The 133,404-nt window shown below is 40.6% G+C and overlaps 1 protein-coding gene across 3 annotated transcripts; it reads right to left on the reverse strand.

Annotated features, from left to right (window-relative positions):
* Positions 1 to 28,238: 28,238 nt before the first annotated feature.
* Positions 28,239 to 114,970, reverse strand: NR5A2 (nuclear receptor subfamily 5 group A member 2). 3 transcript variants are annotated; one of them, XM_075038861.1, is made up of 8 exons: positions 114,956 to 114,970; positions 114,335 to 114,472; positions 111,733 to 111,851; positions 110,288 to 110,429; positions 106,914 to 107,560; positions 69,131 to 69,250; positions 56,653 to 56,800; positions 28,239 to 29,394 (listed from the first exon to the last, which is right to left on the reverse strand). In XM_075038861.1, exons 2-8 carry the CDS (start codon positions 114,414 to 114,416, stop codon positions 29,147 to 29,149), a joined length of 1,506 nt encoding a protein of 501 aa, XP_074894962.1. In that variant the 5' UTR covers positions 114,417 to 114,472; positions 114,956 to 114,970; the 3' UTR covers positions 28,239 to 29,146. The 3 variants fall into 3 exon arrangements, with proteins under 3 accessions (XP_074894962.1, XP_074894960.1, XP_074894963.1); XM_075038859.1 differs by lacking the exon at positions 114,956 to 114,970 and having other exon boundaries at positions 114,335 to 114,552; XM_075038862.1 differs by lacking the exons at positions 114,335 to 114,472; positions 114,956 to 114,970 and adding an exon at positions 112,359 to 112,473.
* Between the last annotated feature and the right edge of the window lie 18,434 nt (positions 114,971 to 133,404).

The following is a 133,404-nucleotide window of genomic DNA, read 5'->3' on the forward strand; positions in this document are numbered from 1 at the left end:
AGCTAGAGGACTTTGGCCCAGAGCCATTAAGGATGCAGGCGACTGCACTGCGGTCTGACAGCATATTCCACAAAACACTGAAAAGTTCTCCTCAGGGTCCCTGGAGTGGGCTGAGGCACTTTGCTTGTACTTAACATATATCAACTGTCACCCGACGGCAGTCGGTGTTGAACTGAACACAATGGAACATCCAGATGGTCTAAACAAAGCGAACAAATGTTCACTGCTATTAAAAGCTGTTTACATCAACTTCCAGTATTTCATGTGCTGAAGTTTATATTGTGTCACTGCTGGGGTGCTTAGCTCCATCCTTAGTTCGTATCAGGGATTTCTAAACTATTGTTGCTTATGTGTTAAAATAACGTTCTGAATATGCCTTAAATACATGCCACTGAACTTTTTTTTTTTTTAATAGGAAATTGGTCATTGTATGCTAATCACATGCTTTCAAATATTGTAATTGATTGTCCCATCTAATTTCCCTTTACTTTTCCCCCAGTGTAGCCTCCCTCCAGCACCTCCCCCACCAAACATGTGTCGAGCATGTGTTGAGCATGTGCCGTGCCGTGCCAGCTCTTCTGGGGCACGTAGCTGATCACCGCTGGACCAGACCACCTTGCTGCCTTAGCAGAAAGTGCCACCAGTGCTCACTAGCCATCCGATGGGGATGTTTGTGAGTGGCGTAGTTTGCTTTCTTCCCTGAAAGACTCTGAACTATCTACTGCTGTCTTATTAGTGATTAAGATGTGTAAGTGACAAATGGATATTTTACATCTCCTTCCTCTGACCCTTGTTCCTGGTGTACACTTTACTGAAAGTCCAGATCCTTGCCTTCTACTTGCTAAAATAAATTAATTGGTGGGACACAGGCTTTGCTCAGGCTATTGTTTTTCATGAAGCTGCAATGAAATTGTTAGGAAGACTGTAAATGAGGAAATCTTTCCAAAACAGTGCTGTATTTTGCAAGCATGGTTTCTGGTTAATTGTATACCGTTCTTGAAAGAAAGACCAAAAATTCTTGAAAGTACTAAAAACCCCCGCTTAATTGCACTGATTTAAAGAATTGAGAGCTATAATATTCTTTCAGATATGTGAATGAAAGATCACATGCAAGCTGTAATCTGTCTGCAGAATATTTGTTTGCAAAATACAAATCAACTGTTTTTTCACTTCATTTTAAAATGAAACCTAACCAGCTCTCCCTTCTCCCCACAAACATCAGATTGTTAAGGTCTTAGAGAAGATCAAATTGGACTGTTAACCTTTTCAGGTAGGGACTTTTTTCTTTGCTTTGTGCCCTGTAGCCCTACCTGTTACTGGTTACCAGGGTAGAAATAATAAAATGGAAAAAAAAAAAAGGCACTTGACAAACATTTTTAAACCACAAGAATCTAATATTGGTGTTCACTATTTCTTTGTAATACCAGTTGTATTTATCCCAGCATATGTCAGTCAGGTGCTGGTTAGTGATAGCACTAACTTTCACAAAATGGACAAAAACGTGCATATTTCTTCTGAGAGAGAAATCCTGTCACACTTTATAGGTTTTGAATAAATAGAGCTCTGCAGCATCAAAACAGGGTTACTGTGAACATGTTCTGAAGGTCTATATGGAGTATGTTAGTGATATTCTTCCTAAGACGTTTATACCATGCAGAAGATTTTCTGAAGAAGTATTGCAATTCTCAAAGTCAGTGCATTTACAAAGTGGTTAAGGAAATTATCATTCTGAGTTCAAGAGGTTTCTTTAATAACCTATTAATGTTAAAAAAGGATGGTAATTTTATGATATATAATACACAAATTTTTTTGCTTGTTTACAAATAGTTGTTACTCTGTAAGCTTGTTAATTACAATGTTGAATATAAGAGTTTGGATACTGCAAGACTTTTAGTATTGAGAAATATGATGTGATTTATTACTTTGTAAGTGTGATTTTACTGCTTCTGTAAATGTATGAATGAACGGTTGAAGCTGTCTCAATCTTGCTTGGTGTTTTTAAAAACTTAAAAAACAGAGGTACCTGTAATAAAATGTAATGTTTTACAGAGCCATTTTCCTTTCTGACAACAATATGTGATCATAGTACAAGATAAAAATATTAAATGTTAATATCTGGTTTCACTATTAGTTGCAAAGGTGATATGGCAAATAGTGCATTTTTCCTGGTGTGTTCTAGCTGATAATTGTTAAGGCAAATACAAGACCAATGCCTGTTTTCAGAAGCTTTGAATGTGAGGTTCCCAGATCCAGATTTGGTACGCATAACTTTTTCAAGTCAGTTCCATTTCATTCTGAGCTTTAATAAAATATTTAACTTTAGGCTATTGATTTGAAAATCTTGCTTGTGGGCTTCCCCCCACCCCACCCCCCCCCGCCACCACAAATGTTGCAGAGAACCAGAACAAATTCCCAGGTTCTTCATGATCTTCTCCTCATTATTTTTTTTGTTGCATGGCTAAATCTCCTTTCCTTAGTGCTGTGTCTGTTGTACAAAGACCAAACCCTTGGCTTGGAATCCTTAGGAATAAAGTTACTGCTGGTAATTTCCTTTGAGTTCTGCAACACCCACATTGTGTTCAGAGGTGAAGTGGCTTCTTAGAGGCATCTTTATCTGTGGAATGTAATGGAAGGGGTCTGATATATCTCTGTCATGAAAGGTCTGTGATTCACCTTATTGTCCTGAGTTTTTCTGTCATTTTCCTGTCCCCTGAATCCTTGAACCCAGCAGGTATACAGCACTGCTCTGCACGGAGATCATCTCCTGGCATTATGGTGAACTTTGCTTGCAGGACACATGCTCTAGAAACACCAGGGTAAGGTTTTGCACAGTGAACTTGCACAATGTTTAATTCTTATGGGGTCAGTGCATCAGAAACATATGAAATATATGGAAGAAGTAGGGTTAAACCCTGGTGACACTGGTGGGCATAGCATTTGAGACTTGTTTTCTAGAAGGTCAAGCTAGTTCCTATATTATGCTGGAACATGACAATAAAAGAACCAATTATGATTCTGCATTACAAAATGATTAATCTCTGATGTTTCCATTCCAGGGAGTTTATTGCCAAAACTACAGGAAGTGGATGCACGAGGAAATGTTTTACAATAAATGTGACATCATTAATTTTAAGTATTTCACTTGGCAAGACCTTTCTTGAACATGTAGAATGATAGAGAAAGATAGATTTTTACTTTACGTAAAGGAGCCCCGAGAGGTATCAGGACAGAAAACTCTTACAAAACCACGGTTCTTGTGTTTGACAGGGGTCAAGCAGTGTGCCCGCTGTAGATGAGCCATTCGGAGCCAGATTGTCAATCCAAATGCAAGCTGCTCCGTTTCCTGTTTATGCCTGTGCAGAGTTACACATCCTGACTCGCTTGCCTTCAGCTGCAGGTTTTTCCGCACTCCCTAGGAGATTTCTTTCTTAAAATGGCTTGTTATTTATCATTTAAGTAAGCCATTGGAATTTTGTTAATTCCTGTTTTACTTAGCACATGCAAAATGGTATCAGTAGCTAAAGGAAGATAATGTTAAAGTAGTAAGAGTTACTGATACTACTAATTAAATGACCTTTGCAAAACAAAATCTGATCAGACTATGCCTGAATGTAGAGAACCGATGCCAAGTTTACTGCTTCACAGAGGCCTGGCCTATTGTATAGCTGACCTCAGGTTATCAGCAATTAAAACCTGGTCTAGTAATTTAAAAATAAGGTTTCTGTATATTATACATTTACAATTTTCCATCTGTCATAAGCTTAATTAAACATGTTTGTACCATAAAGGGACATTCTTAGCAGAGCAGTTTGCTTGGTATATTTATGAAGTTCCTCCATGGACAGAGATTGTTAGGATTTTTTTGTTATTCAGCAGTATAGCTCCTAAGTAGTCTTTTTTTTTTTTTTTTTTTTTTTTTTAATCCCCCCATCCAATAAAGTGAACTGAAAACCAAACATACCCAACAGTTCACTGTGCTTTGTCCTTTCCCCTTAAAATTGAGAAATAATTCTGATTATAGCCAGGTTAGCCTTGTCAGAGTTGTTCTGCTTTGGCTAAGTCATGCCTTTCTTTAAAGCTAAAGTTTTACTAAATTTAATGGGCTTTCTTATAGGTAGCAAAGACCTTCTGTTAATCACCTACATGCCTAGCTTAAAAGCTAAAGGAGAGTAGTTACTGAGGAAGGAGATTGCTAATTAGGCCTTACTTCCAAGCAAATGTGGATGCTATTTGATAAAATGACTGACAATGAACTACATATTCCTCCCTCCACCTCTTTTGTTGCTTTACTGTAATTAGAAGTTAGATCTTTAACACATGCTACACTGATTTATATAAAAGCACCAGATTGAAGATGGAAGGGATTTTGTTAACCTAACAGTAGAATTTCCCATAAAATAACTGATATATGGCATGAGCAGAGCAAGTGTATAATAATAGTCAGAGTATGTTGAACCAGCATAATTGCAAGGAAAAAAAAAAAAGCATTTTGCAGCTTTTCTGCAAATTTGAAAGAATTAAGAAGAGTCATATTTTCACTGTACTCAGTAGGAGTAGGATTGGTCATGATCTTCAGCTGGGGTCAACTGGTCTGGTTTTAAAGTTAATGGCCCTTTTGCCCTTACACTATCAAAGTCTATAACCTGTGAGATACTGATAAAGACTTTGACAAAAATATCTAAGCACCTATAATGAAAATTAAGAAGTTCCTCCTTTGATCATTTATTCCTAGTTTGTGAATAACTCCATTAAACTTGGCAGTGCTATCTTTGCTTATAAGGTTTATATCAGCATGGTATCTAAATACTCGCCAAGGATTAATGGGTTTTAATTTAGTGATACCACTATGAGGCAGAAAAATCTGATTGTTCCCATTTTACAGGCTGAAACTGAGCAACTTTATGTAGTGTTTTGTGTAACTTAGTGTGACACTGTTTGAGACATGTCTTAAGCCCTTGGTTTTTCCAGTCACAACTCTGAGGTGGGCTCAGGCACCCATCCTACATACTTAAGTACCAAAGATTCACATCTGACACCTGTGTTCTGAACTTTGTCCCCTTTCAAAACTCACTCCCTCCCCACCAAAAAGAAAACCCAAAGCCACAAGTCTGCTTTGGAAAAGTCATTACAGAAAGTATCGTTCATATACAAAACTGAATGAATTCCTTTTCTCCTAAGGGATGATTATATTTAATGACAGAGTAGAGCTGAGGTTTGGAAATTTGGTTTTAATAGATGTTGAACTAATCATTAAATGCAATCAAGTTTATTTCCTATGTTATTTGAAGTCAAAAGGGTGGTCAGAGTCTCTTTCCAGACATTCCCTGTTGTCTTGATAAATTTTGTTAAATAACAGCTGATGAGAGTATTTATATCTTGAGTAAAGTGAGTATTGTTTGACTATAATTTTCTATTTTTATCATCATTTATTGTTTGCTTCTTACATTATAGATGTACTTGATGTAAATTGCAGAAAATGGCATTTTAAACCTTTTTTCCTCAATTGTCTTTTCAGTACACATAAGATCATGAAAACGCTCTGCAGTACCCAAGCTAACTTGAGAATGGTTAAGCAGCAATTCCCTTGATGACCATGTTCACATTGTGAGATGCATCAACACACGTGTTTTGTCTATCAGGCCAAAAGAATATCCCATTTAGGGCTTTTCCCCACAGTAATCAAGGCTGAAGACAGCAAAACAGCATTCCCTGCAGAGGATGCAGCAACAAAATGAACTCAACATTTGTTAAAGACTAAGACCTGGTACTAGTTCCTTTTTGCGCTACATTGTAGTGTGACTTCAGTTTCCTATAGCAAAGGCAGCCAGGGTAAAAAGTACAAGACTGCAGATTAATTTAGCAAAAATGTGTATAAAGCTTCTTAGGTTCAGACTTCTTGCTGGTCAAAGCTGGCCTATTGACCCTTGTCCACTCTCGGTGGGTAAACCTGCAGGTCTTTGCTAAGGTATGCTTGCAGTGTGAAAGGTCTCAGGCTCTAATTAAATGCAGAACACATGTAAATAGGCTTTCCAGATGTTTTAGTTAATGTAACTATTAATCTGAGCCTAATGCCTTCCTTTTATTTAGGAGGTGAAGAAGTTGGTGTGAAATATTTGTGTCTTTGAAAATTTTAAAACATGGTATATGGTTTCCTCTTATGATTTTCACTGATTTTTTTCTTCTTATTTATAGCAAAACCCATTTTGCTTACCAGAAGCGTATCGGCTGCCTTTTCCTGGGAAAAAAACCCTGTCTGGCATAAAAGCAAATAGCCTGTGGATTTGGCAAGATGATAACCAGAGAGATTATCATTGGTTTCAAAAGATTTCTCTTCCGTTTGTAGTGGAATATTGCATTATGCTTCTATTTGAGAAATGTGACTAGCAATCTCACTTTTATGCACCTTGGGATGGCTTGCTGGAGACCACTCAGAATTTTACTTTAAAAAACAACCAAACAAAACAAACTACATTCACAGCTTTGTTTTAAAATATCATAGGTGTATTTTTACTAAGGACCCAGTTTTACCAGCGTCTTCTTTGTAGAATTCCCATCTGCTCTGATTATTTGAGAAAGGCTAATTTGTTGGGTTGCTTTGCCTTTGTTTAGTTTCTTCTCTTTTTTTCTCTTTTTTTTTTTCCAGAATTCTTAACCTTTCCATACTTTCAGTGTATTTTTAAATTATTGCAAAAATTCCCCTTCCTTCTCCTGTGGCTAGCAGGAAGCCAGCAGGATACCAATACTGCTTACTCATGGAAATTAAAAACAAAACAATAGGTAAGAAAAATAAAGAAATAGAAATAGAACAAACAAGAGACACTATTTTTTCTGTTAAAACTTAATGCGTTGTGCATTAATTAGTATACTGGAGCTTAAAGTATTGAAACTTCCCCAGGGGAGTTTCTGCAGAGTTTGTCTCCTAGTTATTTCAGTGTCTGCAACTGAAATATGGTGTTGAACTACTCGTCCTGTCTGTGTGCCCATAAAATGGCTAAAAAAGCAGTAAGCCAGTAACAGTAGCCTTGCAGCCCAGAGTCCATGTTCAAGGTGTGATAGTTTATATGGAGAGGCAGTCTATTAATTTATTTTTCTCATAGCCCTGCAGACGCCGGTGTTTACAGGACTCACCAGGCAGGCACAGGTGATGTCAGGTTGTCTGGATGTGTGTGTTCATCGTACCCTCAATGTGTGAGGTCTCCCTCACTCTCCTGTCAAGTCTTTGCTGAGGTGCTTGGACTATCCTGTGCTTCTGCTCCCAAGCAGAATCGCAGAGCGTGCCAGGGGAGCACTTTCCTTTGAGTGCACCAGCCCAGGCAAGGGGACCAACAACTCCTCATTACCCTGTCTGTGCTGTTAAAAAAAACCTTAGTAAAAAGGAAAAGAGGAAAGTATGCTTCCATCTTCTTTTCTCTTTCTCCTAGTGATGCTAGTGATATGATTATGTGATTAAGTTGCCTATTTCCCCTTGAATCAAAATATAGCTCCTTAGGGAGTTGCATTTATGTAACTTGTAACCTACTCCTCCTTCAAAAACATAGATTCCAAGTTCTCAGTCTCATATTTTTCTCCAACGTTGCATATCTTTTATTTTCTTAAATCTTTTAAGTTCATCAGCACCATGGACATATGATTGGAGACTTGTATCCAATTCAACATCTTCACTTTAGATTTTGGGATAAATGGACTTCCCCATTTGCTACTGATACGTGCGTGAAGAACAGCTCATAACATGATTGAGCTCCATTGGTTTTTCGTAAAAGTTTAATAAGATTATATAGGTCAAAAGCTTTGCAAAATTTGCAGTGAATTCCTGTGGTGATCTGAACAAGACTTCGTGGGGAGAGCTGACACCAGAGGAATTTAAATACACGTTGAATTATGTGGAGGGTAATGAGGACTCGAAACTTTTTCGTTAATCATGTTGAACATCGGACTTCAGATTATGAGATTTATAACATTGCATGGCTCTCCTTGTTTATGTTTTGGTTTTGTTTACAGGTGACTCGCACATAACAGCTTTAGTAGGCAACAGATCTCAGAAAAATACTTGAATCGCTCCCCTCAAAAAGGAAACCTCAGATTTACATGTGAGTAAATAGTTTTGGGTTTTGTCCATTTTCCCCTGAAATAGTTGACTAACATTGCATGAATGCATTCAAATCAGGTGAGGCTCCAGCTGCGCTACAGTTTTTAACCAAGCCCGGGGCACAACTGCCTAATAAGTTTCATGAGCTGGTTGCAGTACGAGTTAGATGACGTTTAAAATTGGCTGGGCAAAATGCAGAATCAGTGGTACATCAGTTACAGATGTTCTCTGGGCTTACAATACAGAAAACACCTCTGCAGAAAGCCTTGGTAGCTCCCCCAAGAGCTTGGAGGTTGTCCCCCGTCCCCGTCCCCTCCTCTGTGCTGGTCCGGGAGCCCTGACCACCGGTGGGGGAAGCCTCGTGTGGCACATTGCTGCTGCTGTGCTCGTGGCTGCGGGCCAGTTGCAGGCTGAAGACTGGCCAGGTTCGTCTGAGGGATCGTCCCTCAGGACATGAATTTTTCTGGAGCAGCAAAATCTTTTTATGGCCTAACTTTGTTCCCTGAGCTTGCAGACCGCAGAGGAACAGGATGTTTATTGTATGTATGGTGACTGTTCCCACTGAAGAGGGGCTGCCTCCTAGGGTGGGCACAGCTCCCTTCTGGGGACTGCACAGCCATACCTTGTAATGATGTCATGTAGGTGCGGGTCCTGAGGACCTCTGGTGGGAATGGGGGCTACACCTGGGAAGTCTGTGCCTGGCTGTCCTTAATTCCCTTTTCAGCAGCAGGAGGCACATTCTTCTTTCCTCCTGTGCTTAGTACTTGCCTCTTCCCAGTGCTGGCAGGTGTGCTGCCTGTTTTTGCTCCCCACACTGAGCTCCAGAACTCGGTGCAGCTCTGCTTGGATGGAGAGAACAGCCCAGGATTTCAAAACCTGGGTTTGGTCCCTGACCCTGCCGCTGAAGCACCCTAGGACTGATTCATTCCCTTTGCCTCTCTTTAGTTTGATTATCTCCTTTGCAAAAAAAAACCCATCCCAAAACATCATCACTCCCACCTTTAAAGACTTACACTGCCTTTGGTGTGTTTTGGGCTAGGAGTGTCATGAATTAAGATGAGGATTTCATTAAATTCCAGTCTTGCCTGTACCATGGTAGCGGTTCCATACAGCTTTTCAGGAAAGTGTGTGCAATGTTCCTCCTGAATGCACTAAGAATAGAATTTAATGCGAGTAAGGTGCCATGTTTAATCTAATCCTCAAGTTGGCATTATTAAATGATGTTTCAGATATAGGATATGGTAAAAGTCTTCTTATCATTAGCTGGTGTTTTTGTGTCACAGGTACTACATAGATGACTTCAAGAAAAGGTGTAGAATTTTATTTTGAATTCAAAAATCACAAAATATAGTTTGTTGAGAACATTAATAAGTTTTGGCCACAGGTTTTGTGGCATGGGGCAGTATCCTATTAAAAAAAACTAAGAATGCCAACTTTCATAGGAATCTAACACACTGAAAAATTAGCTTTGTGTTCCCTTGCTAGCTGGGCAGTATGAGAGGGGAGAATTCAGTGCATGAATTGAAAACCCTCTGGAAAACATTCTTTATAGCTCCAATAAAGTCCTCTAGCTAGTTCAGTGTTTGTTGCTGACACCAAAGACACCTGAATATTCCTTAATGTACTGAAATGTCTCAGAGGGTCACCAGTAAGAATTGCGCATTTTCTGGTATGGCACAGACTTTTTAAAGGTTCCTCTCTATTATCATCTTCATTGCTGTCCTATAGATGAAAAAACAGGCAATTCTCCATTTGCTTTATGCGCTGCCTCAGTGCAGCAGCTATGTCCCAGAGTGATGCACTCAAAGTGTCAAGTACAAACCCAAAACTGGTGAACGGATTCTGCAGGAGCCATAAATTCCCTCTTCTCCAGAGGTTATTTCTGCACCCACCCTTGGTGTGCAGAACTTATTTCTGTGCTTGGATTAATGTTTAGGTTTTCTTTGTAGGTCATCTTATATTCTAAAACCTAAATTGAAATCCTTCAGTTCACCTATTAAATTTGTGGGTTCTGTATATTATACAGTGTTTTTTAAGGGGGGGGGGGAATTCTTTTTTGAATTATGGTTCTTCAAGAGAAATGGGTAGTTTCTCTATAACTTTTCTTGTCAAAACCTTCAGAAAGACAGTCCAGCAATGGTTTAGGTGCTGGTATTTTATAGTTAGTATCTTATAATTAAAATATGTTTTCATATAATTTCAATTTATCTGGTACATATCTCAGGCTCTAGATCTTTGCACAATATCTGTTGCTACTAAGACACTGTAATTTGTTAGTACTTCAGCATCTGCACTGTGCTACATTTCCTTCACATAGATGTGTCTTGATGACGTTTCCATTAGTATTAATTCTGATAGAGTGTATTTGTGTAAAGATTAGGACCTGGAGCTGGTTAGCAGGTTTCAAAAGCCATCACCCTGGAGAGAGTGATACTTTAGCTATGTCAGCAAGCCAAGGTGGCTCACCAAGCAAAAAGCATCTTCTGAGCTGGGGATGGACCCAGGAAAGGGCTATATGGAGGACAGAACTCTGTTGCCCGCTGCTGGGTGAACAGCGCAGGTCTCGGCTGCTGCCTCCTGTCTTCACTCCAGCTCTGCTCTCAGGTGTATTGGGAAGGGCAGGGTCCTGTGGATCACCTAGCCCTGTGATCCATGTTGAATACTGAGGACTAAGCTACTGGACAAGGTAGGTGAAAGTAATTTGTTTTCCTTTTCTGTTCTGCACTCCCAAAATTACTTTGTAGCTTTCCCCAAAGTCACTCAGGTTGGATAGGTTTTGTTCCCCCCCACTCCCTGTATCTCTAAAGTGGGGATTCACCTAGGTGAAATATTTTTGGGACCTATAGGGAAAGGGACTATATATATACAAAGAACACTTTTTCAGGTCTGTTATACGGCAGTTGATTTTATACGTAAGCAAAGTTGGTTTTATGAGGTTTTTCCCACCCCTTGAAAACTGAGCACCCCTTCTTGTTTTCTTGGCTACATTTTCTCATTAATATCTTACTCTGCTAATGTGTGTTATTTTTTTTTTTCCTTCTCTGTAAAGACTTGTGTTTTTCAAATGTGTATGAGTAGCATTTATGCCCTTCTCCAGTAATGTTATGACTACTTATGTTTTATGCTTCTGAAGGATTCGGCACCATGGGAAAATACAGAATGCTGTGTACCAAAGAAATAGAAGAATATTAGTGTATTTAAATGAAGGGAAATAAAAATTGAATCCAGGCTCACATTTGCCTGTAAATTATTAGAATATGTACAAGTGTAATTTAATAGAGAGTAACTTAAGTGTATCTTAGTAATGACATACTTTATCCTCTGTGTGAATAAGAAGTGTAGTTTTGCTTCAAAAATAAAGTTGAAGTGTTAGGCAGGGAAAACAGTGTCTCTTACAGGTTACATTAGACCATTGGAAAATATTAATGTAGGGAATCTTAGAGATAAGACCAGAAAAAACAAGTCAGCATTAATAAAATTGGCTTATTTATGTACAAATGGATTTCTTTATAGGGGTTGAGTGTTTTTGTCTTCAGTCAGACTCATCCAAGGGATGAGTTCTGAACTGAGGATGCGGTTAACTCCAAACACTCAGGAAACTGCAAGCACTGATTTCTGTTGGAGGCCTCTGCATTATCTCCTTGTCTCCTGTTTGTCGTCTCTGCCCTCCCTGCCTTGTCCCTCTTGCTTTCCCCCTCCCTCCTCAGCAGTTCTTGCTTCCCTTGCATTGTCTTAGGTATGCTCACCTGCCCACGGAGGTGGACCCTAATGCCAGCACGTGGCACTGACTTCCACAAGACTGTCTGAAGGTGGAGGTACTCCAGGAACCATGGAGTTGAGGACCGCCAACACCAGCAATGTTGGGCTTTTACCATTTTCACAGCAGATTTGTGGCCCAGTGTAACCTCCACTGCCCTCAGCAGGGACAAAGGAAACCCAGAGAGGCTGAGAGAGATCCCAGCACCATCAGCACACACCACACAGGTAGTGGGAAGGACCAGAGAGAGCTGGCGAGCAGCAGTGACCTGTGCGCCAAACGCAGCTGTCTCTCAACAGCAGGAGTTAGAGGAGCACGAGGGAGGGCAATAAGAGCCTGGAGTTTATGGGGAGCAGTACATATGTAGAAATAGGCCACATCTTCTCTGGTGGGAGAAATATGCTGCCTTGGACGTGCCATGGTGTTGAGCGGGTAGGGGGAAGGTCCCTGAGGAGGGGGCTTGGCTTAACCCTGGGGATGCTCATGGGAACTTCAGCCAAGCACTTTAAAATGAAATGTGTTCATCTTTCCTGTATGGGAAGAGCTGTGCCCTTAGGAAACGGGCAACTCTTTGAATGTAGAGGGCTTGTGTCTAAGCTAACTTCTGTGGTGCCAGAAAAGGAGGAGCCCAGCAAGCGTGGGGCTGAAGAAAGGGAATGCAGCTGAAGGCAGGCTGTGTGACGATGCAGGGGGTGTGAGTAATATGATGAGTACGCATCTCACTGTTCTGGTGGGGTTTTTGGTATGTCACTGCAAATGTCAGCACCGTGTTTCAAAGTAGGGAAATTTTTTTTAAATAAAGTCCATCTCTTCTCCAGCAACCCTTTTTGAGGAAGGTTGTCGTTAAGAAACCCTTCATTTTACAGAGCCTTTGCTGGCTGTTTTAAGGAGGAGCTGATTGTGTGTGGCATTTTGGTGTGACTACAGAGTGGGTGATCAGCTCCCCTTCTCCTACCACTGTGTGTGGGGGCTCCGGGCAAAAAGCAGGTACGCACCAGCACTCCCCTCCTCCCCAACTACGTGTACCCCAGCACAATAATCCACGCTGCAGATTAGGGTGTATTAGGTGGAGGACTGTGAAATAGCTTCTTAGGAATATCGGTATTTATCAGTAGATAACTACAGTCTACTGTCCCTAGTGAACACTGTTATTTCTGAGAAATTAAAAAAAACCAACAAACCCAAGCTCATATAATATAAATAAGTTGAAAAACCCACAAAACTTGTATTGAGAGCTTTCTGGCTGTTGCTATGTTTTGGAGTAATACATTGTCTAAGATATGGCACTGCTATGATATATTAAACTAATATATCATAAGAGTGTCATAGCTTTGATGATGTATTAATGTAATACATCGTTAAGGTGCCATTGCTCTTATGATGCATTACTCAAAACATTACCAACTGGTTGGGTTAGCACACAAGCATCTGTGTGTATGAAGTAGTGTTTCTATACTGAAAACTACAATGAAACTTAGAAAAATCTTGCATCTGCAAGAACAAGTTAGGAAGACCTGAAAACCAGGGGCTTCTGAAGAGAGGGTTGAGCTGGATGGGACCAAAACTGAGGTTGTAGCTGTGTGCTTGCAAAATCTCTGTCTGAATGTACAGAAAATATGTGCAGGGGAGGAGAAACTGCCTGTATTGGAACCAATGGTAAGTTTTCGTTCCCTTTCAGAGAGTAACGTGATATGTGCTATAATACATGAACAAGTTCAGCATTTTTCCGAAATGTCTTGACATGATTTTTTTTTCAGGGTACTTTTTGCAATTTGCCTTACACCTTGCAATTTGCTATCATATTTTCTGGGAAAATTAGGTTGAACAGGTGTTGTGGTTTAACCCCAGCTGGCCAATAAGCACCATGCAGCTGCTTGCTCAGTCTCCTTGCCCCTCAGTGGGATAAGGGAGAGAATTGAGGGAGGAAAAAAAAAAAAGTAAAACTTTGGGTTGAGATAGAGACAGTTTAATAGGACGGAAAAGGAAGAAAATAATAATAAAGATAATAATAATCATAAAAGAGTTAGAATATACAAAACAGGAAATGTGCAATGCAGTTGCTCACCACTCACCGACCAATGCCCAGCCATTTCCTGAGCAGCAGCCCCTGGCTAGCTTTCCCCCCAGTTTATATACTGGGCATGACGTCACATGGTATGGAATAGCCCGTTGGCCGGTTTGGGTCAGCTGCCCTGGCTGTGTCCCCTCCCAACTTCTTGTGCCCCTCCAGCCTTCTGGGTGGCTGGGCATGAGAAGCTGAAAAATCCTTGACTTGGTCTAAACACTACTTAGCAACAACTAAAACATCAGGGTGTTATCAACATTTTTCTCATACTAAATCCAAACCACAACACTATACCAGCTACTGCGAAGAAAATTAACTATCCCAGCTGAAACCAGGACAACAGGTTTTATGCAGACATAAAAGCTCTTTTGCCTTGGCTTTTATTTGTAGTTTTTGTTGTGTGTGTCAGCCATTTCTGATTTCAGAAAGAAAAGTAGGATAGGTTCTTGTAAGCAGTGACCATCTTTCAACAAGGTTTGTTTTTACCACATTTCCAGACATATCCAGTCTTGGACAAGCTTTGGAGAAGCATTCTGAAGCAAACTGAAAGATCCCCACCACCCCAAACTGGATATCAAATTTGAACAAAAGGTATTACAAAACATGTTAAATACTGATGATGATGTTAAATACTCATCTCCTTGTTTTCTGACAAAAAGACTTTAGGTGTTAATTGTGCATTTATCCTTATGACTTTTCTATTTCTTGCCTTCTTTAAGTGCACTGTAATGTAGTGGATGTTATGGATGTTATTGACTGTATGTATGTCCTTGAATGGACTGTATTTATTGCCTGGTTTTGTTGAAAATACAGCTTTCAAATGCTCTGGTCTTGCAATGGTACATATTTGCTAAATTTAAATATTGGTGTTTGTTTAATCTCTTTTGCCATTCATAGAGCTGGATGCAAAGTTTGCCCATTATTGATTTATTTTTACCTCTGCCATGTTTAGAAACAGAAGGATGCAGAGGCAGATGTAAAATACCATTCTTTGCTGAACCCATCGAGAGAGAAGTTCAGGAACATTTCTAAGTACTGAAAAACAACCTTTCCAGTATAAATTGCTCTTTTGTTCTTTATGATGAGAAGCATAAAGTATGCAGTATAAAAAGTTACATTTCTCAGGTTTCACCCCAAGCAACATTTGTGTAACTTTACACACTTTTTTACGTCAGAGTACCTTGACCACTAGATGGCATTGACATTGTTAGTGTAAGTGGGGAGGAGATGGAGGATGCTCAAACCTCCTCCCTTCAATGGCCCCCATCTTCCTTCCTGCCACTCAAGAAGCCCAACCAGACAAGAAAATCCTCAAGTACCCAGAGTTAAGACCATACCAAGTGCTGAATTTTCAGGAGGTCACTGATTACTGCACAGTCGCTGCAGAAATGTTGACCTAACCTACATGGCAGATTCCTGCTACTGGACAGTTTTCAATTGACTGTGAACAGCTGAGATTGCACCTGCAGCAACCACAAACATAACCCATGGAAGACACTGGTGCATGGACTTGCCAGCTACTGTGTTATAATGCATTCACAGTGCTCAACAGACTACTTTTTGTCTTGGTTTCTTTTTGGTATTCTGGTAATCTCTGTAATATTTATTGCCATGGTTAAATTCCCCTGATCCTGTCACTACTCTTGCTTATAATTACTGGGAATTATGACATTAGTGGGCATTCCAGGCATCTCTCATAATAAGAAGCAGCTATAGTTGGCGTTACCAACCAGGGATGTTAAAACAGATCTGTGTATATAGGTTTACATCCTTTTCATGCCTACAGAACAGTGTTTTGGAGCATGAAAGTTGATACTAGAAAGTCATGTTGCTGTTCTTTAATAGTGCTGGTATGACCTTAGCTTTGTGTAACATACATGTTTTCTTTATGAAAGCCTAGATGGAGAGCTTGAAAAAAATCTTGGGAAGTTGGTTGTAAGAAGTAATTTCTCTGGAAAAAAGTATGATGAGGAAAGGTATATTTAAGATATACTTCTAATTTTTTTTCCATCTGTCACTCTTGATATTTTTGAAATTGGGATTCCGGCCAATTCCTACAATTGTGCTCCAGTGTCAGGACTAGGACTGTGCTCTGACCAGTACATGGGCCTCACACCCTCCTCCCTTAGGCAGAAAGGGAATTTATATTTAGGTTTCTTAGTAGCAGAAGCACAGGCTTGTTTGTATTTAGTTTCAGAAACAACCTGTGCAATACTGGAGGAGCATTTCATTGGGTGAAGTCGTAGAAGTTTTTGCTGCTAGGTTTGTCACACTGTTACTGATACAGAAGCAAGAGAAAAAGCCACACAAATGAGCAAACCCCAAACCTTTTCCAATGGTTCCCTCAGTCACGATGGCTTCTGTGTGTCTTGTTGGCTTTGGTGGTAACTCAAGTAGCGTAGGAGCGGTGGCTGTGATAGGTCACAGGCAATTCAACAGTTTGGCATATTTTGTGACCTAACAGATGTTGTCTTGCTGGTTTCTGCATGCTTGGGAGGGTCTGCTCCTGCACGTGTGTGATTTCTGCTTCAGAGCTCAATATGCAACTGATATCAAGTGACTACCTCTGGAACCAAGACAGCAGCCTGCGTGACATGGGAACTCAGCGTCTCCTCAGTGATTCCCTAGATTTCTTTAAAAGTCCCTTCTGACCCAAACCATTCTGTAATAATAAAAGTTTGCTTCCACCAACTGATCCTGTTCCTTTTGAGATGGCTTTGTAAAAAGGGCTGTGAAAGCCATTTGTGCTTGGTGATATAGAAGGATGAGATTGGTAGTAGAACCACACTCCCTTTTTTCCAGAAATGTGCTGCTGAAAATATCCTAGGTGGGTTCCCCCCTTAAATTTGCATTATTTATGGCATTTACATATCATAAGTAGCAAATTAATTAAGAAACAATGCTTGTGTTCTCACAATATAGCAGTGTATTTTATACAAGTAGCTGTAGTCTTTGACTGGGGAGTCATTTATAACCTGCTATTAGAGGCAATTATTTTAATGACGGTTTAGTGACATGACACCAGACTTGGAGCAGATGGGTAAATAGATTCTCAGAAAACTGTGTGTTGTTTTCTGTGATTATTATCCAGTTTTTGCTCATTAAAATTAAGGCAGGAGGTGGCATAAGAACAAAAGTAGCAGAGCCCACAAAACAGAGGCAATGAAGCAACTGAACTGTTTCGTGCGGGTAGTAGTAGAGAAGTATGATAGCAGTGCCATCTCTTGCTTGCTATTCCTTTGTGAAGCATTAAACTTTTTCAAATGCATGATGTGGTAGTAGCTAGGTACTCAGCCAGGTCAGGGCTTTGTCATGCTAGTGATAAAAATACAGCTTCCTGCGCAATGAATGAAATTGATAGTTTGGTGGGGTTTTTTTAAACTATCATAGGGATAATACCAGTGATACTATTAAAGAGCAGTACTTCTCAGTGGTAGACATGTTATATTTCAACCTCTCTGAACACAAAAAGATTCACTGCTGAGGCAAAGTGATAGCAAAACTCATGGAAATGGTTTGACATTACATGTTGCTTCTTCACTCTTAATGTACTTACTATGTGAGCATCAGCCAGAGCTGGAGTGTGAGCGCACTGTTCTCAATGTTTGAAATTCACTGTTTTGAAGGAAAAAAAAATATTATTGAGCTGTAAGAACTATGTTCTGTTGGATTACCCTTTACTATATTATATGCCACCAGTCACAGGTCGATCCAGTCCATACGGGTGTATTTGAAGTGTCAAGTGTCCCTCTCAAACTGAGATCCCTCTTTGAGGAAGCTGTGAACGTGAAGCACGTGGGGACCCTCCCCAGGAGTTCTGTAGTTTGCTCTGTCACCCATAGCTTAGTTCATCAGGAAGCCCTTGGTAGTGCCAAAGAAGAAAGGAGACTCATTTTTACCTGTAGCTGAACTAGGAGGTCCAAAGCAGAATTTTCTTAGGGATATATTTCCAGATTAGTCTCCTTTCTCCAAGGAAAGTTGGAAGTTGTGTTCCAGGACCCTGTCTCTTCTCCTACAGCTGGATTTAGTTACTACATTGTCAACACATTTGCTTTAATATCCTAAAACAGTCGATTACCTTTCACTCTGGTTTCACAGGCTTAATGTTTCTAAAACATTTGTCATGTGGTGACTTCTTCCCATGCATGGCTCTCGGCTGCAGCTGGGCGCAGTCACGCTCCGCTCTCTGTCCTGACCAGCGCTGGTGAGGGACAGCCAGCTGCTCCCCTGCGGGGACATTTCAGCGCAGAGGAGGTGGGACAGGGGGAAGAGACTGGTGGCATCTGTGACTGCTTACTTGGAGATGTACCTGTAGTAATGAAATAGCTAGTCAGCAGCTGCACTGCGGCTTGCACATTGGCCAGCTAATACCAAATTTTCTAGTGCTGGCTATGCTCCATTTAAAGCTTGAAAAATCAAACTGATGTGATGTTGTTGGCCACTGAGTTAGGCTTGAGGGTTTGTGCTGCAGATAGGTGGAGAATGAATAGGACGAAGGTTAGAGGAAGAGTGAGAAGCGCAAACTTTTGGTAACCTTATAGGCGATATTGTCTCGCTTTTGGAAAGAAATTGTGTAACTATTATGTTTCAATGGATTTGTCTGGCTCCACTGCAACCTTGCAGTGGACTTGGAGAGCGAATTCTTAAAAATCAGTGAATGTCTCAGCACTTTCATTGTAATAGTACGACGCAGGGTCCTGGCAAGTTTTGTAACATAAATTTATTGATGTCAGTGCTGATTGTACGTGCCAATGACCAAAGTATTGTTGCAGCTCTGACAGTGGTAATGTGTGGTCTTCCTGAAAATGTCTTAAGTTATTATGTGTATTACTAGAAACTGCCATGTATCCCTCTTTAAAAAGAGAGGCTAGTCTTTGAAAATCAAAAGAGTTCATTTTTTTTATCTATTAGCTTCACAAGGAGTTCCTTATAACCACTGACCCAATGAGCCAAGAACCTCCATCAAATGTTTCACTTAATGATGTCTTTTATTACAGTTCAGCGACCCAATATACTGAGTATCTACGTGGTGAGCTAAGTGCCTCCGAAAGCTCAGCAGTAAAATTTCTGCGCATCAAGTGCTGTAGAAATGTTCTCCCTTGACTCAAGTAGGCATTTTTTTAGTGTAGCTTAGAAGAAATTACACAGTAGCAAAACAAATTAGGAGAATCTGTGGCCACAAACCTACAGGTAATAATCAAAGATCAGTGTGCTCAAGAGAGATGTTTTACCATGTGTCAATAACACCAAGCACATCTCTCTGCTCAGAGCTTCGACAGCAAATACAGAATGAGACCTCATTCCTCCACTCTTGGATTGATTAGCTTGTACAGTTTACATTTTGCAGTGTGCTAGAGTGACCAGAAACCAAATAAACTGTCTTATGTGAATGGGCTATGGAAATAAACTTTTTTGTAATGAAGTGAATTGACTGCCCTGAGTCATTTTCAGCTTCTTTCTTTGCACTAATTGGAATGAATTACTTTGCATTTCTGTTGTGGCTTTGCACAGCTTCTCCTAAAGCCTTGCCTTTTAACTTTTCCATTCTAACTTATCTGTGCAACAGGTCTGCTAACTACCTTTTAACAGCTCAGCCTGTAAAGGGAGGAAGATCTCCATCAGCAGTGTCTCCTTGGTTGTACCATCATGTGCGTGCCATGTAAGTGCTGCTCAGAAACCAGCCTGGGCTGGGGCACAGAGATCCTTTTGTAGTTTCCGCATTGCATGCTGCTTACGGGAATGAGGCATGGCAAAGGTCTAAAACTCAAGACTTTTATTTCTGGGGAAGTTCAGATCCTTAAGGTCAGTTTTGTAATGCAAGCTCAGTTTCTTGGAAAAGACCCCGCTTAGTTTTACGTTAGTAAAAGATGTGTATTTTGTTTCATGTCAGAAATAGGAATTCAGAGAGTTGAAAAACCTTTGAAGACTGCTACAGCTGTAATTGGTGTGTTTTGTCTTGGGTGGAGAATTTGAAAGGTTTATTTCGAGAATGTGCACTCTTAAAGGCAGGAACTGTTACTCATCTGTGTTTGGAAAGCAGCACCAACACAATCTGCGTAACAATAATTCTACAGAAGGCTGAAAGAACAATTAAAGAGTGGAAATAATGATCTAAGGGAGGAATGCTTAACTTAGCACGCTGACAACCACACATCGTGCATTTGGGGAAATCAGAGGAGAGAGAGAGACCAAGAGAGTTGTTAGAGAGGCTAATACTCTCAGAAGAAATGTGTTGAAATCTCTGCTTACATTTGATTGAAATGATATCAAATAACTTGAAGAAAAATCCTTTGAAACGGAAAGAGGGAGTTTGTCCTCATTTGTGTTTCTTCCCAGGAGAACTTGCCTTGTTCTTTGGTTCTTTCTCTTTTCTTCCTTAGTACCTTGGGATAGGGGTAGTCTGTCAATAAAACACCATCCCCAAAGCCAGGCTCTATTTGTGGATACCAGGAGATGCGCACAAAAGCTGCCTTCTGCCTGGGAAATCCAACCTTTCAAGGCTGCCCCTCTGGAGCTGCCTGGGTGCTCTCCAGGCAGCCAGTCTCCCTTCAGCGTGGATACACCAGTAACATCTCACGTCCTGATGGCACTTCTCTACTATTTCTCGTGTTTGTTACAGGTTTTAAACGTTATTGTGACAAATAACCATGTTTCTGGAACAGCGCAGGATGTAGGTCAGCCTTGGCTGTGTGTTACAGGTGGGAAGATTGAGGCAAGCACATCCTGGGGATTTTCCAGGATTACAGGCAAGTTTGCAAGACTGAAGAGAATTAAGGATTCCTGGGTTGTCTGCTCTGGATCTTCAGGAACCATCTCTCATACAAGCTGTACTACAGACCTGAGCCTCAAATACCTCATGACTAGCAGGCCTATCAAAATACAACAATTTTTAATTTTTTTTTTAAAGAAAAAAGTGGGGCAAGACTTTTTGCTCTTTTATCTGTCTTCGGGAACGTGTCAATTATGTCTGTACATACACTTTTTTCTAAAATAATTCTTTAAACTACAAACAAATTATCATTTTCTTCCTGGCTACATTAGTTTGTATTGTATTACTTAGGGCTTTCATGAGAAGGCATTAAAACAAAGCAGAACAACTACAAAGTAACTGCCAGGAAGAAAACAGGGTTTTTCTAGTGTCCTTGGCCTCAATTTTATCACCCTAAAGTGATGACTTCCTTTCTGGAGCTTTTTTCTTGTTTTGTGTGTATTATTACTGTGTGTAGTTGTTCACATGAAATCAGCCTCCAGACAGTGCCAAAACTTGAATTTAACAAATAAAGTGAGAGGTAAGTCAGGGTGAAGCTTATAGCATCAGTACAATGATCCTTTTAATAAATCAATTTTAGTCTAAATATTTGAAAATATCTGTTATTGAAATTCTGCTATGTTCCTCACAACTCCCACACTCAATAAAAGGACAATGATTCTGCATTATTAATTACTTCCAAGTAAATAAATGGGGGAGCATAGTTCTAGAGCAGCAGATAATCTCACTAAATCTACCTCCTCTGTCCGTTCACGGGCTGGGAACCCATGACACCAATGTGCTGTACTGTCACACACGGAGCAGCCAGGCTGTGCAGTGCTCACTTGCAGCGAGTGCCCCTGCTAACTCATTGGAGTTGTTGCTCCATCCTGAACAGAATATTACTGAGACACTCTTGATGCTGCTCCACCAGACCTCCTCAGGACCCTGGCCACACCAGGTGAGGTGCCAGCCAGTTTTTCTGACAGCACAGAAAGGCGTCTTATATCTGTCACCCCAAATAGTACAGTGGGGTTTCTTTTTAGTTTTCTTTTTTCCCTGCAGGATGCCCAAGGGGTAAAGTTGTGTCAAAGTTTGATATATTAAAAAAAACAAAGAAAAAAAAAGAGAAAAATTTTGTTCCCTTTATGCTTTTTGGCAAAGGCTGTTTCCTTGGTTATGTCAAATATTGCTAAGTGTGGTGTTGGTGCAAAAAAGTCTGTCTTAAAATAATCTAATCCCAGCCCTGGTGCTGCTCCTCTGTTTAGATTCCAGTATTAATATTTATGTGCCGTTCTTGAACTAAAATTCTTGGATGTTTCCTATTTTCTCTCTGAAAACAATGTTTGGTAAGAATTGTTGATTTTTCAGGTCTGTGGAGATGGCCATTGTAAGCCAAGACATAGTGGACTGACTGGTGACCTTGTCTTGCTTTTGGCTGGGGTTTCTTCAGCCTGGTCTGACCAGGTCCAGCAGTCGCTTTCCTGTTTTGACATTTGTGGTCACTTTGCTGCTTCGAAACACGCAGACAATATAGTGTCCTTGACCTTTCCCCCTCCCCAACTTATAGGTTACTCTTCTGAAAATCTTGATGCATTGGGTAAAGTTGACTTGTGAGTTTTGTTTGTAATACAAAGAAAAGGAAAATTAAAGCGGAAATGTGTAGCATGAATTGGGGTGGAGGCAATCTGAGTGGTATGAAAGGAGTGGAAAGGCAGCAAGAGGCTCACGTGAAGAATGAGGGCTGTCACTGGGAGGGAGTGGGGAGGATCAGCTGGGTTTTCAGTAACATAAGTGAGCAGAGGAGGGAGACTAACATAAAGAAAGAAACAAAAACCATGAGATGCGCACCAGCCCCACCTTCTCATGGTCAGCACCTCTTTCAGCTTCAGTGTCTAAGGTTCTGTATGCAAAGACATGCAGGACTTGGGGGGAGCTTGCAACTGCAAATCCAAGCGTTGTGGGACTCATAGCAACGTCTTCTTAGGAAGAGCAGGACATTGCTGTAGAATACTGTAGAATTTGCGACGTGAAAAAACAATTTGACATAGTGTGTGAGGCAGCTATAGTGTTGGATTTTAAATAAAAACATACTCCAATAATAAGCTTCTCTTTTCACAGCATGAGTTGAATGAATTGATTAAACATATTCAATCAATTACTCCATGCCATGTTTTTTATGTGAAATTTATATACATTCTAAAATAAAACAATGTTTATTAAATGAAAATTAAAAACAATATCACTTGCTGTGGCAGGTCCCTAAAATACATAAATGATAATTTATTCAGGCCTTGTTAATCTTTCAAAGTGATGATAATAATCCAGCATATTTTATTTAGTTTTTTTCCTTTGGATTAAAAGTGAATCAAGATTAAATATTTATGAAACATAAATATCCTCGTGTCTCCTCCATGCCTATGTGCTTCCTTTTTATTTTATTTTCTTTTGGAGCTTTTCCTCCCTTGTTATCTCTTTTGCTTTCTACTGTAGTTTATGGACTGATCATAATAGACATTTACAATACTCCATATTTCTTACTGTGAAATTCAAACGCAGGCGGTCCTACAGGCCTCCTTTTAACACACAGCTGCAATGTGCTGCTTTGCTATAGGAAGCAGAGCGCTTTGAAGAACTTCCCTTCTTTGATACATGTAGGTTGAGATCAAGTCGTAAAGAGCAGGACAGCTGTAGTGATGTAGTGCAAGATATAAACGCCACAGTACTGATCAGAAAGGCCTACCTCACTTTTCCGTTATTCTGCACCAACGCTCTTCTGTTTACACGAGTGGAAGGACACCGCTGCGAAACAGGAATCAAACCACGCAGATGACTGAAGGTCAGTGTCCCCCAGGGAGCAGTGCCTCATGAAATATTTTATATAGGAACAGAAGTACTGGATGTTTGAATGTGCTTTCGGAATTCCCATAGGTGCCATGTGGTGTGTGTGCATGTGTCTGTAGGCATGCCAGCAGCTGCTGAATGGCCATCAGCAGTTTCTGTTGTACAAACAGTGACTTGTTTGGGGTGCTTCCCACAAACACACTTTATTCCCTCTGGTGCGGAGTCCCTGTTTTGCTATATAATTGCAACTGACAGCCTGGATTGGTAGTATCCAGCAAACATTCAGCAGCATCAGTCGCAGGGTGATTGACGTGAATGCTGCACAGGGAGGATCTTGCCCTGTGAAAGTTTGGTTTGCAGCAGCAGGATAAATAATTGGTGTTACTGGAAGCGTCCTAACATCCTTCATCTCAAACTGAGAGTCATCTCACCCTTTTGCAGGAAATTTACTGATCCCGAAGCATAGGAAGAACAAGATGTGAATGGACAAAATTGTGACTCCAGCGCTAGGATTTTCTACAGTTTGTTTTAGCCTGTGTTTTATTGCTAACTAATGTCAAAACCTGTAGTCCTTACCAAGGCAGGGCACTACAGCTGAGCCACCATGAATACAGACAGCATCAGGAGTCTGCATTCCACCATCTTGCTTTACCTTGCACCTGAATTATCCACTTGGGTGTACACAGGACATACATAGCAGAAACTGCCATAAGCCTGATAGTTAATCTAGGACTAAAGGAAGTTACAGTGAATAGGAAATAGGGGTGAGGACCTTATTGGGGCAATGGTGAAAACTCACCTAGTATTGCAAGTCCAAGCTCACATGCCAGACTTAAAGACCACCAATAAATTGGAGAGGGTTTTGTTCTGCAGAGGAGCAAAAATAAGAGGTTTGGAAAGTACGTTTGATGAAGGGAAGCTTTGTCTTGTCCCACTGATGTGTGCTGGCCAGACTATATCTATCAAGTAGCTTCTAGTGTTGCTCTCTTCAGCTTAGGTCCACTGACATGAGGGTGGGCATGTCTGTGCTCCATCTGAGGGTCAGGCCCTCTTCTGCCTTTATCGTTCAGCAAAGGTTTTTCATATTGTTGGCAAATTACCCTTAGAAAATTAATCTTTTCTCTACAGGGTTACGTGCAACTGAAATTGCTGGAGTGGCGCAGAAGTACTTGGGTTCATGCCAGCATCACAGGGTTATATAGCTTTAGGACCTGATGCCCCTAAAAGTTTTATCTTTAATTTTTTTGGCTTGCTATTAGTTTAATGCTCTTTGTCTGCCATTGCAGATTCCGGCAGGTGCACCTATATAGAATTTCCCTGGAAAACAACAACAACTATACTGGAGAAGGTAGAAATATTGTTAGAACTTTTGTGATGTATCTAGACTATAGGCTTCAAATTAGGGGTTAATAAAAACTGTTATTCAGTATTCCAGGAAATTGTCAAGATCACTAAGTATTGTACTGACTTGACCTGTGTTACATTGAATTCCCTCTCTCCATGTTTCCAATAAAAAAATGCAGCAGATCGTTCCAGAACTAGTGTCAAACTCAGTTAAAAATAAATCCTCTTGTAATTTAAATGTGTAGTGTATATACTAGATGTATCGCCCTAAAATATCTCTCTCATAAGGAAAACTATCTAAAATATATCAACCCTGAAATCTGGGTTGCTCAAGACCCTGGGTCTTATGCAAAATCATGGGTTTCAGTTATGATTCCTGAAAGTTAAAACAGTCCTTCCTCACCTGTAAGCCACCTAATCCTATTTGTTTTAATCTGTTTTTATTGCAAGACTGAACCAGCTTTGTTTTGTTCAAGTGCAGGATTTTTAAGTACCTAGTTATGGCCCTGTTTTTTCCCCTTGAAGCATTAACATTTGGCACCTCAGAGAACAGCCCCTTTTCAACTACCAGACAGTTCAGGGGAAGTAGTGGACTTGGTCTCAAAACAGTAGGGTACTGCTGACAAGCTCTCTTGGACCACTTCACCTCCTGCTCTCGAAATTGCAATCCAATGAGCCAGAGGGCAACTTTAGGAAAATATTTTTCTCTGTTAACAGTAACATCTGCCTCCTTGGCAGCCTCTGCTGGCCGTTGTGTTGGAAGCTGTGGGTTTGCCCCTGGCCCTGCCACGTATTTACATTGCTGAGAGGCTATCCTGAGCTCTGCTGGATCCTGTTACCTGATTTTCTTTTGTTCTGTCATTTTCCCTCTCTGATGCTTTGGCTGCTTAACTCTTCATGGGTAACATGTAAAGCAAAAATTAAGTGTGTGGTATGAGATGAAAGGTATTAATTGGAAGGTATTAACTGGTAAATGCCTTTTTGATAAGAGATTCAGCTTTTCTGATCTGTTTAGCTGTATTTATTTTGCTTCAGCCTAGGCAATTTCACCATCGCTGTTTGAGCTTTTGAAGGTGCCGCTAGCCACATTTGTGTCTTCTGCACTGCATCAAATTCTCTTTGGTGCTTATTTCTCCTGCATTTTACTCTCTTCTTCTGAGTAACTGATTTTTGACTGGTGCTTCATTTCAGTGGAATGATGTTGTTAAAGAGACAATTATAAAGTAATCAGCATGGGCATATCAATATTTATTGAAATACTGAAAAAAAAAATATAATTCCATTGGCAATGAGAAACTCCTGGCAATAACTGACATGACAATATGTATTTCACCGATACAGTAAGAGAACTTCAACTTCAACAAGTAACTCACTGCACATTCTAAGAGTTGCATGGATTTAAATCCAAGGCAGCTGCAGAACATCTGTAATACAAATAGTCAGACTTTACAGATTGTCTGTTTACAAACACAGAACAACTATAATAAACCAGCCAAAGCCAAACCCTTTCAATGTTAGTCTGCTTTTACTAATATGTCCTGTAATCAATAAGGCAGTCAGAGTAAATGTCTGATTACAAAGTAGTTAACAATTAACATGAGGGGGTTTTTTTTGGTGGGGTTTTGGGTTTTTTTTTGTTGGTTCATTTTGGGTTTTTTTGTTTGTGTACTTTGGGCAATCTGGTGGGATTCTTGGAACCACAGATGTGGGCAAATATATGTTAGTTTATCTGAAATTGTTTCCATTACATTGTATGAAAAAATCATTCTTTTCTTCTATGTCCTTATTTTAATTCTTTTGTCCTGTATATAGATAATGGTGCTATGAATACAGTTAGCAAGATTTTTTCAGCTTTTTTCATAATATTCAGTGAGATTCACTATAGCATTTCAACAGGAAAAAAAGAGAAAGCACAGAATGCCAACACTTGAAATATGCTTTGTTTTTCTTCCAAAGCGGAAAGAATGACCACACTTATCTTGTACACATGGGTAAACATATTTCATAGCCACCATCAATTGCCACCTGCATTTTCCTTTCTGCTAATTTAGTTTGTTTGAGGGAGAACACTGTTATTTAAATAATGCTTGCATGTCTGCTGCGTGGGATAAGTCAGGGAGCTGTGTTTGGTTTGCTTTTGGTATGTACAACAGTACGTGTGTTCTGTGATATAAGACTGGCATCTAGGAGTCGCAGACACTAGGCTTTGCTGTGTTTGTACCCTATGCATGGACAGAATATTAGAGCTGATTAATACGATTAAAATAGTGTGCTTTGTACTAATGCAGATGTAATAACTGATGTCTTTGGTATACAATGTATGAATGGTTGGAAAAAAAATAAGAGAAATGCACCTTTTCAAGTTCACATGAAACAGAAAAAGCTCTAACTCACATACAATAGATTTAAATAAACTACATTTAGGATTATGAAGATTTACAGACATTTAATCAAGTGAATGATTTTAATTTGTAAAGACCCTTGTGTGTCCCTGAACTATGTTCCACTAACTTGAAGACATGCTACAGTAAACACATATTTGGCTTCTTCATTCTGGCTATATCTTACATAAAGATGAAACCAAAGAACAATAAATTAGCATCATAATTGTCTACAGTGAAAACTATCATATACAATATAAATAAACTATTCAAAAGCCAGCAATCTTCATGAAAAAAAATTAAAGGATTAGGATTTTATACAGTTTCTACAAGTGATTGTGCAGCCGATAATCTTAAAAATTAAAGTAAAAATGAAATACCCCTATTGATTTTAGTGTCTCACGACATACAGTAATTAAGTACTGGTAAAATAATTACCAATTTAAAAGAAATAATAAGGAAATCACTGCTCTGCAATTTTATCACAGCTTTTCCCCCACAGGACCTAAAGAATGTAAACACTATGGTTTTGTTAATGTTAGAGATTAATACTTTATTTTAAATGTATGTTGATCCACACCTGCACAGTTACCTTTAAGGGTAATGAAATAAGGCAAGACTTATAACTGTGGCACTACATGTTAATACTGATATCTTCATTTGGACAGAGAGATAATTGTTTGTTCTTCTCTAATATTTGTTCTGCAGCAGACTTTGGCCTACATAGACATAGCAGTATCACTCTTCTTTCTTTGCGTAGAAGATGTGTATTACCTAACTTTAAAAAGAAGAAGTTTCATCAGATATTGAATGTTTGAGTTGAAATTTAAGTTTCTTAATTACTGGCAATTTTAAAGATCATTTCTTAATAAGCTCCATGGCATCATCAGGTCATACAATTCTTTTGTCTATTCTTGCATCCCTAAATGCATTTTTTTTTTAATTTTCTTTTTAGTTTTTTAACATCAGGATTTGGTGTCCTGAAAAACTTTTCTTTTTTTTGTCACCCCCCCCCCCCTTTTTTTTTTTTGGTCTTGTTTGTGATGGCTAAAATATCTCCACTTCCTTTATTTGGAAATGGCCGTGAATATATAGCAGAGCCATATTTTAGCCACTGCACTAGTTAAATATATCATTGAATTGGCTAATTTGTTTTGGAATATTTATTTTAGCTATTTAATAGCTATCCGATAACAGCAGTGGAAGAGGGATACTGCCTGATAGAACAACATGAACACGTGACAAAACAAACTTCAGAACATAGTAAGAATGCCAAGCTAACTGGATAACAGATTCTTCATATTAGCAATTTGCAGGCCTGAGAGACCGACAGTCAAAACCAGCCTCTTGGGATTTGGTGGCAATACTACATAGCACATGGCCTACGCCAGCTCTCTCTCACAGATTGTTGAATGGATGCCACATCATTTATCGCAGAAGAAGTAAGTGTTGGGTCCTCGTAAGGGTGACAGAAGATGCTATAGATGCAGTTTTGCATCTATTAGAACTGGTTTCGAAGTCCTGCTATGCAGTGAAGGAATTTAGCGCACTCAAATTCATCACTATCTTAGCTCGATAATACGGATCAGGTTTTTTCTCCCAGGTTTCTTCATATTGGCAGTCAGCAGAGTTAAATATACAAGAATAATTCTGTCCTCTTTCATGGTGACATTGGTGATAGTATCCACTGGGTAAACTCACTTCACTCCAGTATAAAGTCCTATATAGATTCCTTTGGGGATGTGTAGCATATGATTCACAGTTTGCAATACAAATACCCTGATACATCACTTATTTACTATTAGTATTTGATTATTATACCATTTTGCAAAGTCTTAAAACCACATTTTAATTAGCGTTGCTTGGAGCAGTTCAGAATATTTTTTTTTTCCTTGAAAGCAGAAGCTCTAATGGGTATAATTTATGCTCTCTTTGCATGCAGCATTTCAATGAGAAGGTTATTACACGGCACATCCCCGTTCAGGTGTTTGTAATAGAGGTATTCTTCAGCCTGCATACTGATGGCCCGGATTTCTGGTAGTCGCAGGAGAAGCTGCCCAAATTTGTCTGTTTGCTGTGGGTAATTACACATTGTGTAGTCCAGCAGAGCAGCATTCACTTGTTCCTGAACACCTTCCACAAGCTGGAAGTTCTCAAGATTTTTGACATCTGAATGATAATAAACAAAAAAAGTAACAACAATTGAGTTGCATTTTAATTCCTGTTTACGAAGGCAGTGTTTCGCTAAATGGATGGGGTTGGTTTTTTTTTCCTCCTGACAAAAGCATACTTTATAAGCTGCTGAATATTCAGTGAACCCTTTTGCCAACTTTCCTGGGAAAATGATCACAAAAGAGCTTTAGCGGAGTGTCTTGTTGAAATTCTGCATATACCTCAAATCAATTAGACACCAATGGAGTCTGAGCAAGGTCAGCTCTTTTCATAGCTTACAAAAAGAAAGGTTGAGGATTCCTAAAGTAGAAGACCATAATATATTGCTAGCAAATGAGTCCCAAGAGGAAGCCCTATCTTTAACCTAGTATGTTACCCAATTCATATAATTCTGTATTAATTTTTCTGACCCAAGGTGAAATCTGTGTCCAGGGTATGATGTAGTTAATTCTAATAAAAAGTGACAGGGTTCTTGTTTCTGTTTGACATTTTCTAAATGATTCTGAAAGCCTTTGACTTGTCTAGCCTGTGTTAATGAACCATCTGGTACACTCCAGTGAGTGCCAAAATAATCTTCCCTACTAGAAACTCTCTAAAATATATATTTCACTGACTAATGATCTTTATAAAATGAAATCATTGTCCTTTGGGTGGAATATCAGATAAGAATGGTGCCCTTTAAGCTGAACATGGTTTCTGAAATCCAACACTGATTTTTCTTTTTTGGTATTGGATAACAGGAGCATTTACATCAGCAAGGCAGGTACAGTTTGTTCACTCTGCCTCTGTTTGATTATCTTCAGTTCCTATACAGCAAGTTCAAGCTCTGGAAATGCTGGTCAGAAATAAATGCCAGTGTATTAACTCCTCATTATTTGCTTCCCTGTGTAAAAATTACTCCGATGGCATCGTCTTTCAACATGTCTGGAGAATGCAGAAGCTATTCTAAAGCTGGCAAATTACAGTGCTGCTATACTGCAGAAAGAGTGATCAAAGTGCTTTTGCCAGGAGAACTTGTTTTGGTTGGTGTTTGATCATTTATAGCATCAGTAGAGTACTGTACCACAGTTTCTTGTAATGCTAAAGCACGGTGCTACTGAGGATAACTATGCTGCTAATTCACTTTGAATAAAGACAAATCTGCTCTTCCTTGGATGTTCTTGGAGCACAGGAGTTGGGGAATTTGGCGGAATTTGGCAGAATTTGGTTCATTGTAAATGCCAGCCTTTGATTGGAGGGGAAATGAGTGTTTTCCTTTGCAAAACAGGAACACGCATTGCTGATGGATTGGGGGACCAGCCTGGGGGGCTGTGTAAATTGGGTCTTACTGCATCTTTTCCTAGAAGTGCTTTAAATAGAGCAAATATTGGTTCCTGCACATATCTGTGTGGTGGAACACAAGGGAAATGGTGGGAGGCAGCAAATATTTTCTTCAGGATGAGAGGATAGGAAGGATGCCAAGGATCCCAATGGCAGCCCAGGGCAGCACGCACAGCCTCCAGGGCCTGAGCTCCAGGCTTTGGGCAGGAGCCGTTCTGGGGTGTGCTGGCTGCCGCCTGTGCTCCAGGTTTACTCTTGCATGAGCTAGGGCAAGTGTTTCCTGCTGTGGTTGTTACTGCTTGCCTCTTTCCTGTCCCAGTTTCACTGTGGAAATGAAGCAAGTGGCTCCCGGATTTGTGCTGCTTGTTTGGGAACTGGGGACATGACCTCTGTCCAAATTTTGCTAGCTGGCTTAGGGAACTCACTAGCAATACTTAAATTGACGGCTGTCCCACAAGAATTGTCTGACCTTTGCATTATCCAGAGTGAGGAGAACTGGAAACTTCAAAGCTGCTATGCCTGGTCCCTTAGCTATTCAAACTCATTTATCCAAAGTCTTTTTGCCAGTATCTCTGGAGATCTTTGGATAATCATGTTTTCATGTATTACACTGGACAATTTCTCACACAAAATGTAGCTGTTTATTATTTTACGTACCTACATAAAAATCCCAAGGTATTTTGTAGCCAGTGTAACCTGATTTAAAAATTGGGTGTTCTAAGCATATTTTTATAAAATTAAGAAAGGAACAGTATCAACTATTACAATTATTTTAAATAGGTTGCTTTCAGATGCAAAATGCAATCATGAATGAAGTGTTAGAACATAAGAAATTCCCACAGAAAACAGGGCCTATGCTGGAGAGTAAACTGTGTTAAACAGCACGACAAAATGTATAATGATTTCAGAATCAGTATTTTTAACTTTTTCCCCTGTTAAAAATAACTTTGAACATGAGGAAGTTTTAGAAACTGTTAGCTGATTCAACCCCCTTTAAATTCAAAGGGCATCTTTCTGTTGCAGTCTGTTGTGAATCATACTGTAAGATTAAATTGTGCTGACTTCTTGGAAAACCAGGTTCATTCTCATTTTTGCTCTCTGTCTAAATGTTACTGCATGGAATATATATTTATTGGCAACATCACAAAATCAATTTTTACAAAGATCAAGAAGAAACAAAATCTGAGAACTGCAAATTTTCTGTGTTTTCCTGCAAAAGTGGTGAATTCAATGAATGTTTTATAGGGATGCATTCTGTCTTCAGCTGTATTGGTATCGTACTCCAAGTCAAAAGGAGGCATGGTATTTTATCTATATTACCCGCATATAGAGGATTGGTAGCTTCTGGCAGTAGGTGTACCTGTGCATTGTATAAGTGGTCCTATACGCTCATCACCTGCGTAGCCTGGCTGAATTGCATGGAAGTTGCAGAACTACAGAGGAAGAAGGTCTGTGTTGTTTTTTTTTTCTCATCTCAGTGGATAGTTCTTTAAATACTCATATGTGGCAACATAAGCCCTGAAGTCAGATGTAAAAACAAGTCCAATTAACACTAACAGTAAATAAAAAGTAGTTCTGGGTCTTCTATACCGTATCCAGCCTGAGGATATACTTTTAATGTACTTCCTCTACACAAATTCTTGATATTTGTAGTCAGGCTCAGTGCTTGTAAACAAGATGTTATTAGTTAACCAGTGAAAACATGTAGAAATTTTCTGACTTGTTTCTATACTGAATCAGAGACTTGTAGTCCAAATGGTTGCAGTTTAGGACATCATTACACAATTAATCTGTGTGTAGATCTCTCCAGGACTGCAATCACAGTAGTGGGGATATAGAGGTAACCTGATGACCAGTTATGTATTTTGGAGTGAGTCTCCATGAAGTAACCAAGATTTTTGGATATGACTTGTGATAAGTGCTTGCACCTCATGTAGGTTAACAATAAATGCTGCAGTAAAGCAAACAAGACAAAATGAACAGAGAGAGAGAAGTCGAAGTATATGTGCTGAGACCACTGCGTAAAGCTCTTGTGATGTTTTGTATGCTGTTAAAACAGAAGTTTGCCAAACGCAGTTTGCAATATAAATTACATAGTTATTTTTGAGAGAGAATCAGAAACTCTAGCTCTGATAAAGATGAGTAACAACAAATATGTGAATACTAAGTTATTTCTAGTAGCTCCAAGTTCTGCAGGTAGAAAAAGAAATGCTGTACAGTTTTCACTTCTGGTACTTTGTATTTAGCTGATAGTGATACAAATGTTATTAAATAATAACTTTGGGTTGTAAGTAGATGGTTTTCCTGTGCTTTGGGTTTGTTTTTGTTCTCAGTATTTATTATATAACTCTGGCTAAAGCTACGTGATTTAGTTTTCCAAGTATTTCCTTTTTGATAAAGATCCTTTGAATGCTAATGACTGAACTTGGTGAAACATCAAGCAGTGCTGGTGTAAGTCTGCTGAAGGCAGTGGTGTACAACAAGAGTGAAAGCTGCTACTGATGTGTACAGCACAACAGTCTTTTATGCTTTCATATAATTCTTTGTTCCCGTCTGCTTTTTAGAATTAGAAGGTCTCTTATCAATCTTTACATCGGTTAGTAACAATTTAAAGTACACATGTTTAAGCTTAATGCAAGAAATCATTTTCCGAGGTTTAGATGCTTGTAAATTAAATGAGTAGGAATAGGTCCCCCCTCTCCCACCCACACACCCTTTAAATCCTAGCAGCTAGAAAAAGTGTTTTGTGTTGCTACAGTAAGTATCAGTCTCTTATCTCTTCTACTTTATTCACTCAGGGACTAATTACCAACTTTTTACATGAAACAGCCTTACTGTGAGCTCACAGTGGGGCGCACATCTTTTTCTATCCTTATTGGAAAGTAAACCCTTAGGTCTTCTGGAATATATTATATGTTTTACAAGAAATAGCAATTGCTTTTCTGTCAAACAAAGAATTTTTGTTCTCTGTAGCTTACTTTTGACGATTAAGACAAAAACAGTATTATAGTGTGTCAGGATCTGCTCTGCAGTCACAGTAAAGGTCTGCCAGTATTCCCAGAAATCCCCCCATTTTGATTATTTTCTACATCTGCTATAAAGCTGTGCATTAAGCTGAAACTGCATACTACATTCAGCCTGAGGAGAGCACTTTTGCATATTTTCCCCAAAAATGGGTCTGGTCTTTAGAGGGGGGAAATAGTTAGGTTTCAGAGAGATTTTCTCCCTCTCTTATTCCAAACATGAAATACTGAAGATCTGGTGGTCTACTAATCTGTAGAGAGTTTCCCTTGGTCTGGGAATTCTGAAAAGAAAAATGAAACAGAATGAGAGATTTAAATTTGAAAAATAGTAACTCCTTAGGAGCAGCGTAAATATTTCCCAAAGGAAGCCAGTTAAATTTTACTGCTCGCATCTTTTATCAGATACTCTTTCTACATGAAGCGACGAAGAGGTGTGAGCACATGCAGCTCGGCTGCCTCTCTGCATTTTGCACCATTGCAAGTCCTGGTGTTGCAAGGATGAAATAAGATTGTGTTTAGGCTTCTCCATGGGGAGAAATTTTTCACTTTCATAAGGCTGGAAACAGTCTTACAGATACTCAAGGCAATAGGAGTCGATACCAGTCCAGGGTTGAGCTTCCTCACCCTGAATGGGCTGACAAGCCCCATCATTTAAGGACTTTATTAACCCAGCTGGTCCCAAAGCTCAGTCGCTCTTTGGAATGACTGTTAAATATGTAGGTAAAATATGATGTCTTCCAAACTCTAGTGACGGTATTTTGGGCTAGGATGGCCTTCAGGCTCATCCTCTGAGAGGTTTGTCTGTTCTTCCCAGCCAGACTGCATGGCCTGATGAGCAGCATTGCCTCCACTTAGAAATACCCTGTTTTATCGGGGAAAGATACAACTTGCCTCCTCAGCCTGAAGTCAGGGTTTCTGTCAGGGGCTCTGGTGTGAGGCCAATTCCCATTTGACCTTGAAGATGGAATATGTTAATTCTGATGCAGGTTTTTCCCCCAGAATAGTTCAAAGAAGAGAGATTACCCAGGACAGAGGTGACGTTACCAAACCTTCCTCTATTTAAACACAGCTTTTTCCTAGTTTCTTTGCCCACTTTCTGCTAGCCTTGCAAACCCTCTGGGTTACAGGACTTAACACATGGGTAGATTTTGACATGTGATAGAAATTTTTTTGAGGGAAAGAGTAGTAATGGTTGATAAAGAGCCAATCTCTGAAAATTACCCACAATTCTCCTCCATCGAAACTAATGGCAACAACAGTGGTTCCATATAGCACATCTGTCACGAAGGCAGATGTATGCCGTTCTATAGCTAAGCCTTCTTGACAGACAAAATGCTATAATGAAGGAAGATTTATGGTAAAGATAAGCTCCTTACTGCAAAATTCCCCTCAGTTTTATTACAGTAGGGTTGTGCTGAATATTATTTACTTAGAAGTCAGGGAAACAATTTTTGATAGATGTGTTTGTTAATCAGTGGTAAGGCACTATATTTAGCACTTTCCAAACCTTGAAAAACCTTTACATTGTAACAACAGAAACCACTTTTATTTTCTTGAGACTCCCAAGTCCAAACTGAATGCGTAGAAAACTTTTCCTGTATTTAGAAGGATTGTTTTTTGGCAGTGGTTAAGCTACCTGTAACAGTGCAATGATCGAACTCTGACTGTTTATTAGGGTCATAAAGTAATTTTCATTTTCAGTTGAACATAGCATCAGATAATGGGCGCTTTGTTTTGAAAATCTTGATTCAATTCTTCTATAGCAATGTATTTCATTCACACCTAAGTACTGGGCTAAATGGTATATGTTTTAAAGCAAAAATAAGATGCTTATGAGAGAACAGGCTGTAATTCTTAGTCTGAACCCTATTTCTTCCCCTCAGTATTCAATCTTAATGGACCTTTGGTTTGTTTCAGAACAACTCAGACCCAAGTAAAACGTATTTTGGTGTTGTTTTATAGTGGTAGGCTTCTTTCTAGTGTTATTTAAAGTATTGAAGCATACTTTTCTATTCTAAAAAGATTTTAAAATTACAGGTTCTTACTCAGAATATAATATCCTGATGTCTATTAAGAGCTATGCTTATTGACTTTCGTGGAGAATTTTATAATAGCTTTTGCTACTGTTAGCTCTGCAACGGAAAGGGAGATATGGGGAAACGAGCTGGATTCTTCTCCTTGTGCAACTGTGAAATTATTTTACTAAATTTCAGTTGTTTCCTTCCTTGCAGTCCCAGTAAAGACAAAGGTCAAAGCTTAATCTGATCTCTTCAATCTTTGACTGGTGTAATTACTGAGTTATCACTCAGGAAAATAAACCAGCATGACTTGCAACAGCTCAGGCTGAATTTACTGACTCGAAAGTTAAACAAACAAACAAAATCTCCACCCGCTTCTCATCCTGGCACCCCAGGAACCAACATCCTTCTTACTTGCAAATGAGGCATACGTGATTCAGTGGTCACTGAAACACAGCAAAACAAGATCCTGCCAGGCCTCTTTGGAGGAAGAGCTGCTCACAAGCCCTGGCTCCATGTCCACAGCCAGCTACACCCTTAAATGAAGTCTAGTATTTCTCACTGAGACTCATGAGGGAAAAGCACGGCCAGGTACAGCCACACAGCCAGGGGTGTGGAGACCCAGTTGGGATAGCTGGTTGATGAAACTGTGGCCCAGCCCAGAAGATGCTGGGACAGACCACAGGCACCAAGTCCCAAGCAGTGGTTCCACCGCTGGTGCTTCACCTTAGCCATGCCTAAACTCCAGTACCGCCTGACTTTCTTCCACTTTCTAAAGCTTCCTCCATGCTTGGAGTTATGCCCCTGCTGATGTCCCAGACATGCTCCTGCTTTGGGTGAGCAATGTGAAGTGTTGCTTGTCTCTTGCTCATCTGGGACTGGAGGGCAGCCTGTCTATTGCCTGAAGGCTTATGCTGTAGGTATTTTAACCCATGCTTAGTGTTCACTGATAGGATTAGGTTCCACATAAGAGAGTAGCTGCTGCTTTCTTTGAAGACAGGACAGAGGAACAGGAATTTGAAGAGCACTTGCTCTGTTGTGTCTTCAAGGAAATTCCCAAACAACTGGGGTTTCCCACCATGCCAGAGTGTGGTCTAAGCTATTGCTAGCTACAGGCTGTTCTCAGTGAAGGTGTGCTCCAGCCTTTGGGTTGAAGCTCTGCTGCTGCACTGAAAAAAATAACCCTACATGATTTAAGCCCAAATTTTTAGCCTGCCTTTGTAGGCTGGTGTTGAGGCAACCTGCCTGGGCTGACATGGATTTCTGGTTCCAGGTTTGTTTGTATATTTGACATAGTGACCACTTAACGTAAATGACAGATCGATCCTAGGAAAAAAGTCTCAATCTAAGTCTCTTTTTTCCAGGAAAAAAATTGTGCAACCACTATCCTGTGGAGCCATGGTCATATCTGTATGCCAGCACGCTTTGATAAACTGGTGCAGAAGTGGTTTAGCAAAGTTCTCACAGACAAACTGAGAAAGAATATGAGTCAAAACTAATTTTTCCTAACTCCTCATCTAATCCCAGGTTCACGTTATATGTCTGGGCTAGAAATGTTTGTTTTCTGAATATTCAGTTGGAATAAGTATAGATAAGAAAATTAGTACATTAATTATCATGATATCAGCAGGCTTAAAAATATATATATATGCTTAAATGCAGACAAATCTACAGCCATAGTACTAGCTTATATCACACTTACAGTTACTAGAAGACAGTATCACATTTGATAAAAGCAGAAACTAGGTTTCTGATAAGAGTTTAAAAAATTAGAGTAAATACTAAATTTATTGAACCAAATGGTTTTCCAAAGTTATTTTCTGAAACATCATTTTAATCTTCAATAGCACATGAACAATACAGGATTGTTGGGTTTTAAGGGAGCTGGCTGTAAACGTCTACAATTTGTAGGGTGTGAATAGTTTAAGATGTCATAAATATTTATGAAGTTCCTAGGAGTGGTGATAGGGACATCATACAAAATCCTCGAAGTTATGAACTAAGGCAGAAAGGGCGGTATATGCAACTTGCAACAATAGATAGTATGGTATAATGTAGAAAGCAGCGAGAAACCATCTATTTAGCTGAGAAGAAACTGATTGTTTAGAAAAAAAGGAATGAAAATTTTGGAAAGATTTGCTTTTATCTAGAAAATATTTGCTCTGCTTTTGCTTAGACATTTGCAACTTTTCTGAATGATTGGATTTATTGCACTCATGAGAAGCTTGCACATTATCTGTCCTATCCCTTTCTATCCCTCTCCTACTAAAGTACTGTTTAAAATAGGAATAATGGACTAGATGAATCTCAGAGGTATTTCTGCAGCTGGAACTACACCAAGGGGTGATATAGTCCTAAAAGAAGAAAAATAAATATTTTCTGGAAAAATATCAAATATAAATTCCTACTGAGGTTAAAACACAGAAGTGCAGTTGCCACTGAAACCCTTTTGAGTAGCAGGCTGTATCCTTTTATAAAGCCCATCTGTCTCTGCAGAGTATAAAAAATGCATGATCATAAAAAGCAGTACTCCTTAGGGAGAAAAAATTTCTCTGTACTAATCTTGTAGTCACTTTACAAAACAGTTTTTAATCCCAAATTTGCATTTGATTTTCAGTCAGGAACTTTTTGTGGGTTTTGCAAAGTTTTCTTATTCCATTAGAATAAGATATGAGGTACAGTTTGTTCAGGTGGCAAGTCCAGACTATGAATAAACCAACGTTATCATATGAAAGAGAATTAACCAGGCAGATCCAAGTGGGGATATATTAAGCCAAATTTAAGCTCCAGTAGTTGAATTTAGCCTGTACTAGATGTCTGGTTTGCCTCAGGATATGTTCAGCTTTCCAGCTAATCGACTGAGGAAAACTGCCTCAGGTATGATAAAATTTACAAGAGAGCTCAGTCGAATAGCTCTTGTTATAAATACTAGCTTAAAGGCATTCTTCTAGTCTTTGGGATCAGGACTGTATTTGCATTTAATTATTATATTTCAAACTTTTTTTGAACTTGGTTAAAAATATTAGACTAGCCAGTTATATCATTATAGTGGTTTCCAGATAAGGGTAGATCTTCATACCACGTTTTTATTACTTGGTAAATTTTGTTTGTCTTTATCCTTTTGTTTAGATCCAAAATCCCACAGGAGTAAAAATTATTACAATATATTCTCTTTAAAAGAAGGAAATATAGTTAAGCAAAGGTGTTTTAGTGATATGCTGGTCTAAGAGGTACAATACTCTACTATGACTTCCTGTCAATGTAATTGACAGATAATTCAGAGTTTTAAGACTTTTGCACTATTTTGAGAGTAGGCCTAGTGTGAAACAATCAACCAATCATCTTTCAGACATATTGATTTCAAAACCCTATTTTTCCTCTTTTTTGAGACTTTTGAGGTCATGATTTTACTAGTTTTATGTGGCCATATTTGTGCTAACAGAGTTTTTTTCACTGAACTAAGGTGTATCAGTGGAAGCTGATTCTAGTTTAGAAAGAATGTGAAAAAGATAGTCACCTCTGCCTGTGTAAGATATGGGAAGTGGAAATCAGTAAAAGAACTATTTTCTCATATAATTGTGTTGAAATAATATAAAGCGTTCATTTAATTGCTTAGTGTGGAAAGCACTATGGTAGAACTACAGTAGAAACAAGTAGGTGACTCCTATTAGCCAAACACTGGAATTTTACTATTATTATTTAGAAAAGCTAGACTCTACTTTGGGCAGTTACAGTTATTTACTATGTATTTACTATGTACAGCTCACGAGACCATCGATGGTACATTGAAGCCGTTGTCTCTTAGATGCTGTTTCAATTCCTTATCAGATTAGCATTGACAAAAAATTCGCTGGCTTAGATGAAAAGCGCCAATGAGTTTGGTCCCATCATATATGTGAGTGTACCAGTCATCAGATCGTTACCACATCTGACTGCAACAGCCCATGAATTTGCTTAAATGCAGTGCACCATGCACTGGTGCTCCTCACTGAGTGACAGCAGAGTTGGTGGCCCTGAGACAGGGGTCCTGCCCTGTCCCCCTATCGCCCTGGCTTGGCCCAGGCTGCCGGGCCTCCTGCTAGGTGGTGGAAAAAAGAAACACGTATGTTCTCCTGTACTCTTAGTCTTGCTTTCATGGACAGTAAACACAATGGAGGTAAGTAATTTTCTGCTGCAGTGTTTAAAAGCGTATTGTTTCTGACATTGCCTACTGATCTGAGTGGAAGTTGCATATTTCATTTTTTACTGTGGCATATGTCTCCGCTTAGCTGTGGAAGTGGTTTGGCAAACAGGAGTGATAGAAGCCCAAACAGGGACATCTGTAACTACACTGGCACTCTGCAAGTGTCAGTGCTGGCACACAGGAAACACTGGAGTGGCATCCAGGTGTGTGTCAGGCTTTAGACTCTTTTCCCAGAGACTTTGATGTATATACCACTGTTCTTCATCCTCATTGCTTACACTTTTAAACATACAAATATGAAAGCTAAAGAAAAGCCCACCTGAACGTCCCTCAGGCAACATGGTCACTCATCAGTTAAACATATAGGATAGAGAAGTGTGGAATAGACGAAATACTCTCACACCTGCATTTCAAATATGAGGCTCTTAGAAGAGAGTTTTATTTCTCAGCTACCTCTGATTTCTTGACAAGAAGCCCTGATAAGAATGGACTGGAGGCTCTCAGATAAGGTCGTACCTCAGCAGATTTTGAACATTTCGATTGCTCAGTAAGGAACAGCAGAAATAAGTTAGGTAAACTCCAGATTTGTGCTCACTGCTCAGCTCACACTCGAATGTTTGGTCAGATATGGATGAGATGTTTCCGTAGACAACATAGTCATAGGTTTAACGTGAGGAGTATGAATTAAGGGGCTCCAGATCCCCATTAGCCTCTGGCCGAAGCTGCCCCTAACACGGTGCCAAAAAGCTCACGTTCCCTGCACAAGGGCAGAGGTACTTTTTGGTCCCTGGATGCCACATGCCAGATGAAGGAAGCAAGCATGCCTCTGGCACTGCATAGTGTCTGTTGTGCCGGTCTGCAGCGGGGCTCAGGAACACAAGGGAGCTCAGCCTCCTGCAAACTGAGGTTTGCGCTTTTCCTGCCCTGGCCAATCTTGCTCCACCGGTGATGTACGTGCCCTCAGGGTCCTGGAGATGCTCTGCGGAGTCCCTCGATGCTTTATTGAATTAAACTGTGGATTTTGCATTTATTGCTTAGGATCTGGAAGGATTTTTAATTCTAGATCCAGCTCCACCTAAATCAATACTCGTTGGATTAACATTGGTTCTAGCTAGATCTCACTGTATTCTTCAAAGCAGAGATGTTTCCCCACCCGTAGGTATTTTTTTACAGATGGGACTGTGAATTGCTCTTTTGAATGGAAAAATATGGTAAAAGTTATATGAGTTAGTACTATGAAAATTGTAAAAGCAATTTGGATTTCTTACTTTAAAAGTTAATTTTCCTGAAAGTTATGTCGAGGCCAAGAAATAGTGCTTTCCTGTAACCTTGCGACCACGGCAGGCAGTGGGATGTGCATTTGGCAGGATACAATTCATGTAAGTACACATGTGCATCCTTGTGCTTTAGTTTCATGGAAATGCATAGGCTTTCCAATCTAAGGTATTCAGCAACAAACAGTGCATTTATAGCTGTAATTTACCATAGTCTCAAAATACCAAAGTAAGCACTAACTCCTGCAGCAGAACTGTCCTCCTGCCCTGCAGGGACTCCTACCCAATTGCTGGAGAAATGGCCTGAAATGCCAAATGGCCTGGACATGTTCAAGGCAATACACTCACATCTTTACTGTTGTTCTTGCCTTTCCTCATTTACATTCACTAATTGGAAGTTAATGTGTTCCCAGAGGCAAATAAGTATATTTAAACCAAAAATTTTACTATTTTTTCCAAACTGTGTGTCAAAAAGCAACTCAGTCCTTCTCCTAATGCACAATCCTAGGAGTACCTCTGAGTCTGCGGTAACACTGTAGTACCTCTTTCACCTCTATTCTATCTGTGTGTTTAGCACAAAGATTATTGGTCTGTTCACCTTAATCAAAGGCATCTTACTTGGACTAGTAAGATATAGACTAGTTCAACAAAGATTAACACAATTCTTACCACTTCTGTCCAACCAAGCCTAATGAGCTTACTGTTAAGTACAGCCCAGCAATACTTTATTTGATATTAATTCCCTGTCAGCTTCAGGTTTAAAAAAAATTACACAGATCCCAGCACAGAAAATACAAATCAAGCCTGACACCTGGAAAAAAAAAAAAAATCACATCTTGGAAAAACTTGACATAGAATCCAGTGGTGTCAAAAATCCTAGATATTTGTTGTTTCAAATTCAGACATTCTTCATTTAGACCAAAATAACAGATATTTATAGTGTACCTTACTGCTGGTGACTATTTAACAGCAAGGTGCTCTCACAGCATGGTACTCCTTATGTGCACAGTAACGAAAGTTCGCTATTGATTTTTCTGTAGCTGCTTGTAACTATTATAGTTGATACATCAATAGAAAAGGAAAGCACAATGTTTCACAGGAGGCAGAAAATCAGAGAATACATGATGCTGTGACAGTAAATCATGGCATAATCTCAAGAATTGATAGATGGTTACTGCTAACTTGAAACCCATGGCTTTCTCTGAAAAGACTAGCCTATAATCGCCCAATATGTTCTAACAGACTGACTGCCCATAATAGTGGTAAAGGACACAACACAATGTTTCATCTTCAAAATAATGGTTTCCACGAGCTGGGTTGTTTTGTTGTGGTGGAATTCATTTTGTGTGTTACTGCAGAAGGAGGGAGAAAGAGTGGTTTGAATGCCATTTAGACTAAAACTTAAAGGTTGTTGGAATTCCCCCCCCCCCCCCCCGAAAAAAGCACAGAAGGTTTTTGTTAAAAAAAAAAAAAAGGAGGAGAAGTTGTCATTAATTTTTAACTTGCAAAAGTCTGCAGTTAGTTGAAAAGGAAACACAAAAGAGCTGATTATTCTTGAGATCAAAATATTGGAGCTATTTTGTCAAGAAAGGCAAATGCAGAGAAAATACATTTACCACGGCTGTTTCCAGTTCCATGGCATCCTGAAAGGGAGCCAGAGGCACGTAAGTAATTGAAAGCTCTTTTAAGTGTCTGCGTCTCTCTGCTGTGTTTTTGAGGGGCACAATGATCTCTGAATTTTACAGTATGCCTAGTGAGTTTTTAACAGGAATGTTCTTAATTGCTTTGTTCCCTCTTTACTCCCTGGCTTATCTCTGGTAGTTTTATCTACAGAAAGGGAGGAAGAAACACAGGTGAGAGCTGGCCAGACTGGACAGTGTCCAGTCTAGATGACACTGCTTCCACAGTAACCTCATAGCAATGTTCCTCTCTGAAAGAGTATTTTCAGTGTGCAGGGTGGTTTTCCAGCACTTCAGGGGATGTGAGTCTGATACCTGTCCTCTTCAACCTTGCTGGTGACTCCATTCTCTAAAGCCAAATGTCTCTCAGAAGAGATGGACTTAGACAAGAGGAAAGGACATTCTCACACTACCACTCATCCACCCTGCTCAGACTGGGCTTGAAGAACAGTCTGGTATCATTTATTTGGCTTAGGCTGTGGGTTTTCCCCCAGTGAAAGACTGGATAGCGTTGTCTGTCTTGTCCTGAGCAGTTCACTGGTCTCTACTACAATTTTTGGTGTTGGGAGAGAGGAAAGATGCTGTTGCAGTGGCATTCCCCATTCTGATGTTGAAGTCTTTCTCTTTCTTGAGATGAGACTTTCCTTCACCTGGCAAGCAGAGGTGCTGTGCAATATGTTTATAATACACGTCAAACCCTCCCAGTACCCATCTCCAGATGATGTTTAAATGTAGGATTTTCCTCATTAATCTTTGACTAATCTTGTAAAGAAGTTTTAAAATATCCTTAGGAGGATGGCCATGTGTAGATTAAACTTTTGCAAGCCACATGGACTGTTTGGGGGCTTACTCTTTCAGCTTGTCCCACACTCGATGGCTCTGCAGAGGACCAGAACAATACAAGGAACCCCAGCTCTAAGAGGTTCATCCAATCTTGGTAGCAGCTTTGCCAGAGCCTAAGGGGTTGTTGTTTCCACCCCCCCTCCCCTTTCCTGCCAGCAGAAGTCATTGGTACACACTCTAAGCCACAAGCTTGGGAAAGTGTTTCTGCCCAGTCCCCTTCTGCCTCCCAATTCATGATCACAGCTGTGTCCAAAGCTGGGTCATAAAGCTTCTTTCTGAATTTTCCTTCATTGTTTCTTTCCTGTTTGCTTCTATTTCCTCCCTCTCCACCTCTGGCTTGGCTTTGGTCACAGTTCCACGGTTTCTCTTTCCTTCCTGGCCTTTTCCCCCTGTTTTCTTGACTCATTTCCTATTCTCAAGCCCTCCAGTGTCTCTCTATTCCTCTGATCCACATCACTGCTGTCCCTCGTTTTCATCAACCTCTCCTGGCTCCTGCTCTGCCCAGATATCTGCTTCTCTGCCACTCTTCTCCCATCACTCTTGCACATTCTTTCTTTCCCCCTGGCCTCCTGTTTAATTCTCCTGCTATTTCTTTTCATAGTTTCTTTACAGTATTTCACCTCTCTGTTTTAACTCCCTCAGAGAAAGCCATTGCTTTTGTTTCTCTTCCAGTGTCCAATCCTGCACAAGCAGCAAAGGGATAAGAGAAAGAGGGAATTTGGCATAACGTACAGTGCATCTCCAGTAACTGGCTGACAGTCACCCATATATAAACTTTCAGGTAAGAGCCTCTGCAATGTGTGTTTTTAACTAGAAACACATGAGAAGCAGTTTTGGTTTTAGTCTGTACATTCTGGTATAAAAAGTACTTAACAAGTTGTCTGTTACAACTGCAAAGTGAATTTAGCCATTATATTCCTTTAGCATGTTCCTCATTCAGTGAAGCATTTAAGCGCATGTTCAAATTAAAACTATATGGTGGTCTTACTGGCTCCAAGATTAAGGATATTAATTCATTTATCTATACCTTAATATATAGCCATTTATTCCGATGCGATGCTGGGAAATTGGCTAACAAAAGCAACCGCTGATGTTAAACTCTTCTGCCAACAGCAGCTAAAAAAATTCTGTATAATCCCATATTTCCTCTGTTACATATATAATACATTCAAACTTGTACCTTAAACACCAAAAATGTATGTTAAAAATGGGACAGAAATTGTAAAAGTATTCCAAAAGTAGAGACACATGTAAATGTGGGTTATGTGCAGGTAATTTTTCCCCCTTACAGGAGCTGTTAGAGTATTCTGTAAACATATTAGAGAGGGAAAAAGTGCAGAGCACACTGATTGGATTATTCTGAAATCCCCACTGTCTCCACACAAAAGCAGCAGTACAGAATACAAATATTGCTTGATACCCATGTTTCTAATTACTTGCAAGATTTGTATCTAACAAATATATGACCTAATTTTCTCTCAAGCATCTAATCCTATTGTTATTTCAAAACCTTCTGAAATATGCATTTTAGAAAAAAACAACATGAAAAGAAAAAGTACTTGCTGAAGATGGTTAATCTTTTTCTCCATTGCTTGCAGCTGTCAGACAAGCAGACAACATAAACCAGTAATGATCAGATTGGATCAAATTCATGCCTCAGATAATGCTATTGTACTCGACAGTTACACGAGAGATGTATTTGTAACATCCATTGCATTTGGTGAAATAAAACCAGGACAAATCAACAGTGTTTATTAAATTTCCTCTATAATTTAGTGAAGTTTATTCAAAAAACTCAATCAGCCATGAAATAGAAGGCTACTTCTGGAATTCCTGCAAGAATTTTATCATTGATGACTCCTACACCGAGGGCTGAGATGAATGATTAAAGATTTAGTTATTTAAAATATTGGTTTAATTCTTAACTATACCTTATAACTTATAGCATTTGTATTTTATTCCTTTTATATTATGTGGGGGTTTTTTCACAAAAATAATTGATTGGAGATTTCATTAATATAGATACCTGTAAGATAGACACTGTCCTACTTACTTTCATACTGACTACACGATGCGTGGAATCTACATGGGAGGCTGGACTAAAACCTGTCAGCTCACTGAAAAAGTGTTCTGAGAAAATGGTTGTTTATCAAAGTCGTCACTCCATACATCATCATTTAGCATCTGTAAGAAATTTAAGGACTGATTTTTAATTGTTTGGCTTTGCTACGGCTTTTGACAGGAAAAATGAAGGGAATGTGTCTTTGCTTTTCTTTCTCTATAGAGTAATCAGAAAAAGCAGAGAAATAAAAGAACAGGGCACAAGAAAATCCACTTTGTGGATTTAGCACACTGCATGTGCTAAAATGCTAAAATGCTAAAATTTACTTCTAAAAATAGCTTCTCAATAAGTGAATTTTCAATTTTTTTGCAAAGTTTTAGATCCTAATATGAAAATACAGCAAGGAACTGCTTTCATGTTGAGTAATTTGTAAGGGAAAGGATCACATTTTCTCAAAACCTAATACAGATACTTTAAATCAGATTCCTTTTAACAATGGTCTTTGTTATGGTATCTGTAGATATTTCAAACAACATTGTTTCAATTTGGTTGTACCTTACATGGTATCTTTAATACTCTGTATTTCACCACTGTTTAAAAAGATAGGTAACTATTGTTTTCACTTATTGGATAGGGTAGCTGAGATATCATTTAAGAGACTTCAAAGCTCCATAGTCAGTAATGGAGTCAGAAGCAGAATTAGAGACAAGAGGGTTGATTTCTCTGTTGGGCAATGCTGGCTCCATGAAAGGAGAACGTCCCTCATGAGACGATTCTGAAATGAGGTTTCGCCCGTATTCATTTGCTTTACTTTCCCAGAGGATTAAAGTAGAAAAGTGGAATAGCTCTTCTAGTGGCAGAGTGGAGTAGCCCGGCTGCTTTGCTTGAGACCCAGAGAAGAGTTAAATGTTCCAGGAGCAGACTGGCTATTTAACTGTTCTCCTGGCCCTCATCATAGTTAGTAAGAGATTTATCCCTAGTTTCCAAGGCAATGTGGGACATGCAGCAGCAAGAGACTATGTCAGATTGCTGACAACTGCTCACGATAGAAGTTATCAAATTCAAACTTGACAAATGGAGAAAAGTTTGTAAAAACTGTGAAATTAGGAGACTCATGATAAATTTAAACTTCTTGCCCATGAAACTTACTGTTACTGATTTGGGAACAAGAAAGCACCCAAGTAATCATCATTATTACCTCCTTCAGCCTTCTGTCCAATGCAAACCATAGATCTCCATCCAGCAGTTGGACATCAAGTCTATAACTTTTGATTGAGCTGTATGATAATATAAAGAAGTGGTCATCTTGATTTCAGATTTCAAGAAACAAAGTCTCCATTATACCCAAAGATGAGTTCTTCCAAAAGACAGTGATCTTCACCTTTAAATTTGTCTATTTCTAATATAATTAATCCCAAACTAATATTATATAGCTAATCCTGGACATGTGTTCTCACTGACTTCCATGGGATATGCACAGGAGCCATTGCTTACTAGATTAAATATTAACAAATATCACATTGCCTCATCATATTACATCTCAATTACCATAGCATTTCTTCCTTTGGCCTTGGCAAATGGTGCTGCCAAGATGGCCTTCCTAGCTCATAGCTTCCCTATCTTTTTGCATCTTCCCTTTTCCCTGCTACTTCAGACATAAATTGTGTTTGCTTTCAAGGTCTTGTAGCTGTTTCTTCCTCATCTATCATCAGTCATTCAGCATCACAAAGTCATCTCTTGCTTCTGACTTGCCTGCAATGCCATCTCTGTTTCCCACTCGCCACCTTTCCAGACCAAGTACTTTTCTGCTTTCTCCGCTCTGCCTCTCATGCTTAATATGCCAGATCTATTTATCCACCTTCTTCATATTCCCTCTCAAAACTTTTTCCTGTGACATCTGAGACAAGCTTGGGCTGTAGGTGTGATGGAATTGTGCCTGTCATCCTTGCACTGTCTGCCAGTCAACACCGGTTCATCATCATGTATGTACATTGTATACTTTAAAGGAGCATTTTAAAATATCACTTGCCATTAAGGATTCCTAATTATAAAATTAGGAAATGTTACTATTAATAAGTTTGTCACAGTGAAAGGATCGTCTAGCTAGATGTCTTATTCTACATTCTCTGGTTTCATTCCCAGCCTATCTGCAGGCAAGACGTTAATTTCAAAAAGTCTATGAAATACTGTTAGTACAGCAAAAAATAATCAAGAATCCAAAGGGGCAAATATTTTGTCAGAAATTAGTATGTGGAAAAACATACTTAAATAAATCCTGGTTTTATCTATTAGTCAGCTGTCAGCTAATAATAAATTCTATTCAGTCCCTCCCTTATTATAAATACATATTGATTAGTTTTAAACTCTGAACTTCAGAATGAGTTATATCTGGTCATTGCTAAACTGCTCTCTTCACTAAGAAAAAAAATCCCCAACACCTATTATACTGCATTTAATTAAGACAAGCATCAGCTTTATGTACCATTATTTGCTTCTGCCAAGTCTCTATGGGTATAAATATTGAGCAGTCACATCTCCTGAATACTAATCGATCCTTCCTGAATTCCAAATGATTACATAAAGTTTAGGAAATGTTTCTTTGCTAGTATTATCCTCCAATGCTTACTGTAGTTAGACATTAGGGTTGAGATTCGAGCCTGGATTTGACAAGTGTGCAGTAAGTTTTTTTCTAAATTCAAATGTAATGTGGGGAAGCCTGAAAGCCCCGACTGAATGCTAATTTTACAGAACCCCTCGACTGCTCCCTTACTGGTGTTTACCCAGTGCAATCTTAGCAGTACACTTGGTAACAGAATGGATAAATATAAGAAAACTGCCAATGGATTTAATAAAACCACTTCATAATAACAGTCCAGTTATACATGTGTATTATAAATAACATATATAGAAAAAAAAAGGTGTAAAAGTAGCTGTATATTTACAAACTACCAAAAGTAAAAAAGGCTAGAGTGACCACTTTGAAGAAGACTGCATTAAACCCTAGGTACTGCTTGTCGCTGCAAGTAAGAAGTGAACACATTTGTGATGACAAGTCTGTCCCTGTAGAAGTGCTCCATTACTGGCTTGCGTTGGCTTGCCCAGGAAGACTGTCATGTGATACTTTTTGCTTCACGTTCACAGCACCTACTTCAGATCCTGGCACTGAAGGTGCTTTGTGAAGACAAAGTGTTATCTCTGAGCTTCTTGGTATCCTGCCAAAGAACCACCAGGCCTATTTTACAGGGAGGAAAAGAGAGTCCCTGAAAACTACAAATGGCTCACACCTACCTGATGAGAGCATGAGAATGGCTGTGCTGGCACTCTGGATCCTCTAGACCACTGTCCCATCTTTGACAGTGATCAGGAGCAGATGCCCTAGGGAACAGTGTAAGAAGAAGAAAAGCATGGAGCGATACTTCCTAGGCGCAGTCGCTCAGGGTCCAACAGCTGGAGGTTAGCAATAGCCAGAAGCAGCGGGTTTTGTATTTCATAGCTTTCAATGGATTTTCCTTCTGTTAAGTTCTCCAGGTGACTTTGGTAACCACAAAAACTTTCAGCATCCTCTACATCTTGGAGCAAGGAGTGCCAGAGCTGGGTAATATGCTGTGTTGAAGAATGAATTCTTGTGTTTTGAGCCAGTCACCTGCTAGTTTAGTTTTGTTCTGCTACTAAAATATCAGAATGATGAGAGGAAGAAGCAGCAGCTTTTTGGCTAATTCTTGTTCTTAGTAAGTTTCCATGTTCTGTGCTTTGAAAAGCTAGTGCAGTCTTATTAAACAGAGTGTAAAAGGCAGATCTGTATTTGTTGAAGGTATAATGTGATTATTAGGAAAGCTGCAATAAGGATCTACATGCCAAAATTTGCTAGGTTGTGCCTTTATGTCTCTATTATACTCAGGTGTCTATAATCCTGTATTAATTTGTTCTTGTCTAATTTTCTGGTCTTGTTTCCTGTTTTCCTTTAGGTCTGATAAAATCTCCTGCCTCACTAATTCCTTCATTTCATTCTCCTATTCTTTTTGTTTGTGTGCCCTTAAGCTTCATAAGTACTACAAAAATTTAATCAATATTCCTTGTTATATTACTTCCAGTTGATGCTTATACATTTATTTCCCTATCTGCATACATGATATCCCAAGTTAAACCCTCAGCAAAAACTGTGAAAGTGAAAATATGTACAGCCCCATGTTTTGTCTTTCTTTGCTGCTGCATTTTTTCTTATCTTTTCTGTATATTTAGATTGCAAGCTCACTGAGGCAGAGATTCTAGCTAGTCTGTAAATCTAATAACCAATAATGTTACATAAAGTATATTAAAAACTGCAATAGCTAATTTAATTTTTTTTATTCAGCTCCAGAATGTTGCATAACTGCATTGATGTAAGTTACTGCAACCAGGTGAAATGGAGCACAGGCAGGCTTTGTGTTGCATCTCTTTGGGAGCACGTTCGCAGGAAGCTCCCTCTAGTCCTGTGAGCGGTGAGGGTAGAGTCTGCCTCGAAAATGCTTAATTTCAGCCTGTTTCATCTGTATGAAGATCTTAACAGGCACGTTTCTCTCCAAAAAGTGCAAACGGTGGAGCGCTGTACCTCCAATGCCTCCTCCCATCTCAGCAATGACACTTCAGGGAGACTAAAAGCAATGAAAGATTCATTTGCTAATATTCCTCTTATTTAATAGAAATGGGAGTGGAGTGTTGCAGATCCAGATGGATTTCTGCTGAACCCTTAAGTAAGGCTGTGGTTTGTTTGAAAACTGAGTTCTTTTTTTGTTTGGTTGGTTTTTTGTTGTTGTTTAAGCAAGAGCCCATTGTTTGCCATCCACAGCGATTCAATGTTTACCATTTCTACAGGACCCTCTTGTCTCATGTTAAGTGAGATGTGAGATCAATAGTGGCTCTGCAATTATTTGTCCATTGATAAAGCCTTCATTTCTTAAATGAAGTACATTTATCTGTGTCCTGACAATGATAAGGGAGCAGTACCAGTCAGCTGCTGCCTAGTCTAGCATTTAGCTCCACAGGCAGACAAGTGCCTGGACATGGGTCAAATGATGTCTAACTTTCTTCCTATTGGCATTTCACTTTACAAACTGCTCTGATGGAAGGTTTGACAAATCATCCTTGCTGAGTTCAGATAATAAAAACTAGCAGGACAAATGGGAAGTTTTGGTAAAGAGAAAACAATGGCTGATTTCAGGTTAAGTGACCAGTCTGTAAAGCTGCTGGATGGCAAGATGAAGAGATTTCTTGTGTCAGAAGATGATAGAAAGCATCCCATGTAAGGCGTTCATTTGGCTCTTCAAGCATCAGTTAGATTTACTCATTTAGCGAATTTAATTGTTGAAAAATTGGTCTGAACTTTATTCTGTGATAGGAAGCAAATCAAAGAAACAGTGAGACAAATTTTGGCTCCAGTGAAAACAGTGTGAAATTCTCTTTGGCTTTAGCAAGGCCAAGATTTCACCCCAGTGGAGCATGCCAATCCATTTCAGCCCCAGAATTAGAGAATTCAACAGCACATGTGGGGTGAGGTTTGGCTTTTGTGTTTTGTTTGTTTGTTTTTTTAATTTCTAATTCTGATTTATGACAAAGAAAGAAGGGGGTTTCCAAACTAATGTCAAATTTGGTAGTGAAAATTCAAAGAGGCTGATAAACTGACACATTTGCTTTTTCTATTTGTAGTGTATCTTGATTCAAACCAGCAATTATTAAAGACAAAGAGACCATTTGTATTTATTTTGGGTTTATTTTTTGATAGTGTACTGTGTAGTATACTGATTATACGCTATAGAAAAATTAGGTGTATTATTACTCTGCAATTCGAGTAATGAAATTACATTATCATCAATGTGGCTAGCTTTGGGAAAGCCAGATAGGTTTATTCTCATGTAGTAGTAAGTCTGATAAACAGATACACAACTATGTGAACAGCATCTTTCTCAGATGTGCTCTTTCCATGTTTTGGACATGAGTTCATAAAGTAGTGTTAAAAGTGGTTTAACACGCAAGTCTGTCAAAGATTTCTTTATTCTTTCCCAGTTTTGCAATGTGTGCCTGGCCACTAACTTTCCGTCAACTGTGTGATTACAGTTGCTGAATTGTCATGGCTCTGCCTTGGTTCTTTTTTGCCTGAAAGAAACCTGTCAAATGCAACTACTGTCAAGAAAACCCAGGTTTGCTTATCTCTTGAGCTACTGATTTTTTTTATCAACATATCTTCAGATTGTGGAAGAAAAATTGGCTGATATACCTGAGTTAAACTGTGGTTTGGTGTGTTGATTACCTTCACTCCCTTTAGTTGAAATTAAGGGGACAATACCTCTATATGTGACAACACAGGAATGATGCCCCAGAAAACAGGCATGTTTTGGGGTTTGCAAATATGATGTAAACCTCAGTCAAAGAAAGGTTGGCAAGGATAATTGCTATCAACTGGTGTCCTGATTTACTTTAAAGCAAGCTAATAGCTCAAGATAATTGAAATGGAGATTGATAACAGAAATTGCTATTTCTAGGCCACCTAAACAGAAGACTTCTTTCAAATAAATCATGCTGGCAGATGGATTGCTTCTTTGCAATAAAAATGCTTTGGCTTCAGAAGTCCAGCTCATCTTCAAATAAAACATTTAATCAGCATCTAGTTTATCATTTGCGTCAAAGACAGATGTTGGCACAGAATTCAGACATGGCCATCAGAGATCAAGTAGGGGAAGAAGTGACTAGAAGATGGCTTAGCATTTATACCAGGTTACACAACCAAAACTGTGAAGGGCAATTTTGACCACAAGACCTGTTTCTATTTGTTTTATTGTGATCTCAGGTGTCAATTAGACTGGTTGATTTGCGTAATGCTGTTCTGGTGTGCAGTGAGAGAGGAAAGCAACATACATTTGTTTATGTGTAGTGAGGAGGTACACAGCGAGGGAATTGCCACAGAGGACTGACTCATGGAAAGACTGTGATTCTTGAGGAGAACTCTGATGGATGATCAGACTAATGTGCTGGAATTTAAATTTAGTTTGAACTTCCTATGTCTTGACAGAGTAATTGACTGATGGAGCAGTGATGCTGTGAAAGAAGGGGTCTCTGCTGGTGCTTTAATGTCCTTATGAGTTAAGGCTCTTTTTAATTGAAAATACAGCTGAGTTTGAAGCATGCACAAGATGGTGATCTCCAGTGTGATTGTGGTGATTGTGCTGGTTGTAAGGACCGATTTGTTCTCTGACTTTTTAACTCATGGGAGCACAAGAGCTGAAGGACTGATTCAGCTGAACTGGTTATCTGCTGAGAACAACAGTCCAGGTGTGAGGGACTTGCTTCTCCAGAGATTGGCAGTGACTGGATTGAAGGATGGCATGAGGAACCACTGAGGGCAGACCGACAGAAAATAACTGAAGTGTGAAGATCCATGGATGTGAAAGAAGACTTTTATGTACAGAGAGGTAAGAATTACTTAGCTGTAAAGACATTTGCTTTTTATAACTGATGGAGGGAATTTAAAAGTTACATAACTTTACATATATTAATACTATATAGAACTAAAGTAAAGAGATGTCACACTTACGAAACTAGTTCCCAAACTATTCTGGCTTATTGAATAATTGCTGAGTCAACTGTACCAATATATACTTGCAGTGTTGGTCAGATGAGCCCAGACAGACTAGATGGCCCACTGGAGAAAGGAGCTGAGCTCCTGCACCTGGATGTGTCACTCAGCGGAGTGGGTATATGCAGTTTGACTGCATCCAGTGTTGTGCATTGCTAGCCGCAAAGGCTACAATAAATATGCATCTGTCTAAGTTTCAACAGCGTCTTCTTTAATGCTACCATCAATCAAAAGCATTTTCCTGTATAAACCCTTTGGAACCTTTGACAAGTAGGTAATGAACAATTACCTCTCTCGTTTAAAATCTAGCAAGCAAAACTGATATGATTTAATTGTGTTTTGAAAAATAATTGTAAGTACTTTGGGTTTTGAACATTATTTTGCTGTTAGTTTACAAAGATAATCACTTCTGAAATGTTAGGAAAAAAGGCAGAGACAAAGTTCTTTGCCCTGAAGGAGATTGCCATCTTGTGAAGAGACAGACAATACGGTACAGCCATGAATAACAAACAGCTTTACAAGGCAGCTTGGTATCTGTACAGCTATAAAAAACAAACAGCTTCTTCTCAATAAATTAATTCTGTGGATTATTGACTTTGCATTGCCTTTGAGAAGCTTCATATTAGACATTTATTTTTCAACCAAGCACTATATTAAAGAACAATAGCATAAGGTTTTATTAGTTTGATTAACACTGTGGCATGAACCTCCTTAGAAACGTAAAAAGGCTGGTATGTCTTGAAGTGCTTTTTATTCCATTAAACATTACAGAGCCAGATTTTCAACAAGAGCCAGCTGAGTTGTTTGAAATATTTTTTTGATTAAGTGATATATTTTTGGCATTATGACCAGTTTTCTGTTGAGATGCCTAAGAGATGTAGATATGTGCCAAATGCACCTAGATACTTAGGTACAGTAATTGCTCCCAGTTATTTATGTAGAATTTGATGCTCAGCTAGTTTTGACAGCCCTGCTGAATGCCTACCAGTGTTGTTAGGCAGTTCAATGTCTTCAAAAACCTGACTCACTTTTAGGATGTGAGGTGTCTTATTAACTTCAGCCAGACGATTTGTTCATACTTTTGGGCACAGACTTAAGTACTTAGCTGGAAAGGGTGTCTGTGTTTTTCATTTCAGTTTTGTCATCATTCTCATTAAATATTTGCCTCAGTCCTGTGGGTCAAGTGGTAACATCTTTACATTTTACTCTTTGCAGAATAACATCTTGCTTTGACTATTAGCAAATGGAATTATGCAATATGCTAAATAATGAACTAATCGGTTTCAAAGGTATTGAACCTTTCTTAGCTACATTGCTTTTATATGCAAATGATGTGACTACAAGGCTCCTAACAGCAGCAGAATTAGCTCTTTTTATGGTAGCATAAATGAGAGAAAAGACGGGATAACCTGGCTTGGTACAAGCTTGCAAGGTATTTCTGCCCAACTGCTTCAGAAGTTGAGCCACTACCTGGCAGGACTAGAAGAGCTAACGGTGTAAGAATGATTCTTAAATCAATGCAAAGTGCTAGAATTGCCGATGAAAGTGATCAAACAAAAAGGCCACCTAAATGTGAGAATTTTCCAAATGCACTTCACTTATTCAGCTAATTTAAAATATCACTGAACTGAGATGAATTCTCTAAATATTTTATCAGAGGAAAGCTACAGGCTCTTTAGATGTTTCTGTGCCACTGTCTAATGACTGAAAAACCTAATTATTAGGAATTAGGAAATCTGAATTCTTGTTATTAATCAGATTAATTCAGAAAACATAATTTCTGCAACAGATGGCTTGCTTCTCCTTCTCTGAATCTAAGACGTGGAAAGCAACGAAGCCCTGAATACAAAATGTTAATAGTTACCAGGGAAATCCATCATCTCTTCCTAGGATTCAGAATGTACATACTTCATAACAGTCAATTCTGTTAGCATCATTCTAATTTTTTAAATAATTCTTATTTTTTTCTACATGTTCTGTATCCTATACCTCTGAAGTATTGATCTTTTATGCTCCCTATAGTTAAAGAGAGCTTCATCTAAAATTTTCCAAAGCAGGTTCAAATTCTGTAAACACCACATGGAGGGACATATTTGAGACAGTAAACAATGCTTTACAGTGTAAACCAAACTGTTCCTTTTAGTCTAATTGCAATTGTAGTATAATAATTTAATTGTAGAATTTTATTCCTTTACAGAAGATTTTTTTAAAAACTGAAAATTAAAGACAGACATTACTAAATGTCACCACTGCTGTTATTTCTTTCATTGTTGTGCTTGGCTCAACTGTACACTCTCTCTGTAGACAAAATACCTTTTGAGTAAAACAGGAGTTTTGGCTATGGAGGTATGGCTGGGTCTGACCTTATTTATGTTTTAAAGTCTCTCCTTTCAACTGTCTGCCAGTAAATAAAAATTCACTTGGCCAAAGTTTATTTAGACCAGCTTTATTAAGTCAACAAAGTGCAAACCTGAAACAGAGGACAGGCAGAAAAATCTGTTCCTATGAAGTCAATAGGAATCCATCTCCCTAAGCCCTTTTTTATTCCTGGCACTGGTGATTTTTCTTGACTGATTCATTGGAGGGCACTGGTTTAACTAATTTGTCTTGCACAGGTATCTTTCCCATTCTGTGTCCTCTCCACTGGTACAAAACAATCTTCCCTTTAAAGGTTATTTCCTAGCCTGATCTGTCATATAGCTATTATCATTAATTTGCACTTTAAGACTTCCTTTCACTTTTTAAAAACTATGAGATACTTTCCTGATTTATGGGTTACGATGTGACAGCTATCATATGCAAAGAAGATTGTTTATACTTACCACAGACGCCTTTGAAAAAGAGGGATATTTTAACCATATCCCCACTCCATCTGCTTTACATAACTATATTCAATATCATAGAAAAACATGGCAATCTGTATTTTCCACTGTTCTCTAGAATTTCTAATAGAATTTTATCCTTCTTCTGGAATATTCAGAAATCACATAGAGAAATACAGAAAGCTTGTAATACTCCATTAAATTCCATAGGTTTTCAGAGTAATTTGCATAGAAACCCACTTTTAATCCTTATACATAATTTCCTGCAAGCGATAATTGAAAAATAATCCTCAGATTACTGTGAACCTCATTAAATATATTTCAAAATCATGTTTTGGGGGAAAAATTAAGAAAAGCAAAATATTTTCAATGTTTTTAGAAAAAAATAATAACACTATTAAGCATGAAGACTAGAGTGTACCTACCTAAACTAAACAGCACCAGGAATTTCAGACATACAAATTCTCGTAGATCAAACTGCAGGGAACGAAGCTTTGCTACTAGTTCTTGTGCATGGCTCATAAGATTGTTGAGGGTGGCTCCAGCTTGGGATGCTATTATGGAATAATCCACCTGTAAAAGAGAATTGTATTTCTGTCTGGTTGTCACACCTGCAGAACCACTTTAGGATGTTTCAAGCAATCACATACAACCAGGATACTCCTGGACAAAAGAATCACTCTCAATTTAGTGATGTGATCAAGTCAAGATGTTTTTATATATAAACCTATTTTAGGACAATGGTATATATTGAAAATATCATTAAACTATGTATCTTAATGGTATGTCACATCAATGTGAATGCTGGTTTGTCTGTATTAGCTTTTTTAGAAGCTTTATATATGGCAGCTGCTTATGACGCTGGTAGCCGTTCCCCTGTCCCTGTATCAGTTTGTTTTATTCATTTGGTGTCTCTTGTTCTTATTGTAATTTTATGATCCTGCGAAGAAAGACTGATGAAGTGAGCTTTGCGCCCACACAGGGTGTATTAGTCCTGAGGGACACAACGGTATTCAAGGGAAATGGTCCAGTGTCCATAACTTGGCCAGAAATATCTATTCAAGCCCAGAAATGTTGGTGTATTCCCACAGGAAAGAGAGGTATTGTGTGGGCGGTTTCTGTTCTCCTTAGCTACACAAAATCCTGGTATATTTGTTGGACTTGGTTCCAACGGACTTGTTCTGGTGAGTCCTCTACCGCTCGCGAAGGAGGAGTAGGCAGGTGTGTGACACAGGCCCGCTGCACTTGCATTTTCCCGAGCAGCAACCGCAGGGCACAAAACTACTTTCTCTGGGACATAGAAAAAAGCTGGACTGTTCTGAGGGGTCTGCTGCCCTTGTGGTGTCCCTTTGTTCTCAGGGGAGGCTGACATGTCTATGAGCTTTCCGAAGTGACACTTGTGTATAGAGAGCCAACAGAAAGCTGGAATTAATACACCATATTAAAAAAAGGTAATATTCACAAGCAAAGTACACTTAAAGCCTTTCATAGCTGGCACACCCCTGGGTGATCCTTGAATCTCGGGCAACCTCCCCACTGCTTGCACGCTGAAACTTTTTCCTGGCTAATACCAGTCCCATTAAGGGGACGTTTCCATGCAGATGGCCGTACCAGCCTCTGCCACTCTGAAGATGTGCACTGTTAACTTTTGCATGCTTTGTGGTGGGATGGTGAGCAGTGGAAAAGTGCTGGGGTACTGCAGCCTCCGGGAATGCCATGATGCGAAGGCGAAGCGTAGGGGCTGGTGCCGTGGTGAGCTGGCCCTGAGACCGGGCTGGAGGCTGTGAGGCTCGGCAGCTCCAGCACAGCGACAGCAGCGTGGAGCAGGGTGCAACTGCTTCAGCCGAAATGCCTTCAGCTCAGCCCGGTTTTCATCAGAGTGTGTTACACGTCCCCTGCAAGTGTCACTGTCCCATGAAAAAGGCCAAGTGTGTTGCTTGCTCCTGTGTTGAACTCCTCCTGGCTAACTGGCTGAGACCTAAATGGGTTATTGACACATTTTAAAACAATTTTTTTCTTGCCTGGCTGCTCTAATATTACCAACACCTTTCTTTTTTAGGAGTTTCCATAACAACAGGGAAATACTAACCACACTTGATGTAAGCATGCGTAAGTGAAGTCTGGCTTTAAACTAAAACTAAGCACAACAGTAAGTGGACACTTTGGGTTAATGATTTATTTAAAGGTATCAGTGCTGTAATCCCATCTTTAAGGTCTCCTATAATAAAGCAGTTAATAAAGAATGGCCAGGTATCACCAGAGGAAACAGACCAATGCTGCAAACTTTTGTTTTTCCAGGCACTGATCCCTTAAGATCTGTTTTTTAAAAAACTGTTAAGGAACATGTATTTTGAAATATGGGAGGTTTTTTTATTTTAAAACTGTTGAATTGATTTTGCTGAAGTATAAACAACAGTAAAGCAAGAAAAAAACCTGAAAGACTTTAAACCTGACAAAATTTCAGCCAGGAGACATAGAAAGATGACTGAAAGGGACTAAAAATAACTTTTCCTAGTGATGACCTTAATGTAATCAATAGGTTACTGGCTTTTAATAAGACATTTTATTTATATGTACTCTTAGTGCACCCAAGATATTGACTGAAGGCAACTGTACAAGAGAAATGGTTACACTTTTTGTATGGATGTTAAGAATAACACTGCTCCAACTCTGTAGAGCATTTAAAGTTGTGCTTACATTTCAATTAAGTCAATGGATTATGCTTAAGTATGCTGTGAGGGTATCCTGTAACATAGGTTTTATTGCTCTCTTTTACACCTGGGAAAACTGACGTAGTGACGTTAAATCGCTTAGTCATGGCCAAAGAAATCTGTGACAAAACTAGGATCTGGTCTTCGGAAATCCCAGCCAAATCATCTTTCATGAACTACTTTCTACTTCATCTGTTATTTCTCTTTCTTTCTGTATATATACTTATATGTATTTCTTTATATAGAAGTATATATACTTATAGAAATAAGAAAAAATAAAGTAACATACCTCAAATACTTTTTACTTGAAGGGCAGTTTAATATAGTGACATGATTCAACTACTTCATATTGAGAAACTGGTCACATATAAAAATCAACTTTAACAACTTAATTTCCCTTTTGTAATTGTTAAGGGAGGGAAAAAAGCTCAAAATCCCTCACTGAGGTTCCAGTTTGTGGGGGAAATATGCTATTCACTTCAAAATAAGAAGTTAAGATGTCTGGATGTCAAGAATATCAGTGGCCTTAGTGCAGCGATTATGCCATAATGGAAAAACCCAGTAGATGCCTGGATCTCCCACTATCCCTCTACTGGAGAGCTCTCAGGCAACCTGCTACTCTTTCAGGTGCATTTAATATTTGCAGCACCAGCAAATTTGTCTGGGAGGCAAGTCCTCCTCTGCCACTCACCAAGAGCAGGCTGTATTAAATTTTTATATTTATTGACATTTCATTACCATAATTGACTGCAGTTGGTTCTCTAGTAGAAGGCACAGGGCTGCCTCCTAAGCAGGAGAATTGGTCCCTTGAGTAGAATTTGCAATTAAAAACAAGGCAGAATGGATTTTTTTTTTATTGTGTAAATATGATGAGTTGAATTTTCAGCTTTAACTAGAGAATACTGGGTGTGCAGAAGGCTTTTTTCAAGAGTGAGCAAAATTATGAGTCAGTGGAAAGACGACCCCCAAAGGTGTCAATCAGTTTATACAAAATCAACTGTGCATGAAAAAGCCTCAGTTAATGTCTATTCTGAAAAAGTGGTCACATTAAAGAGTGTGCTGTCCTGCTTGCTTGGTCCTGTATGCAGAAATTGATACTAAAAGGTGTATTAATTCTTTTACCTTCCAATTCATGATTAAAAATGCTTTTAAAAGACAAAGATTAAAATAGCCTGGATCTTGAGCAAAATGCTTAATTGCATACTGAAGTCTTAGCATTTACTTTATATTGTACCATTAACTTAATTTGGTAAAATCAAATCCACAACTGAAATAAATTATTCTTGCTTCCCAATTAATAGTATTACATTTCACAGTTGATTTTGATGTTAAAGGTGGTATGTTGACTGGCATTTTTGAAAGCAGAAGCTTTGGTGAAGCTTCCATATAACCTAATTTGGAAGTAAAATGATGGGCGTAAAGTTACGGCTGCACAGACAAATGTAAGTGTGAATTCCTCATGTACCAGTACACAGTGCTGTCTTGCATGGTGGATATAGTAATGATGAAGAAGTGATGATAGAAGCTTAATTGGATTAGCTTGGTACCAAAGCAATGCAGACAGAACAGCACTGAATAATTTACATTGCTGCCTGTTCTCGCCATTCTGGTGCTTAAACTGGCATGTTTAAGGTTAGCATGGACATCGCTGTATATGTTGTATTAGGGGCTGTGCTGTAGTATACCATTTGCTCACTGAAGTGCCTAAATCTAAAATACATACTCAAAAACCTCTGCTCTGCTGCCACCTAACTTTGTGCTTGAAGTCCTCACAGTTCCACCTTCCACCAGCCCTTTGGGTGCCAAAATGCCTCGAGGCCTGGCCAGGACTACCCAAGTCATGACAATGGTAAATAACTGTGTGTCCAACTCATTATACAGCTCTTCTTAGATTTATGGACCATGTGGCTTTCATCCACCTAAGGCAGCAAGAATGCCAAAGGCAGGATTTCTTCAGCAGACCAGTGGCTGGAGCCACTGCGGTGTGGGAAATCCAGGGTCAAATCTCCGCTCTAAAGAGTGCATGAAATAAATAAGGCTATAGCCTGGCAATTGGGGTATCTTTCTGAAGGTGAGAAGTATCAAGTTTCTTCAGGTAAATCTGGCACGTCTTGAGGATATCTTCTGATCATGAGTATTGGGCAGAAAGAGGCGGACCTTTGGCTTGGTTTGGAGAGAAAGGACTTGCTCGGTGCTTAACTGGGAGGGAACTTCCAGCTGAGAATCCCAAGTAGAAAAATGTTCATAAGTTCCTTGGACAGGCAGCATTCATGTCATACCTCTCTCCTCAGCATTTCTCAACGCTACCTCTTACAGTTACCACCTAGTTTGCTGCTGGCCTTCCCTGCTCCCTGCGTTGGCAGAGGTAGGGGCTGGGCAGATGAGGCTGTGGGCTCTGTGACAGGGCAGGGCGGTACAGAGGCACTAGGAGTAGAGTGATTTTACTTGTTGATGGCTGTTACCAGGTACCAGCTATCACTGAATGCCATTCCTTTCAGCCAGAACGGGAATTGCGCAAGTACGGAATAAAGCCCCTGCCGTGGCTGTATACAGTACCTGTATAACAAACAAACGTTCTAGCGACTAAGGTACTTCAAGTTAGTGAAAGGTTGGTTTCGTATTTAATTTAGTAAATTAGATCACTGTGTGTTTGGGGCACAGAGGCAAAGGAGGCAGCGGGTGCCTAGGTGCAGCAAAGGGGCCGTCCCACTCCTCTCCGCTCTGCTCTGTGCAACGCTGGCCAGCACAGCTGGCTGCTGCTGCTGGGGGGCTGCTCCCCCACCACTCCCTCCTCGGTTACAGACTGCACCGAAAGCCTGGGGAGTGGCCCACAGGGGTCTGCCCTAGGTTTTGAAGCCTGACCCTGCTGAGAGCCTGTGAGTCGACTCCAGTGTATGGCTGTGTGTGGATGAGCCTTTCTCTCAGAAGGTTGCATTCAGCACAGTATATAGCAAGTAAGTAAATTTACTATCACAACCATAATTACCACTGTTTCCTGAAATATATATTTCAGTGGCAACTGCGGTGGTTATAAACTCATTTTGAGATTTTCATATAATTATTACTTTCATTAAAAACATTTACAACAGGGTTTCTGTTATGTTTCTAAGCAAATGAACATGGAAAACCACTTTGAAGAGGTGCCTATGTACAAAAATTGAGGAGGACTCGGCACAGACAAAACCAGTTGATATGCTTATATCAGGTTTGGATTAATTAAAATTGTGATGACTTATACAGCATAAGATGCTTGTCATTTTAACATGATACACAATAATAGAAGATAATGAATTAAGTTGCCAGTGGACCTTTCCCCTAGGATGATGTTATTGTGCTTGCTAATTAGCTATAATATGCAAACGATAACACTCCAAAGTACTGCGTTTACTTTGTCTAACTTAGTTTCAGAAAAACTTGTACATCGAGACTGGAAAAATTCTATGCCCTGTAGTTGATCAGGTATAGATTCATTTATAGTAGATATATTTATGTTACAAAACACATAATAATAAAAGTGTTGTTAGGTTTCATGCAGTTAGCTGTTCCAATCGCTACCACTAAATTTTCCACTCTAGTAATGGTGACTACTGGGTTCTTCAAATTATTAGTATGAAGATGTTACAGTAATGTGCAGAACATAGCTAACCTAGAGTACAATAGAATCCATTTCTTTATCAAAGTGTTGCAATGCACTTTGTGTTTTTTATATAGAGATGAGATGATATGGAATCACTGCTGAGTTTGAATATCCATAAACTTCATTGGAAGACAGACTGTCACTAGAAATTTTTTGTGTATGTTTAGGTAACATCACAAGGGCTGTGCTAACTCAGACTGTTTCTTCAGGAGCTTTTAACCATGTGAGTTCATTTCCCCTTATTACCCTCTTATCTTACACAAATTTCTACTCTACTATTTCAAATCCTTTCCCATCAATGGAAGACTGGATATGCTCACTTTGAATCCCATCAGTATCACTACTCCAATAGGTGGTTGGGACAGACTGATGCGGTGCTTTCTTCATGTTGGGTCTCTGAACAACTTGTCTCTCATGTTGGGCAAGCTTAAAATCAAATATGGGACTTTATATGAATTTATATGGAGAAATTAGTTCACTAGTATAGGACTTGTATGGAGGACTAGGAGCCTTAAAGAAATGCTGCCAGACTCCAGGCAAATAGCTTTTGTTCTCTTTATGGGAGCAATGTGTACAGAATACAAAAGAAATGTGTTTCCTATGAACACAACAGTTAGAATGCGGGAAATGGAACAGTTCTGGCATGCAAGGATTCATGTTGGGTGTCCTCTCCATGACTTTTAACTGGACCTGGAATTTTAGACTTAAAATCATAGTGCTACTATGGTTTCATGGCAACATAGCAAAGCAAAAGTAAATTAGGATCAGTTTGTTCACAGGTGTGTCCACAGCTACTTGGAAGGCTCAAAATGTTTAATGAATATTTGAACAAACCTGAAGTGGGCACTTCATGATTATAACTTAATTTTGATGTGTTTTACCAAGTTTAATGGAGAACATCTAGTTCAGACCCTAAAAGCAGCTAGCATAATATCTTCGTAAGATGTGAGGTACTTTTAACAACGAGCACAACCTTGTTTCCTTTTCCTTTAGGCAGAGACCACTAGAGTGAGGAACTGTGCAAGACTGGATACGAGAGTACAAATACTACACTGAAGAGCAAAATAATGATTGCTTGACCTCCTTTCTATCCACCTTGAATCAAATCCTGTGTGTGTTTGCCTATGTAAGGAAGGACTTTTAGGTTTGGCCCCCCAATGCCAATACCTCTTTTCTGCCAGCTACAATTATGAAGCCTCACTGACTGCAATTACAAATCTAATGGAAAAATAATATATATATAAATAAAAATTACTAATTTCCAAGAACATAAGAAGTAATAGCTTTCCATTAGATACTCATTAGCTTTCTATCCCTATGACTAGTGTATGTTTTTTTAGCCATTTCTTAGGATGAACAAAAAAGCCTGTTTCCTTATCTACTTTTTTTTTTGCCAGCTCCTTTCTCTTGTCCTTTGGAGACACTCCTTCCTCTAACACTCTTGTAACTTTTTGTGCAACAGTGATACTTCTGCAAGTGTGATCTTTCTTTGTGATACAGTCATCTGTAGCCCACAGTCTGAAAGTTCAGCTGCCTCTTGAGAAGCTTTTCAGTGGCAAGGTGATCTTACCTTAAACTTGCAAGTCTGTTTCCTAGACAAACAGATTCTCCAAAGGCCTCAGCAAATACAGCAACATTGGGAGAGTAGAAGCATTCTTTGCAAGTGGGTAAGTGTAACAGAGATGACATTGCCACAGAAAATGCCCCAGGCCACACATCGCCACCTTTCAATAACATACATCTGAAAGATCTACAAAGTATCCCATCTAGCAAGAGGTTCAAGCCACAAAGTCTGTTCTAAATTGAAGTTAAATTTTTATTTGCTTCAAAACACAACACTGTCAAGATCTTGGTTCTCTCTCATGCTCTTCTCTGGTGCTATGCTTTAGAATACAAATCCAGGTGGAAAGATGTATTTGTGTGATGACTTTAAGTCAGTAGTTTCAACAGTCTCAAAAAAATCTCAGATTTAGGCATGGGTTTGGACAGCCTTTTTAATCTGAAAGGCTTTGACCAAACTCAGCAGAGGGAATATTTGGCAATGAGTAGAGTGTAGGTATGAACAAAATGAGCAGCTTGTGTCTGGGCAGCCAAGGCTACAATTCGTGTGTTGACTGCTGCGTGAAAATGCAAGAACAATGATATTCTGTACAGAGCTTTAGTATCTGCCTTGTGTGTGCTGGATCTTGGAAGCTGGCAGCGTATTGCTGGTGTGGAAGATACAAAGGAAAGTGCTCAAGCTGGAGGAATTAAAGTCCTGTAATTAGAAATGGTCTGTTAAAATTACATGCCACATGGCAAGCCTACAAAACTTGGCATGTGGAGAGCATATTGGCAATGATTTACAATAAACCACCACATTGCAAATCACTCCTTAGCTGTTTTCTATTATGAAATTTGGAGAGTTGTAAAATGCATTTGTGCTACTTTATTTCCTTTTGAAATGGTAATTGCTACTGCTGAGGGGCAGTACTTAGTGCAGAAAATGAAGTGTGCAGCATAGGGAGGAACTTGTTTCTGAGGAACTGCTGAGGAATTGTAATGATCTGAAAAAAGGGCTTTCTTGAAACACATACACACAAAAGAGCTTCATTTATGAAACTCCAACAAATAACAAAATAAAATAGAAGTCTTTTTTTTGTGCAAGGGCCAATGCTTACTGTTGCTTGTTGCTGACTGCACTTTTTCCCCATCAAAGTGGGAACAGTGGATTGACACTGGGTAAAACTCATAAGCCAGTGGCTTGAGGGAAATGTAGATGTATGGAAATGTGATAGGAATGCCCTAAGGTAATGGGTTTTGAGCCAATGCATTTGAAAATTATCGAGTGTGCTCCTAACCACTAGCCCATTTTAGATACCTAGTATAGAACTGACAGCGGTGTGGCCCTGGAGAGCTGGATGAAGTTTGACTTTTGTGTCTGAGGAACAGAGGCTGTGCAGCCTAAGTGGAGAAAGCAGGTATGTTCTAATTAAGTGGTGATAAGTTCCCCCCTTACAGCTTCCCCCTTGATTGTGATTGTGATTGTAAAAAGGACTGTGTTTATGAGTAGCTTTTATGGAGGGATATATTAAGGAAAGCAAGGAGTGAGGCTTCTGAGGTCTTAAATTTGCTAGCTTGTGACAATAATCATGATCTCTCAGGTAATAAAGTAGGCTATCTAGCTCAGGTCCTCAGTTTAAAGTTAATATCTTTGAAAGCCAGATGATTGACTGTAATTTTGCTCATAGTGCTTTGCTGGTAGCAGTAAATAAAAACTTCTACAGCACTTTTCATCAGAATTGTCAGAGTGCTTTCCACACCTTAATCAATTAATTTTTATGAGATGGTGGCATGGTTATTTCCCTTTCTCTACTGGAGAAACTGAAAGGATCAGGGCAGCAACCAGAAAGTATGCAGCATGTAGTGCAACAGCAAAGACTCATAATGCCTGGGTCTAGAAGTGTGGCTTCCCAGAATTATTTTACAGTTAATACAGAGGAGACAGACACAGTCATAATTGTCCTTTCATAAATACATTCAAACTCACGTTGTGTCTTAGAATGACAACAAACTGAGTCGATGCTGCCAAGATGGTCCATCTTGACATGAAAAGAAGCAGTTGTATTGGATCAGCTTGGCTAAACAAGTAACTCACAACTGAGCTACAATGCAAAAAGGCAGTATTCAGCAGCTGAAGCAAACACAGTGGCAGCAAACACAGACCAGACGGAGGTTCTCAGTGCTGCTTTGCCTCAGTCTTTACCAACAAGGTCTTCCCAGGCTCTGTGCTGTGCAGCAGAGCTCAAGGAGGAGCAGAGTGACCAGCATGGGGTATAAGTTGAAACAAAAGAGATTTAGACCAGAACTAAGGAAAAACTTTCTCCCCATGAAGATTGTCAGGCAGTGGTGCTGGCTGCATAGGGAGGTTGTGCAGTTTCCATCCTTGGGGGTTTTCAAAGTCCAACTGGACAAAGCCCTGAGAAACCTTGTTTGAGCAAGGGGTTGGACTAGAGACTCCTTAAAATCGCTTCCAGCCTGGATTATTCTGTGCTTTTAAGATTTGTGACTCTGGCAATTCTAGATATTTTAAACTTCCTGTTTAGCTCACCCAGCTTTGTCCTTCTAAATAAAAGAGGTTCTTCAATGAATGATTTTCACCCATGAAAATCATTTAAATGGATGATATTTTAAAGTAAATGCTTTTGAATGACAAATTGCATACAACTCATGTACTGGCATAGTAGTGGCACTTCTGCAATACCTCAACTACCAGCAGTCTTTCCATAAGCACGTGTGCAATGCACAGCCCAGAGAGAGCAGGCGCAGTCAGTGCAGCTATGCCCACTCTGTAAGCAATCTGACTTTTAATCTAGGATGACAGGGACCAGAGCTGAATGAAATCAGGACAATACAGTGGCATTACATGTAGATTTCAGACTTGTTCCAGTTTCAAAAACAGCAGCCGGAGAGTGCATATTTACTTCAGGTCTGGTGTCTCCCTGTTTCTCAAGGAGAAACTGTGGTGCATACATGCAAGTATGTTTTCCAGCTGTTAGCTAGCGTGAAATGGAAAGGAGTCCATCCATAAGGAAGGGACTGACTTTAGTGTTCTTGTTTGCTGTTCTTGTAATATGGCTCCTTGATCTCCAAGCAGCCTAAGTGCAAAGAGGAATGTACAGAAGATGACAGGAGACTCTGGGGGTGCTTGCACCGATCTCAAAAGGACAAACTTTGGCATAGGAATGTGAAATTACATTGAGAAGAGGATGTATTAAACCTATTTGACAAACCTGGGGCAAAGACAGATGCGATCAGTCCAATTTAGCCAGGTTTTAATTTAGCCAGAGACTATAATTCTGCCTGGAAATATACAACTTCCAAAACCAGCTGATGATTTGTAAGCAGTATATTTAATAAGCATCCTGCTACCTGTTGTCTAACAGTGATTAAATGCTGTGTTTTGCCTTGAGTTCATGTACAGCTGGGTTTTTTTGCAAGAAAAGATAAAAGTGGCTAATGAGGTAAGAATTATTACTGTGGGAAAATGGGGACAATTGCTAGAATTTAAGGGTATTTAGATGTCTCTAATGATTTCAGTGGGACTTGGGCACTCAGTACCTTTAAAAACTAGCTAATCACATAACAAATGAGACACTAATTTAGCAGTTCTCTCTGGAACAGGAAGCCGTCAATATACTTAGAGCTTTATAAACAAAGGAATAAGCAAGCACCCTCTGTGGTAAATAAAAGAATTGCCGGTAAAATTGTCCATGTTTTGCAGATGATGAAATGGAAAGAGGATCAATCATTTTCTCAATAGCACCAACATAAATCAAGAGTAATGCAACTAATTTTTGCTCGTATAATTAGGGAGTACAACTTTATCTCAGGTTAGTGACTTTCCACAAAGGTGCAGGAGTCAGTTCTATAGCTAGAATTTGAATTTTCCCACTTCTTTTCTTGGACAAGTCGGTCATTTCTCCCTTCTACTGTACACCTTCTAATCATAAATGCAAACAGTTATTTCTCCTTCTGATTCTTATAAACACTTGTTCTTAGTGTTAAGAAATGGCTACAGTTTTAAAATTATAACTAAAGGTATAAGCAAATTCCACAATATGCAGATACAGATGATGTATCTTGGAAAAAGGTGCTCTTCCCCACACATATGAATTGAGGCAGTTCAATTTGCAGCTACTTATATACCAATAGGCCATCATTTGTTTTCACTTTGAATCAGGAACATAAAGTTCAGCCACACTTTGCTTCTCTTTGCTACTGTGATTTATTTTTTTTTCTGTTTAAACCAGATTAAGAATCTTAAGAATAAGGTTCTTATTTTATTGTCAAGTTCTTTGTGCTTTGGAAAGTACGAGGGAGACAAAACTTTCTATTTCCTTTGGGTTTTCTCACAGTTTTCCTAATATTTGTCACATTATTGCTCTTGCATTTCAGGACACCTATGCATCTGACACCTGAAGAAAATTAACCCTTGGAAACCTGTACACAAACTGCAGGGTGCATCTGAGACAATATCTGCATTTATAGCCTATGGACTGAATAATTTTCCTGGGATTAGATGTCTCAGCTGCCCAGTTTCTCACACATGTACATACTTCTCTAAATCCAACATATTTATGAGGTAGTAGCTGCAGGTTCTCTAGGTTTCTGACCCAGTTAGTGATTCTTTTCAATAAACCACAATTCCAAAGGGAAAATAAGCTGTAATTGCTTAGACCTAAAGCATCAGGTTTGGGAGTGTTGTTGTTGCTGTCAGAAACCATTTCAGCCCCGAGAAAATACTACTTCTCAAGAAACACTTCTCATCTGCTATTTTTCCAATCACTGAAATATACAAGTATATTTGCAAAACAAAGTGCTTATGATTGTATCTGCTTTTAGAAGTTTACCTGTAATCAGCAGACTAGGAACAGAGTGCACAAGTCATTTTCTCTACATTATTTGTGGAGAATCTCTGAGAACACAGGAGTGCTTCTGACCTAGTTAAACTCCTGCTTTTTTGAAAATTATTGTTAAAAAGCCATTGATACTTTTCTGAGCCCACATACTTACTTGTTGCCCAGTAACCAGAAGGATGGAGCCTTCTTTCCCATGTACCACTTGCCGGTAAATGTGATCTAGAATTAAGAGCTCACTCCAGCAGTTCTGAAGCAACTTCATTTGGTCATCAACCTGTAAAGCAAACACAGACGTTGGTGGCATCGCTCTGGGAGTCAGTCTTATATCACATGATGGAGTCTGTCCTTCTTCAAGCATCTGATTAACTTCATGAGAACAGAAATGCTATCAAAAATTATTCATCCACAAAATTGCTGTTCTTAGCTGTCTAAATAGGGCACTGCTAAAACCCTTATCCGTAAAATGTATAGAATATTCACTACTGATTACATTCCAGGAAAGCAGAACTATGGTATTGTTATGGAAAATAGTAATAATAGTATATTTATGAAATGTTTATGGAAATGGGATATTATTTTTACCCAAAACAAGAATAGCAGAAATAATGCTAATGTGAACTTTCCCATACTCTTCATCCTTGAACCTCAGCTTCTGGAAATATTAAGGAATCTACAGATTCAAGAGCATTATTGCTGCAACAAGCCCAGGTCAGAGATAGGTCCCTTGCAAAGGAAAAAGTGGAGAGAGGTAAACACTCCCTCTAAGAATGGTTGTGGTACTATGAAAAAAGAAGAAAACTTTTTCATAAACAGAAGCTGAGCAGCTTTAAGTGTCACTGGTAGGGCAAGAAATGGCTGTGCACAAGGCAGTAGTGAGCAGTGAGACATATCACTGACTGCATTTGGTAATAGAAGGAACATACTGGGCACTCAGCACAAGCAACCTACATGAAGTTTTTGTGCTGTTATACGAGATGTACATATCATAGGAAAATAAAGTATATCACTAAACTGATTCCTATTGCGACTGGATTGCGTTCAGTTTTATTTACTTTAAAGACTGAAAAATAATTAAGATTTCCATGGAAATGGGGGAAAAAAAATTCACAAATTAGTGGAAGACAGACTATGAATTTAAGTCCTTCTAAGTATCAATATCCTTTGGACCTGTTCTTACTGAACTTACTGATCTCTTCCAAAAATCAAACAAAGTCTTTGACTTCAGACATGTGTCTTGAAAGAGTTAAGAGATGCGTACATTAGCCTTGCTACAATTAAGTGTCTGGTGCAGATGTGGTAATAGCACGTATACAGTTAAAAAGAACCTGCATAGACAGCAATTGCTGAACAGATTAAAAATGCTACAAATTAGCAGAAGTAAAAAAGAAATTAGCAAAGAGAATATTTAAAGTAGAGAAATGCCTAGAATTTCTGAGACATGGAACTATTGAAATTGTTTTTCAGGGGTTCTAAGTTTCAATTGCTTTAGAACTAGATTTCATAATGCACACAAAACCACGTTAAAAGGAGCAATCTTGCATGAACTGAATTAGATAATGCAATAGATGTTTTCAAATTTTATCAGCTACAACCTAATGAATTTTTGAACTTTAGTCTTTCAAGCTTGTTTTCTGGTTGTGTGGTAGAGAAGGAAGTTTGTTACTAATAGATTTTTGTAGTGTCACCTGTGAAAGTTACCTAGCATTGTCTCCCTCTTTCCAGTCACTAGCCATATAGCTCAGACTTTAACATCTTAAATGGCGAAGTCTGTTTGCCTCCTTCATTCATCTTAACTTCCCTTCTTCCCCCCCGACAGTCTTCTCCCAACTGTTCTTGTCCCAGTTTCTCCCCCTTAGGTTTCGGTCTCAAATTATTCCCTCTTGCTGGACTATGCAAGCAAATGAAATCAGGAGAGGACAGGAGCAGATTAGGACAAAGCCAGTGGGGACAAAAGAGCAGAAGAATCTGTGCACAGCAGATCACTTCTCCTGCACAGCCTGCACTAGGACTCTCAGTTCTTGCTTTTGCCTGCTCCGTGACTGCAGCAGGTATCTGTGCTGGAAAACTGCATAGCTCACTCCCCCCACTACTGATTTACCTAGAGGATGACATAATTTTCATGTGGGGGTTGTTTTGGTTTGGGATTTTTAATTTTAATTTTTTTTCCTCCCTGCTTTGCTCTTTTAAAAAAAGAACAAGGAAAACTATATCCAAATATCTGTGCTAACATAGTATTTTCAGGTTACAAAATCAAGAACTGCAGAATTAGTTAATACTTGTATTAAGATTGGCTGTCCTAGTCTTATTTTATTTTCAATCTGCTTTTCTGTTATAACAGATTTTAATGCATACACACAAAAAAGGCTGAATTAGTATTGTGCAAACACTCTCAGTTCTGATATTTCAAATATTTTGCATGCTTTGGCTTTCCAGTATTAAGAATAATCCTTTATCACAGTTGCTGTTCTGCCTCCAGTCACAGTTAATACACATATGTGCTTAGATAACTCCTGTAAGCTACATATCCATTGGCAAAAGAGGGGGAGGAAAGATAGAGGTGTGGACTCTGTAGATGGATATATTACTAAGTCAAAGCAAAGCTAGTGCTATCACAAACTCAGCCTTGCTCCATCTCTGTGCTGTCTGTGCCCATGATAATTCATTTCTGTTCAGATCACAGAGCAAGGTTGATTCTGTATTAAAGATCTCTTCCTCTGCCCACAACATGTATTTGACTACAAAACCATTTCAACCAAGTGACTTGTTAGCTCAAGAGAGGACAGTAAATTACCACATTGATACACTCCCTACCAAAATTTGGGCCAGGTTTAAAATAAAGCATTATTTGAAGAAAACGTTTGAAATTTACAGATTCTAGTACTCTTGCTTTTTATGTGAAACTGTTTCATGATCATTTTCCTCTCTGTACAACAAGGTGTTGCAAAAATCAAATAAATCATGCTAACATGATAATTTCATCCAAAATCAGCATTTCACACAAAGCTATCGCAGCTTACATCTGAACAAAACGAACTGTGAAGCAGTTTAAATGTTCAGCATCCATGTCATAACAACTAATACCTGAATAAGAGGTCAAGCATTTGATTATATTATAAATGACATATTTCCAGCTAACCCATCTGTCTCAGCCACAGGCTTTTGAAAACAAACTACGCTTTACAGGTCTGGCTTTCTGAAGGCCCCAACAGCAGCTAGTCTGCAATCAAAGCTTACCTCCCAAGCTTTATCATATCATTACCAAGCCAGTGCTGTGAGAACAGTATGAGATGGCAAAATCACAAAAAAATGTTTTGCACATAGGCTGTTCCTGCTGTTCTACAAGATTCATAAAACTAGCAACAGCGAACATCTGCTAGTGGTTCACAAAATCTGCTCCTCCATATTCACTGTAATTTAATCAGTGAAAGTCTACAAAATGGATAGCATACAAAGCACAATACACATCTGAAACACAGTATTGCCTTCAGAAAACTATTAGATCCAGCTACTTTTGCCATTTTAAGAAAGCTGGTGGGGCAGCACAATGCTTCCCAGTTTGCACTAGGAAGAAAAAGAGATGACTTTAAGGAGGGTCACGGATTACTAAAATGTAGGGTAAGTAAGTGATCAGTTCCAGCCTACTTCTGAAAGGCATGCATATGAGGAAAAACCACATACTTTATCTCTTCTAATGCATTTGAAATGAAAAATAGAAAACAATATAGATCACATTAACCAAAACCGGTAACACATCACTTCTTATGTTAGAATGAGCTGGTAAACTTTATGATGTGTGTAACTTCAGCCAGAACACAAGCACCTTTGTGTTCCCATGGCGTGTCAATAAATGAGTTGCAGAAGCCTATTATCTGGCAAAGTGAAAAAAATCAGCGTTTCACCAAAACAAGTATGTGCCTTAAACTGATCCTGAAGGCAAAGAAGCTTAAGTTTTGGTGGCCGAAGTGGAGAGTGAGTTCTGAAAAGGAAGGTCCTCTGCAGAAAAAGCACCTTGTGGATTTCAATCTTCTGACTCCAAAGCCAAAGCATGCTAGTCCGCCATTAACAGGGTAAGCAGGTGAAAAGAAAAGATTCTGTCACTAGGATAACTTAGTTCCAGTCTGGGACTTCCTTATAATCAACATCATTTTCAGTCATGGTATACACTGAGTTAGAAACAAGCTCGTAAACTTGAACTACTGGCTAAGCTTTGAGGTTCTTCAGTTTGTGGATATCTTTAAGAGTGTTATCAATGTTTTAACAAGAAGAAAAAAGTGTGCTTTGTCCCAACTACTGGGAATGCTTATAAATAAAAATTGAACATCATATGGCCAACAACTGGCTGCTGCAAGAACGCTCCCCAAATTTGCAGCTCCTCCCTGCCATAAGCGAACATTGACACAAGGATAATGTAACTCATGTCTTACCCAAGCAAGTTATCAAATTATATCCATTTAACAGCTACCTAGCCTCAGGCAAAAACATGAGTGAATACTGTGCCCAGATGGTTAAATTTAGGTCCTCTCTGACCAGTGGCATTCAGATGAAGACATACCAGTGGGGATAGCATAACTGGAAATTGTTGCTGAAGAAATGGCTTTTAAGGAAAGATGTGGAGGAAGCTAACAGAGGGTGTGTGAGTCGAAAGAAATAGGAATAATTTTTGCATGCAGGGTGGCATGATACAGTAATAATGTTACAAGTATGAAAGGAGTAAAACATCACACTTGTAAAACTGCTGCTAAGTGACAGGGAAAGCAAAGAGAGTGCTTAGGACAAGGCTTTAGAGGAGGGGAATGGGGAGGCAATGCGGTGAGAGAAGATATAAGGGAAGTTGGATGTTGGGTAAAACCTTGAAGGTGATGATGAGATTGGATGAGATGCAGAATTAAAGGGTTTGTGTGACAGTAAATGATGCTGCTGGGGCAGAGAAGGAGCAAGTACTTTGTGTTAGAGAAGCAGACAATGCCAGTTGTTGCCAGCACGGGCAGGAGAAGTCCCAGAGGTGAAAGTGGGCATGTGCACTGTCTGCTCTCTCAAACAGTATGGATACAAAGGTGGAGCAAGGAGTAGCTTTCTGACAGCATTAACACATGGCAATAGCTAAACCCTATTTCCTATCCCAAAATCCTGTTTACCTGTGCTTACAGTGAGGACGAGGAAGCATGTCAGAATTTGGAGTCATCCATAACCCTGTATCTCATGCTGTTTGGACTACTTGTAGCAAGCTGGAAGACAAATGGCCATTGCCACAACAACTCAGGGCCATCCCACTGTGCTGCCTACTAACTACCAAGATAGCCAGAATAAACTAACATAAGAGAGTAACTAGTTATGCAAAAAGGCTGTCCCAGCATCTGGAATGCTGATAGATAAACAGGTTGTCGTAGTTTAACCCCAGCCAGCGACTAAGCACCACGCAGCTGCTCACTCACTCTCCCCCCACCCAGTGGGATGGGGGAGAAAATCGGGAAAAAGAAGTAAAACTCGTGGGTTGAGATAGGAACCGTTTAATAGAAAAGAAAAGAAGAAACTAATAATGATAATGATAACACTAATAAAATGACAACAGTAGTAATAAAAGGATTGGAATGTACAAATGATGCGCAGGGCAATTGCTTACCACCCGCCGATCAACACCCAGCTAGTCCCCGAGTGGCGATTCCCCACCCCCACTCCCCCCAGTTCCTATACTAGATGGGACGTCCCATGGTATGGAATACCCTGTTGGCCACTTTGGGTCAGCTGCCCTGGCTGTGTCCTGTGCCAACTTCTTGTGCCCCTCCAGCTTTCTCGCTGGCTGGGCATGAGAGGCTGAAAAATCCTTGACTTTAGACTAAACACTACTGAGCAACAACTGAAAACATCAATGTGTCATCAACATTCTTTGCATACTGAACTCAAAACATAGCACTGTACCAGCTACTAGGAAGACAATTAACTCTATCCCAGCTGAAACCAGGACACAGGTAGACATGGTGAATGAGACACTGCGCAGTCAGTTTGCCTGTGCGATATCCACTGACAGATATTTTGTGGACAGGCAGATGGCAGGATGCAATGCACTATATTCTGGTAAGGTTTTAAGATTTTGTCCTTCCCGTGTTGATCTGGAAACATATCTTCAGTGACATCATGGTAGAAACATGCACAGTATCAGTATTAATTGACAATATTTCAGTATTGTGATCTCTGTGAAAGAAACCTTTGGCACGCTTGCTCTCCCTTTCTCTCCCACCCCAGGAGGGAATCACTACTTGGCCATCCTAATTGCTGCAGCCTGCACACTCCTCTTGTTGTCCCAGCCACTGGCCATCCCAGCTCTTCTCAGTAAAATACTGGAGCAGAACTGCTGTATGGCTGGGTGGAGAGGAGTTCATGTGTCTTGGGACAGGAATGGATGAAGGTGGGTCACAGCGCAGTATAAGAGTCTATGTCCCAAGCATGGGAGGGTCACTATGCTCCCTACACTCTTCAATTTCATTACAAAATAGTGTTCCCCATTTCAAACTTAAAAAAAATCAGATTTGTGAAAAGAGAGAGACAAACAAGTCCATTGACCTTTTTTTCCTGGGGCTTTAATAGAACCATGGAGCCTGGTGGAACTGTGACATTTCTTTGTGTCCACTGTGAAAGATTCACGTGGTATTGCTTATCTGCACAGTGAACTTCATACTATTTAATATCTGAATTCAGGTTGAACACAGAATTCCCTGGTGGCATGCCCAAGTTCCTCCACTGCCACCTAGAATTGTAAAGTGATTTTAAATCGCTTTTCTGAGTTCTCTGCTAATAAAGATTGGAAAACAGGCACACATGAGAATACATTTAGATGCCACTGTTAGTTTGCGTAATTTATCTTACTGATACAATGCAAGCCACATAGAGTATTTCCAGGAGTGGAGGAAATAGACTCTCAATTTGAAGAGTAAAGGTCTAATCCTGAGCACTGTGGTGACACACTATCTCTTGGCGGGACAAAAAGATGGTCTGAGGTTGGGGATGGGAGTGTCACATTTGTCTGCTACACCCTGGACTCCCACTCAGCTGGGTCCATGAGCTATTGGTACGGGACTCAGTGGAAGTCTGTCAGGCTCATTGAGGCCTCTGTTGACACTGCAATACACAATCACGCATTATCAATTGTAGTTAAAGGAAGGACTTATCTCAGAAATGCTGGTTACTCAGTTGAAAAACTATTTGTGCTGATGTTATAGATGAGGAAGGCTGGTGCAACACAAGAGTAGCATTGTTCTAGACTGTATGCTTCCCACAGCACAGAACGTTAATCATTGTAAGCTTTTGTTTTCTCTGAAGAAGAACACTGAAATTGCCAAACAGTAAAATGAAGAATAATGTGTACGCTTTGCTGAAATGCACTTTAATCTTATCAAAACCACACTGTGTCTTTCTTTTAAGAAAGTGTTTCACAATATTTAGCATACTGTAACCAACAACTGCAGATTTATTACAATTTTTCTTCTGAAGAGGTATTTTCATCCTGACTTTTGATGAACTACCTGTTAAAAGTTTCAGGGTCATGGTTTTTTTTTTGTGTTGCTCTAAGTTAAATATTTTCCTTGTAATTATTGCTGCAGATTCAGTTAAACAATGCACTCACCTTTTACCCAGTCTACACCTCCCTTTCTGAGAAGCTGGAGAATCCTTTTTCATCTCTTTCCATTTGCATCAACTTGCACTATAGATTTGGGCTTTTCTGCCACAAAAAATTTAAAAGGGTATCTAATGATTAAAAAATTAAAATACAATGATTGAAATTTATGTGATAAAACCATGTTGGATTCAGCTGAATTGTTTTTACTTATATTTCTAAAAGGGAATGCCAATATAGAAGTAACATGAAGCATTCACCTCATAGTGCCACTTTTAAATTCCACGGCCATTGAATAGCCATTTCCTACTGAACATGAAGTGATTAAACATCTGTCTGAATTGCTCAGCTTGAAGCATATGGGTTCAAGAGATGGTTGAACTTTCTTTCAAATATAGTTAGGAGATCACTCACAAGTCATTGCAGACATACAGCTTGAGTTGTTACTCCATTTTTCTTATGCTATAGTGAAGCAAATCACCCCAAATAAAAGTTTTATAAGACAAATGCACTCCAGAGGCTAATTGTTACTCCTGAATGGATGCATGGTTTCCAAATTGTTACATAGGTAGAGAAGGATTTGGGCTCTCCAGATGGGTTGCTGCTAACAGTGGGAAATGTCCTGTGCAAGGTTGCTGTCAAAAAGCAGCAGGTAACAGCCAATGCAGTTTTAAAAGTAAATGCACATAACTTTCAGACTCAGTGAATGCCCGAATAAAATGTGATTACTGCCTATAACCTCAGTAATAAAATGCTACAAAGTTCAAGAAAGAATGATTTAATATTAACTATGATTGTTCCAGCTCTTTACTAGAAACCAGTGTGTTATACTAAATTTCTAGGTAAAGGCAGGGAGTGATCTTTACAAGCCCATGTTGGGTTAGACAACTGTCCTATTGCCTGTCCAAGTTTTGTAGCATTTTACATTTTTTTCGTGATTTAAAACTAAAAGGAAATATAGAAATACTTCAGTGTGTACCTTTGCCTGCTCCTTTAGAGCATGTAAAGAGGCTGTTATAAAGGTGCAATTTTACTTGGTGTGTGTCAGCGCGTGTGTGCGTGTGCATATACCTCTTCCTTTAATAACTTCTGAATCCACCAGCCTGCTTATTTCAACAGGGAGTTCATCTATCCAAGACGTTAAATTCTTATATGCCTTGCGTGAATCAGTATCCAGATAGAGGAAAGTAACTGCTGCGTACCATGCTGAAAGAAAGGCTAATATGCTCACCCTTTATTCAACTGCAGAGAACTGAGAGAGAGGAAGAGAGAAGGATGAAAACACTTCATTAACTCCCTGCTCATGGAACTATTAGTGTTTGGAATGTCAAGCCACTTTTCAGTTTTTCAAAGGACATAGATAAGGAATTCATAGCACAAAGCAACATTATACCTTTGAAAATGCCCACACTTTTACCCTTCCAAAATGTGAAGCAGTGCACATGTGGTGCCCATGCTCTGAATGGCCTGTGGGGTTTTCTGCTTAGCAAACACACACGGGAAGAGCGATGGCTTTGCAACAGCTTCTCCCCTTGCATGTCCCTGGACAGCTACGTGTAAGATCACTGTGAAAGAGGGATCAAAGCAGCAGTGACCAGCCATTTATCAGTTTCAGTGCTAATCTTCCACTGAGTTAAAATACTTTAATAAAAAGCAGCCTTGAGCAACAGTTCACACTCATCCTGTTTTCCTGCAGGAATATAACACAAGGTGCGTGAGTCTAGGGACCTCAGATTGCTGAAGGGAGTATGGGCAAGCAGCAGATGGTGATCCTACTCAAAAATTAGACCTCTCTTCTTTTATGGATCTTTGGACTCCATTTAGACAGTATTCCCCTCTATTAAGGAGAAGGTAAATGACAAATCTCAGTTCTTCAAACATCAGATGAAAGGACTGTTACAGTAAACTTTGTGTGTGTATATAAATATATATATATTATACAGTGCGTCAAATGCAACATATAAAACTCCTATATTTTTTTCTTTTCCTCACATTTATCTCTGTGCAAACTGCATGAAAATGACAGTATTTTGCAGTCAGCATTATTTCTGATGAATTATAAATGTGTTTTTCTTATGTTCTTTTTTGGGTGTTGTTTGTTTTTTTTTTTAACTGAAAATAAGAAAAGGATTTCTTTTTAGTCCCAACTGAAAATTTTGCTTACAATGCAGTGCTTCTTCCCTGTCAAAGTGAATGCAAAGATAAGGGAAGAGGAAAATTAATTCTTCTTCTCAGCATCTGTTTCACAGGGTGAAGAAAGAGGTGCCTTCTTCAGGACTGGACACATAGAACTGACCTTCAAAATCCTACTCCTGTGAGTATCTCTACTGATGTCAGTGCAACATAAGTTTATGCATAGTTGGGTCTAGAAGTTTTAAAAAATCAGATAAAGCTATGTAGTTTGTGTAGCAATTTTGGTACTAGAGCTGTTTTGTTCTCTTGAATTACTCCAGAAATACACCTGTTTTTTCTGATGTCAACAAACTAACCGCAAAAATGTTCTGGGCCATATTCTTAACTCTTAACTTGCATGAACATAAGTCCTTTGACTTCCACATAAACAAAATCAGAATTAGGCCCACTCAATTCATCGTTAGCATTGCAGGTCTGATCTTCTTTTTAGGATGCACAGTGATATCCTCTGGGGAATCAGAAGACAAGACTGAGTCGTAAATTTTATGGTACTGCTGGTGAATTTATTCTCAATATATTGAATCAGCAGTTTCACTCTATTGTATAGCAGCCTTCGATTAAAGTCTCTGTGGTCTTCTCCAAGTCACACGTATTTTAGTATCATCTGAAAGGATTTCTAATATGTAACGTTTCTTTCCTGTTTGGTGATTTACTGGATAAATTATGTTTTCATTTTTCTTACAGCTACCCCATTTTTCCAGCTGACACTTATTCTAAGAGTCTATGGGTAAACTTTACCTCCTACATTAGTTCTCATTTGTAAAATTTCTTAGAAAACAGTAACATCAAATTTCAACAGAGATCAATACAACACACAGGAGTGGATTGTTAATATTAAAGACAAAGTCCTAGTAAGAACTAGATTTGTCTTCCACAAAATAAATATTCTATTAAAACTCAATCAACTAAGTATAATATGGAAAATATTTTTAACTTGTGACACAAGAGACATGCTGTTTTCAGAAAGACTTTTTAATATGGTAACAGGCAGGCAGAGTAATCTCTCAACACACTTAGGGTCCTGTTCTTTCAAGTGCTGCATGCCCCAGAACACTGTTTTTTGCATGCATTAACACAAGAGTTACTGTCGTGGTTTAACCCCAGCCAGCAACTAAGCACCACGCAGCCGCTCACTCCCTCCCTCCCCATCCAGTGGGATGGGGGAGAAAATCGGGAAAAAGAAGTAAAACTTGTGGGTTGAGATAAGAATGGTTTAACAGAACAGAAAAGAAACTAATAATGATAATGATAACACTAATAAAATGACAATAGCAATAATGAAAGGATTGGAATGTACAAATGATGCGCAGGGCAATTGCTCACCACCCGCTGACCAACACCCAGCCAGTCCCAGAGCGGCGATTCCCTACCCCCCCCTTCCCAGTTCCTAAACTAGATGGGACGTCACATGGTATGGAATACACTGTTGGCCAGTTTGGGTCAGGTGCCCTGGCTGGGCATGAGAAGCTGAAAAATCCTTGACTATAGTCTAAACACTACTGAGCAACAACTGAAAACATCAGTGTGTTATCAACATTCTTCACATACTGAACTCAAAACATAGCACTGTACCAGCTACTAGGAAGACAGTTAACTCTGTCCCAGCTGAAACCAGGACAGTTACTTAAATTGGCTTTTGTTTAAATTACACTATGTGGTTACTCTTCTGTTTAATAGGGTTTGCATTTGTTTCCAGTACAGCTGTTCAAAGGGGTGTGAAGTATGGGAAAAAGGCAAGCCATTAGAGAAGTATAACCTTACTCTTTTAACAGGTGACACCTACAAAGGTTGGTTTGTGTACACAGGATAGGACTGTATTCACAGTTACACCGATGGGAATATGCAAATAATCTTCTGATGTCATGACTAAAAAAGAGTTACTTTAACATTACAGCAGTGTAAATGAGAGTATAATAATTTTCCAGGTAAGTATTAGTGATACCAAGGGTTGGACACTGATGAACCACACAAAGAATCTAATACATTGGATGTTCCATACCATTAGTAGTTATCATCAAATCAGCAGTTTTGTATATTAAATGTTCTTTATCTTTTGATTGCACAGCATTGCAATCTTTTTCATGAATTAAAATATGTTAGTTTATATTTTACTTTTCATAGTCCTCTTAATACTTTTGACAAACATCCAACTATGTAAGGGCAGGTATTTCCTTCTGCCTATACTTGAATCACTGAAACATATGGATCTGAAGTCTCAAGACTGGGAGCTGTAGCGTGCTAAACAGGACAGAAAGTCACCTGTAATACACCTTTGGCAATAGAGGCTGGTGTTCTTGTAAAACACTGCACTCGCCATACAAATGTATTCCACTGTGTTTTCCTCTGTTTTGTGATAGAACAGCCAAAAAAAGCCACAGCAAAAGTGGTAAGAAATTATGAGAAACAGTATCTTCAGTCAAGATGTGAAAGGAGATGGTGTACTGATGAAGAAAAAAACACAGAAAGGTTGTCTTACATCCCAAAGGCTGCAGCAGTAACTGGGGCAGAGATTAAATGAGAAAGAAGGCCCAATGATAAGGGAGAAAGCGAAAGCAAATTCAGCATTATGGACAGGGGTTATCATGTATTAAACCAGTATCCATCTGACTTGATAGAAAAAGTTGCTTAAAAACACCACCAAAGGAAGCTGAAGTCATACAAGAAGGTTGTGGAGAAGTAGTGAGAACCAGTGATGCATGAGCCAATGAGCTACTGTACATGGGAATGACCCAAAAGACTTAGTACATCTCTTTACATCTTAAAAGCATTGCAGGAGGCTCTTGGCATGCAGCTACTACCATCTAGCTAAACCCTTTCAACTGTGAACATCATCTTCAAAAAAAATCAGCTCCTTTCCAGACACAGTCAAGTGTAAAAGAGCAGACAGAGCCATGCTATTAAAAATCACAGGAAGTGTTGATTGAATGAATGTTTAAGGAATAGGCAAATGTCTATTAAAATATTTTTTTCCATTTATCCTTTTATTTGGCTTTGTTTCATTTATTCCCACTTCCTGTTTCCTGTATTCTAATTTGGAAATCTCTGAAGTACCATTAAAATAAGGTTGTCACCACTCTGCCCAGGTGCCATACAGACATTAGCACTGCAGTTAGGATTAATATTAATGTTTAAAAAGATCCTTGAAGAAACTGATTTTATTGGGGCTGCTTGTTATGTTGATGAGAAGAACTTTTGCAGTACAAACCACAGAATGAGCAGGAACCTTACACGTAAAAATGACTGTGGACTGTGACACGGCTCAGCCAGCCTCTGACTTTCTCTGCTGTCACAGCTGGACACAGGTATCAAAATTTTGAGTCTCTAAATTGGGTTCCTACATGTCTGTATGCAATAGAAAATTAGCTGTGAGTTTAGGAAAAAGGGAGACAGTCTGTACTTCTAATTTATTAGGTTTTTCTTAGCTCATTTCTGAATGACAGCAGGGGTGATGAGCAACAAAATCAGGTTGCTCTGCTCATCTCCCATTCACCCACGAGTGCACCACAACTGTGGGAGCTATGTTTTAATCAGACTGGCAGAAACTTGGTCAATAGGCAAGAGCTTGTAATAAAATGGCAAAATTTTCTCCAAAAAAATCATTTTTTGCATGGCTTGTGTTCAAGAGTCTGGCAATCTACTACTAATCTAGGTCTGAGTACCAGTTACTTTGGTTTGTAATTAAGTTTAATATGAGTTTTCTTTTTGAAGACTTACCATGACTAAAATATTACTTTGATACCCAAATATAAGAAGATTTTTCCCAGACTTATCAAAGGGAAGTGCATCGTGACTCTGCCTCCAATAAGCTCTCCTGAGGTGTATTAGAACTTTTTTTAGTATGGCTACATAAGTCTATACCCGGGCAATTTTCCTTGTATATAAAATAGCCTGAATGATTTAGAAGTATAAATGAGTGCAAGATTATACAAATATCCAGCACCATTTCACTGACAGGTAATGGATTGAATTCTCTCTTTGGCGCTCTCCTTTTTTTTAACTAATCTGCCTAAGGGTCTCTTTCTTTTAAAATATAAGGTCTTTAGGGAAGGGACTGCCTATTACTATGTTTTTATGCAGTACATGTTTATGTTACCGTAAATCTAGTAGTAGAAAAGGGTTGCCTGACTGCATGGAGCATACATGGACACTTCTCTGTAAATAAAATTATCTGTCCTTCAATTTAAACTGCCAAGCCCCCACATAAAGCCAGACTGTCCAGTTAAATAATGCAACAAGATATTATTAGTGAAGCACACTGTCTCCTTACATAAATATAAGCATCAGCTTAACAACACCATGAGAATATTTTGCTCAATATTTTTGTACTGTGGCATAACCATATAACCTGACATCCTATGTAACACCATCCTAGGTATGGTATCATACAGTATCCTGAGCTTTGATGGTATATAAGAAATTATTTCATTATAAATGTCTTTGAGACTGATTCTACAATTCATATGCAGACAGAAATACAAAAATGCCTGGGCTTCAAAAGAAGACTTCAAGGAGCCAGTCCTTAGTTTTATTGCTTTTTATCTGTGAAGGGTCTGATAATGCACACATTTTTTAAGTACAACCTAACATAAGCCAACTTCTAAATTCAGCTTCTGGCGACAGCTCCTTTTATACTTCCTCTTGCATGAGCACACACAGCACCAAAATCCAATCTACTGTGTCAAATATATGCATTTTGCAAATATATGACTATTTGATAAATGGAGTTGAATCTGGGTTTTTTAGGTTACTTTTAACAATGGAGAAATGTGCATAGTTTATTTTTTAGCTCACGTGTTGCATGCAAATTGCCTCTTTCTACAGTACAGTGTGCATATGAAGTTCCCTGAGATGTCTGAACTAGATTCACTGTGAGTACTTAACCAGAATATGCAATTAAAATGTAATTCATTTCTAGATATCATCAATATTCTGTCATTGCATAAGGGGAATGGACTAGATGACCCATGAAGTCTATTCCTACCCTCATATCTATTACGATTACCTTATATTAGTAAAATTGCTTTTTAAGGTCACTTATATGTGGTGGTTCCCTTTAGGAAAATATTTGGTACAATTGGCCATTCATGTGTATTTCTTCATGCTGTGTTTAGAATGGATTCAATACAGGTAGAGCACCAAATGAAGCAAAACCCTGATATTTTGTTGTAAATAATTCATAAAACAATGTTATGACCCTTATTCCCCATGAGGCATCCACATAATGAGCCACCCAAATGAAGCAGCAAAAACATCCACTTCCCCTGCCATGGGTGTGCCCCTGACAGACTCCTCAGGGTCAGAAACCCATCAATCTCCTTTTACACATGAGCTAATCAATTCAAAGAGGGAAGTGCCAATGAGCTATTAGATCAATATGGTGAAGTATGGAGATTGATCTTATCCCAGAGTGACTACATTAACAGACTCGTCGGTGTGACCTCTGCCCTGCAGCGCACATTATACAGGATTGCAAGTCTGATATCTGAATGAAGACCTCAGGTCATTGCTTTTAATAATCTGCTTTGCTGAAAGAATTAAAAAGTAAAACTGTAAAGGGATGACTAATGAAAATATGAAGTGCTTTCTTCTCCTCTAGTCTTGGAACACTTGCAGAAATCACACCAGCTTTTCACAGCAACCAGCAACATTGACTGTCTCGCACAGAAACCTGCTCAACCGTGCCTGGCTATCGGCATTTGAGATAATACATATAATACAACCAACAATATTTTGCTCTCCTACCACAAAAACTAATTAAGAAACCCAAATACAAAACGATAAAAAGTACTAGCTGTGTCAAAATTGATTAAAGTCTTGGGTGAATTACTCCAACTGGTTTACCTGAATGGCCAGATCGAGAGCTATACTGGAGTCCCGGTGGTCTGACTCACTTAGCTGGTGTAAGTGCGCTTGCAGTAGCTGGCACTGCTGTGAAAGTTGCTCACAATGCTGCATACCGCCCGCCAAGCAAAATGTTCCCAATACTTGCATCAACTCAAGGTCCAACCCTGGGAGTCTTAGTACAAAGGCCAGTGATTTCAGGGGGAGTTGATCTCATCAGAGGAGCCTGGCTTCACAATATTTACGAGCAATATGCGCATACGTCCTATAACACTTTTCTGTCCCTTAATCAACCTATGCTTGTAAGTGTCACCAACTTTACAGGAAGTCTGTACATGAAGTGACCGCAAATAATACTATAAGCAACCATTTCAGGCCTTTCATTTTAAAGACTAATCTTTTTGAAATATAGTTTCAGAGGTGCTGAAAAAACATACACTTTGTTGTCTCAGAGCATGATATTAATATTGTTAATATTTTTAAAACCCTGAATAATCTCATTGCAATGAAATATTTATGTGTATAACACATTTTAATACTGTATTTTTATTATACCAAACATTTTTATTGTTCACTGTATAATTGAATCAATGAATTAGAAGAAGGTTACTAAAAAAGGATTAATGCATTTTTAATGAAACTGAATGATATAACTTCTGTTAGTCACTAGAATAATGGCAGATCTATCAGGTTTATATAGATAAGAGCTTTGTGAGTTTATCTGAAAGCCCACATAATGGCTTTCATTTAGCTGTAACCTAGAAAAACAGACTTAGCAATCCTATTCAGGGTTTTAATTCATTGTTTATGTATATGATCTCTTTTCCACCTTGTGATCAGATCACCTGTCTAATCATGAAAATATGAATCTGTTTAGCAGATACATCTATTTCCAGTTGTAAAACACTTTTTGAAAACAATGTTCTTCCAAAGCCTAAATGGAAGAACCGAGCTAGCCATACAATACCACTGGGAAATGTTACTGAACTCTTAGGTTAATAGACAGGGGAAATGGTGAGAACTTTGTACGTTAATACTGAGAATGTGGATGTTTCAATGCTCGCACAGCTTGAATCCTTAATTAGCCCAACAGCCTAAACTAGAAATACTTTCCAGGTAGAAACTGCTATGCTTAAAAATATCCTAATAGAAAATCCTTATATTAGTATAACAGTGATTGAAATTTTAACACCGCACAAAATGTTATCTAGAAAATTAAAACAGCAGTTGGAAACTTGGCTCCCAGTCCTACACAGATATTGTGTTCTTTGCAATGCAGCATTTAATTTTCTAATATTTTGCAATGGATATAAAATACATAATGAAATTTTATATTAGTACAAGATACATGTATTGTGGAGGAGGGACTTTATAATGAGACCCTTAGAAATTATTTGCATTTTTCAATGGGAGGTATGTTATCAAACTTCTTTTAAAGCGAAGGATTCTAATATTTCTTCTACCTTGAAGTAGGAACTGAGAGAGAATTTATGCATAATACATACATGTGTATGGTACACAAGATGGTGTAGTATTGCTCCAGGACTTGTGTGAATTTTATGAGACCACATAATTGATAGTGGTGAACCACAATTAAATAAATCACACCACCAAAATGGGCATACTTTTTTTTCTACCACTATGATGTGTTTTTTACATCATGTTCTTTCCAAACAAACTAAAAAGCTATTCTATAATAGAAGAGTTTTAGATTTAAAAGGGCTTTAGAATTCTGATATTATATTTGTACCTTCCCACTTACAAAGCAAGGAACTTACTTAATACCCATCCAATAGTAAAGGCCTCAGAAGGACTTTGATTCAGGAAAGCACTTTACATGTTTATTTGAAGCATTTGTCCTGATCTCAGTGATGGGAAGCAGATGCTTATAAATTTTCACTAAAACAAAGGTGATTCTTCTGAACGGGGCAAGGGAAAGTAAACTTATAGCATATACAAAACTAAACCACCTTTTCCATAAATAATACTAATATCTGTTTTAAATTCAGTGTCCCACACTCAACAAGTGCTAGAAGTAAATGCTGCCTCCCAATGGAAATGTGAAGTTTGTTTCCCAATAAAATAAACCACAAAATTTCTAGTCCCATTCATTTTATCAGATGTTCAGTCTTTAACTTACTTCTTGTAAGAACTGAACAATTTTCATTCTGGATTTCACAGTCAAATGTTTTGTTTTATGAACTTCATATTATGGGCTCAAAATGCACAGTTTCTTGAGTAAGGAGGATGTTCTTTCCCTTTAACAACTACTTGAAAACTGGTCAAGAATATGAGGAAGCAAAAATGGATTAGCGATAGAGTCCAAATGAGGTCATGAAGTTCATAATAAATACAATTTATCTTATAATTCTGCAATTTACCACATAGCTCCACAACTCTTAACTGCAGTATCACTGTCACAGGTGCTATCAACAGATGCATCTGTCTTGTCACAGAATCTATGGCTGCATTAGGGATATCTGCTAGTGGCATCTATTTAGATGGTTGTTAGGTATCTGAGTACAAGTAAGTGATAGACATTATTTTATAATCAATGAAACATGTCACTAGCTTCTGTGTAATACAGGAATGGCTAAATGGATTTTTTTTTAAAAAAACCCTCTTTCCAATTTCCACTGTAAGCAAGCGCTTACAGGCAGAGAATGTTCATGAAAACTTTCAGAACAAAAAGATAATCTTCTGGGAAAGTTACATTAGACTGAAAATACATGTCTAGAATTGAAATGCTTCCTCAGTCTCGACAGAATAAATAATAAATGCTTTCTAGGTAACTACTGCAGCTCTTTTGATAACATATATATTAATAAATTAAAAATGTCTGTAGATTGACAAGTGTTTTGTGGGCTTATACTAGAAAGCCAATAGCTAATTATGAAAGCCTGACTTGACTAATCAATTATTCAGATGAACATTAGGTGCCTATTATATGCGTAAACATGGGAATTATATTTCCCCTAAGTAACTTTCTAAAATAACAAACCCAAAACATGCAAATTTGAAATAGAAAGAAATGGCACTATTATGCACTTATTGCATATGCAGAACTCCCACTGAATTATTCAGGGCACACTGAATCGGGAGCCTCGGTCTTCTGACTCTGAGCAACACAGCAATAGCAGCACATGCCATGTTGTATTTGTTATGCATGTAATATTGATTTAGCTCGTTCTTGCTGGTCATGATTCAAATTCTTTCCATGTTTAGGAGGTAAGGGAAAGGAGAAGTATCCTGGATTGAGATTTGCAATATATTTTTATGCCTGTTGAACACAAGATTATCTGATAAATTAATAAGACCATGGCTTTTGAGTGCAGAAAGAATAAGCCTTTGCAAAGGAACACAAGTGAGGTAATGAACTGTGTTCTGAGAAGGTTTATATTTGCTTCATTCCCCACCTCCTGTATGTAAAGATTGGGAGAGTGCTAGTATTACAAAACGGATTCACTGGTGTTTCATTTAATTTGTGAGGCACAAAACAGAGTAAGGTAATGCATAATCGTCCTTTGCATTTAGAAAAGACCATGCTCTTAAGCAGAATACAGCAACAAGGGAACCAGAAATAGATGTGACCAGACACCTGCTGACAAACAGTGACAAATCCCACTGACACTGCAGTGACCCCCAGTTAGTCAAGATTTAATTAAGGGGTATAATTAAGTCAGTGGAACAGAACACTAATGAGTGGTGTTTTTTATATGGGTAATTACACATAAGAATACAAAGTAAGCTAGGCCCCTAAATATATCACTAAAATGAACAGTATAGAATGACAATCAGAGCTTTAAGTACTTTTTTTTTCTTTCTCTGCAATAATGCAGGTTGAAACAACACAGCTTGTCAAGCATCTGTACAAATGCTAACAAATGCTGATGGCCCAATCCTGCATGTGTCTAAGCATGTTGGTAACACGACCTTGGTGGCACAATGCACACAAGGCTAGGCATGCATGGGTTTGCTGGGCTCTGTCTGTCCTCGTGTTTGCATGTGTTTGTACCATGCAGGGGTCACTTCGGCTCGTTTTCTAGCAAATGACATTCTGTTGCTACTCTGTTACAAGTAACACATCCTCTACATTTCATTTATCCAGTGTGTTGATTACCAGGAAGACATACATTACAAATTGTTGATATGATTATCTGCACATTGGGTGCAATATACCTTTAGAATCAAACAACAGGGTTTTCTTATGGCAGTGGTATTTTATGTCTGATCCAGTTCTCTGGAATTTATTTTGGGAATCTTTAGGCAGTTGAATGAAATAGCTGAAATATCTTTGTCTCCATGATATTTGCTTACATTTCAAACAGAAAAGTATTGTAAAGTAGATTTACGAGACCAAGATGTTAAACCGGGGTGGAAAACATCATCAAGAATAATGATGATGATGGTAGGGGAAAAACAACTTTCAGACGGTCTCAAAGATTTAAAAGAATGCCTGTGTAGTTTGGGGCCAACCCTCTGCTGGGATTACTCTCTCTGGTCCCAGCTGGTAGCCTGCAGTTCATGACAGCCTTTTATCCGTTATCAAAGCAACAAGTGGAAAAGCAGATCCTCCTGCCTGCTAACACTCTTTTCAGTTCTCTCTGTAGAATTTCTGCTTCTAAATCTTTCCTTTTAACAAGTCCTCAGATTTCCTTCCTACTGTTGCAGGAGACACTAAATACGTCTCTCAAGTCTTTAGCTTGCTTGTCTAACTTAAAGTCTGCAGGACGCTAAAGGAAGAGAGAATAATTGCATTACAACAGGACATTTTCTACAGGAACTGACTGAAATGCAGAATAAGCCTGATCCTGCTCACACTAGAGTGCTGAGAGTTTAGCAGTTGAGTTCAGTGACAGCAAAACCAGCTCTTAATTACTCAAAGACAGTACCGATACAACACCTCAATTACAATTTCAGACCAAGACATGAGTTAGGCTTAAATTTAATCTACTAACCTACTAATCTTCTTATTTATATAAGTACAAATTTTACTGTAACAAAAGCAAAGCAAACAAACTGCATTGAAACTTATGACACATATACTGTGCTTACTTTGCTTTTTTAGTAGTATAGGAAAAATTTTAAAAAGGTACAACTGGGAGATATTTAAGCATAATTAATGTGATTTCTTTCACGCAAAATCTATCCACTAAAACTGAACAGTTATTTGTTGTTAAAACAAACCTAAATTAATATACTTTATATGGTAAACATATACATCCACCTTTCCTTAAATCATGCTGTCAGAGAGTAATAGGTCTTAGAAACGCAATCCTATAAGTTACTACAAGTATACTTTTAAAATCAAGAGAACAACTTAACAAGATCTTACGTAGGCTACATTAAAGCATAATATATGTTAAGGGGTTTTAATTGTTTTTGAACTCTTTGGGTTTTAAACAGATTTTCCCATGATTTAGGACAATTATGCAATGACAGAAGATGCTGTGGGAATGCCAGTGTGGCAGTGAATCCAGGCCGGGACTTGCTCCCTCTCTGAACTGAGGCCTGTGCCTCAGCTTTGCGTCTGTGCACGCCTAGGTGCCTCCTTGAGTGGGGTCAACAGATGGAGCAAGGGCCAGATCCTGCCCATGCTCTGCCCTGCCCGCAGTGCAGTCCTATTGCACTTAGCAGAATTAGACCTCTGTATCTAACCCTACTCATTTAAGCCCATTAAAGCTTTTTGATGCTTGCGAAAGCATGATTTGGCTCTGGGTCCTCTGGCACTTTACTAAGACATAGGCAGTAGCGTCTCATTTTTATGAGGTGCCTGAGGTAACTGTTCTGGATAGGGCCCCAATAAATGTGATCTTAAGATATGGAGTCACTATTTTAGTTTTTTCCCATGAGCTGCAGCACATGCAAAAACCCTAACAGAACTGAAATACCATAAAAGAAGAGAGGTTGTAAAAATCCTGCAAATGATTTCCCCATTTTTCTCTTTCTGCGGGCATGTGCCAGTATAAAATACGGGATTAGACAGAGCGACTTCCGCCTGGGCTGCAGACACATGTATGCATAATGGATCCCTGACATCTTCTTCTCCCCCATTTTCATCCCCGCGAGGCTGCCCCTGCCCAGCCGCGTATGAATGAACAGAAGCGCCTTTCATCCCCCACTTGCCTGGCGCTTCAAAAGGAACTACAAAAATAGCAGCAACAAAAATCCAGACGCCTGCCAAAAGGCCCGCACACATCCCATTCTCACAGGCATGCGAAAGGTTGGAGAGCTCAGCAAAATTTTTATGTACGGGAGCAGGCCCAAGGAAAACTCACACGCCATAACCAATTGTGGACACAGGATCATCTATCAGCAGACAAATGCAGGAACTCCAGAATGTCTCTCCTCAAATGAAATAATATATCTTTGAAAGCCAATGCCCGTTTTAGGCCTGAGGCCCATATATCAAGCCTGAGAGGCTTGTGGATACGCTCCAGGGCCATTAACCTTCCACCTGTTTCCCCTTGTCCTTCAGGATGAGACCCTGCCCTTGATTTTACTCCCTTCCCCTGTTCATCTTCCGACAGAGTGTAAATGTAAAGCAGAGGGCCTGTGAAATAATTCAAAGGCAATGGACCAGGGACATGGTTACAAATCTCTGCCACTGGCACTGTGACTTATGCAGGCAGTTTGTCACACATGAGCCAGGTGACCTCTGTGACATAACAGAGAAAAATATCGCCCGAGATCAAAAGATGAGATTCAGAGCACTCTAACTAACTCTGGTGTATACAGCCATGCTACACAGTGGCCAGGGGTTCCCTCTCTTCCAAATACTGCTCGCTCCACTCACTAGCAGGCAGGCCATGCTCCTGCTAATTTCAGTAATCTCTTTTTCCTTCCACTTTTCAGAAATCTTTCCTGTAACCTGAACATCAATATTTGCCTCCTCCTTGAAGCCTCTCTTTTTCAAAAAAGAAAATTAAATTGACAAGGAGAGGCAGCAAAATGTCATGCAGCAGAAAAAAGTAACACATAAAAAGCAGTATCATTGAAAACGGTGGAATAGTCAGTTTTGCAAATGGGTCTGTTTTAATCCAGTAATTTTTGAAATTCTAAGTAATACTAAAACTTTGTATGAGCACATGTTGTCTCTGGTATTGCAATGAGAAGTCTTTAATGTCTAAAACATTTATTGGGATTCAACTGTCATGATGGTTAAAATGACAGTAGAGTTAGTATTAAAAATTATGCAATGCTCCCAGATAACACACATCTGTACTGATTCGTATTTTATAAAGAGATATACTAGAGAACCAGAATAACAGTCATTTGAAATAAAGCTTAATCAGATTGATTTTTTTTTTTAAATCTTGAATTCATTTTTCAAGCTGTGCGCTACATAGGAAGTTTCCCAGCTGTTTTGTACATTCAGGACTTCTCTGCTGGGTGCAGACAAAAGAATAAGGCCTAATGCAGTGTTTCTCTTTCACTCCCTGTAACCTAACGGTATGTCTGGTATGGACATTTAATTTTGTCTATTTCATAAATTAAAAAAAAAAAACCACAACTGTCACAGTATCCTAGCATGATGATGAAATGAGAAATACAACTGTAGCTAGGTCAGCCTAAATCCCATTCTAATCCTAAATCACTTTGGCACTTGCCAACACCTAGCTGATGAAAAACTCAGTTTAACCCATGAATGTATATAAAAATACACACATACAGACACACACAAAGAATTCAGCATGTTGCTTACAAGTGTGCTAAACATTATTTCATCAGCTATTTCATCCTGTCTTACCACATGCTGACTTTGAAAATTTTGCACAGGGCTCAAGCTCTTACTCAAAAATCATCTGCGGGGCTAGTGTTCCACTATGAAAGTATAGCTAAATTCACTAAATCTAAAAGCATTAAAAAAGTTGAACTATGCATAGGACTTGAGGCTAAATCATGCAGTAGTTATAAAGAAATGCACAGCTGAAAATAATTTCATGTTTCCCATTGACTAAAGCCTGATGTAGAGCATTAAACGATGCAGAACACTGCAACAGCAAACACAGTAAATGCAAATTTAATATTACAAAAAGATTACTGTGAAGTGTTACCACATGCATTTGTAAAAATAAGGCAGTTGTTTGATTTTACAGTGCTAAGATCTTTTGCTCTTGTTTGGGCCCTGTGATTATACACGTTTTCCTCTTTTTACTATGTCTAAAGAAAGCCTGCCAGAGATAAAACAGTCAGCGGTTACATGCGAGTTTTGTCACTGGCTTCAGTGAACTCCAATTCAGATCCCAGATGCCTTCATTTTTGAAAATACCTAGAGTGTTACTTTTTCATGTAAAATATAGGTGATATATCCCAGGGTTCTGGCAGTCAGATTTTAGCTCTCTTTGACACTCCTACTGAATATATTAATTTGTATTTATGCCTGATTTCACTTTGGTTTTCTGCATTCCCCCCCCTTTTTTTAAATATATTTGATGTGTCCCTGAAAAAATTAATATTTAATTTAAAGAGCACCTAGCGCAGTCCATTGCCTTTTACAGTAAGTATGATCTAGTGCATCTGCTTTTGTAACATGAAATTTGGAAATCAAGGCTAGGCATCATATGCTACTCTAACAGAGGATTTTGCTTATTTGAGTGTTTGATCAGTTTTGAATGCCCAAATGGCCTATTAGAATTTCCAAGACGTAAAGAAACTACTTAAAAATATCATTATATGTATAAAAATACTATTATCTGAATACAATAATAATCTTTATAAATACACACTCAGGTACACATTAAATGATTTGTCCCATTTACCTCCCACCATGTGCTTTTTGTTTAATAGCTACTGATCATCAAATAATTTATAAGATTAAACATTACAGCACCCTGATTCTAAAGAAGAGAATTTGACTCTTGCTGGTTTTAATATAACATAATGTCTTGTCTTGTGGAAAAAGCCTTAAACTAATTGGTTAACATACTACACAGATGCTACAAGTCCAGTTAATTGTATTTTTGAGTGCTTATGCCTCCCTGATTCAGTCATTTAAAACAAAAGAAAACAAGGAGTATTTAACATTTAAAAATAATAATAATAATTTTGGGCATGAATCATTCTTTACATTCTTTTCCAGCTACAGACAATTTCTGTTGGGAAAAGTGCCATATAGTATCGACAGTGACAACAAATTGTATTGTCCGGTGAACATCTGTTTCCGACTCCTACACTGATATTGCAGGTTGGGTACTTTTGATTCAGTCTTCACAGGCTGCCCGACCACAGAGGAACTGGAAATTACTGGTATGTTCAACTTTTATTATTGGAACACAGGAAAACTTTATCATCATGCTGGGAAGTTCTCTGACTTTTGAAATATTGGAAAGAGGGTTATATTAGCACAGAAAGCCACATGCGATAGTTCTTAGGAAGAAGGAGAAAAGTGGCTCCTGTTCATTGTGTCTGTCAGTATATGTGGGTATGCAATTCTGGGGTGAAAATCTCAAAATGGAACAGTATTTCTGTTTTCAAGATGCAAGGTTTGATGGTAAGGGTTTTGGGGGGGGTAAGGGTGTTGTTAATTTTTAATAAAACCAGCGGCACTGCAAAAAAGGACCAGATTCTCCCAGACTTGCTCAATATGTAGTATTGTGTCCCTATACAAAATATCTCTGAAATCCAAAGCAATTTCTATAGGGCAGAGCAGGCTGAGGTTTAGTATGTGTTGCAGGACCTAGCTCTAGAGGATGCCAGTCTCAAAGAAAGAACTGATCTTTTCTAACTCATATTTATTGCGCCGAGATACTATGATAGCAACTTATAGAGAAAGGCCATGTTAACTAGTTAAAATTATTACTATTAAAAAACCCAAAGACAATACTAAGCAATCTTTTCAAAATTGAGGGGAGTTTGTTAGAATGATCGATGACATTTTTTCTCACAGTTATGCCACCATTTGTTATTCAGCATGGAGGAAAAGGTAAAGTTCCGCTTTGGCAGGGACAGGGAGGCAATGAAGATACATTCTTGATAGGCAACATGTGCCAGTTTGATAAAGCTCCAACTCCTGATCTCTAAATACACCAGCCACTGCTGGGATAAACTACTTAAAACTATCCTCTTTTACAGAGAAAGAGGGAGAGAAAGAAACTCCACTGCAACTCCTATTAACACTAATTAGAGTTGCCAGCATGCAGGGGAATCAAAGGCAAAACATGTGGAGCTCCCACTGAAGTCAAGAGAAGGACATGCCTTAAAGGAGAAGCATGCAAATTAAAAATATATGCTGTTCAACATTACCAAATGAGCTAGCCACGTAAACACCGACTTTGAGGTGTAACCCTTCCTACTGGGAATGCTCCCCTGGACAGTTCATTCTTAGTCAGGAGAGAACATTGTCCTTGACCATGCTTGCAGAATGCGAACCTACCTTGTGAATGACAGGTCCAAAACAAAGTAAAGTAATTGCCATGTGTTTATTGCTACTTAAAGTTGTTATTATTGTTATTGCTGTTGCTAATATTCTTGTTGTTTATCCACTGTAATATAAACAAGGACCATTGTTTTCCAAGTCCTTCATCAGAAAGACAGTTTTTTGATGCTACTCCTTATAGCAATTTTTGATGTCTCAAAGACTAGAAAGTCTGGGTAGAATCTTAGCAATGTGGCCAATATTCAAAACACTGTTGGGAGATTCTAGGTCTCAGCCTCAAATGCAGAAAATTGCCTGATCTTGCTTCTAATGAGTGTAGTATGTACTTATATATGTACTAACGCAAACAATACTCCAATCGTATTTACGAGTAGCTTGCTTTCTATCTCCCTCTGTTCTCTCCATATGTAGATAGATGGAACATCAGTGATTGTGGAGTGGTTACAAAAGAAGCTGAAACTATTTTATACTGTAGTGACCTGGGTGTGAGCTACACATTACGCTTGGCTTCCACTTGCACACTAGATGATTTGCACCACCTAATTTAGCCTCATGCCTCCCAGCAGCCTGTCTACTATGTCGCTACCATCTCCCACAATTCTTTCTAACGTCAGGGTTGTTATGCCCTAAAACTACTGCACAGACAAATGGGAGTGGAACCAGAGACTTTGGGCAATTGTTGCCTATTATTCTCCCTACATGTTCTTGCTGTTACCTGAAGGAAAGGTAATAGTTTGGATTAACTACCTTTATGCTTTTATTGTGATTTTTACTGAGCTTCAGGAGTAGCAAGATGGAAAGGAGACTGCTGGCCTGTCCAACCCACCCACTCTGAACCTTTTTCTCAAAGATTTCCACCTTTTCCCAAAAGGGTGCACAAGAAATTTATGGGGTTGGCACTAAAACACACTGACTGTTGCTGAAGGTCTCTGTAGGATAGGTCAGTGGAGCCCAGAGCCACAAATAACTGTAGTTACTGCCTCCTATGTAGTGGCTGTGGTACTAACACTATTCCCAAGAAAGAGAAAGGAAGAGGAAATAAATAACAAAAAGGGCATTTAGAAATAACATGTAGTAAATATGAAATGTAAAAACTTGACAAAGGCAGCTTTACAGAAGAAACCAGGAAACTGGCAGATGCTGCAAGTGAAACTGGAAATACAGTATTCAAGATCTTAACTTGCACTTCTTATTTGGACAAAATTCTCATTGGCTTCAGTAAAGTTTTCTTCTGATAAGCAGTACAAGACTGGGCCCGTAAGCACAACCTGACTCACACTGAAAATTACTATATGCAATACTGACTTGTTCAGCGCTCTATTTAGGAGAGTAAGCAGTTGTAGGTACACATTTATTTCCTTATACAGGGAATTCCGGCCCTAGCATGGAGACAAGGATGGTTCCCAGCACCCTGTTACTCTTTTCTCCCCATACCTTGAAGAAGGATGAAGTCGATTAGGGGATGACTAGACAGCCCTGTCTCTACCTCCTCTAAAGTGCTGGATTAGCCCTCAGACTAAATAAGCAGCTGGTGCACAAGGGCTGCAGCAAGCCGCTTCTCAAGCGGTGAGGGATTATGACTCAGCACCACCAGTCACTGTGTTTGCTCATTACTCAGGACAAATTGTGAGACTGCAGTAAGTATTCCCCAATAAATACCACAAGGTATCCAGATGAAACAGACGGTGCTGACTGTAACACCAGAATAAAGATACAATTCTTCGTCACATCCAGTGTCACTTAGTCAGGGTGATGTTTCCTGTATTCAGCAAACATGCCAGTAAAAGAATTTCCTTGGCATACAGACAACATGGAAATGTCCTTTTAAAAAATCAGTTAATACCAACAGAATTCATGAGCTAGCTGCAACCATTTCCTATGCTATGGAAAGAACACTTGAATAAGGTTAACCAAGACATTTCACCCTTCCAACATCCCCCCTCCCCATCTATTTCTGGATGTCTTCTTTTGTTCACCCTTTGCTAATTATAGTGGCCTTGCTTAGGTGATATTTATAGTCTTAAAAGAGTTGCCTGACTTTTAGAACACTTTATTCATGTATATTTCCTGTGTTTATTGTTGCCTCAACTAATTTTTTAAATTAAATTTACTTGATCCAAGATTTTATTTAGCAACAAATATCAAAGTACTTTTCTTTCAACAAATGCAAGAGCTGTATTTAGATGTAAAAAGCATTTTTCTATTTCTGAATTTCTGAAAACAGATTTTAGTTTCTTTCCCTTTCCAAGTGATGGGTATGACAGACAATTCCAGAATTAGACAAAATGACTTTTTTTTTCACCACAATATGATTATTTGGTATCTTATTTTACTAATTTATCACATATTTTTTTGTCTGTAATGGTTGCTTTAATGACTGGGGTGTTTCCAAGGCACAGTGTTAAATATTTGTTTGCTCAGACTGCCCCGATGTTTACCTAACCACCTATAATTGAACTTCTACCAGTTACAGAAGCAGAAAAAAAGACATTGAGGATGTCCATCTAAAATTATAGCTTCACTGTGCCCCCAGCACTGTATTTTACCTCTTTCTTAGTTTTCCTTCATTCCTTCTTAAATCTGCCCTTTTACTTCTTCTGTAGTTGCTCTGCAAACGTGCCTGCAGTCATGCCAATAGCAACAACTTTCAGTCCCTATTTCAAAAGCTCAAATAAAGAACATTTTAGGGAAAAAATCTGGTGCGTGTCTTTCAACTCTACTGAAAGCAGATGGACTTGGGGAAAGGTTAAAGCAAAGTGTGAGGTGAACATGCTGGCGGTTCACCTTTCAGCAGAGACCCTTTCTCCTTTCCCTGGTAGCTGCCATCCACTCGGACACGCACAGGCAGAAGTAAGGGCATTGCGCCTCTGCGGAGGACAAACCCGGGCAGCCGCGGCATCCCCCCCGTTCAGTGCTCCGGCACCCCGATGCCTGCGGATGTGTCCCCGAGCTGCGCCCGCGCAGTGCTGCCTAGCGGGACCGCCGAAGGGCAGACCAGCCCGTTGCAGCCCACTCCCAGCGGCGACGCAGGGAAGGGGGTGCTGCTTCCCAGGCGGGCTGCCAGAGCCCGCAGCCCTGCTCCCACCCAGGGCGTACACGCCTCGAGCCCAGCGTTGGGCGCCGACCCCGAGGCCCGCCTCGCCCTGCGCGGCAGTGGGGGCTGAGCGCGGCGCGGGCGCGGAAACGCGGGCAGCAGGGCGGCTGCCCAGGGGACAGCGCTCAGCCTCGTGCGGTGCCTCAGGCTGCCCGCCCACACCCCTTTTACGCAGCAGCCAGCCCCAGGTCGGGGAGGAGGAACGTGGGAGAGAGGCAGAGCCGCAGCCCTTGAGTTAGCTGCTCTGTTAGGGTTTGCTCCCGGAGTTACTTGCCGATGTCCCGCGCAGGGCGCAGCTCCTCTTTCAGACACAGGGCCCTGAGGGAACCTGCAGGCACTAACAGCCCCACCTGGCCCCCACCCGCGGCGCCATTTAAGCTCCAGGCAAGGCCCTGGCACTCCCTGGGCTGCCTCACAGCTACGGCTCCCTCACCGCCTGTGCGTGCTCTTGCCTTGTCCCCGCAAATCGTGCCTTGTTCCTGGGTGTCCTGAGGGTGGTGGGGTGGGCCACTCCCGCCGGCAGCCCCGGGGCCTGCCCTGGTTTGAGCACAGGGGCGGCAGGCCTGTGTCCCTCAGCCAGGCTGAGGTGGCAGGGGCTGCAGCGCCTGTCGGTTTCTGTGGCATGTGGAGAGCAAATGTTTCAGATCCATTTTATAATGCGGTAAGACAGTGTGTCGTGATTCAGCCAACATTAACTCTGAATAAAACCGTGCTTTTTATTCAGAGTTGAAATGAAACCTGATAATTAAGAGGTTTCTTATTAGGGAAAAAAAAAAAAAAAATCAGAAAACAGTTAAAGGCTGTCCTAAAGATAGTGATGTTACGTTTCAGTTTGCTTTTAACTGCTCTTTCCAGCCAGGTGTGGGAAAAGTGGGAGGGATTAAATAGCTATGTCACTTTCACGTCACTTTACTGAAAGATCTGTACTGCACTCATTTAACAGAGTACCAGATTTTGGACACGGCCACTGTCTTCATATTGGCTGTAATGGAATTCAAACCAAATGTCTATCATTCATTTGGATATTTCTTGAATTGCACTCAGGTTTAAACTAATTTTTGAAACATTATTTCCTCTTGTACTAAAACTCATCCTTTCTTGAGGTTGCTATTTTTATGCATTGGCTTATCGGGGGGGTAATAAGCAACTGAATCTTATTTGCAGCACGTGAAATTTTTCTTTGCTTCCTTTTAGAAGTAGTCTTGTAACTTGAGGCTATGAAATGGCGCAAACCGTGATAGCTTTGATGCATGACAAAAAAAAAAAATAAAAAAAAAATTAAATCCATGGCTAAGTTTTTGGCTAGCATAAAATGACATGCTTCCCTTGCAATAGATGGGTTGTTCTATTTTAGAAGTCTGAAAATCTGCTTGTTAATGCATACTGGCCAAAGTTTGGAAGTAGAGAGATACCAGAGAGATGTTTAAGTGCAGTCTGCCTCTTGATTTTACTCCCTCTATTTGAAACTCTATTTTATAATAATTTTAAAATTGGAAATGGAAAAGACTTAAGCCCTCTAGTATGTTCCTGTGCCTATACAGCTGTATAGTGCGTCCAACCTGTTCTGAGTGATCTTACAATTAACAACACAATTTGAAAGCCCTCAGCTTTAGGCCTTTTCTCTAATAATAAGTCTGATGACTGAATGTTGTGGAAAGCATCTTCTCGGTGCTACTATGGGTAGAATAGAGTTCCCCACTCTCTAAGTTCTTTGTTTTGTTCAGATGTTGTGCTTCTACATGGCTGCCATATAGTTGTATTCATTGCTTCATCAAGCTATGAATGTTCAGATCTCTTAATCTTTCTTCATAAATCACACTTTCCTCTGCTTTTCTTGTCATTTGTCAGCATTTTTCAGCCCTAGAGCTGAGTGGATTATGTGAGCTATTGACTCCATAGTGCTGTATATACAAAGATGTTCATCTCTTCATCGGGAGCAGCTTACCTCTACATATGAAAGTATAGAATAACATCCATTTATATTATAGGGCTTCAGCAGGGCTGATAGGAAGTCAGTAAGTGACTTCACTATAGCTAGGATTTCATCCTTACTGTAGGTGATCCTAAAGGCTACAGGTTAACAGAAGAACATCCTTAAATCTGAATGGCCTTGGTGATAGATTCAGAGAGGCAAACTTTTACCGTAACTGGGAACCATCCCATACAACAGAAGTATCATACAGGTACCGTACACAAGTGCTGGATCTGAATGAAACAGGTATCGTACAAAAACTCTGGATCTGAATGAAACAAATTCTCTTCCTGTAGTAAAATTTACTGCCTGGTTGTAGGAAATGTCATAATTTGAAGGAGGGAAAATTGCTTTTCTTGTGGCAGAAACTTGCAAAAAATTGAGTTCTTTGCAAGTGAAGATCTGTCACTAACAATAAAACTGTGACTTTCTTAAGCAAAACCAGGAAACATAGCTATGATTTTCCAAGAGACTGGAATTGTTTAATTTTTAATGTGCAAAGCTCTCTCCATCATTTGGCAGAAAGAGCAAATCCTCACAGCAGAAAATAACAGTTAAAAATAGTGGTCTGGAAATACAACAGATTATGTTAACATGGCTGAGCATTCAATGTTCAGTTTCTTAGCCAGTACAGTAGTCATTATTAGCATTCACTCTAATATCACTTTGGACTAGCCACAGCATGCAAGATCTAAAGAGCACTAACTTTTTTCATGTTGCCCTACAGCAATGTGATATACATTTGGTAATGCACCCAACTGATCTTTCTACTGTCACTGCTGGCAGTTGTCAAACTTAAATTGGAAACTTACACTTTGAAGAAAAAAATTAAACTGTAATGTTAAACTTCCCTTTTGTGTAACAAATGCCTTCAACTCACAGATGAACATGCAAGTATGGCTCTTCCCTTCCATCAAGGCTGCAGCGTCAAATTGCTCAAATTTTCTCTAATAATAAGTAACAAAACATTGTTACTGCATCATGGCTATTCATGGGAACTTGGGTAAGTTTGCTACAGTGAACTGGTGACTGCAGATCCACTCAAGCGTAGAAGTGACAGTGTTTAAAAAAAACCCGCCTACATGGAGCATGGTTCTTAGTCTCAGCATGATGCCGAATATTGGGTGTTAGATGGAAAAATGACTAAATCCAGAGCAACTGAATTCAGTCTCCTGCTATCAAAGGTGATAACACCATACGGCAGAGTGAAACTAAAGTATCCAGCTCCAACATGAAAGGGTGCAGGAGAACGTCATCTTTCTTCTTACCCCTAGAAAAAGTGCCAGAGGCTTAGCATCGAGCAAACTGTTTAGAAAGGCTGCAAAATGACATGGCCACATGTTGAAATACTGCATTTGGTGACATCCTTTGTTCAGAGGAGAGCCAGAATAAGATCATAAAGTTAACTTTTAGCAGAGTGTTCCCCTACAGGGTTCAGCTATGTGGCAGGTATAATCCCATGCTTCATTAAACCCTGGTTTCTCTGCTGAGTCTTCTTTCTATAGCAATGATTTTACTATTTCTGAAATTAAATTAATGATTCTAAAGCAAAGAATTATTTGGTTGTGTAAGAGAAACACTTCTCCCTTTCCCCAACATTTTTTATACATTTGAGAAATACTTTTTTCAGATCCAGATACACATAAACTAGATTAAAAATCAACAGCGACACATGACAACATATTATCTAATCTGATTACTGATATTAAGGGAAATCCTGGACATCAGTTTCTGGCAGCTTCCCTGATTCAAAGAACACTGCAGAAGTTTTATTTCATCACCTATATTAGTTACATTTCCTGTCCTGATAAACATACTACAAAGTCCAAAAGCATTTCAAGTTATCAAATTGCTTTTGATTACTTAAGTCTAAATAATATATCAACATGTCATCATCCTGATGAAGAACTTTTAAGGTATTCCACTGTTGATATTTTTTCCTCAAAAAAAAAAAAAATCCCCAAACTAATTTTTTTTCCTATTCTGTGTTAATTCAGTTAAATAATTGGATTTCTGTACTGCAATTCCTTATTTTCTACGCATTTCTTGATACATGATTACATGGAGACTGAAATTTGAAATTAAAAATGATGTATTGAGTATTATATTACTATATCTATATAAATACATTTTACAGAAAAAAATTAAGACTCCAGGAGTCCTGTTAATCCTATTCATGCTAAGTTTGCACTGCTTTAAGAAATAATTTGAAACTCTGCTAATATAGTTGTGCTTATGGGGAATATGTAATACAAAAATAGACCTGTTAGCTTATTAGCTGCTAAAACATCTGTATTACCATGTACTGTAGAAGTTCTATAGATAGGGTTCTTTTGAGATACGTGGTTAAACCCATTGTTTCTTTGAAGGCCACATGTGGAGCTAGTGTAAGCATGGACAAATTTATACTTATAGCAAGAAATCTGTCCCAGAACTGATACAGTCTGATATCAATGAATAGCCTAAATTTGCAAACCCAGTGAATAGTTCTAGGATGAGCTTCTTTAACATGAAGTACACTAGCTCTTCCTGCAATCATTCACTAAATGGGTTTGTGCTCACATAGTACTTTGACCTATGACATCCTCACTAAAATAGCCAAATAATTCAAGGCAGTATTTTTTTTGTGAGTCACAAGTCCTTTAGTGTCTTTTTTGTAACTATCAGCATTTAGTTAATTTTCTGATCCTCAGCCAGGAGAAAGTATCCTGAGGACTGTTATACAGTGCAGGTCCTGTCTTCTTCCTGCTCCAAGCAGAGACTGCTTTCTTTTATGGGTTCAGGAATACTTAGCTTTGGAAGTAGTTGTTGAATTTTCCCTGATGAGGGCTGATGAGGAAAGACCAGTCCAGTGGAACTGTCTGCATCCTTTCTCGAGGCCAGGTAACCTTTGGACTCTAGAAACTCTTGCAATATTTTCTTTTTAGCTTTGTACAAAGACCTTTCACCTGGCTAAGGCAGCTGGCTACAAATCTAGCATCCCCAGGGCATTCCTGAGTTTTCTTAGCTGAGGATAAGACGGATATATCTTACTTTTATATTTACTGAGCTTTCAACAACTCCAGAATAGCAAACAAAGGCCTTCTTTACTATTACTGTTAGTATCATCATGAGTCTACTGGGAGGTTATCTCTGTATTCTTATTTCATCTGTGTATAAAGAACTATACAGAAACATTTCTCATTATGAATAAGCAAGTAATATGTGATGTCAAACCCCCAAATTTATGATGTAATTACTAATTACAAAGTATTCTGACTTCACAAGACAGATAGGTATGTTTGAGATTTTAGCAGGTATTAAATTCAAAGTTACAGGATTGCAACTGGCTGATTTGGATCTTTCTCTGACATTAATACTAATTCTGATGTGTGCTTCATTAATATTTCCATTAATTTCCGATATCCAACATGAAGATGGGAGGATCTGCTCCTAAGCAAGTGTGAGCATTAGCCTTAAATTAGGTACTTAAATTCATATACAGGTCAAATTCTATAAAATGCAGTGCACGCTATAGGTTGTTCCTGCTCAGTCAATATTTTTACCTTTTACATGCTTACATGTATAACACATACCAAAAGAGGTGTTGACAATTTGTAGAGCAACAAGTAAGATGATCGTGTTTGATAAGCATAAGCTGATAAAAGCTTCATGAAATAAAGTTTTAAAACATGTTTGTTATCACTTAAGATCTCTTTTAAAAAAACCCCAATTTTCAGCCAAATGGAAAGAAAAAGAGAAAACTTTAAAACTGTACTTCACTGGTGTTTTTTTGTTATTATCTCTAGGGTAAATGTGGCCTAAACCACTGATGGACTGGGACAGCATTTTTTTATCATGTGCTCCTCCTTTTCAGTCCCTCCTGAACTCTGCTAGCTACAAATCTCTAGGTGCAGCAGAAAGGAAAATGTTTGCCCTTTTATATGAATTGAAGAGACAAATGTGTAAGACTAAATTTAGAATGAAGTGAAAGGATACAGTAAAGAATTGCAAACATGCTGATTAGTAACTCGCAGCCAGTTGTGCAAGGCATCACTTATGACAAAATCATGATGAATTTCATACAAGCCACATTTATACTTTTTTACTGTTTAATTAAGTAATTTAAAATTTTAGTCCCACAGATCTACTAATGCACCTGTCTTACCCGAAAGACATGTCAAGATTCAGTTGTTAAGTTAAGTTTAGACAGGTAAGAATAATAAGAAAATATCTTCTCAAGCAAATACATACTTCTCAGCTGTGTATAGGCAGGGTACTAAGTTAGCTGTTCTGAAAATCTAGTTGCACCTTTATCACAATTGCCTCTTCCCTTCCTTCTGAAATTAAAATCTCTGTCATATCCTTAGGTGTTGTGGTTTGGTTTGGTTTTTTTTCCCTCCCCCACTGGTATTCATGTTCTGTGGAGCAATCTGAAATAGCTGCTTTTGCTACCTTGATCAGAAGGAACTGAAACCATGGATGGATAGAAGAGAGCTGTGTTCAGTAAAGGTTTGGAAACCCTTTGTTTAATTCTGATCCTCTGCTCTCAGCTGCAAAGAGATATGATGTTACCTGGTGCTGTTAATGGTGTAGAGTCTGATCTAAATACATTTTGAGCACCTCACTTTTCTGAAGTTGAGAAGCTTAAAGTTCTTAGCATTGTGTGTAATCTGGCCCCTAAATATCGGATGTAGATGGATTTCCAAGTGTGTTGCTATTGTTCTGGAATACTGTGCAGTTTAGTTGATCTTGTCCAATTGGAAAAAAAAAAAAAAAATCTGGATATGCCAGTAGGTATGAAACTGTCTGAACTCTAAGTTTCTAAGATGTAAAGGGAACAAATACTAAGATGAAACCAATGACTTCTAAAAATGTGTGAAAGTCAATTCATTAGTCAAAGGCTATATGTAGTGAATTACTAGAATATATGTATTTCCAGAAGTCTGTATATACATGGTAGTTTATATATATGTCCAGAGCCAGGAGAAGTTGGTCAGAATTTTCATGAAACAAATTTCTGCATCTTATGTGTCCATACTAGTAAACATGTTGGTTGAAGAATATCATCCCGGATGAGGTTGGAAGTGAAGACCGTCTCTAAAACTATTCCTAGTATAGCATGTTGAATGCTTATAAAATCTGCCTATTGATTAAGGCACGGAACCATAAAAAGTAGACGTTTCCTGAATATGTTTTCATATTCTCACTTCAATCATAACTGGAATTTTAAGGCAGATCATAACTTTAAAATTCTTATACTAAAGCTAGTTCTCCAAGTCTCAGTGATTTTTAACATGGTTACTCCAGACTAAAGTAATCCTCAGTATATGGGTAGAAAGATCTGGTCCCTGATATTTAGGACATAGTCTATTGGAAATGTAACGTGTTTGCAGTTTTAATTTTTAAATTATTTAAAATGCGTAGCATGGCTTATAGCTTACTATAAAATTGTAAACAACTTAGCAAACAAAGATGTGACAGTATTTTCCTCTCTTTAATCCATTTTCTTTTTCCCCTCTGAGTAAACTTCCTCCCTTCTTTCTCTTTACACAGACTGAGTTTTTAATGGTTCCTGCAACCATTCTCATGAAAAATTAGAGAGAAACTGGAGTTGTATATGTAACATATACAGCTTGCTTTTCTTGTAATCAGGCTTTATTTCATGTGTCTGCATCATTATGGTTATGACAGAAATACTGTTGTGGCAAGCATCCTGACTGCAGCTCTTGATTCATGTAGATTCAATTCTCAGTGAACTTCTACAGTAATTGTTGTTTTTAGATATTGTATTATTTTTCCCTTAGCTTGGCAGTAGTCAGCAAGAAATTATGTGTAGTCCCAAAACTTTACAGATTTCAGCAGCAAATATTTGTGGCAAAAACATCTCTGTATAACAGACAGAGATTCAGTAACTAGCAATATAATAGCGAAATTCAGATGTGATTTAAGTTCATCATCTTGAGGTTTTTTTTTGAGACAGAAGATCATTCATTCCAGAGCTAAGTTCTGTATCAAGAGAGTGGTTAAAAACTGTAGTTTCTCTCTATTGTCTTATCCCGAATTTCTGGCTTAAAATTTCAGACCTGACCACAACAGACCACAAAACTGCCTTAACAAAAAGTCCAAGAAATGTAAAGGGGGGAATTTCTGGCCAGAGAGTTGTGCAGGAGGATTCATTGGGTGCTCCAACAAAATTAAGAGCCTAAAGGTCACTGTAGGCAGCCTAGGTTAAGGGAATCCCCCATGTATCAGTGATGATGAGAAACAAAAGGAGTCCTTAAGGTATCTTCTTCCTCCTTGCTTTCTGTTCTGTGTGTACCCTGCTTAGGATGCAGCCGTCATGGTTAACTACATGCACGGGAATGCACAAAATAATATCCCAGTGAGAAAGTGAATATTCCAAATATGGACTTATATAAGGAGTGTACAGAGATGCACAGAAATGGCATTCCCCTATATGTTAAATGAGGTAATAAAATAATTACATAAATGAATGTACAATGGTGTAACAGGCATGCTTACAACTCTGAATACAAGCCAGACAGTGAGCAATACTGACAGAGAAAGAGTAAAATTTATGTGAGGCCCTATGGAGGTTAATAACAGTTGTGATAAATAGTAAAGTACAGAAGAGCTGAACTGAAACTTGAATCTCTTTGCTACGGCTAATTACAGGCTCAGGTGGAAGACAACTACAAGTTTCTCCTCATAATAGTCTGCCTACTTCAAGCCAAATAAATTAAGAATGAGATGCTGGGGGGCGAAGGAAGAAAAGGTAAAACATACTTTCTTGCTTAAAGTACAACATTGTAACAAATGGTATCTTTTTCTTGATTGAATTATAATATAATGCAAGATTGTTACCTACCTTAAGTTCTCTGAAAAAGATGCTACTCCTAGCCCATTCAACAATGGAGAAGAGGGTTTGGTCAGCCATTTTACACATAAGCCCAAATGTGTTGAGCTTCTCATGTTTGCTTCTGTTCGCTTGCTCTTGCTGCAGATATGCCATGATCTTAGCTTGGACTTGCGGCTCATCTGGCTCACATTTCAGGAGTTCCAATATCAGATGTGGAATACTTGCTGGTGAGCTTGTTTGATAACTATCCATGTATGAGTAGCCCATTATTGATTCTGGTGAACTAGTGTAAGGGTCAGGGTACTCAGACTTGATAGCACGGCTTGGAAAATGGCCATAGGTTTGGTAACCTTGCAAACTGCCATGGGGTGGCATTGTCATACTAATTGGAGAAGTTACAAAGGGACTTCTGTCATAGTCTGTAGGAGGCAAGGCAGTATGGTTCAGAGGTAGGCCTTTGGAGGCAGAATGGATGTTCTGGATTGCAGAAGATATTGTCAGGTCAGTCGGCATCGCTTGGATCACCTGAGTCATGGCTTCCAGTTTAAGTCCATTTGCTCGGATAAGAGCTTTCTTCTGCTGCTTCAACGCCCTGTCTCTCTTGTACATTGGCCCAAACTTGTTTCGGCCACCACGCATTCGGTCAGCTCGCACAGCTGTCAGGGGAGAGGAGGAAGTAAATCATAATTAAAACTTGGAATCAACATTCTTTAATGAAACACACATCAGGACAGAGCAAAAAGGTAAAAATGTAACTCCCCCTTTTTTTTTTTTTAAATTCAAAGTAGCACTTTTATTCCTAAAGAAAAAGATTTATTTGACTTAACAAATGTCACTTTTTTCTGGTAATTTAAATATCACATGCATATATTACTAACATAGAAAGACTTCTCTTTACATTGATTAGGACACAGGGACAAACACAATGGTTGGCTACAGGAATTTCACACCTGCTATGGGATCATGTGGAGATCTCAATGTATATTTGGTTTTATGTCAAGCTACTATGTCATTAAGATACAAGGGCTGATGTCCAGAATTTGTCTGAGACGTATCCAGCAGACCACATTGTCTCATTATAATCATTCCATTACTGCCTTCCACCGCAGCAAAACATCTGAAATGTAAATTGTGAAATGTTCAGTAATCACAAAGGGGAATACGTTTGTCTTGGCAAAAAGGAAATATTTCCTTTTGATGATTCTTCATGTTGATGTAAAACTTTAAGAGATTTCTAGTTAGTTGAACAGCTCTACAGAAATGTTTAGCTGCAGTTGGAATGTGCAGAGAGAAAGCTGTCAGCTTGCTACTTTCCACACAGAAGGTGGTAGTGAAACAGAAACTATTGACATTGTTCTGGCTTGTAATATCTCTGGAATTAGAAATAATTAAAACAAATCCACCTCAACAGCTGCCTTGGGAGTCATACTGGTGGTCTCTGTCACAGCAGTGTCTGTCACCATGTTATATATGTAATGGACTAGCGAGGAGCTCTCACCAAGCCCACCTTGCCCAACGGCAATTAGATTGAAAGGGGAACCTTTGACAGCCTGGTGACATGTTGAGACTGCTGAGATTGCTGGAGGTTAAGTTCTTGAGCTTTTTATCTTAGGGATTAGTAGAACATTAAAAATTTATTATGAATGCTAGATACGCATAATACTGTACATTATCATAAGGACTTTAACGTTTAATGATTTTTTTGGTCCATGGTAATTTATGAACTAGACTTTAAGGCTATATATATTGCTGTTGGGGGAATACACATATAAATGTCACAAGTATTTACAATTATGGAAGCACATGTTCTTCCAATTTTCTAAACAAAGGAAAAGAAGTTGTATGGATGTGTGGATAAAGAAGCTAAAGTACATTTTCTAGAGTATCTTTAAAACTACAGGCACTTTGCTTAAATTTGTAATAAAAATGTTGCTGCTAATATTGCTGTTGAATGTTGATTTTGAGCAAAATACAGGAAATTAAAATAATTAATCACCATGCTGGTAAATGTAAGTAACTTTAAATCTGTATACATAGTACCCTTTCAGGTATTCTGTAATTAAAAACTGTGACCCAAACTGGATTAACAAATGCTTTTCTATAACTGTTATAGAAATTAAGGTGAACTGCATGTAATCACAGAAGACAAAATTTGATTCTGTATCATTGTCAGCAACTGAGAGGAGTTAAAAGTAGGAGTAGATAAATGTATTTTGTCCTTATTCTTAACGTCAACAATGAGAAAAGGATTCCAAATGTCCTGTTATGGTACTACTTGAATTTGGAAGAACATGCAGTGGTTCAGGATGTTTATTGCAGTGTGTCAGTGCTAGCTCAGTCTTGTGGGCAAACAGAATAGTATTGAATCCATCAAACTGCAGGAGGGTGATTTTTCTGTTTATCTTCAGCTATATCAACAGCTTTCCTTTGCCAGACTCAGGTGATCGGGTCTTATCATTTATGGTTCCCTTAAGGGTTTATGGTTTCCCTCCTTGGCCTGATTGTTCCTGGTTAAGCATCTAGGGTGAATGCCATTTCAGTACAATTGTAAGAATAAGGAATTTAGGAGCTTGTCCTTGGTCAAGTAGAAATGTCATTTGCTGTGAAATCTGAAATTTAGTATTTTATATACCAAAGTTAGAATTAACTGTGTATGATTCGCAAATTCAAGTCAATGATAATTCTGCATTCAGTTGTCTCAAAGGGTATTGTACATTTTCATTGTTCTCTGTACATGAGAAAGTGAAATCAAATCAAAAAGTATGCTTCAAAATGCCTTATTCTCTTTCATTTGTAACAGCATCTCAGGTGTAGCATCACAAAAATATAGGACACAACTTTAGAGATTATTTGGTTCCTTAATCCCAAAGGCAAGTTGGTGTGAGAAAAACCCTTATTTTATCTGTTTCTCTGTTTTCTGCCTTATTGTCAGAAGAATAAAAAAAACAACCGTAGATAAAATATAAAGAAAACCAGACCACTCTCCATAGCAATGACTAATTTTTTTTCTAATCTGGACACTTCTTACGTATTTTATGTTTAATCTAAATTAAGTCCTTTTAAAAAGCTGCAAAACTATTCTATCTAGATCCATTCATTCACAAACTCTAAAATACTGAAATATCAAATTATATACATATATGAAGAAATGGATTATGGTTTTGACTAGTTGTTAGTGATTTACCATTTACTCATTAGATTTTTTTTTATAAAGCAACAATTTCACTGAGCATACAAAGTCACCTTTTACTATAATTTCAAAACCACAATAAATATGTAGCTTTTTTTTTTATAAAATAGCATGGAATAACATATGAAATCCTATCGTTTTCAAAATTAATCTATAGTATAGTTGACAATATCAGCAAGACTATAGCTCTTACCTTCCAATTTCATTCCAACACTTAGACATTTTTGAAATCGACAGTAAGGGCATCGTTTTCTCTGTGTTTTGTCAATCTGGCAATTCTGATTTTCTATACATGTGTACCTTTTGTTATTCTGGACTGTTCGCTTAAAGAATCCCTGTATGATAGATACAAAAGTTAGCCTGTTTTGTTTGAATAGTGCGTTTCAGCATTTTATTTTATGGAAATCATTGCAACATATTTTTCAGACACCACTCAAGCACTTATGAAGTTACATAGTTTATTTTAAATTACAGTGAGATATACCCAGGAGAAAACCATCACACTCCAGCGGAGGTTTTCTTATGTTACTGCTATGTTTTATAGACTTATGCCAAAGCTTGGTAAGACTGGCTATAGTCTCCTATGCCCCTAACAGTGTCAGCAGAAATAGAGAGGCTGACCAGTTCCTTTTGTATTCTTTAATCATTGAAAAATTATTAAAGTCTTCCTTTTCAAGTACTTTTACATTAAATAAATAGGGACACTGTTGCAAAGATAACAGAAATATGGAATACCTCTGGCTACTGTACATCCCAGTGGTCCATGCTAGAGGCATAATAAGTGCTTGTTGTTCATTTCTCATTGATTATTTTTTAATGAAAATATAATGTGCTAAGCTAATTTTTCCATGCAACTGAATATTTTAAATTGCATTGTTCTGGCAAAGGAGTTTCCTTTACAGTGCATTACTTAAGTAACCATAAAGAACTTTAAAAAAAATTTACATGACAAATTTGACATGTCATAAATTCATAAGTATTTAAACCCTTTAGTATAATAGAACCATGCAGATACATTTATCTTCCAATATGGTAAGTTACATTTACAAATATTTTATTTTCAAAATTAATGAATGTTCTAAACCAAATCATACATCAGTTACTTGCTTTTGTGTGTTGAGTGAGCTCTGACAGTTATAGTTTGTATGAAAAAGTGCATGGTCATTATAGTCACAGAAATTTACATTGTAATACTGAAGGATGAAAAAATCTTAAGAAAGCTGCATTAGATTTTCCAAAGCTGATCTGTACTGAGGATACTTTTCCTACTTTATCCTCAAGGAACAGAAATACTCTGAATGTATATAAATCAACTAAAATCAATATTTAGGACAGTTAGGAATGAAAGTTGTTCTAGAACTACATCACTTCACAACAGCAGAATACTTAAAAGCACTGATAAAACTACAATGCAACACAGTCCAAGTTGTTTCCATTTGTGCAGATGAGATCTCTCCAAGAGAATTCTAATTCCTAAAGTTTTTTGGTGGTTAATTTTTTATGTGAATGTAACACGAAATAAATCAGAAATAAGCCAAATTATTACACATCTGTTTTCTTTAATTATCATTTTTTCTGCTTATATTTGAAACTTTTTTTTGCTGTACTTGTGTTTGTATGAAGTAATTAGTACAGAACCTTGCAGCTTTCACAAGTGAGAAGTCCATAATGGTACCCAGACACCTTATCTCCACAGACTGGACACAGTTCCTCCAGGTCTTCATCATAAGAGTAATTCACCATTTTAAACTGAGACACTGGAGAAAGGAGAAATAGCACATTCAATTAGAATTTACATTAATAACTCAGATTTTCTGCAACAGTTCTCATCTAGAGGGAAAGCTCACTTAAATTTACATACGACTGCAAATTGAGGGGAAAAAAAAGTTATATTTTAAAAGCACAGTTTGCATTGAGACGTGCAACTTTCCATCAACAGCAAATCTGCATGATACTTAGCAAGTGGAACAAACCCCATTAGCTCCTCAGTTTTATGTTCTAAATATTTATATTTACAGAGTGCCCTTAACCTAGTCCCTAGTTTACGGAATCACAAACTAAATGAATTCATTTAAATCCGAAAATTATCACGGGCAAGCTTTAAAAAAGCAGAATAAGATTAAGTGTCACTTGTGTATTTAAAGCAACTCAGTTCGTTTCCTTTAAAGTTTTCTTTCAACATCAGCCTGCAAATATTTACTTAGCCTAAACTTCTATCTTACAGACCCAGCACTTTTGCGCCGCGTTAAATCCAAGTTACTTACTTCCAAAACCAGCTTAAAACAGCGTCCTCCGCGCCCCCCAAACTCGTTGTCTCGGGGTGACCGCCACCCCTCCGAGCTAGCTCGCTCTCCCACCCCGCCCCCGCCGATGGGGTGAGCGCTGCATGCCCGGAGCCCCCGGCTTTTGCAGCCAGCGGTCCCGCGGCGAGGGGGGAGACCCTTTTCAGCCCCCGTCGGCGCGGCTCCCCGCGGGTCGGCAGAGGGGTAGCGGGCCGGGACTGCCGTCCTCGGGGGATGCGGTCGGGGCCTGCGCGGCCGGCGCCCCCCGGTACCGGGGGCTGGCGGGAAACCCGCGCGCCGGGGCCGCCTGAAGTTTCTGCCGCTCGGGGAAAAGGCGGGGAGGGGCCGGCAGTCAGGAGGGGACGGGGCCGGGGAGGTAAAACAAGCTGAATGAAGGCACGGGGCGCGGCCACTCGAGCCGGGCTCCCCCTCAAAGAGCCCAGTCAGCAGCTCTGGTTAGTCCCCAAAAGAAAGCCCACCGCTCACCGCGGGGCCGGTTTCCTTCCCCTTCCCTGCTGCTAAACCTCCGATCTGCTGGACAAGCGCAGCGGCAGCGGAGGGCTCCTGAGCGAGGCGAGGGCATAAGCAGCGGCACCGCTTAGGAAGTCGCCTCTTTGCCGGTAACCCCGCGGCTGCCACGGTTCGGGGGCACCGGGGCGGTCAGAGTCCTCCCGAAGCCCCCGGACTGGTGTGCCGGCTGGGGGCGCGGGAGCTGCGCGCCTCTCCGGCCGGGCAAAGGGGCTGCGCCCCGGCACTCGGGGGAGCTGCCGGGGAGCGGGGGGGACATTAACTCGCCCCCACACAGCCGGGAAAACGTTTCCAGAGCGACCTCGGCACGGCCCGGGATCGCCGCCTGCCAGCGGCGTGGGGCGGACACGGGCGGCCGCAGGCGGCGGCGGAGGAGGGCCCTGCCCTCCCCTCTGCTCCCGCGGCCGCGGCTCCAGGGCCCGGCGCTGGGACGAAGTTCCCCTCCCTCGCAGGCAAAACCAAGTGGGAAGCAGGGGTTTTCCTAGCGCCGTGCCCTGGCACGGAGCCTCCTCCGCGGGCGAGGAAAGGGGCGGGCGGGCCGCCCCCGGCACTTCCGAGGCCCCCGGCCCACCCCGCCCCTGCTTCCCAGCAGGCTCCCGGCAGAAGGGAGGATAATTTCGAAAGAGCAGCCGGGACGAGGAGTTTGTGCCCCAGGAGAGGCGCGCAGGGCAGGGCGGGGTGGCCAGCGCCCGCGCACCGGACTGCCGGCCCCGAGTCAGGGAGCCAACCCTCCCGGCGGCGGCCCTCGGAGGGGGTCTCCGCTGCCTCCCTCCGCGCAGCGCTCCGGCCCGTAGTGCGGCACCGGGAACGGCCCCGTCCCGCCCCACAGAAGCATTTCCCGCGCCCAGCTGGGGCATCCCGCTGCCTTCGCGGGTACCTCGCAAGGGCTCAAATCCGCCGCGGCGTCGGGGCTCTCTGCTGCGAAGTTTCGCACCGCCGCCACTGCCACCTGCGTTGTGCCTGCGGGCGCCGCACCCGCGGTGCAGAGCCCTCGGGGTCCCGTTTCGGGACGGTGTGAAACACACGGGGTGCTCGGCAGGACTTCCCCGCCTAACTCCCCCTGCCATAAACTTCAGTTTTGCGCTGACCGGGAACGCGGTGTCCCCGAGCAGCGACCGGCGGGGCGTCTGCACCCCAGGGCAGGCTCCCGCCGGCCAGATGCTTGACGGTTCCCCGGCGGCGGTTGCACCTCCTGGTCGGGGCCTCGCCGTCCCCTTGGCGCTGGTGCCCCGGGTCCCGGTGCCCGCCCGAGCCACGCTGGAAGTTGGCCCGCGAAGGCAGCGGCTCGGCGGGGCGCGGAGCGGGCGCGGGCGGCTGCGGGGGAGCTCGCAGGCAGCCGCCGTAAACTTTTTTGGCAGGACGAAGGGGCGGTTTGCCACGGGGGGGCCGAGCGTGCGCGAAGGGGGAGCGCCGTGCCTTTCCCCCCTTACCTTGCATGTTTTCCGGCATCTGCCCCTGTTCCCCATTCGACCGGGCGAGTCCCAGGGCCTCCGTCTCCACTTTGGGCAGCATGACAAGGCGGCTGCGGGCCGGGCTGCGGGCTCCGTGTCCGTCCGCGACACCAGCACCTGGACACGGCAGCACAGATTTAGCTGGAGCAAGGGGCGCTCGGCGGCCGCTGCGTCTTCCTCCTCCTCCTCTTCCCTCCCTCTGCTCCACGCCAGCCCTCGCCCTGCTGCAGCGGGAGCACCGAGCGGCCCCGGCCGCCGGGAAGCGCCGCCGGGTGCCCGCGGCTGGGGGAGCCGGGGAGCGGTAGTCGGGCTGCAGGCGGCGGGGGCAGAGAGGAGGAGGAGGAGGAGGGGGAAGACCGGGGGGTGCCGGGGAGGAAGGAGGAACCCCGGGAGCCCTCAGCAGCTCCGCCCGGGGCTCAGCACGGCGGCAGCTCGGCGTCCCGATCCATGCGGAGCGGCACAGTGCACAGGAGCGCTCTGCCGCCGCCGGTGCTGCTAGACAGGGTTCCCACCCCCGTCCCCCTCCTCCCTTCCTCCCCCCTCCTCCTCCTCCTCCCCCCCCCTTCCCCCCGCCACAAGTGCGGAGGTGCCGATCGGGACCTCTAGCCCCGGGCCCGCGGGGAGGCGCTCCCGGAGCCCGAGGGCTGCAGGGCGCGGGGGGCTCCGCCGAAGGGGGGCCCCGACACCGCCCTTGCAGCCAATAAGGCAGAGGCGGGATGAGCAACACCCCCCGCGCACACACACGCACCACACACACGCGCGCAGGAGCACACACACTTGCCCAGCGGGCTCCCCCTCTGCCCGGTTGTTCACCCGGGCTGCGGAGTGGGGGCCTAGGCTGCAGCCGCTCCTCCCCGCCCCAGCGGAGCCCGCGGGGCCACCGGCCCCAGCGAGCCGGGCTGCGCCTGCCCTCCCTTCCCGCGGTGTGCCTCCCTGCCGGCGGGCAGCCCCTCTCCAGCTCCGTTGGGGCCGGCGGGGCAATGCCCCCGCCCGGCCAGCGGCGGCTGCGAGATCCCCGGCCTTCGCCTTCCCTCGGGGCGGGCGGGGGTAGGCAGCGGAACACCCTGCGCTTGGAGAACCCCGGCCCTTGCGGCCACGTTGCCGCCGCGCAGCCCTGGAGCCTGAGAAGAGCAGGCGGCTGCCGCGCTTGAGCTTGCTGTACCTATTCTGGCTTTTTGAGTCTCCCTCCCCTAAACTTGCGAAATCTGTCAGTGCCGGTTGCGTCGTTTGCACAAAAGCCAATGCCCCGGCAGAGCCATCGCTTGAGCAAGAGCCTCCCTTCCCCGGCTCTAGGTGCAGCAAGTGGCACTCGTTTCCAAGTTGTCCCGAAGAACTCGTTTCTCGCAAGGGGGTGCCTCGGCGGCGAGAGCCGGGCGGCCCCGCGGCGCGGCGTGGCGGGGGGCCCGGGGGTGGTGGGGTGCCGAGCCGTCCGGCGAGCCGGGCCGGGGGTCTGCCCGCCCCCGCTGCCCTTCTCGCCCCTCCCACGCTGGGACCGTCCGGAGGGCTCCGCGCCGCTCCCACTGCGGCGCGTAGGTTTGGCGGTGTGGGATGAGTGATATTTGCACCTTTGAAAGCATCCGAGCCCCCCGCCCGAGCGCTCGGCTGCCCGTACTCCTCTGACACTTTCATCTCCGTTGTGTATATTAAGAGCTGAAAATATTTGGCGATGAAAATTGCTCCGGATTGAAAGTGAGGCGCAGAACTGTCTCCAGCGCAGGGTATAGCATTTCCCGTCGGCTGGGAGAGAGTTTGTGAAAACTGACCCTCGTTGTAACTTACTAAATACTTGCGATGGTCGCAAGGTGACCGGCGGTGGGACAGTCCCTCCACGTGCAGAGAGCGGACGCGGCTGTGCTCTTCCCCTGTCAGTTCAAACTTTTCGCACCCAGTAACTGGAAGAAGAGACCTTTGCTTAATTCAGCGCAGATCCCGTGCCAACCCAACACCAGCATCACTGGAGTAGAAAACGTCTCTTTCTTTCCTTCTCTGTGCAGGGTTTAACATTTTGGGGATGGACCCAACGCGCAGAGAGGCTCGGACCTCTCGGGCTCCTTCCGTTCTCACCGCTCCCCCATTCACCTTTGGGCGGGAGGGCGAGCAGGCGAACTCTTGATCTGTAGCAACACGTTATTTCTCAAGTTATCATTTGACAGTTCAGCAGTTCGCCAGCGTCTAAGTTTTAGCAGAGCAACATGGCGAGCCGCGGGAGCGGCCGAGATAGCTACGGCGGAGTGGCTGGACACCATCCGGAGGGAATGCCCTCGTTCCTAGGTAGAAGTAGCTCGGGCTGAGACTCCGTCTCGGCCCTTGGGAAGTTGTTCCCAGATACATTAATTACAAACAACCCCTCTCGCAAGCGTCACCGTGTAGCATCGCCCTGCGCTGAGCCCGGGCGTCTCAGCGCTGGCGGCGTCCGCTGCGCAGCGGCGGCTCCGCTCCGCTCCGCTTCCTCGGGCGCCCGCCGGGACGGGGTCGGGGCTGCGGGCCGGGGGTCCCCGCGGCGCGGCAGGGCCGCGGCCCTCCGGCCTTGCGAGCCTGCAGCCGGGCCGCCTTGGGCTGCTGCTGGCCCGACGGGCGGCCAGAGGACCCCGGGGGCCGCTCGCAGAGGAGCTTCGCCTCCTCGCAGCCCTTCTCCGCAGGAGAAGCGCTGTCAGAGCACAGCTCCGGCTGCATTTGCAGCAGACCGTGGGAAGTTGAGTACACATCGGCAGGACACTGACGGACCTGGGTCCTGCAGCCCGCTGCGCTCCGTCGGGGAAAGAGCCGGTCCCTTCCCTCCCGCTCGCCGCCGGCTGGGTCACGCCGCTTGGCGACGCCCCGCCGGGGCGCTCCGTGCCGCCGCTCTCGCTATCTCTGCTCCGGCAGAGGCACCCGCGTTTTAGGCGAAAGCCGGGGAAGGAAACCCAGTGTCCGGAGAGGGGACGCGAAACCGGCCCAAGCGCAGCCGGGGCCAGGCGGGCCGCAGCCCCCGCGGGCAGCCCGGCCGGGACGGCCGCCTGTCCCCGCCGGCGGCTGGGCTGGGCCGGGCCGGGCCGGCTCACCCCCGCCGACACTCTCCCTCGGGCACGACCCTAGCACCAGTTTCCGGCTCCTTCGCTCCCACTCGTGGGCTTAATGTCATTCCGCCGGGCAAGGGTTTGGAGTGAGTTCAAACTGTACATCGCAAAGCCACTCCGCGAGCTATCGCTATGGTTGAAAATACTTTGGAGTGGTTATTGCACATCCACATTTCTCCGAACAGTTTAGGGCAGTACCTATTATAAATGATACCTGGTCCCTCGTGGCTACGTTTAATTTAACATGGAGTTCTAGCTCTCACGATTGCCTTGAGCAACCTTAATTACCCTTTCTTCTAATCTCTTCTCCATTTCTTACTAAGTTCTCCAAACTTTTTTTAAATGTGATTTCTCTCCTGAGTTTGCCTGCCTTGTTCTGACTTTGCCTGAAGGTCTTGATTGACGCGTGTAATTATAATTATAAAAGATGATGGCTCGGGGAGCCTCCAGCAGCCTTGATTAGTACGAGGAGCAAGACCTGGAATATTTTATACTTCCCTATTTAAATGTATGTACATTTACATTAAAAAAACACGGTCTAATTTTAAATAATCTGAAGCTTCTTCCACCTCTTTGTTTTCAAACTAGAGGGTTTTGTGTGATGATATTTCAAGGAAAGCTCCAATTTCTTACAGCTTGAAGGAGACCACAGAACCTGCGCAAATTTCAAAGCCTTTTTCCCTAAGCGGGGACATTTCCATCTTGGAGAGTCTGCTCGATGAGCAACAAATAGCACGCTCCCTTCTAGTTTTCTGTCGGAAAGTGTCCCGGGGAAGGTTTGATTTATCTTCCCAGCAAACCAGCGAAAGAGAACTTTTTTGTGGGATGTTCAAGACAAACTTCGCAGAAGCAAATAAATTAAATAAATAAATGGAGGACTGAAACTTTTCTGCTGGGAAGTCTAAATCCAAAGCCGATCAAAAAGACTTAGAGGGAAGTATTTAAGAAAGAGAGAAATCCGCATCCTGCCCCCCTTCCTCTCCCGCTGACCATTCCCGTTTGCTGCCAGCCCAGAGCCGCTCTGAGCAATCACTCACTGAGACCGGCGGCTTCAGCCAGGCGCGGGGCGAGAGTCACGGTCACGCAGCCTGTCCCCGGCGCAGCGACACAGCCCCGGGCACAGGCTGGCACAGCCCCGGGCACGGAGCGGGGCGGCCCCGGGCAATGCGCCGGAGAAGGCAGCGTGCGGCCGCGCGGCAGGCACAGCACCCCTCTGCAGCTGGGGAAGTTTATAATGCGAGTTTGCTGCTTCACCTCACACACCTCTTACGCCCAACTTTACGAGACTGTTTACACCACGAAAAGTGTATCCAAGACAGGCTCTGCTCTACTGTCTTTCCCCCCCTTTCCTTTTCTTCCCTTTCTTTTCTTGCCCTTCCCTCTTCTCTTCTCTTCTCTTCTCTTCTCTTCTCTTCTCTTCTCTTCTCTTCTCTTCTCTTCTCTTCTCTTCTCTTCTCTTCTCTTCTCTTCTCTTCTCTTCTCTTCTCCCTTTCATCTCATGTCTTCCCCCCCTCCGCTCCTTGTTTTCAACAAATCACCAATACAGTATGAAAGGGAGAGTACCTCGAAACCTTCCAAATCCCGTAGCCAACGGGCGCCTTTCATCATTCTGCCGAGGAAATATTGCTTTTAATTCCTAGGGATTCATTTGAGCGGAGGCTGTTAGTGCCTCCAACTCGGGCTTTATAAAGTAAACTGTCCCCTCTAGAGAACAGACACCCCCCCCCCCCCCGCCAAAACAGAAACACAAAAATATACTTTTTTTCTGTATCTTTTTTTGATCCACTGTCAGGGAAACAGAGTGGGTGCTTCAGGCTGAAATACTTTCGGCAGTAAAGCACACACCACAGAGGATCGCTTTCCAAAGCCTTTTATCTGCCGCGAATCATTCAGTGTTGCCTTACGGAGATGTCGATCCTCTCCGGTCCGAAATAGAGAACCATTTCCAAACAGTCAATTATTGACGGAAAAGCTATTTTTCAAGCCCGGCCAAGCTTACTGCCGCACGCTGGAATGCACTGCCGCCTTATAAACACCTGGCAGCAGCGTGATGCAAAACTACAGGAGACTCCGGAGTGAGGAGTGAGCTGGGCCAAGTGGGTGGTAAAGCATCGCCGTGATTGCCTTTCTTTTATTGCTAAGTGAGTCATCAGTGAGATGTCGTAACCCTTCACCTCCTCCAGCCTCTGTCTGCTCCGGCCCGCCCGGGTCGGGGCGTAGGGCCCCGCCGCGCCCCCGGCCGCATCGCCCCGGCTCGGGGCGCACTCCCTCCGGCGGGGCCGCCCGCCCCCCAGGCGGCACGGCACCGCACGGCACGGCACGGCACGGCACGCGTGTGGGCAGGGACGGTTACTCATTTCTAGCTGCAAGGCAGCTTTCCCACCGAGATTGTGCTGAACAAACTGGAAGGCGTGGAAGGGCTGAGGCCCCGGGGAGGTGCGAAAGCTGAGACACCCCCGGGCGCCCTTCGGGAGGTGGTGAGCCCTGCCCAGAGCTGGCAGGAGGGGTTGCCTGGATCAACAGCATCAGCAGCGAAGAGCAGCCTTTTCTGCGCGGCAGCCTTGATCCGTTAGGGCACTTAGAGATCCAGGTTTGCAAGCAGGAACTCTGCTAGATTTTTTTTGTTTCCCCCCTCCGCGATAAATCATGAGTTCCGTAGGGAAAACGCCTTCTAGTCCCGCACTGCTTGGACCTGTTGCCGCTAACGGGTAAACGTGCTCGCTCTGATCGCTCCTGCCTGCTGCGGGGTGGCGGCTTCCCCTCCCGAAGGGGAGGCGAGGAGGTGAATCCGAAAGCGGGGGCCCCTCTCCGCGCCCGCCCGCCCGCCCAGAAGCGGAGCCGCTGCCCGGCGCGGTGCTCCGCGGTGCGGCACGGGCGGCAGCGCTGCCGACGGGAGCCGCCGCGGGGCCGGGCCGAAGGGACGCCGCGGACGATCCCGGCGCTCCCCTCCGCCGCCGCGAACCCACCGCCCCTTTCCAACACTGATAATTATTTACTTTTCTGATGACGCTCTTCTGTTTCTGCCTGTGCTGCCCTTTTGGAGCCGCGAGTGGAACATCTAGGTAAAAAAGCAAGAGCTTGGTCTGGAAATAGAACTCCAAACATATTTGTATATAAAGCAAGGCTTCTGTCAGGGCTGAGCGCCGGTTTCTGTATCATAAGAGATAATTGATTTCTATCCTGCACAGACAGGCTTAAAAATGAAATTTCTTTTGCTGAGGCAACTGACCTTGATCTGTTGGTGGAATAAAAAGGATGTTTTAGGTCTGCTCCCCCCCCCCCCCCGCCCCCAATAATTGTGTTTTGAAGCTTGGAAAAGTTTAGTTAAAAAATAATTTAATAGCTGATCTTTATCATGAAAAAAGTTCAAGCTCACATATATATATCTAGCTCATATAAGATTTCTCCACACATAAGCATAAAATCATAAAACAAACCACAAGAAGATAAACTAGGCATAGTTTATACTGAGAAATCTTGGTAAGGTTTGTGTACATATGCATGTCTGTTCATTGTACATAAGAATGTATTAATATATATTAATATATAAGGTAATATATGTAATGTACTCGTGTAATATGTGAGTAAACTCTAGACATCAATAATAATCTGGCATGAGAAGTTGTAACGGTTTTCCCCACAATGCTGCCAAACGCAACTCCTGCTGCAGATAATTCTTCCCTTTCACCCTATGTAAAGACAAGTTTGAGAGCTGACCTTTAAATTGCTCACACGGACGAGTGGCTGGAGGCGTTTTGTCAGCATTGGAGGTTTCCCTCTGGAGACCATAGGCATCATCACTATTACTTTACCTGATGTATTTGGGTATTTAAAATCAGACTAACTGGAAAAAAATCGTGTGTAAATGTAAATACTGTCCCTTTTGTAGACAGCTCATTTGCAGTATCATGACGGGAAAAGTATTTAATGGGAAGAAAATTGATAAAAGTAAAGAATAACAGCAAAAGTTCTCTATTATAAAAAAATCACCTATGGCTCATGTCTTGCAGCCCTCGCACAGCCCAAACAGTTCACTCCTGTGGAAGCTTTGCCTGCATCATTGCTGGCCAAAATCCTAATCCAAACTTTTAAAGGTAATATGTGCTGTCTTTGTTAATCATATGAAATATCATTATATATGCACAATAATAATAATAATAATACAGAAAACCAAACCTTGCCAAACTCAAGAGTACTAATTATAATACTGTAAACTGCCTGAGGACATACATTAAAATTAAGATGGCGGTAAGTATTATACAAGCTGAAAAATTTTACAGTAAGAAACTACAATTAGATTATTTTTCCTCTTATATAACCTTTTTTTCAAGTTAATGAAACAGTTATTTCTGTTAAATAATCATAGCTAATGCTTATAAAAATTGCAGTGTCCCTGATGACACTAAGACAAGAGGCTGGTTAGAGGAAGAATAAAACTAGTCAAGTAGCTTTGTATTGCCCCAGAATCTGGTAGAAGAAAAAAATCATGGCACTTTCATAAAAATTTTCATAAGTCCATACAATGTTCTTCATTTGGAAGATAGTATGTATTATTAAGATTTTGTGAATTCCAGCTGCCTCTTTGACTATGTGACTGTAAACCTAAGCGCAGGTGTCAACAATGCGTAGTGCCCACTCACACTCCAGCTCCAGGCTGGTTGTGTTTGCTCTCCAAGGGACAGATCCACTGCTAATTAAATTGGTGGAGTCTGATTTGCATTCATGGGAGCTGGATGAGGCCCTAGTTGCTGGGAGAAAGCTAGGTCATTCTTGCTGTGACACATCACTGATTTATACCGAAAACTAACTTATTGCCAGGTGGGTGAAGGCACTTGGTGCATCTTTGCAAAGCAGGTGCTCCCTGACGAGGGCACCTCTCAGCCCCTGTGGTGGGAAGCAGCAAGTGCCCCTGGCCTGAGGGGCTGGCAGGCCCTCACAAGCCCACCTGCTCTGCCCTGAGAGGAAAAAGTAAAGGAGGCACTGGGAAGGACTGGACAAAAGTGAAAGTCCAGGGATGGGATTTACTCTTAAGAGCACTTGGCCTTGCTGCTGATTGTACTTACACCCTGGGAGGACAGCTTTTTCTTCCAAAGAATTACTCTCCAAGTGCAAATAAGAACAGAATCCAGCTCCTTCCTATTTGGTTCTCTCCACCTCCAAGCAGAGGCCCGCTGGGTGGTGGTGGTTACGTTTAACCCTTACAGGTACGTGGTTATCAGTTTACAATGCTGAGTTAGATGCTCTTTCCAGGGATGCCACCATGGCCTTTGACTGTGCAGTGTCACGCAAGGGCAGAATCCTTCCCCTGACCCAGAGCACGCAGGATTTCGGAGAGTTTTACAGGATTTAGACCTGCTTTTTCTGGGCAATGCTTTGCAAATCTGTCCTGGTATATCTGTGGTACAGCACATGTATAAGTGCATTTTAGAGGTATGGTGACAAGAGTGCTCTGCTAACTTATGACTCCCACCAATCTGTTTCTCATATCCACATGATTTAGGGAACCCAGACCTGCCAGTCTTTTGGAAACCATGAAAATGGCACTAAGTTGGTCTAAATATGACAGATAAGAGTGTCTTATTTTCCCTTCCTCTTGGGTTGTATCATTTCACCCTGAGAAACCTTATGTGAGTGACCACTCCAGATTCATGAGATGTCTTATTATTTTACTATCCCATGCTGAAGGCTGAGGAGAGAGGACCAGAGGCTCCTCCAGCACCTTTCCTCCCTGACAGCCAGAAAGAGCAAAAGTCAGAGCAAGGCCCAAGACAGCGAAGCCCAGCTGGAGAGCTGGACTCATCCCCCTTTTCCATGTGTTTCTGGGAGCAGAGCTGTGCAGAGGAGCACCCCACACCTGTAGAGAAGCACCAAAGGGTCTCTGGCTTTGAATTCTCTGCCGCTTTGCTTGGATCAGCACTCCTGGCCCAGTATGGCCTGACCCTGGTCACAGCCATGTCCGACAGCCTGGGAGCACCCTGTGCCCTCTGGCTGTTGTGGACGGGATACCCTGACAACACTGCCAGAAGGACCACATGGCTCCCTTTGAGGAGAGGCACCAGGAATCCACCCTGGAGTGGGGCTGGCACCAGGCACAGCTGGCCAGGAGGCAGGCGGTAGTGGGACTGGTGGTGTGATCCATGGGGCATTTGTTCTCCATTCGCTGCCCAGTGACCCTCATTATGGTGTTGGGCACAGTTCTTGTGCGGGAAGTGTAGAGTATGAGAAGAGGGTGAGAAGGGAGCCCCTGGGGGCCAGCTGCCTGGGACACAGCCAGGTCCGAGGTCGGAGCCCTTCCTGTGGGCACCCTCACCTTCTCCAGGAGAAGCAGCAGCTCCAGCCGGGAGATCAAGATCAGGTTTCAGCTATGTTTGAAGCTATTTCCTGCAGCTGTTGCTGCACCCTCCATCCCCACCATCCCAAAGCCTCCTTTGATGGCGAGGTGCCCATATCACATCCAGCAGCAGTGCGAGCGCCTCGCCTGCCATGTGATGACGCACTTTGGGCCCAAGAGGAGGAGAGCGAGCCCTGGTTCCCGCATACAGGCCAAAGCTCCTTTCTTTCATCCTTGCCATAGACTGCTGCGCCGAGGCACAGCCTTGCAAAACTCCAGGCTGTGGAACCTGCAGTGCTGCTGGGCTGGCTTGCAAAGAGCCTTCTGCTCTGTGAAGGAGAGGTTTCCCTTGGCAAGCCTTCTTCAGCCCTGCTCGGCCCGGCCCGGACCCAGGCACAGGCTGACAGGGCCGGGGATGCTATCACACCGCCACAGGAAAGGCACCTAGCTCCCGGTGTCTGGTGAGAGGCAGAATGACCCGAGATAGGAAGCGCAAGGAGAAGGGCAGGAGGTGTCGGGGAGAGGCAACCACTGGGGCTCGGCCACAGCCGCTGCAGCCCTGTCAGCCCAGGGCAGCTGGCTGTGCAATGCCCCTCGCTCCTGCAAGCCAGAGCAACCCGTGCCTGCTGGCTTTCTGATGGGGAACGGGTGCTGTTTCCGTATACTACTGAAAGTATTCACTTCTTTGCTGCTCTGAAGCCTTAACTGACTTATTATCCAGCCAATCCCCACCGAATGCTGATACATCTGCATTTTTAGCTATAAAAAAGAATCTGCATTTGACATGTGTATTATAGAAAAGACCCGAAAACATTCCCGAGGTTTTCTTCAACAAGAATAGTCAAGCCAGAAGCAATTTAAATCTAATTTTTTGCAAAAGTTTATACACTCACACACACAATTTCACAGTTATTAGCAATTGTAATAGATGAAGATACCATTAATTATCTGATTTTATATTTGGTAATCACATTATCTATGGAGAAAATTGTTATTCACTGAATCATCAGCTGTTTTCTTACATTTTTACGTTGTATCATAAAGTTGTTTTTTGCTTAAATAGACATGCAAATTAATCAGTTTTGTTGTTTTGCCCAATTGTAATATTTTTTTCAGTTTGGACAGCCCAAGTCTAATATATTTATGCAGCGTCTTCAAAACAGTTAGAAAACTGTTACTTACCAACTGATGTAAGTCCATGTTTTATAGATTCCTGTATGATGGCTGTGTGGGAACCAGAAGACATTATTAAGTGTAAATATACAGTACCCTTGGGTGCAAGGTGTACAGCATTGAGTACAGAAGAGGTGCAGCCTGTAAACTTTTCTGGCCTTGAGATCCAGGCTATAACAGCCTTCAGTGAAAGTCGGTGTGATGAACAGCAACAAAAAAAAATTATCCAAGAATTCAGAAAGCAACAAGTATGCCTTTGAGTGGACTCTGTACTTTTTCCAGCGTTAGTGACCTGCTGTAAACCATGTATCCCATTTCATGATAGTCTCTAATCAGAAGAATTGGAACTTGTGATAGGTTTGGCACGTCACGTGATTTTGTACAGCTTGATAAGAGGGCCCTGTTATAAAGTGACAGCAAAAGAGATAAGAACTCTTGGCAGATAATGGCAGAGAAATGATTAACCTAGAGTGGAGAGGTGCTATGAAGCCCAGAGAGTAGAAGGTTGTAAAGTTGTGGGGTCATAAGATCATACTAGGTGGATGAAAAGCCATACCAACATAAGTGTAATGACTATAAACTCATACTTGTGACCTGTCTTCCTGATGTCATCACCTCTTTGCACAGTGGACAGCAAGCATGGTTGTTTTGGCTTCTGTAAACACTCCTTGGATGGCAAAACAAGCAAGCATTAATTCCTTAAAGGAGGCTTCTGAATGTGCTGGGATTCTACACTCTGAGTAACAGCACCAGCAAATCTCTGGTGGCGGTTTGTCAGACAAAATTATTTTATTGCCCCCATCCTCAGGCTGGAGGCTATCTCCAGGCTGTAGCCATTTAGTTGAAAGCGTACACTACTTTCTCAGTAAAGAGCTTTACAGCATGGTTAAACATTGATATCCCAGTATTACGATACATAGAGAGTGTTGCACTTACCTCTGAGGCTGTGAGGTACAATACCTATTCACAACATGTCAACTGGCTGTCAAGTGTTTTGCTAGAAATAATTATTATAAAGGTGGGCAGCTGTGTAGACAACTGGGTGATTTTTCAGCTCAGCCGTGAGGGGGTCAGGTTCTGCTTTCACATCCACCAAAGGAAATGCAGGGGCACGCCGGCTCCCTGGGTGATGCCGTGCTCCATTTACAGCAGCCTGAGTGCAGTGTGGCTTCTTGCACTGCAGTGCCACGGGCAGCCTTTGCAGCTGTAGCCCAATAGATTAAGTCTGCATACACTTTGTGAGATCAGACTCAAGCCTGAATAATCAGATGATATTTGATATTTCCAGTCTCTTGAAAAATAGAGTGAAGTTATTCCACTGTGGGCTAGATCTGAAGCCTCTTGAAGTCAGCGAGTTTTTTCTCTTTAAATTTGCGGAGGGCTGTGAAGCAGCATATGCTCTTTTATATACTTCGTCATGATGGTTAGACTTTGATGATAAACTGGCAGACAGGTTAGTTCATGCTCAAACTGAACTGCTTTTCAGGCTTCTCCCAGCCAGGATGAGAGCTAGAGAGCTGGTCTGAAAATGGGGTTGATGTGGCAAACTGTGCAGTGATTGGGCCTTACAGCCAGGAACCCTGAATTATCACTTGGTCTGTGCAGTACTGTCCCCCTCTAGAGCCCCTTGTAGCAAGGACGGCAGGCTGTAGAAGGAAGATCTGATTTTCCAGATTCTTATTAAACAACTGCATGTGCATTTTTATGCTTTATTTACCATGCTGGAGTGTATTAATCAGACATCTGTTCACCCAATTAATGTCACAATCATAAACGCTCATTTTGTCTATGGTACATACAGCAAGTAAAATCATACAGATTTGTGCATCAAAAACTTCCAGATATCAGGTTTTTCTTCCTTTTTTATACTTGTAATTATACTTGCAAAGTGAGCAAACTGTACCAAGCTACCTCACAACAATGCTATGAATATTATTGGCTTGCAATGTGTATGAAATGCTTTAAAAGTAAAACATGTTATGTGAGTTTATCTTCCTATTTATTACAGGAAAAAAATTAATTTACAAGTCTGGTTAAGCAGATACTGTGAGTGTTTTTTCAGGGTCACTGATATTTTTTATCTGTTTAGACTGAGTGAAAGCTGGAACCCAGCTTTTACAACAGATTTCATACAAACCTAAAGAATTTGATTCTCTGCCTATTCTAATGCAGTTGGTCAGCAAATAGATTTTCACTTCTATTCATAAAAAATGAAAACAATAATTTATTCCATCAGAAAAAGCATGTCTTTGGGGACTGGGGATAAGATAAATGAGAAAAGCTGCAAATGATACTGTGGTTAGAAACTTTTCACTGTGTCATCAGAGACATTGCTGGAGCACTGTTGGCCCATATATGAGTCTCAATAAAGGAATCTGCCGTATGTGGGGGAGAAAGATATTAAATCATAGGAAATATAAAGAAACTTCATGCTTTTGGCTTCAAACTCTGTCATTCCTTTCCTTTTTTGCATCAGTATCAAATGTCAGGGTCACTGAAAAATGTTCTTTTTTTCCTTTCTGATACTTTGTCTCCAAGGATAGAGGAATGTATGCCAGGTGCATAACCAGACAAACTTTCTTTGCCTTTCTTTATACCTAGTCCAGTGGGGGAAAAGAACCTCAGGGAACTCCAGGACAATCTATATCAGCCTGTGATCCAGCAGCTCGATATGTTTAGCAGTAATATGTTTGGGCCCCAGCTGAAAAAAGTACATAAGGGTGTGCGTAATGAGGCATACGAGTTATATCACTGATGCTAAGTACCTGAGTTTAGGGCTGAATACTTTGCTTGATCAGGAATTTTGAACTGCAGCTTTTCACATGGAAGTCCCTGATAAAACAACCACTGACCTCACTCGGAGCATCATAAACTTATTTTCTAGCTTGGTGTTTTTTTCAGCACCCTGCCCTGTCCCCCGTCCCCCCCCCCCCCTTTTTTTTTTTTCTCTTTTCATCCTGAGAGGGTGAGACAAGGCTTTGAAAGGTAATTTTATTATTTCACACATGCTTTTCTGTCTCAGGTCTTTCAGGAAGATAATTAATTGAAAAACATTTAGTGTCCTTTTTTTTTTTTTTTTGCCAGTTCTTGTATGATGAAATTGTCCCTTGTTTGTCCCTCAGACAAATGTCCCTCAAAGAAAGTGTACCTGATTTCAAAAGCTTGGCAACAATCCCTCCTTTGACTCTTGCACATAAAATTATTTTGCAACCATTGACCACAAAAATGAAGTCAGAAGGAGTTTCTTCTCTTGTGGGCATTTTCACAAGTGGCATTTCATTTGGGCACGTAAGGATATTAAGAAACAAGCTCTGGAAATGGACTGATGAATGAACAGTGACCTTTTCAAAGAGTTTTAATCCCTGACTTGTATATGTTCATGTAAATTTAGTGAGGTCAGTCAGGATTTTGTAATTTTCCTGTAAGATTTTGGATGTTGATCCTCCAAATCCAGTATGTTCCTTGTTGTCTTTCTATGATGAATACATCTCAGAAAAGGTAACTGTTCAGCACAGCACACATCATCAGATGAGTGACATGATCCTCATTCTACTGAAAGTCCAGGGCAAATGTGGCATTGACCCTGGCATGGCACCTACCAGGCATGAGCTGTCTGCTCCTGAGAGTAGTTCAGTTGGTTTCAGCTGGAGGTTTGCTTAGGTGGAAAGAGATTTGCAAACTCTGTTCTTTGATCTGGAAATCACTCTTTTAAAACTTTTCTTCATTTCAGTCATTCCAATATTCCTCCTGATCTATCACAGACATTTAAAATTCTTTTGGATGCTTCAGTGTATTTTCTCTACCTTCATGAATTTTATATTATTTTACATGTGCAAAATCAAGGCATTAAAAATACAGTTTTATGCCTTTTCCCCAGTAGTTCTGTAAAAGAAATTAAGAGAATCTGGTATATCTGGTGATCTTCACCTTTTGGGTTTTTCAGTGAAGTAATTACAGTACTGAAATGTAAAGCTGAAATTTATTAAGTTATTTCCATTGGTTGATTCTCAATTCCTGTTTGGTCTTCCATTATGACTGCACTATTGACTGCCTTGCTAGTTTTGTTTTCTTACATATCTATATTTTACATGTTATATTTATGCCCTCAGTAACAGAATGTAATGGCATTGAAATGCATTTCAGCATATGCTACTCCTTACTCGTGATTTTCAGCATATTCAAATACAACTCTGGTGAGCAGAAGCATGGTAAGTTCTTTGTGGGTGTTCAGAATGTGAACTGTTTTCCCCGATTACATTAATCAGAATATTTTAGTCTCTCATATGTTTCTATTCTCTATTTGGATGAACATGATTTGATAGAAACCATATTTGGAGATGAATAATGAATTGTAGGAATTATAAAATTGCTTCCTGTGACTTTTCCCTTACAAAAATTTATTTCAGTGAATATTTCTGCTAATAAATTAATATCTGGAAGAGGAGGTAAATGCAGACATTTGTAAGTACTTTCTTGGGTTAAATGAGCAATTAGGAAGCCTTCAGGACTGCTTAGGAGGAAAACTCGGTTCTGTGCAGAAGGAAGCAATACAGTTGTGGATCACAGAAGTCCTCTTTTGGCCTTAACTGAAGGAGTAGCATGAGCTCTGGTAGGACACAGATATAGTGCTAGCTCTCTGCAGTGGAGAAATAAAACTTTTTCTTGGTGTGAGAAAAGCTATCTAGGCAAGTTTTATCTGCCTGTTTATCTATGTAAGTAGCTTCAATTTTAATTTCTTGCACACGTCCTTTTCTTCAATAATCCAACTCATTGGCATACAAAGAGAAATTATATTAATTAGTTACTCACGGAACCTTTTCAAAGCTTATCTAGGAGATATTTACTATAAATAGGAGCAGAGTGTTTGACTTTGTGAGAAAAGAACAGATTTTTGTGAAACAGGCAGGGGGAAATTACTTCCACGTATGTAGCAGCAACAGGTGTTGTGAACTCATCCATCATCTCACACAGCACTCAGGAGCAGAAAACAGTTTCTTCTTAGAGCACTATTAATAAAATATCAGGAGTATCTTACTTTGGAAGGAGGAGAGGAGAAAGAGAGGAGAAAGGGTCTCAACATGGATCTTAAGTGGAACTTAAAATCTTTTGAATTTGGTAGCTAGATTCTCTGTTTTTTCAAGATACTTACATATGTACAGGGATGACAAATTACCATCCCTGCCCCCCCAGTCCCCCAAACCCCCAACACCTTAGCTTGAGGCAGGATGGAAATACCAAATCTTACCTCAGTAAACTAAATCCTGAAAGACCCTGAGTGCTATGATGAGTTTCTGACTAATTTCTACCCCTGAAGGAAGCTGAATGTGTACTACACTGCACGTGGACTAGCTTTGCTTGAGACCACGGAGTAAGAGCAAGTTGAATGCTAATGGAAGGTGAAAGGCTGGCAAAAGAAAACAGTTCAGAATGGCATTTCATGTCTAAGCAAAGGGGGTCTCCCTACTGAAACTCATTTATTGAACCAGGAGTAGAAGGATATCTGGAGTCTGATGAACTGTAGAACAGCATGTGACACAGACTCAGTGAGCCACCTTCAAGCCAGAGGGAAGAGGAATCAAAGCTTAGTGCTCAAGTGATGGGTCAGATCTGGTGCAGAGGAGGGCTTCCACTTCTTTCTATCTTCCCAATGTGCAAGTGCAGAATTTGTTCCAGTTTCAAAGCTGACTTTCATTGGGAAGGACACTGGACAAGAGAGAAAAGTGGGGTAAAGGCCATTCAGAAATAAGCATTTCTGACAATTTTCTTAATAACTGTGAGAAATGTAGCACCTGGCAGGAGAGATAAGTGGATTTTCCTAAGCTCTGTTATAGGCAGGTAAATATTGCTCTGGTTTATGGCACTAATAATTAAACAGAACACTAGTCTTTCTCTTGGCAATTTAAAATTTAAGGTGGTTGTTTTCTAGAGGTGTATGCTGAAATACGAACAGCAGTAACTACTTTAGATGTAAGCTTCATAATAAAAAACCATATATATTCTGTCCAATGGATATATTTCATAAGGATATATACCACTGAAGAAACACATTTTTTTCATTGTCTTCTAAGTCATCCAGGCACCGCTCTTGGTAAATATCGCAGTTCTTAAAAACCAGAACAAGTAGACTTAAGATCTGAGAAATACTTCATTCCTTCAGGAACATAGTCTCCCTAGTGCAGTTGCATGAATAATAGATTAGTATAACATTAATTAATATTTTTGTATCTTTTTATACAATGTGCCCACAGTTTGTTGTACAGTATACTTATTTTATTTTATATGCTTAGGCCACAGTAAAAATGCAGATGACCCTAGAATTGGAGGCCCTGTATATCTGGGGAGAGCAGTAGCACCTGGGATTTCCGAGTCCTGACTTTCAGGGAGCAGCTTTAAATCAGACTGTTAATGCATCTGCAGTGGCATGCAAATCTTAGCTCCTGTTCAGCCATTCTGTTTGTATAATGCCTAGACCGAGTTCTTTGTCTCAGACTAGGGCTTCTGGGTACTTCTACCACACCAGGAAATACGAACTGATGTTCAGGTACCCTTATTAACTGTAAACTCACATTATTCTCATCCTAAAACTGTACTCCTGCTTTCCTCTGGCCACCACTGCCTAACCTCCCATTAGACTGAAATGCTTTTTCAGTGGTCCAGACAACAGCGTGTACCATTAAGATGGAGACCTGATCATGACCTCCAGAAATTACTATATTACAAATATATACTTACATATACACAATGAGAGATATTTAACAGAGCAATAGTAGGATGATAAAAAAAAGCAGCTTTTTTCAGGGCCCTGAGGTCACTAATAGGCCATAATGGCCCTGATTAGCTTCACCTGGGTCCCCACTCATATGGTCCTCAACCATGGGGCTATGGGCTCTTTTAAGCTCCAGCTGGTGACTTCTTCCCCGAGCTGTGCTGGTGGGGGCTTGTTCCTGAATTATTCTTTGCATTTCCTGGCTTGACCTCAGAGCTGGTTGATTTTATTGCTCTCACCCAATCACCACTGGAGCATCGGTAGGACTTGCTACTGCTCTGCTTGACCATCTCCTGTGCTGTGGGACTGTGCTTTGTCAGTGAGTTCCCTACTCAGTCTATGTTGTTGCTGCCCTTAGCTCCCAGTTTGCCTCCTTGTAGGGTACAGCTGGCCTTGGTGTTTCTGGACAGCTTTTGTAGGTGGTATCCTCATCCTTTCCTAGGAACGGGCAATAACTACTTCTATAATGAAGCATAGGGACTTGCTGTGCACTAGGGTGTGCTTTTCATTTAGAATGTGGAAGCTTTTCAAATAGCAGTCTGATTGTCTTGAGAGCCTCCCTATAGATATATAGTCTTGGAGGTTTTTTTTTGTTTTGGTTTTTTTTGTAAAGGGGGAAGCTGTTTTGCTCACATAGTTCACAACAAAGAGCAGCTAAGAAGAACATGCTCTTTCCCTTGTGTGGTGTCTGGACAGGGCACCACTGACCTTCACAAGATCTTGCTTGTGAAAAGCTTGTACCAGCTCTAAAGCAGGTGGCTGCTGTGTGGGCACACAGCCCTTCTCAGCTGCTCACTAGTGCCTTGAGAGGGGACAGAGTGCTTGTCCAGGTGAGAAGTTAAGGCCAGGACATGTGTAATGTGTGGCTCAAGCCCATTTTTGAAAAATAATGCCTGAACCTTGTGTTACCATTAACTCGCTGCCATGTTTGACACTCATGCATCAGTTGATGGGAGGTAAGGACTAACAATAACTATTGATTTTTCATTTCATATTAATGGCATGGCAAGTTCTGAATCTGATAGTGAGGGTGGGATGCTAGTGTAGACACTCCTATTTAGCTGTAAAAGAAGTGTCTTCTTGCCTTCCCTGGATCCTTACCTTGTATCTCAAGAAGCTGTATAGAATTCTCTCATTAAAGCATCAGAGTTTCACAAACTATAAAATATACTCAATTTTGTGATGATTTTCATCTTCGTGCAAACATCCATTAAGCTTAAAATAAATAAATGTACTGGATCAATTATTTACCCAAAGCACACTGAGACAAATGATAAACACTGAATGACAGAAGAGGGATGGAATGGGGTAGAAGTTCTTTCTGACTCAAGATCAGTGTTCAGGCAAATGTAGAGACAAACTGATTTCAGCTGGTGGAGATTCCAACCAGCTCTATCATTTTATTTATAAAAAGAAATAAGGACCTAGAATCCTTTCCTAACTTATCCTAGGAGAACTGTGTTAGTCACTGAACTGTAGTTGTATAAAATGTTGGAAGGGACAAGAGCTGACACTATTGTTTCAAAGGTTTGGAAAATGTTCTATAATTTTGCAACAGACTCTAAGGCTTTGGCAGGAAGTCAAGCATTTCTATATCATTTCTCCTATAGTATCAGTGGACTTAAGAAACTAGCAGAATTCAAGTGAAATTGTTGTAGCTTAAAATGTTTCCACAACATGAATATAAGCACATTTTGTTACTTCAAACATAAACACTTTTATC

This window comes from Buteo buteo, chromosome 10 (genome assembly GCF_964188355.1).
Source record: "Buteo buteo chromosome 10, bButBut1.hap1.1, whole genome shotgun sequence".
Lineage (NCBI taxonomy): Eukaryota > Metazoa > Chordata > Aves > Accipitriformes > Accipitridae > Buteo > Buteo buteo.

Excerpts from the sequence above, each read along its gene's own strand:
- NR5A2 (XM_075038861.1), bottom strand. The coding sequence starts at position 114,416 with ATGCTGCCCAAAGTGGAGACGGAGGCCCTGGGACTCGCCCGGTCGAAT. Across the intron at positions 69,251-106,913 it reads TCTTTTTCAGAGAACTTAAG|GTTGATGACCAAATGAAGTT; the intron begins GTAGGTAACAAT and ends TTTGCTTTACAG. Across the intron at positions 56,801-69,130 it reads TTCTGGTTACTGGGCAACAA|GTGGATTATTCCATAATAGC; the intron begins GTAAGTATGTGG and ends TCTCTTTTACAG.